We start from the raw sequence: 121,896 nt of genomic DNA on the forward strand, positions 1-121,896 counted from the left end.
ACATCCCACTCCATTTCCTGGCCCATTAAAGGTGTTTCCAACAAACTTTAGAAAATCTTTGTTTGGTCAAAATTTATTTTTTCAAATAAATCTGCAATGATCCATTGGTTAACAATTGCTTTCTCTCTCTCTGTTTTTTTTTGTTTTTTAAATACAGAGATGCCATTTATAAGATGAACAATTCTAGATTCTGGGTGCTCCTTGAGTCTTTATGCAATTTAGAGCTACAACAAGGTGCCAGGATAGAGATGATTCTTGTCAGCTGAGTGTCTGCATGCAGAAAAAGACATAGAGCAAAGGCAACTGCCTCTGACAAGACTTCGCTATTTTCTGTGTACAGCAACACAGCCTAAAATTCTTGAACTGAAAGACATACCAGAAGCATGATGAGAAGTTACATTTTTATCTGTCCGATACTCCCATCTCTCATATGGATGTACAACAGCAGTGATGTTCCTTATTTCTAAGTCATTAAGAGAGTGCAATCTTCGTTCTGTTTAGGGCCAACACAGGATATATTACTGACAGACAAAATTCATAGCAAATGAAAACAAAGCTTATGGAGTTACACCCTAGAAAAGGTTTCCTTTTCACTAGTGAAATGTTGTAAAAAACAAGCATTGATACACACTAATGTACATGCCTTCAGCTATGTGAAGGCATTTGTTTTCTTAAGAAAGTGACTTAAGTAGATTTTTTAAAATTAAGGTTTGCTGGAATTCAGAACTGATTTTTTTGTTTTTTTATTTTTAATCAAAGAAAGACTCAAGTGAAAAATACACTTGTTTTGGAATATTTTTGAAAGAAGTAAAAGACTAGATGTATAAAATCAGAGAAGGATACAATAACCCTGTAAGACTGAAATGCTGCTTTCCTTGCAATGGTTTTCCAGTCTCCTGGAAGAATAACCTTATGAACATAACATAGAGTATTCTGCCGTTAACTCATTTCAGTTTCTACTGTTGAAGTGTTACATACTCAGTGGAACTGAGACAGAAAAAAAACACTCAGTAGTTGGTAGGACACTTTCATGAGGATTGAAAAACTAGTTTGCAATGATACTTCTAACACTTGTTTGACCTATCCTTGTGGAACCGCCTTGCCTTGGGATATTTAGAAAGTTTTGTTCCACAGTTCATCACATGCCACTTCAGGCAGTCACTGCATCAAGCAAAAGAGGCACCTGCTGCATCAGGCAAAAGAGGATTTGAGCTAAGGTTCCAGCACTCCACAGTCACTGCTGTGACACCTCTGCCTTAAAGAAGGTTACTTGAGCACCTCACTATTCATTTAGCCCAGTGGTTCAGTTATTGCTGAAAATTATACAGATGATTGTTTGTCCAAAATTGTATATAAACCATTCACCAGGGGATTTCTCACGTTCTAGTTTTAAGAAAATAAAGAATTAAGCCCTTCACTAGGAGGTTTGTTTTTCAGTATTCAGACCCTAATGCTATCTGATGTTAATGCTGTGGCAAATTACTGAAAGGAAAGTTAAAGACTAGCCCGACTTACTCAGCAAGATTTCCCTGGCTAATACTAAGGCAAAAACCAAAACTGGGATAGACAAGACAATAATACTGTGTATATCATAAATATGGACAAAATCTAACTTGTTTCAGTCTGTAAGATGAGATTTTGCTTGCCTTTTCCTGAACTTACACATCCATTTCTGTTAGTGAAGATTAATCTCTTTTTTTGTTATATATGGATTGTTCTGAATAGGTAATGTCCACTAGCTATTATTTGCTGGAATTCAACAGCCATTTTGAGATGTCACCTGCAACAAGGACCATATTAACACTGTTCTAGATCTATACAACTTCCAAAATACAAAAAATAAAATGTGTGTTTGAGCAAGTAGGACAGAGCCTCTAGGGAAGAAAAACTCTGAGCCCTGTATCAAACCCATAGGCTACAGACTTGTCTCATTAAAAGTTAAAATTACCTGGCATTGTTTCAATCCTTTTCTTGCCAGAAGGTGATGCAGCTGGCATCAGCAGCGATATGCTGTGCACACAACTGTTGTCTTCCCAGGTCACAGGAGAAAGACCTGCCATTAAGCCATATTAATCTGTACTTGGGCTGAAGCAGAGAATAGATCCAGGGAGAAAATCCTCTCTACCCTGGCAGAGTTACATACATACAGGATGCATTCATACAGATATGCAGAGACTGATGTATTAGCAGAGATGTTAATTAGGTTGGTGTAAAACGAATTGTGGTTTTTGCATTGTTGAAATTTGCTGTTTGATACTGTTTGATACATTCCTAAACAAATGTGGTTAAGTTATGCATCATTTTAATGCGCTTTTCTCACTTTTTTTTTTTTTTGCTACTGATTTGTTACTTGCAGAAAGAACTTGCAACATCAACAACGCAATTGATCCAGGAACTGCTAATGAACATACAGTGCAGTGGTGGTTCAAGAAGTTTTGTGAAGGAGATGAGAGACTTAAAGATGAGGAGCATGTTGGTGGCCATCAGAATGTGACAACGACCAACTGAGAGCAATCGTCAAAACTGAACCTCTTATGACTACACAAGAAGTTGCTGAAGAACTCAAAGTCAGCCATTCTACAGTCATTCAGCATTTGAAGCAGATTGGAAAGGTGAAGAAGCTCGATAAGCGGGCACACCATGATAGGACCGAAAATTTAAAAAAAAAAAATCATCATTTTGAAGTGTTGACTTCTCTTATTCTATGCAACAACAATGAAAAATTTCTCAATTAGATTGTGATGTGTGATGAAATGTGGTTTTTAGACAACAATTGGCAATGACCAGCTCAGTGGTTAGACTGAGAAGAACCTCCAAGTACTTCCAAAGCCAAACTTGGAACAAAAAAAAGGTCACAATCACTGTTTGGTGCTCTGCTGCTGGTCTGAATCCCAGTGAAACCATTCCACCTGAGAAGGATGCTCAGCAAATCAATGAGATGCACCAAAAACTGCAACGCCTGCAGCTCACATCAGTCAACAGGAAGGGCCAAATTCTTCTCCATGACAACACACGAGTGCCTGTCACACAACCAACACTTCAAAAGTTGAATGAACTGGGCCACAAAGTTTTGCCTCTTCCACCATATCCACCTGACTTCTCACCAACCAACCACCACTTCTTCAAGCATCTTGATGACTTTTTTGCAGGGAAAATGCTTCCACAACCAGCAGAATGCAGAAAATGCTTTCCAAAAGTGCATCAAATCCCGAAGCACGGATTTTTCCACTACAGGAATAAACAAACTTATTTCTCTTTGGTAAAAACATGTTGATTGTAGTGGTTCCTATTTTGATTAATAAAGATGTGTTTGGGCCTGGAAAACTACAGAAGAAGGAAAGCTTATAGAAAAAGCTATCTTATGAAGTATATGACTCACAGTCTAGCAGAACATGTACTTCAGTGGAAAGGAAAACTTGTACAAGCACAGAATCTTTAAGAGAGCTCTGCTTCTCCAGCAAAATCAGAGAAAGCACCTCAAGGGTAAGTCTTCCCTTCTCCCCTCCTCTCATTCCCCAGATGGTGAAAGATGAGACTGTCTGTACAGCACCCAGAACCTTCAAGTAAAAGGAAAAAAAAACAAAGTAAAAAAGAGCCACCATGGAAGAACAACGTTTCTTCCCTTTCAAGGACTGTGATTTTAAGTGAGTCATAGCTCTTCCACTAAGTTTATAGAGCAACACAGCAATTTCACTATCTGCATATAGGGGAAAAGACAGTAGTCTGTTCTCTTCCACCCATTTCTGTTTCAGTCCAGGAAGAAGGGGTATAGACCTCTTTTCTGCACCATTAGCACCACCAGAAGGATCAGCTGGGGCTGGCAGACCCACTGAGTTTTCCAGTGGACTCAATCCTGCTGCTACACCCTCTGCAGATGGAGCACAGTGGTGTGCGAAGCAGAGCGACCCACAACAGCAGCATGTGTCCTCCAGGCATTCACTCGATGAACCTCTGCTCAGCTGGTGCCTCTCTGCAGCACGGCATTTGGCAGAGACATAATGTACCCCTCCAGAGCACTCGGAGTTTGCTCCCTTCCTCACCCTCCTTTGGCTTTCAAGAGCCATTATGTGGCTTAAATTGTTTTGTGAATGCAGCTTCCTTTCCATCTGCTGGTGATGCAAAAGCATCAACAACACAAAACCCTCTCTAGTGTGGATTGCAGCGGCAGCAGCCAGACACTGTTTCACCCTGTCAGAGCAAGGAGCATTTTGAAGATGCAAAAAAAGTTGCAAAATACATCAGTTAGTGTGGGAGGGGAGTGGAGTCTTGGTTGCCTCGAGGACAAAGGTAAGTTCGGTTCATAGGAAAAATAAACAGGTTAGTATTAATCAAGTGTTTTGAAATGCTAGGGATTAAATTCTCATGATAAAGCCATAGATTAAACTTTTAATTAATGACTTCCTTGTACAAAGATTTAGTGTTTTCTTACATCTTCTGAGTTATCCAGTGCTTTGCACACTGAGAGGTGGAACTCTGGATCCCGTCTCTTCTAATAAATCCTGTATTCCTGCTCTTCCGTGAAAACAGAACAGTTTACCTGAGGTAGCTCTTCTCTGGTTTGTAGAGGGAAAGTTGACATTTTCAAACCTCAGTAAAGGAGTTGAAAATCAGCATATAGAAATGCCCTTGAAATTAAGAATAAAAAGACAACAAATTCTGCATGCTAAAGATACGGTAGGTGAAAATAGATACGTCATGTGAGAACAAACAACATGCAAGAGTCTTCATCTCGTGAAGTCTGCAGGTGAATCACAGAACCACAGAATGGCTGGGGTTGGAAGGGACCTCTGGAGATCATCCAGTCCAACCCACCTGCTAAAGCAGGTTCACCAGAGCAGATCATATAAAATGCTGGATAACTTTCTGCTTCAAACAAACAGAAACATACTAAAGATGATGACACTGAAATCACTTATTTAATAATAATAATAATAATAATGCTCGATAACTTTTTCATTTTTAAATTATGTTAACTGGGTAGTTTTCTTCTTCAATGCATGAGAGCCAGAGCACACCAGATGTCTAGTAAGACTTTTGAAAGATCAAGAGCAAATGGCAAATGGTTAATGTTCCCATTCTTAACATTTAGAATTATAATCCCAGAAATACGAATGTTAAAAGACATTCTCTAAAAGCTGAAGAGACTGTGATTTTATATAGATCTGTGCACAATTGCATCATTTACTCCAATTCTTTATATTGTTTATACCTTTCAAATGATCCTCAGTCTCCAGGTCACTGCATCAGTAGTGACATATTGGAGCCTTATTTGCCCCAGATCACAGTCATGCCACTTTAGGTTTTAGCAAAGTGGAGGTTACAGCCATGGGGCAGACCTCAGTGCTCTGAAACCTGCTGATACAGGAAGACGCCAGTCAGGGTAACGATAGATATCCCATAGATTGCTAAAGATGTCCTGTCACATAGTGTTGACCAATTGTCACATGAAACAGGACGACATGTCAGAATTTTTTGATCTTGCCCTGTTTTCACCAGGAAAAATTGTCACTGATTTCATTTTAACCACTGGACCAAAAAAAAATACTATGCAAATGCCACCTGGAACAGAATGGGGCTGTTTCTTACAGAAATCGTTGTTGTCAGTTAGGCTTGTGGGATTGGTTTCTCAAGCAGTTTAAAGCTGAGGCTTCTCTGCAGGTTCCCTGAAGAGCTTCCTTGTCAGTGTCATTATTCTTTATTACTTTGAAGGCAGATTATACAAAATCCAGTGCATCTGTTATCTCACCATTTTGATGGTTTAAGATAAAAGGCTGTGATAATAGCCTGCAGTGCAAGTCAAGGCAGGAAATTTTGGAGAGTTCAGTGCCTTCCATAAATCCACATATGGCTGCTTTTTTGATGTAATGAATGCAAATGTTGAACGCAGACAGGATGAAATTATGGTGTCCTTGGAGACCTGTTCATCCTCACCTTTCAGCTGAAATGGCAGCTTTTGCAGAAGTGCTGATGGGACTCCGTACTCCACAAAAGGTGAAGGGGAAAAAAAGGAAAGAAAGGTTTCACTGCATTTGAAATCTCTCTAGCCTTTTCTTAGAATAAGGGGCTCCCCAACATCTCTGCTCCCTCATGAGAGCTTATTTCTGTGAGCTTCATGAGCTGGTAGGTAAGTGGCACACCAGGTGCCTCTGCCCAAGCTGCCAGAGTACAGAGCTGTATGACTTTTGGTGAAGGAAGGAGAAAAGGGAACTAGAAAAAATGTTTCATTTTCAGCTCTGACCAGGCAGCCCCTCACCAGTATGAGATCCAGGTTTGGTCGAGCATGCAAACCAATCGAATCTCTTTGTCCTGCACAAATAACTCAGGAAGAATGAAGATTCAGGCCAGTCAGAGCACTTTGGTGGCCAGTCAGGTTGCATTTTAATCCAGTTTTACAGCAAGACTTCAGGGAATTATTCAGAAGACTTGCTCAAGAGCAACTGATCAGCAGATCTAACACCTACTCCTCACTTGTGGCACCTGACAGAACACAAGGGCTTTCTAAATTATATTGTTACTTGAGACCTAGATAAAAAAAAGTTTTTACTTTAAGCACTGAGCAGACCTTAAGAAATGCATATGGTCTTCGCAAATTGCCTTTTTCATAGTGTTTTTTTTTTCTCTTTATTTAACATGGTATAATATATGAGATAGAAAGTGATCAGAAAAAGGAGTTGTGACTGTAGAAGTAGCTGAATGAGAAATTGTTACACAACTTTGCCATGTCTACTAAATACAATATGCAGTTTAACACAAATTCAATACAAAAAGTCTCAACTGTGTTAGCACTCTGTCTCTGAAACAAAAACAAAAAAAAAGAAAGGCAAATAAAGAGGATTTTGGATGATGGCTTTTACTAAATAGGGTCTATCAGAATACAGGCAAAAAAAAATCTCTATAAATAGCACACCAGTTGCAACGTCAGAATTAATAGAAACATCTAGCAATAAGCCCCAACCTATCAACATTAATTTTTTTAATTGGGTTTTCTTGACTTTTTTTCAAGTAGAAAAAGTAATACTCCTTTATCCTCAGAACCTGAACTCAACCCTACTTACTGCAAGAGGCTAAGTGACAAAGCATGCATTGAGTGAGGATGATTATTCCCAGCAGCAGTTCTGGCAAAGCATGTTACAAAGTGCTCATTCCCATTTTGGCCATGTATTCAATTAGACAGGTAAACAGACTATGAAAATTATATCATACATGCATTCCTATTCTAGTGATTCGCTAAATTATCTCTTTTGACATCTGCTTAAACAAAGATAATTTTCTACTCGTTAGAACCCTGGGGAAGGATCATTTATGATCAGGCTTTGGATTATTTGTTAAGCATTTTAAACTTCCCATGTGGAAGGAAATAAAATTAAATTACTTAAATTTGTGTCCTTCCATTCTGGTGAGACTGCTAGCTTACATGTATGATGAAGTTCCTATCTATACATACAGGCAGAATTAATCTTACCAGATATAAGAATGTACCTTTTGTAATTGAAAGTTAAAAGACCTTTTCTAAAAAGTTCAGCAGGCAAGCAAAGGAAGAAGAGAAATATAGGAACATTGAGTCAGCTACTTTGTCCATCATACATCTTAAATGTGTTTGCATATGTAAATCCAAGATACCACAGAAAGAGCATGATTAGCCCCTATGATATCACAGACCAGTAGTTATTGTTAAAAAATAAAGCATCAGGCAAGTTTTCTGATTTGTTTTGAGTTCAGTGTCCGATAGGCTATTGATATCAGTACAAGAGAACAGTTTCAGTCTTAAACTTGGGAAGTATCATTTGCTACATTTTTCGGCCATGCTCAGTATCTTCTTGCTTTCACATGCGTGATTCAGTCTCCAAAGGAAATGAAATCAGAATCAAATCATTAATCATTGTTGAATATGGTGTCTTAAAGGGTGAGATCTTAATCTTGTAATTAGGTCAGTTACTGCATGCTTAACCATCTGTACAAAATTCGTATTGGGCTCTGTCACAAAGAACATTGTGCCAGATTTGACACTGGTAGAAGGTGAGAGCTTTTGGATACAGGGTCAAAGGTACATTCTTGGCTCCTGAGAGAGCTTTTATACCATGAAGGTCACTGTCAGGGCTGCAATTCTTCCAGTCACATGTGCTGGTGTCTTTAAGTTAGCTGCTTTGGGAACCAGTATCTACCAGACATGGCAGCACAGGTCCAAAACTCAGTTTGTATTTGCATTGCCTTGGGGTTACAGCTAGACTTAAGCTAGACTTCTAGCGGTACCCTGTGCTCACTGCTACCAGTACTCAGAATTACCTTAAGCAAAGCCATAGGTGTGCACTTGTACTCATAGAGAGTGAAAAAACACCATTACTTGTAGGAATTCTTTAGCAATTCCTTCCAAGATACCTTTTGGGAAAGCTTGAACAGACTTCTGCCGCTGATCAATGACTTGTTTTTCTAGTAGCCCCTGCCTCATCAGAATTCTTTCACAATTTCCTGAACTCAGAGAGATCATGGATATCTTTTAAGTCCTTTACAAGCTAAGAAAGGGAGAGATTCCTTTCATTATCATAGTACAGATTTACAGCACTTATTCTTTAAAAAAAGTATATCTAGGATAAAAATAGTGATCTGAAACTGAGTTATTGATTTAAGAAAATAATAGAAGATCCAGGTATGTTTCTTTATATACCAATTGGATCACAGTACTGCACTCACAAGCCCAAAAATTTTCTTTTGCTCTCAGCCATGGATTCATGCCCAGCCCTTTTCCTTACAGCTCCCTACAGCTATATTCCCTTTTTTCTAAATGTATATTGAGTTCGTCATGCAAGTAGAGTTGCCACATGACATTTCAGCCACACTATGCGGGACCAGTGGAAGTCCCTGCAGCACCTTGGCCTGTGTTGCAGCATCAGAGCCGCAGGGTCCTTCCTGCCCCTCTTGCCACAGAGAGCATGTGAGTGCTTTTCTGAGTACACAGTTGCACAAGGCTGGAAGCTAAAATAAGGATCTCTTATATTTGGGTGCAGTGATCCCAGGACACCAATTCCAGAACACAGAAAACAGGAAGATGTCTCTTCCAGACCTGTGTTCCTAACCCCAAGTACAGCCTCTGGCTGACTCTCTGCAGCCCTTCCAGATGTTGTTTCAGGACCCAGGTTTTCTGTGTGAAAGATGGATTTCATCTGAACTGGCTTTGGCCTCCCCAACAGGCAAATGGGCTACCTTACCTGTGGTATTGACTTACACCCTTCTGTCCTCAGTATGGTTACATGAGCCCTGCATTCTATTTACAGATACTCACACGCATGGACGTGTGCATAAGGTAAACATATTTACAAAACCATCTGCAGTATGTACCTCCTTCAGTACAGATCATGTCAGAACGATCTGTTCCTTGGATTATTTCAGGCACTAGCTCAAGTGTTCCACTCCAGAGTTAATATAGCTCAGCACTGATAATTCATAGCCACAACTCCAAAAGGAATTTTCGCTTTCAATTGTACCTTCCAACTTGTGCTCATTTACGCCTCTCATCCAATGTTACCTGCAGCAGTCAGTATGTGATCACTGCTTTACCATCAGTGTTATATTTTGCTAATGGACACCCAGTATTTGCTGTAGTCAGGTTCAGCTGGGAGGAAAATAGGCAATCAGATCATGAGAAGAAAAATAGTCCACTTTATTAAAAGATCACTTCCAATTAAATTTTCTATTATATTTGTTTTGCTGTCACAACCAACTAGAATTTTCCTCATAGTGACTTCTTCAGATTTTAGGGTTTCAGTCCCAGTAAAGTGTGTCAACTAATCACTGTTATTCTCTCCAGTAGAAGTACATTTGTGGTAGGATAAGGAGTAACTGATAAATTTTTGGCTGATGCTGCTTCTTTCTGCCATACCTGTCTTGAGTTGTTCAACTCCCTCCCACATGCTCACTATTTAAACTAGTGAGGAAACATTCACCTTTTATTACAACTGTCAAGAAAAATGCTTGCTTTTCTTAAAAAAGGAAGAGATTGACGGGATAGGTCAAACCCTTTTTTTGTTATTCTGACAAAAAATAAGAAAATTAGAAGTTTAGCTAAAGCTTCATAGCTTTGAAGTCTGAAAAAAACTCACCACGATTTGGGAAGAAAAATAACATTAAAAAACTGGTAAAAAGCTATCAGCAAAAATTTAAAAAAAAAAAAATACTACTGCAAAACATCTGTAGCTGAACTACAGAAAAGTGTGAGGATTTGTTACCATTTCATGTTTATGTCACCCCTCCAAATAAAACTTTCAAATCCATGAATCTTATGCCATAATGTCCCTTGATGTAATAATAAATGTCTCTGTATGACCTTGTAAATAGAATAATTTATGAAAATGTATTTCTCTGCTGCTCAGCTACTCTGTAACCCACTTCCTTAGTCTGAGTCATAACAGCAAATATTGGAATTAATAAATCCTGATCCTTAGTACTGTTTTACCTTCTAACAGCCTATCTTGCAGACACTGCTATGTCTGAATTTGTTGTAAACATAAGAGTTTGGTATTCTTAATTATGTAACTACATCTGCTTTAGCCTCATTGGAATTGAGGAACATAACTCAAGAAGATAAAGAAATACGCTGGTGTCTTGGCACATAACATAGCAGAGGACATGGAAAAAACAAGTGCTTCTCTTACAGACACCATGACAACAGTAGCTGCAAGATAGTCTAGATCAATGCCAGCTAAGGATTATGAACAGTGGGGGTGACTGTTGGGTAGACATGCTCTTAGACAAAGGTGAAAATGCATTATTATTCATCTAGACATTCGTGTGCTGGTCTTAATGATGGATATAAACCCTTTCCACAGCTAGGCTGTAACCACAGGTAGTGTTTCTCAATTCATGAAAACCTGTAAGAGCCACAGGAGGGAGAAAAACATCAAAGAGTGACCCACAAAATGGCCATAGAATATCAAATTTATACACTCCTGCAAGCTTGAGAAAGCTGACAAATTACTAGGAAAAATATCTTTTTAATTTAGTACCGTTTTTCTTCGGTTGGAAATGAGAACCATGATAGCAGTATCACACTAGTTGCTCTGTGAGTGTTTAAATAAAAATTTGATGATCCTGGTATTTTAAAAGATGCGAACACTTCTCTGCAAAATCAAAGTAGAGGTTTATGATTATTAATAGTAGGTAAATAGAATTATCATCTTTCTACATAGCTCCCTATGCTAAGGGAGCATTAAAATGTCCTTTCAAAAGCTTCCATGACAGTTTACGCCCTTCTCTAAAGTCACAGGAGACTTCCAGGTAGGGAAAAGATGCATCAGCTGGTGAGATCATTTCACTATCTCTAGACATTACCACTTTTCCGGTTTGATTCCAGGCACTTCCCAAGAAGGTGTAGCAACATCTTGTACATTTGTCATCGCAAAGTTTATTTGTTGATGTACAGGAGGGTGTAAAGATACATGAGCTCAACCCTGCTTACAAATGCAGAAAGGTTGCATGACTCCTCAAAAGGAGCACAGACAAAAAAAAATCTTGCTTTTTAAGGAGATTGCAAAGAGACAAAACTCTATTTCACACACTATTCTTATTTATTGAACCAGAAGAAAGATCTTTTAAAGCTGCTTTTAAAAGAAGATGAAAATAGCAAGGGTCTGATTTGACTAATAGAAAGTCAAATGCTTCCTCTGTCAACATGGTACAAATCTGGAGTTCTCATGAAATCAGAGCTTTAACCTGGAAATTTCATAGAGGAAACTCAGCTTATAGAAAAGCAGAGCATCACATTTCTGAAACTTCACTGTCATCACCAAGTAAATTAAGAAGATGAAACAATCTCAAATTTAAAGGCATTCATGGTCTGACAATTTTTCAACCAGTTGAACCAAATACACTTTTCTATTAAAACGAAAGTCCTACAGTTCATGTTGTTTACACCTTCACAAAAATATTAAAACCAAGAAAACTACTAAAAGACTTAATGAAAACAGAAGGTGCCTCTTCAGCCACTTATGTCTCCTGAGGTATTTTCAGGGAAGTCATTCCCCTGTCTCCTTGTAGCACAGTTGGGTGGACCTTGGTAGAGTTGCTTCTACTTGCTCCTGTGAGAGAGCCCTCCATCCTCATTTTTTTAAGAAGGGAGCTGCAAACAGAAGAAAACTAGCATTTTCCTTCTGTTTTTCTCCATCTAGGTCTAAAGTCCAACTGCATTGTACATGAAAATGCAAGTAGATCTGCACTGTAATCTCCACACTTAGAAATATCCGCTGAATATCGAGCATTCGACTCATAAAAAGATAAACATAGAATCAGTGAAAAACTAGGACTGGAAGGGATTTCAGAGAAGTCATCCAGTCACATCCCTTTGCCCCAAGCCAAGAACATCTTTCAGGGTTTTAAATCCATTTATTAATTATGATCTATTAAACCGGACTTGTAAACCACTTGTAAACTCTCATAAAGAAAAAGTAAAGCTTTTCCTGTATGAAAGCACTGCAGATACTGGATGGCAGAAGTCATGAGCAGCACAGCTGCCAGAAGATTGAATACACTTTGTCTTGTCAGGCTATTGGTGAAGAAAAGTAGAATATGAAAAATTTGATGGATACTAAACCCTGTTTATAGGCTGTCTTGCTTACTGCCCTCATTGTAGATACCAGCAATTTTCTAATGGAAAAATAAATTGATTTTTAGGGCAATATCTATCATTGTCATCTGTTTAGATTTTCATTACGTTATTACTTCTTCACACCTCTTCTAGCTGTTTCTAGTTCCCTGTATACCCACTAGATATAGGAAAATATTCCTAACCATATAGCTCATACAGTCTGTCTCAAAAAAAAAGGGAAAAAAAAATAGATGATCTCTTCAAATTAATGCCTTTGAAAGCACAGAGGCTATGGGTCTGTACACTCAGCTTCCACTTGCTTGACCCTAGTAGCCTGCAGGAAAGGATTATTGTTTTAGGGTAGTCCCTCCTGTTTCGCTCAGGAGGAATAATTTGGTGTAGCCTAAATCACCTCTAAAAGATATTACTCTTATTTCTTCCTAAAGCATTTAGAAAAAGATATTCCTTAACTTCTCCAGGTAGCTTTTATTGATCATCTGTCCTTCATGTAAAAAGTTATATCAAATCTCTTACCAAGTCTTTTTTCTTCTCTTTGGCTGGAAGTTATTTTTAACCTTCCCCATGTAGAGGTCATGCAGAATGGTTTACTGCTGTCCCTTATGCAAGTATTTTAGTTCTGGAAAACAGCCAGTGTTCACCTCCCTTCAGCCTTGTATTTCTAAGATGAACACAGCTAACACACAGAATCACAGAATCACACAATGTTTGGGGTTGGAAGGCACCTCTGGAGATCATCCAGTCCGACCCACCTGCTAAAGCAGGTTCACCAGAGCAGATCACACAGGAAGGTGTCCAGGTGGGTTTGAATGTCTCCAGAGAAGGAGACTCCACAGCCTCTCTGGGCAGCCTGTTCCAGGGCTCTGGCACCCTCAAAGTAAATATGTTTCTCCTGATATTCAGATGGAATTTCCTATGTTTCAGTCTGTGCCCATTGCCCCTCATCCTATCATCGGGTACCAGTGAAAGGAGTCTGGTCCCATCTTCCTGAAACCCACCCTTGAGATATTTATAAACATTTATAAGATCCCCTCTCAGCCTTCTCTTCTCCAGGTTGAACAGGCCCAGCTCTCTCAGTGCCTGCTCACAAGCAAGATACTCAACCCTCCTTCATAGGTCTTGTTTTGTAAATCTCTTATCATTCCTGGTGCTCTCTCCTGCACTCTCTCCCATTTGTAATCAACATTCTTCCAGTTCTCTGCTTACACTGGGACACAGTGCCCCAGCTCTGGCCTCATCACTGCCCAGAAGTAGGGCATCAGTTCCTCGCCCACCTGACATTTGATGTTCCTTTTGATATCTATTTTTATTATAAGTGCCTTCCCCTTCTCCCTCCTTCTCAACAACACAGCTGATGCAGACTCAGTCTGTGATTTACCATCTCTCTATTACCCACCTTTTCTTTGTTCACTTGATTTTTTTTTTCTTTCCTTAAACATAGTACATTTCATTTGCACTTACTGGATTTCATCTTACTGATACTGTGCACTTTCTCCAATTTATCAAAATCATATTTAATTTTAAACCCATTACCCATCATGCTCTCAGCATTTCCCGGTTCCACACCATCTGGATTAGAACAACATTTCCATTTTATCATTAAGTCATTAAACAACACATTATATTTCTGCTGCAATTATCCCCCGGGACATCACTTGCAACAACTTCCCAATGTAAGGCAGCAAGCATATCTACAGCCCGTAAGTCTGTGTCATGTTCTACTATGCAGCTTATGTGAATGTTCCATAGCACTATGTCAGTAATCCATACACCACATCTGGTGTTTCTCTCATGCCCAGCAAACCAGATATCCTGGTGGGAAACAGCATTACATTAGACCTGACATTGTAGTTAGTGGGACAATTTGACAGTTTCAGCCATAGCCCATAGATGTTTGAGAAAAGTTTTGTAGTGAGCGTATTACCAGGTACTTCCACAATTACTTTGCTTATTTGTGGGTTTTTTTATGATTCATGTATGATCAACTCACATTTTTCTGCTGCTGAATTCATAAAACTGAAACATTCTTCTCTCCTGGGACTCAAAACAAAAACCCAAGACAAAACTGCAGGTAGGTCCCCAGGAGCAGGAACTTCAGTCCTTATGGGACATCTCTCTTCCTCCTAACTCTGCAATATCTTACTGTCAGTAGCAACCTGTAGTTCATGTTTCTACTAGTACATTGAGTTCAACTAGTAGCTTTCCACATTTTGGTCACACGTTCTTCCCACTCAGCTGGTACCATAAACCCCTATTATCATGTGAGTGTACACACAGTTGTGCATGTAAAATCAAAAAAACAAAGACAGAGTAGACATAGGGAGAAAATTATCAAAAATGTTGATAACTAGTACAACTTCCTGAATTTTACCACTGTGAGTAAAAAGTATCTTTTAAGAGTCCACCTTTTGTGGCTGAAACAGTCTCTGACTTCTAAATTATCCTACCAATTCTTCCAGTACCAAAAATATTAATTAATTAATTAATTAATTAATTAATTAATGGAACAGCACCTAAGCAATAATGTCCTGATCTTCCAGCATCAAGGTCAGCAAAAGGACTGTGTGGAGTATATTGGATGGGTTAATATCATCACTTCCAGAGACAGGAGGTCAAGTACTGGCCCTGCAGCCTCTGTATGTTGCTTAAAGTGTGAGACAAAAAGGTAAATAAGTGTCTAATTCAGTGACTAGTATGAATCATTGGTCTTTTACAGAGTGAACACTCCTGCATTACAGGAATGAAAAACTACTTGGTCTCTATCCTGCACTTGCCTGAGAGGAAGTTTTCCATTCATCTCTGTCTCCTCCCAATCCTCTTGATTTCACTCATTTTAGCACATCCCCCATCCTCAGCAGTCTCAGAGTACAGAAACACAGTTGTCACAGAAGTGTGTTTCTGTGCTTCTCTGTGGCTCCCATCATTTTGATTCAATTACTCTTCGAAGCATAGATAAGAAGTATCAGCAGGAATTGGCTTCTAATTCTGTCACTTATGACAGAACTGCTATTTGCTGCATTGTGTGTACCAAGCAGCCTTGCTTTATTGCAGTGCTCTTTTTATGATGATCTAGGACAAGCTTTATCAACAAAACAACTAAATTCCTGTTCTCTCATCTTTCTTTATGATCTGAAAGAAAATTGGCACTTGATATGTCTAAAATAAGTTCCATAATGACAGCAAAACTGCTTAAATACATTCAGTGTGCTGAAAATATCAGATAAATGGCAGGCTTGGCTCATGCTAACAAGCTTTGCACTTTTTGTGTTCTTTTCATCTGTGACAAAATTCAGCACTTACCAGCCATTAAGGTTGCATTGTGCAAGTCAAAAATGCAGACAGATATTCTGAGAGAATTTTAATCATATAATCACTGTACAAGACATTCAGATATTGTATGCTCAGGTTTTGGGTTTTTTTTTATTTTTTCTCATCTAACAAAGCATGCACATAGACAAAATCAAGAATTCTAAGATACAAGATTTTATTTATGTTCATCAAAACAGCTGTTTTGAAGATGGCAGAGTTGATGGCATTATCATGGACCACACGAACCAAAAGGGTTATATCCTAAAGCAGTGAGAAAATATATACTTGATGGGACGTTTTCAGACTTCAGAAACCTAGAAATTATGCCAGAGGTGAGTAGAGTGACTATATTACAGCAGTCTGCACAAGCAGGCACTGGATATGCCACTCTTTAATTGCTGACATTCAGAAAAAAATCTACCTGAAGTGCACATGGCAATTGTCCCCTCTTGCACTTACTGTTTCTGGTTACCTGCCTATTCCAACAGCCGGCACGATGGTACTAGTATCAGCACCTCCTGCCTATGCATCTGGGTCATGGGGCAGCAATTCACCATTCCAGGGCACTGCACAAAATGAGTAACAAAACAGGACCTTCAAAAAGAGCTCACACAGTCTGAGTAGAAGGAAAAGAAGAGGCGGGGGAGCTGCGGGAGGACAGGAGAAAACATGCATAAGGTTGCTCAGCACAGCTTCTCAGCCTGCCATTCTGCAAACTGTTAAACTCTTTAATACAGCACCCATAAAAACCACAAGAAAGGAGAGAGGACTGCAAGATGAGTAGAAAAATGCCATATCTCCTGCCAGACATCTTCAATCATGTAAGATTTTGTCTTTATGAAGAGCAAAGTTTCATCTCTGTTTTAAGTAGTTCATCGCCATATGGAAGACATAGAGGTGGCATCCTTGGATGCACAATGAAAGGAGGTAAATGAAAGAACAAAAGTTCATGACTTCAGGTTGGCTTCAGTTTTGGCTGTTCTACTTCAAGATATCTGTGGGTTTCTGAGTCTGCCAGGTCAAGATGGATTTAATTCTGAAAACCGGATTTCTGAAAACCAGAAACTAGAAGAACACTTTTCTTATGGTAGCCATATCTGAAATTCAAACCAAAAAGTATCTTTAGGTTTGGTGAAATGTAAGAGTAAAAAGAAGATAATCTTTCTCATGGTCAGAATTTTCAGGCTTCAGGAACTGGAAGGAACAGAGCCCTCTCCAACAAGAGCAAAGCCAAAAAGCTCTAGAAATCCACAACTAAAAGTTTTTTCTCAATAACCAAAAGAGCCAGAACTAGGAAGCTGACAAAACAGGTTAATTTATGTTCTTTTCAGGTCAACGAAATTATGTGGATAAACTTCAGAAAATTCTTGATTTTCAGAGCTCTCAATCTCTTTTTCTGAATGAAGGGGCCCAAGCATTAGAACACAGTCAAGGAATAGATACCTCTTAAAGTTTTTCTTCAGAGCACGTGAAAGGTCAGTCACTTTATCTAAATTGGGAGCAGAGCTCTTCAGAAAGGCTCTGAGCCCGAATATGTGGCTTTCACAACCTGGCACCTGCAACACAAGCAAGAGCCAAATTGTGTTATCAGAACCATATATATGACACAAACACCTGCTTGGGATCAGAGAGACAGAAAACCAGAACAGTTGGACCCCTGTTCTGGCTCTGCGTTCACTGAGTTTCATGGTTGTTATTCTGTAAGGATGTTTTCCATCCTGAGACCCAAGTATTTATTAACCTTAATGGATCAATTATTACAACATCCTAATATTAGGACTGGTAAGTATTGTGAGACTCTGAAAAATTGCAAGTGAGGTAAAAGTGAAGAGAAATTCCTTTTCTGCTATGATTTTAGAATTTTTCTCTCTTTTCAGGGTTGACATGAGCAGTGAGACAAAGAGACATGGTCTTTCTTAGGAATACATTATTTTGGATCCCTGTCATAGCACTGCAGCATGTCTTTATAAGACTGTTTTTAGCCAATGGCATGGGTTATATCAGGTGTTAGTTTTATTTTCATTTTCTGTAAACTAGATGATTTTTTACCATAAGGATTCCTAAGAAGTCTGTTCACATTATAACAAATGTCAATGAACATCCATGAGTCACCACTCATTTGCTCAGGCTATTGGCCTCTGGCTATCTCAGCTCTTGACATAATAGCCATGTGAAAATATATGCTCTCATTCCTAGTGCATTTCTAGAAACACGTATCTGTCTGACTCTTCTAGTTAACAATCTCACATCTCATTCAGTAGCTTCATGAAAATCACAGCAATTACAGAAAGAAGGTTTTTCTCATGGAGGGTATATTTAAACCCTCCTACTTTAATCCAGAAGAAGCCCAAAGAAAGTCCAGACTAGCTGAGATTTAAAAAAAAAACGCACATGAAATGAACATTCTGCCTTTTTTGTGTCTATAGTCAAGTAAAAAAACATATGGGATAAACTTATGTATTGACTTACAATTGAATTCAAGGTGCTCCAAAACAAGGGAAACAAACTGTACCATATTTTTAAATTCTTGTTTTGTCTGAAATTTCTGGTTTAAGAACCAAGTTGAAACAATACACAGAAGTCTAACTTGCATGAAAAGCTGTGTTGTGAATTTACAGTCCAGATTTTCCCCTTAAGTCAGGCATGTGTGGGGCATTTGTTTAAAGTAGACTATTCTCTTTGCCTCACCACAAAATCTGGATGAACTGGCACATCAGTTGTCAGAAGATTAGTAAACTCAACTGGGAAAAGCAGATCAACCACACTCTTTACTTTTTTGACTCTTGAGTGTCTTCAATTTGCTGGTCACAAAGTCGTGTGGTTACACATTTTTGTTTCCTTCAAGTAACGCCGTTGACTGCAGTCCCTGGCTCTTGTGATGGATTCAATCAACCTCCTCCCAGCCAAACCACAGCAGTTTAGTCCAGACTGCAAAGGAGCTGAAGGCCTGAGGTGCAGACAGGCCAAGAACTCCTTTTAGGAAACCCACAAGGAATCAGAACAGCAACTGAACACTGAAAAGTTGTGGGTGTAGGGAGTCTCGTACAGACTTTTCCCACTGTATGCCATTTGACCACAAGTCACTACTTTATTCTATAAATATGACAGCCTGGGTGAGCTGCTGTGAGCGGTCTCTGCTAAACAAGTGTGGCTGTATGGCAATGATCTTTTACTACACACAGGTCAGTGGATGAGCCCAATTTAGGTTTCATATCAGTCATTTAACTTCAGTAAATGCATTCTAAAGAGAATGAATCACCTAGAATTAGAAGCTTGTGTCATTTTTAATATACACTCTGTTTCATGTTACTCAGCAAGCTGAATTTGCTGAAATCTTAATCTGTGAAGTCCTGCTCATACTTATCAAATGTGGATACAGACCGTACTAAATATCTGTGAGATAATGTCTAGCTCACACTTTGCTGGGAAGAAAGGAATTGTCTGGGGAGAAAATGACAACTTCAAGGCTAACGCGAAGACATTACGGACATCTGCGAAATAGGGCCTGTTCTGTTCTTTGCTGATTAGAAAGGGACTCATCCAGACACAACAGCACTTTCAAGTCTACGGACTATAAACAATAGCTGTGGTTAAACTAGACAAAAAGACCCATCTGAGATCAATGAAAAAGATCCAATGGGAAACAAGAAGATCCTAGACCCAAAAATTGCTACTGGACTGAATCATGGTGCAAGGAATGGGTAAATAGTTTGTAAAGATATAAAATCCGGGGATTTCTATGCTTGGAGGGACCTCTGAACAGGCAATCAGCTCAAGCCGGCCCTCCTGCTATGCTACTCCATTGAATTATTTATTTCTATGAACTCTGATTTCTGAGAGTTTGCTTCGCAACTCCTAGGATCCAGACTTTGGAGTGACCTGACGCCAAACCCCTGGAGGGAAAGTAATCAGATTTCAGCTTGGCATATTTCCTCCATGCACTAAATGATGGAGTAAACCTGCCACTGAACTTTAAGTCACGCTTTTCTTTGAGTGATCGAAACATCATTCTGTGGCAAGCAGGACCCTAAATCACTCCCTCGCGACAGCTCTTGACCAGCCTAGAATTTGACCTTTCTCAACATGGAAAATATAATACATAGTTTTTGCTCTTTTCTCTTTGAATGGCAGAATTTTGTTTTCTGTTGTACTCTTGCATGTATCACCACCATACTTCATTTCACCTGATCATGACTGAGTATACTGAGTTGCTGGTTTCCCATTAGAGTTGCAATGAACACAGAAAAGTCTTCTTCAGTCCCAGTTCACACAGATAAACTGAGTGCAGGAAAATATTTTGAAGTGTAAGACAGGCATTTGATTATAAGAAGAGATGTCCCAGAGAACCAAGCTTTATTTTTTTTGTTTTGCTTTACTTGGCTTCCCACAAAGAAAAGAGAGGGAAAAAACCTACCCAAAATTTAAGTCCAAATTTAGATTTGAATTGAGGTTGGTTCCTAGTCAACTTTTGCTTTCATTTTTGATTTCTGAGAAGAACCCTATCACAAGTGTTGTCACCAGATGCTTCCAATCACTCATCCCAAACTGGATTCAGAATTACCCACACATGCATGATGCACAGCAAATCCTCCATTTTAGAGGCTGCCATGGAACTTTGAACGAGTTGCATTTCGTTTTGGTTTGAATACATTTACCATGTACATGCTGGATTTGTCTGTCTCCACAAAGGGAGATGTTCAATTAGCAGCGGCACAGTGGCGTGGCAGAGCCCCCTTTCCTGCCAGCACTGATTTATGAAGCAAAATCATGTCCGGGGATGACAGATGTGGACACACATGACATTCTGCAGCACTACACAGAAATTCATACATCTCCTCTCCAATCTTTACAGCTGCCCGTGTGAGGGTCAAGAGACTGAGGGAAGGCACAAGGTCTCAGCACTGTTACAAGCAGCCATCAGTTACTGCCTCCTTATTCTTCCCTTCTTCACTCTCCCCTTCCCAGCAGTGAGGCCATGTCTGTGATCAATGACAATTTGCAAAGACATACTTTCACTTGTCCTTTCTGAAACCAAATTGTGGCCATTTTTCATGATCAGGAGAAAAGGCACACCCATGTGCTTAAAGTATTGGATAGCAACTGGATTACATCGAGCAGTTGGCTCCCATGTAGATTTAATGCATAACTGAGGAATTCACTTATTTACTAGACACGAAGTTCTCATCTACTAGAGATGTCAGAAACAAATATGTAACAGGTTATTTCAGGCCCCACCTGTTTAGGTTTGACAAAATCTAATCAGCATAATGGTATGCTATTCAAGCAAAGATCATAATTTGGGCAGGAGGAAAAGAAATACACTTGTTTTATTTTAATAATAAATTGGTTTGTCCCTGGAATTGTGCAAGACACAAACAATATTGAATTATTGTAGGTTCAAGCATATAGTTTTTCTTGGAGTGAAAATGGAATTATTCTGTTAGCTTCATTATTCAAGAATGAAAATGGAACAAGTAAAACTGCAAGTATAGGGAAAAATTCAAAATAACCGCTGTTTTAACACTGCAGAATGTCATAAACTTAAAATGTCAGGTTTTTCCTGGCGTGAATGGTGTGCCAGTTGGATGATAAATCAATTGAACCAGAGTGGTATGACAGTTACCTAGTAGTCTGATATTTCATATTTTCCTTACCGCCCTGCTGGTGTTGACAGGGTTACAAAAACTGAAGTTTCTCCTTGCTTTCTCATTCAGGGAGCTGCCAGGAACAGTTTTTGATGTTTCCTCACTAATACCAGTTTTGTCCCTGTTGTTTCTGAATTCCCTTACTCGGCCTATCCAGTTCCAATGCTGCCCCAGAGCTCAGGGAAGTTCTGCCACCAGTGTGAGTTTTCTCTCCCACCTGAAGCCTTCTTGTTCTTCCACGCTGCAGTGAAGAACAACACTGCCACAGTACCACTGTTGATTGTCGAGAAGATAGGACGGAGTAAGGTGTCTTTGCCCTATGACAGGTACTTGCATAGTAGGTGTGTTTTGGGCCACAGACTCACCAGGACTCTGTGTAATTTGATGAAGTTAATACTTTTCCAGGTGCCAGCATCAAAGGTGGGTTTTTATGCAACTCAGCTCTTCAGTCTCCTCATCTGCAGCCTGTTTCTGTACTCAGCAGGGCACCAGGCTGCAGCACTAACAAGGATGCATGTTTGCATGCGGTTATGCCTTTTTCATCTCAAAAATCCTTTCTTCCTTGGTGTGGTGCAAGGAAAGCATCTTTTGACTGAGAGCTTTTCTATATACTCTTAAACCTTGTTAGCAAGCCCACTGCTTGCTAAGACCTGACATGACACGGAAGTTTGGTGTTAAGACTTGACAGCAGAGATGTTTCTTAGATGCGCTAATATTTGTCTGCTTTGCAAATAACCATCCTCTTAAATTGTTCCAAGGCAAGGACAGGAATATTTAGTAGCAATTTTACCAAGTCTGGCATATCTGGGCTAGCTTAAAGTACATTTCATTGATTATTGACTGCCTTGCCCAGGTAGCAGCTTAAGAAAAAAATTGTAGTGGACCATCACTTAAGTCAATGTATTCAGATGTAATCTTATTCTGTAATGTCCCTGCATGTTTACAAAGCATTATCTAACAGATTTTAGACTTATGCTATAAAAATTAATGGAATTGTACCATTCCATTCCAAGACAGTTTGAATTATTATTAATTGCATCTCTTCCCCCAATCTACTATGAGATCTTTCATAACGTACTACAATTCACTAATCTTTCTACTTTTTTAATACCCTTGCTTTAGGAGGCATAACCTATGTTCAGGCAGAACTGAACACAGAGGGCTGCTGTAGTCAGAGCTTCCAACATGCAGACCACTGCCCTTTTACCACCTTAATGATGTCATTACAGAAATCATCCAGTTAGCCCATAAAGGCACCCTGTTTTCATGTGCTCTAAAGTAATCACAGAGTCACAGCACGGTTGGGGTTGGAAGATCATCCAGTCCAACCCACCAGCTAAAGCAGGTTCACCAGAACAGGTCACACAGGAATGTGTCCAGGCAGGTTTGAATGTCTCCAGAGAAGGAGACTCCACAGCCTCTCTGGGCAGCCTGTTCCAGGGCTCTGGCACCCTCAAGTAAAGAAATTTTTCCTCATATTCAGGTGGAACCTCCTGTGCTTCAGTCTGTGCCCATTGCCCCTCATCCTATCATCAGGCACCACTGAAAGGAGTCTGGTTCCATCCTTCTGACATCCACCTTTGAGATATTTATAAACATTGATAAGAACAAGGCAAGAAATGTGTGTGTAAGAGAAAAATTACAGAGGTGGCCCATGTTCCCAAAAATAATTATGTGATATCAAGTAGTGTTGGAACATTAGGAGCAAGATAAACAAAGCCCATTGTAAATATTTATTGTTCATTTTTAATACAGGAGATGCTAATCTTAAAATATGTTTAGTCCTCTGAAATAAACTGCTCTGACTTCCTCCTAATTTGAATGTGTTGTAGTAGCCATTATTATCATTATGTTAGTAATGTTTTCAAGTCCCTTTTCTCATCTTTGTTTAAATATTTGAATTCTCCTGAGTCTCAAGCTAAGCACAAAATCTCTGTTTTCCCCCATGAAATATTCATATTATGGGTTAGAAGAGACAAAAAACCCTAAAAAATTGTAGAAGAGAGATTATAAACCTGGATTTACAACTGTATTCTAAGCAACACAAGAAAAAATAAATGGTTCAGCAGAGAAATAGCAACAAAACTTCTCAAAGGAAATTTTGCTAATATAAACTGCAGCTTAATTGGAGTCAATGGATCTATGCCTGTGTACAACAGAGAAAATATGGCTCTGGATCTTCTTCTACAAGTGAGGGCCATATGGTAAGCCTTCATACGAATGGATGACTGTGTTTAAGTAACTTTATACGTACGAGTTTCCTGTCTGTGACTTCAGTAACATCCATGAATAATTCATGATGGAAGATTACAGATTCACAGTGCTTTTCTATCATTTTACCACTAGTCTAGTACTCAGCACACTGAGACAGTATCACTCCTAGAGACTTAAGTCAGACAAGGCAATATTTTTCTCATGTAAGAAGTAATTGGGTAACACTTGATGTCTGCAATGCCTTTCACACAGATGTGCTCATATTTGCTTGAATTTTGGAAATACAGTAGAAGACAAAAAGCTAAGAATGAAGACAAGGATGCCAGACCCGGCTGACTTTCATAAAACCTTTCATGTGCAGAGGTATTCAGCAAAGCATCTGCAGCTCTGCAACTTTAGTTGCAGCAGTAGTGCAGGCAGGAATCAAGGAGACCAATGTGTGACCCCCTGCTCAAACATCTACCAGTTGATGGAAGTTGAAATAACAAAGACCAGAGCCTGGTCACAGTTTGCAATCATAGAATCATAGAATCATAGAACAGTTTGGGTTGGAAGAGACCTTCAAAGGTCATCTAGTCCAACCCCTCCTGTCATGAGCAGGGACATCTTTGTCTAGATCAGGTTGCTCAGAGCCCTGGCCAGCCTGACCTTGAGTATTTTCAGGGATGGGGCATCCACCACCTCTATGGGTAACCTTGCTAAGCATGCAGGGACATGGTATGTCAGCAGCAGAGACCCAGGACCAGATCCGCTACTCCATCCCCACTGCTTTATTCAATTCTGTTGGCACATGGTAGCCATTAATCCACTGTAGGTGCAAATTCATTCACATCCAGTTTTTAGCATGGTGAATACAACACATTATCACCTAAATTATCCAAGACACATTTTTCACCTGCCTTATCTTGCAATGAAGATCAGTTATGACACAGGGAAAACCACAGTACTGCCCAGAGCACTTCCTCTTCACAAAAATATCACTTATTTCACTCAGTTAATTACAGCAGACAACGAGATTCTTAGTGCACAGGTTTTTACACAAAACTCACAAGTGTTCTTCCTCTTCAATTGCAGAGCATGCCATTCCTCTGATATGCATCACTTTTCCCTCTTTTCTGCTGTTACCAAGAGTATCCATAAACCCCATCACTGGCTACAAAAAGTCAGTATGCTTATTCCGAATTGTCAGCTGTAGCCATTTCACTGCTTGTCTACTGGCAAAAAGCTAGATTTGCCAGTGTTCTATATAACTTGAAAGCGTTAATCTTCTGATTGTTTTGTTGCTTGTGGTTTTTTTTCTCTCTCCTAAGATGTTGGCCTTTTCAGCAAAGTTACAACTTTTCAAAATCAATTAGTAATTTTGGACTCTCCATTTTAGTGTTTCCCACATCAGATATGTCAATACTACCTCATTTTCTGAAAAAGCTCAGTATTCAGTCTTGGCAAACTGGATCTTCAGCATAACCAGTCACTAATCCTCAGTTTTTATTTTACTCCCCAAGCCCCTCAGCCACAAGTCTTTTATTCGGAGAGAGACAGGGAAAGAAAGAGAGAGAGAGAGAGAAAGCATCTGGATTTATTTGTTTCTTTAGTGACATATTCATTTACTCATAGAAAAAAAAAAAAAACAAACACACAGAGGTGAACCAAGACAGAAAAAAATAAAGCAGCAGCAATGAACTGTGAGTCAGACGATACTGAGCCTCCGAGGAATGACTACCTGGAACTGAGGCTCTACTAAATCTAATCCATCACAGATTGATGAAGAACGCCCTCATTATTGCCTACAGGATTTTTTTCTAAAAGAATTTCAATCCGAAATTCAGGTTTGAGAAGGAGGAGGAAGTTGGTGAGTCATAAGGTTTTAATAAATCAACTTTCACTGTGTATTTGTAGGACGATCTTACTTTCTCTTGATTTGAATTAATGACAAGAACTGAACCGACCTTGACAACAACCCATTAGGATGCTAATATACACCTTCATCATAAAAGGTCTTTAAAAATTAACATTTATTTGGCATTATTTAGACAAATTAAACTAATGTAGGCTATTCCTTTTAAAAAATTATCTGCAGAACGTTTTTGTACGTCTGGTTCTGAATACTGTCGGGCCTGGAGTACCAACCATCAAGAAAGGCAGGAGTGTCTGCCTGAGTCTGTTCTTCAAGGAACAGCTGATGGTCAGAGATCATCATCCATTCCCTCTGGTTGCGAGTATTTCACAAGGGAGAATATAGAGAAAAACAGATGTTGTGAGAGACATGGATATTAGAAAGATTCTATGAGATAGTCAGGAGGACTTCATCCCCAAAAAACAGACCTGGGAAATCACCAACTGGCAGATCATGTCCAGAAGAATTAGTAAGAAGCTGAGAGTGTGTTTGAAGCAGACACTCTGAGTATTAATAGACAGACTCCTGCTTGCAGCTGTCAAGTCAGGATCCAGTGCAGAAGAAAGAAGAGTGCCAAGATGAGACTTTTCCAGAACAGGGCAAGGTACAGAGTAAAGAGCTTATGAAGGAAATGGAAAATAAGGAGAAATATAAGAGATTTGGGGTTTGTTCTGCAAGCTGGAGTTGTTGCAGAAACAATGAAGAAATGAACTTCCTTCAAAATTTTCAAGAATAAAATGATGGTGATTATCTGTGAAGGCAGCATAACAGCTTACGGAACAAAACTTATGGTGAATAATATACTCTTAAAAGACTTTCTATTTCTTTTGGAAGGACCTAGTCTCTCTCAGCTACTTTCATTAACATAGTTCTAAAAAAAGTCAATGCCAATGATAAATGTTCTCCTACAGGAGCTTCAAGTTTATAAGATCCAGATAAAGCAGAATTAAAGGACCCTCACAAAATTTTATTTGCATCTTAGTATCAGATGACCTTGACAAAATTAGAGCTTCAGGTAGCTACCACAGACCATGCCAAGAACTTTTTTTGCGTATGAACAACCTAAATAGCAAACTCGATCTTTAAAAAAATTTCAGTTCTTCCCACAAAAATATCTGACTTCATGCATAGAGGCATAAACCAGTTTCTTTTATTCAGAAAGTTTACTTTCAGAAGGAAGTTATGTTCAGAATCTGTTATATCCATTATATAAAAATAAAATTAGCTTATTAGTATCCACTACCTGACACTTTCAGAGTATTGAACTAGCAGAAGTCAAATAGAGCATTACAATGGTTTCCATACAGACAGATGGATGAAAATTTTTACTGAGAAACATCCATCATCCCTGTTAAAGGGAGAAAAGAGGAATCCATATCCTTTTCATTCACAATTCCCAAAATTACTAAGCTCAGACAATAAAATAAAGGCCAAGTAGTTAGTCAAGGCTCTATGCAAATTACAACATAATAAATTTCCAAACTCCCTTGTTTTATGGTTTAGAAGAGAAAAATTGAGGAGTCCTTGTATAAAATCAGAAAGGCAATAAAAATCAATACAAACAAATTACACAAGTGGGTCTTCAGAAGTTCACCAGAGACTGAAAAAGAAATCTCACTTCATAACTCATTATCCTGATGGTTGAAGTAGCTAAAACAATTTTAAAAGATACCAAAACCTTATGCTGTGTAAAAAGGAGCAGAAACAGACCATGACTCGAGGCTTTTGAAGATCCTTCCTCTGAACATCTCCTCCCATGGTGTGGGATAAAAGGATGGTTGGACTGAATTCAACAGGACTATTCATTTTCCCAGTTGTGCACATGGGTAAACACCTGACTTGAACTGAGACTTCACGGTCTAGCCATGATGAAATCAGCTCTGATTTGTATTTCTTGTCTATGAAATAGACATAACCCTAACTCAGGTCCTGTAAAAGCTAAATTTACTGGAATAGAAAGGGTGACCCTAACTTGCAAAAATGTCAAAATTAGACAATATATATGTTTAGGAGACTTCTAAGCCCAGCATCGAGCAAGACTAATCCACCCATTAAACAGTAACTCTTCCAGGACTCTATGTGCACGTAGTTAGAAAAGGACTAAAGTTTTAAGCAGTCTCATACAGGTTAAACAAATACCTATATTGGTTCCACGTAAAAAACATGTCTTGGCAGTTTGCAGGTTTTCTCTTATTTTACTTGAAAGTGGAATCAGACCCATCATCAGAATCAGATGTGTGACATCTGCCGATCACTTCCCAAGAACCTGCCTCCAGCCACCAGGGCCTTCCCAAACTAACAGAGAGCATCTGGACAAGGATATGAGCCAACTACCTCTGTGCCTTTGGGTGCATCCTTCTGCTCCCATGCAACACAGCCAAACACCTCAGCAAAAAAATGGCAGTCAAGGTGATCCAGCATGATTTGCTTCAGATTTCCAAACTTGCTGTTGCCCAAAAGTATCATCTGTGCTCAAGTTTGGGGGAAAATATCAGTATTCCGGCTTTCTTGCATGGTAATGACCTTGTCTTTATTGTTTACCTGTTTTTCCCATTTATTTTCTCATTCCTTCATTTTGTTTTTGATTACAAGCCAGTGTCTTCTCTCAGTGTTTCTTCTTGATTCTTGAACTTGGAATTCCATTTTTAGATAAGGTGCTAAAAGCTATCCCTCAGCAACACTGAAGGTAATTTGAAGAGAGAACACACAGGTCTGCTTTAAAAGTGAAATGCTCGGATTTGGAAAGTAAAATGGTAAAAAAAAAAAAAGTATTTTAATATAAAACCACCAGGGACTTTCATAACTGGGAGCTCCTTCCATAAAGTGGCAGAAATGAAACTGGAAATATTTTCGTAAAAAAGGCAAACTGAAATCCAAACTCTTTCTAGCCCTCAACATACACCATTTTCTCAGAATTAAGTCCCAGAAGCTCTGATGTCCTAAAATATTCATCTGTTATGAGATACCACAAGTTAATATTGACATTCTTCATCTGGATGTCTGAAAGTTGACTTGTAAGTAAAAATCTCTTAATGTTAGAAGAGATTCTATCAATTTCAGAAGTTGTTGTGGAAAGATACAAAGTTCTCTCAGGGTTTAAGCACTTAACAGTAATTCAAAGTGTTACCTCTTCACACTTCCAGGTGCATAAATTTTGGTTCTAATCTCCAAGCTCAAGGTTGTCTGGTCTTACAGCAAACCCTAAACGCGTAAGTAGATCAGTGAAATGTTGGCATTTGCAGCTTTTCTGTTGCTACTGAAGAACTGCCCTTATATAACATACTACTGCAAAGTCATCATTCCTCTAATTAATTTGCCTATTAAATAGGTCTGCCCAGATTATACTACCCAATATCCCCTATTGCTGCTCTAAAACAGAGGAGATTATCTTGGTAATGCTGATACTAACACACGTCTGGCATTGGTCAGTGTCATGAAACTGAAGCAAAAAAAATGTCTACGGGAAAAATCTCAGTTCAGTCCTTGTAATCATGCATGGTTTACAGTCACTCAGGATGTAAAAGTTGCATAAGAACCGCAGGCAGCTTTGTGAATTTGATCCTGGGCCCCTTGAATGACTCAGCACAAGGAGTTCTCCCTCCAGCAGTCTCTCCTCAAAAATAACAAAGAGTGGGAGAAACGCATTCAACCCGTGCAATTTTTCCATTCCAGAAAAGGCTGCTATGATGTGAAGATCATTAAATAAAAAGAGAAGCAGAGAGACAATGAGAAAAAAGAGGGAAAAAAAATGAAAACAACTGGAGTTTCTAAAAAGACTCTCAGCATGGAGAAAATTGCTTAGATAAGCCTAAACATGTCCCAGAATGGGCTAGAAATAAGTAATATTTACATCAGAAAACCATTTTTTTGTCATTTTTTAAGTCAATAGGCTTGGGATCAATTTTGCTCATGTGTCATTTATGTCTAACACATGAGTAGACAAATGTGTTGGTTTGACTGAAAATGGATTAATTTTCTTCAAGCAGTTAGAAACCTTTCTTTTTCGTAGATATCACAGTCATTATTTGGACTTAGTTTGAGAACAAGAGATAACACCCAGCACAAAGTTGATGTTTTTAATTGCTGTGGTCTGAGAGTCAAGGACATTCTGAGCTCTGCCCACAGGTGTGAGGCATTGAGGAAGTGTGGCATGGATGCGGCAGAGATTGACTGACATCCAGACTGATCAATAAGAACATTCCATCCCGTTAGCATCATGTCTCTCATTTAAGGAGAGTCGGGATCTTCTGGTCTCTCTCTCGGTTGCGCTCTCTCTCACTTCTTCGCTTTCTTTAGTTGGAGCGTGGGGAGTTTGATTCGGGATGTTTAGTTCAGCCTTTTGCTGTTTTGCAGAAGTCTCTGGGCTTTTCTGCCTTTTATTGCCTTTTTTTGTCTATGGGATCGGCTGTTCAGGACCAGGTGTTGCTTCCTGGGACTGGCTGCTCAGTGTGGCCAGAGTTTGTGAGCAATAGCATTGAGTATCTTTTATTTTATATTATATTTCTATTTTATATATATCTTTACTAGAAGTGTGTTAGTATTTTGTTATTTTATTAAACTGTGTTTATCTTAATCCAAGTTTCTTCCTTCCCTTTCAATTTTCTCCCCTGTTTGAGGGCAGCATGGACGGAAGTGAGTGAGGGGCTATCGTGGTTGTATTGCTAGCCCAGGTTAAACCATGACAATAAAAAATATAGATTTATGGTGTATTTCAGATGCACAAATATGCCAGAACTTTTCAGATGTAGTTTACATGGCTGCAAAAATTCAGTGAGCACATACTTATCTGTGCAATTCCACTCTCATGTCACTTGGAGTAGAATTGCTGACTTGCTTAAGGTTTGTAGAGTGTCAGAAAGCTGATATATGAGTTCCAGACAAGAAAGAATAAGAAACATTGCTGTCTCAGGGATGACTACTGATGGTACCTGGAGGGGGCAGAAGATTTTAAGGGAAAGTGCTAAAAAATCTCAAGCTGTGAACATGCAGACAATAACAGAATGAGTGCAGAAAGAAAGAAACAGAAGAGAAGGAAATAACAGGCTGGGAAGCTCAGCTACAAGCCCTATTGTATTTTGAAAATACATGGACATACTTTCTCTTAAGTGAGAGAATATTTGACCACCATCACTCCCCAAGGTGCTACTGGATTAGAAGTGAGGTGATACTTGAAATGCCTGTGAAACTAGTGTACTGTGGCTGACCGACTGACTCATCGATTGACTTAGGTTATATCACTTATTTCCTTTGCTCAGCTGCAAAATCTACATTTCATGTTCAGACACCTAGATAGAAAGAATCCTGTGAACCCAGAAGAAATTAGCAGCAGGAGATACAAGCATAGCCACTAGCAGAGAGCAAAACCGATCTACTGTATTTCTATGTGAAGTGTACAAAAACACATGGATCAGGGCATGAGTAAGATTTTTATTGTTTCAGGGTTTTGTCTTGCCTTCCTCTGAGGAAGTGTCCTACGGAACTTAATAAGGGTAAAACCAAAAAGTTTCTATAGAAATTAAAGAAGTCCTATAAAAGTGGAGGAGACTGACGGGTGACCTTATTAATGTTTACAAATATATAACCGGTGAGTGTCAGGAGGATGGAGCCAGGCTCTTCTCAGTGACAACCAACGGTAGGACAAGGGGTAATGGGTTCAAACTGGAACACAAGAGGTTCCACTTAAATTTGAGAAGAAACTTCTTTGCAGTGAGGGTGACAGACACTGGAACAGGCTGCCCAGGGAGGTTGTGGAGTCTCCTACTCTGGAGGCATTCAAACCGACCTGGACACCTTCCTGTGTAACCTCATCTGGGTGTTCCTGCTCCAGCAGAGGGATTGGACTGGATAATATTTTGAGTTCCCTTCCAGTCCCTGACATTCTGTGATTCTGTGTGATTCTGTGATATTTATGGGATTTTAACATAACCTTTCTCTGGGCCACATGAGCACATATCAAGACACCAGACTGATCCAATCAGACAACTGCATGTTCACCAGCGAGTCAACAGCATCTGCCCAATGGCACTCCCTCAAGGAAGCCATTCCCGTTAGAAAACTACTGGTCTAAGAGCAACTTTTCCTTTAACTGCCATAATAGGTTTGGTTTGAGGTCAGCAGGGTTTACACTGTTCCCAAACTCTTGCCTTTTAACATTTTTATCCACATTATTGTGAGTCTTCAAATGAGATAGCACTCTTCAGCAGGCCAATGAATGCTGAAATGCATGGCAGGTCTCCATAGTCCTGCTTCCCTCCACCACCCGGGCCAGTCAGCCTCTGTGTGCACATCTTGGGTCCTCTCCGTCCCTCATGTCAGGGCTTCTTCAGGTGGAGAATACCCAGTGTGAAGCACAGTGAGCACCCAGCTCATCCTCTGCTGCAAGAGCCCTGCCTGCCCCCAAAGTGCCATCTGTTGTCCGTGATGTTGTCTGCCCTATGAAAACCTGCAGTAGGAATACGGTTTGCTTTTAGAGTTTAAGAATGTTCTGAATCCCTAACAATTTTTTAAAATCTTTTCTAAACTTCTGAACTTCAAATGGATATAAAATATAACTTTATACATAACTGTTGACTTAATTAGAAAGCTGACCTTTCTCTAACACAAAGAAAAATGGCATTTAAAGCATTTCTATCTCATCTGGCTTTCTGTTCTCTCATTAGCTGTACACATTTTTTACCTGTATTTTTCATTATTCACAGTAAGTCTATTTTTACAAGAGTATTTTGACAACTTTTTAACTGCAAATGCTCGCTGATTTTCTGGCAGTCCTCTGCAGAATTTTTAGCAGTATATGCTTCCTGGCTTGGTACCAGCAGAGCTCAATATTTGTTCTTCCAGCAGCTTAACTCAGTGTATGAATATCTTGGGCAAGAAGGGGCAGGGGGGAGCTCTAATCTTTTAAATTACTCAGTCTACAGCAGGTGCTGTTCATTTGTAGAACTACATTGACCTCAGTGGAGCAACAGCAAGTAACGTCATGGACTTTCCCCATTTTGCTTATCATTCTGCCAGGGCCCTGCTGTTATTACTAGTTACTTGGTTTGATCACAAGGCCTTCTGCTGAGATAATATGATGTGTTCAGTGTGATAAAATCATTTCTATACTAATACACTTATTCCTCCCACAACTGACGAATTCTTGCTGGAAGAGTCGAAGGGGGCCCAATTTCTACTGCATACCTCTTTGCTTTAGACTCATAAACTCGCAACGTATGATTCATGTGTATCCAAGCTAACTTCAACCACAAGTTAAGGAACTTAACCAAAGCATCTGCTTGGAAAATCTTTCAGTGGATACTGTCAGAAAGCTTCCTGAATTACCATGGCCTTAATAAGCTTTGCTAGTTGACCTGGGAAGAGCAGGTCAATCCCATTCTTTGCTTTTCTTTATTCTTCAGTGTCTTCAATTTGCTGGTCACAAAGGCACATGGTTACACTCTCCTCTTGGTTTCCTTCAAGTAATGCCATTGACTGTAATCTCTATTTTATGACCAGCCCAGAATTTGACCTTTCTTAAGAAAGAAAACATAACATACAACTTAAAATATGGCCAACATATACACTGATTTACCTATTCACGGATTATTATTATGGTTCTACTGTTTAACACAAGAGTAAAACCAGAGACCTCTCAATCTCAAATTACATGTATTAGCTTCTATTCCAAATCTGCTACAGGTTTCACAGAAAAATGAAAGGATTGAACAAGAAACAAATAGCACTGTTTTAAATAAAACTGTGATTTTTAAAATTACTTATTTAAACCAGCCCGGAGAATTGCATAAAAGCAAACATGTTTAGTATAAATAGTGCTTACTTTAGATTAAGGTTGTTTCCCTGGGTGTCTGGCATCACTGTAACTAAAACAGTTGCTATATTAGGCTAAAGAAATTCAGCTTTTTCCCCTTGACAAACTTGCGGTGCTCCATATCAGCTGTGGGTTGATAACAAGGCAGGGATGGCATTACCAAGCTAATATTTTTGAGGGTTTTCTAATTATTGTTAGTCACCAGTGAATAATTCATAGAAGCTTTAATGAATCTTTTTTCGTTCTGCAATCAGCCAATGCTTCTTTCTGGAACATTTGTTGTTCCCCAAATTATTTGCCAAATGTAGTCTCAGCTTGTAGATTTAGCTTCTTTCTTCTTCCTACTTTAACAATACATGATGCAATCATGCATCTTCCAGCCAGTCAATATGATTTAGGACTGTTATCAGCCCTGAACTGATGAAATATTTATTTTTTACAAATATATTCAAAGAAGTCCATTGTACTTATGGAATTCCCCTTCCCTAATTTGTTAGGATATCTGCAGAAACAAAGCAAACTCTGCAAACAAATATTAAATTTATATTTGTAAATAATTTTAGGGGATGAAAGGCACAGAATTCACTCAGGTGAAGCAGCTGAACTCTGTTAGACACAAATGAATCCACTCCTGCTAAAAAAAAAAAAAAAAAAAAAAAAGTAGCTAACCAAAACCAGAAAAGTTTCCTCAAAATACTATGTGCAGAAACCACCTACTTTTTTTATTGTAGACTCAGATCATAACAATCTGTCGTGAGGCTGTTCAGTATTGGATTTCCTTTGCTCACTTTTCTCTACTCCAAAATACTTATAATTCCTTATAAGAGAGAAATTTTCTCTAAGTGATGGTGCTGTTGTTCAGTGGGTACTTTTCTGGTTTTATCTTCTCCTTCTGTTCTGCTCCTGGCCAAAATACTCCCAGCTTGCAGTTCCACATGAGATATCCCCATTGATCGGTAATGCTTTGGGACATTTAAGTAATGCATGGGGATCAGCTTTCCTCCCTACATATTTATTCAGGTTAAGTTCATGAACATTTTGCATGCCTGTGGCAAACAGTTCAGTTTGCTATTGAAGACAACAGCAAAAATTACTCTGAGGCTCTAGAACATCTTTCCCATTTATGTCAAAATTCATCAGCTAAAATAGGATGTTCCCAAGTGATGTTCCCAATGAGTTTCCTGTCGTCTGCAGAAAAAGTCTGAGGTAGGAGACACCAAGCATTTTAAATCTGATCTGTGTTGCAAACAGCCTCCAAAATTTTAATTTCCTATCAACCTTTGTCAGCCACCAAACACTCCTGCTATTGAAGTTAGGGGCAGCCAATGCCCAGGTGGCTCACGGTTAATGTCACTAACACACGACAAGTTTGTTCCTGTTGCATAGTGCTTAACTCCACCGGTATTCCCACTGGGGTCAATTTGCTGGGGGCAAGCAGTGCAACAAATTCAACATTAGCAGCATTTGGCCATTAGTGGTGAGTCTGAATCTTACTGTGAAAATTGAGTAAAGGACAGAGAAGAATTTTGCTTCTCTAGAAGCAAGTTTGAGAAGCACCTAAGCTGAGGGTGCCAAAACACCCTGCAATTTCATCTTTATTCCTAAAGGCATGTGTTGGCTACAGCAGATTCCCTCTCTCTCTGCACCAGCTCACTTATAGTAGCTGCTTCGCTGTGGATATAACCAGGACAAGGCAACTACTTTATTCTGGAGGCCTCTCATCTAGACTGTCTATGATTATATTAACCCAGCCAACTGCTTACATGAAAATCCTCTTAAAATACAGAGGCAGAAAGGCAAGCTATCTGAGGAGCCTTATTTAATAATTTACCTTTCAAATGCATCAGTCTCCTTTGCCTTCCTTTTCAGTACATCTCATATAAAGCAAACATGCATTTTTTGCCATAGCTCTTTGTCAAGGGATAGGAATGCACAAAATTTCGGTCACAGAAAAAAAACACAACTAAGTCACGTTCTACATATTATGATTATGTCTCCATTTTTGGTACTTTGGAATCTTTTCTCGACATCTACACAACAGCACTTAGTTACACAATTTCTAAGACATTTGCTTATTCTCCAGGCTTGCAAACAAAAGAGAGAAAAACCTTGACTTTCTTAATCCTCATCACAGAGCATTTTGGTGTTTAAAGCAGCTTGTGAAAAGGATGCTTCAAAACTATCTTGTGGTGCAAAAGTGGTGGTCCGTTTTCTCAGAGATGTTTCATTTCCAGTAACACCCTCCTGTCTCCCTGTGAGGGGACAGCACAGTGCTGGAGTCTGTATTTGATCGCAAGAAACTGAAACTCAGTAAGAACCCATAGAATGTGTAACATCTGGGAATCACGTGACAATTTCAAAGTCCAGAATTACATCATCAGCCCTGAGCTCTCTTTTCTCTTTCTTTTCATGGAGTATACCTATCCACTTCTATTCAAAACCATGTTAAAAATATTGGGGCTATCTCCAAGACAGCCCATTTGTACAATGGGAATAATTTGACATTGGCATTAGAGCTCGGGAATTTCATGAGTGTGTTGTTAACAGGAACTTGTGTTTTCAAAAATAACTTTTATTAATATCAGACTTCATTTTTTTTTAACAGATGTGTAAATTATTCAGTTTTAGGTTGCTTCTGGAGCATAACGAAAATGATTTGTCATATGTACATGTCTGATGTAACTATTGCTTCTTCTGTACTGCCTTGCAAATGGAGCATCCAGCATCACATTATTTAAAGGCTCTCTAAAACAAAAGCCACACATCCAGTTCATCTATTTTCTTCTAAAACCGTGACCTTGGGTGAATGCCATTCTCACTTGTGCTTTATCTCGTATGTCAGCATTTTACAGACACTTCCCTTCTGCCAACATAATCTCCTATGTGACCCTAATCCTGCCAAATTTCAGCATTATTTAGCTTTCTAAGACATTTACTTGTATCACTTTTTTTCTTTTCTGATATCATTTTGAAGGGGGATTAGTTGTAATTTAAACTATATTGCGACTTAAACCCTTGCTGGGTAGCCTATTCTTGAGCTCAGATTCCTAGGAACAAACTGCTGAATACCTCCTTGAAACAGAAGAGTCTTATCTTCATTCATGTATGTGTCCTTATCTGGGTATTTGACTCAGAAAGATAGATGACATAGCACAGCTGAATCTAGGACATGTCTTACTGTAGCAAAGAGTGAGCAAGGTGTATGATCCCTGGGCTTCTCTGAGTCATTAACTCAGCACTATGCTTAGGCACAATAGAGTGGGGTTTGGTTTGGGTTTTTTTGTCAGTGTGGCATGCCTTAAGGGACATTTCAACTAGAAGCATCTTTAAAGGAATCAGTCATTTGTTACACATACACACAGTGAGTTAATACTTTGCAGAAAAAAGGCAGTTATTGGAGCATCGTACTGCTCAATATTACAGCCACGTAGGGCCCAATCAACAGGTGCAGGTACCAGACCCACCAAGGGGTTAGAGAGCATGCTGTGCAAACACAGACCCTGAGCAGGTTGTTCCTTCTGTTGAAAGCTAGGGAAGGAGTTCTGCACGAGGTCTGGATCCTCAGAGGGACTCACATCTCTTTCAGGGTGGCGTCCCTCAGGTGCATCTCTGACAATCTTCACCTTCTGTGCAGCCTCAGGCAATGCCCAAGGGTATGAGTGAGCCCATGGACTTTCAGAAGCTTGGTTGTCATGACTGTGGCTGGCAAGCCGACTCCTGCCCAAGTCCATTTTGCTTGTACCGGAAATCCTTATTAAAGCAAATAATTTGAGTAAGGTCATCCCAGCTGCTTTGAGAAAGGGCTTGCAAAATTGGTTCTTTAAACAGCGAACAGAAAGGTTAAGCCCACGCTGCCTCTGTGCTTCTCGGAGGAGATGAGGCAGTTTGCCAGTTTTGCAGCCCTCAGTAATCTTGACAGAATTGTTTAGCTGGACAAATTGAGTGAATTATCTTTTACACAGATGGTGTTGTGGCCTTTCCTTAGTTTGCTTATTCAGTCTTTTCCTGTTTTTCACACCACTCATAATTTAGCTTCGATAAGCACCCATGATTTGTCACCCTCCCCCCTCTCCTCTTGCCCTCACTCAGAAGGAGCAGGAGGGAACAAACAGTAAAAAAACATGTGAACTTGCCAGGGTCATGCAGTGTGGGGGTGCCCACCCAGCCCTGTGGAAATTGAAGACTTTGTCTGAAAGTTAAACAGTCTTCATCTTTTTTGAGCATTTGCACTAAGTGCCCTTTTGAAGCCAACCAAAACAGTGCAAAGGTTGCATGCAGCCATAATAATTTTATATTTGCTGCAGAAGCGTGAGGGAAAGTATATAATGCAGAGGGAAGCACAATACTACCAAGGTAGTATTGATATTTTTTTTTTTTAAAACTATGGGTTTGCTCTGTGAGAAGTTGCTTGTCTGACCTCACTATTCAAATGACACTGATGTTGGCAACAATTTTGACACTGACTTCAAACAGGTTTTTCTCTTTTTTACCTTCCTGCCTCCCAAAATTTTCACAAGTGCTCAGCTGTCACCCTGGAATAAATAAGCAGATATGTACAGAGAAAGCTGCATTAAATCCAGCCCAGTCCTACAAAAGTCCATGGAATGGCATCCTGTTTTCACGGAGGCTATCCTGAGTGGGGTCATGATAGAGGATCTCCTACTAGCTGGAAGAAAAATTGGGGAAGGGAGTCAGCCTGCCTGCTGACAAAGTCAGAAACAAAAATCTGTGTACTTACAGTGATGACAGGTAACCACCCCCTAAACTGAGGATCTCCTAAAAGGCTTTCTGTGCCATTTACCATGATGCCGTAAGCAGTGCTGGGGCCATTCCTACCTGCTGGAGTTGTTTCCATCACCGTCAGATTAACTAAGAAGGAACAACACAGGAGATGTGACAACAGAATGGGAAAGACTTAAAAATGACAACAACTACAAGGCAGTGGCAGAAATTTTAGGTAGTTGTAGCCAGAGGCTCAGTACTCAGCTGAGTCATTTTGCTGCTTCTCGACTGGCTGTAGCCCTGCCCAGGATAAATGTATCTCAAAGGTGAGAAAAAGATGGAGAACCATAGGACCAGCAATGAGAAAAATGTGACTAAGTGTCAAACACAAAATATATGGTATGAACAAGACATGTGGCAAATGGAGATACATTAAAGGTTTTATAGCTGCTTGTTTGGGAAGATGTACACCACCTCCTCAGAAAAGGAGCAATAAAAGCCATCGATCGGATCACTCGCATTAACGGATAGAACAGCACTGTCACCTTCAACTAAACCCTTCCTTCCTCATTCTGGCAATGGAAAACGGTCTCATAGTGAAAGTATATTCGTGCCTACTTTAGGCACCTTTATACAGTTCCAGTGGTGGAGAGAAGCTGTGACTGAATACTAGCCACTCTTTACTTTCCATTTATAGGCACCTGGAGGAGGAGACAACCCAAATCAGAGGGGCTCTGGGCTGTGTGCCACTATCTGGTGATGTTACCAGATCTCCTAGCTGCTCTTCTGCCCAAAAGGGACCAAAGCTATAAAGTGGTTCATTGCATGCTTTCCTCAATGACACTTTGAGCATCCCCTGACAGCATCAGGGTTTCTCTGGATTTATATTGCCAGAAGAAACAGAATGAGAGGGTTTTTTTGGGAGTAACAACTGTCTCAGCCTCTTTTCTGAGGCAGTAAAGTAGTGGTGAAAACCAATTTGACTTCAAAGCGGTTGTTTGGATCTTACACCAGGCCTGCCCACAGGAGGATTTTGCAGTCTGGAGTAGACGATGTGCTGCTGATTCACAGCAGATGAGCACTACAGCGATGTGGAAATTTTCAAATATAATACTTTGCTTAACATTCTTAATGTAGTTTTAGATATCTGAAAGTATTTGCAAATTTCTTCTGGTGGTGAAAAGTGGGGAGGGCAGAAAGAAAGGACCATCCAGATGACTTCTTTTTTTTTTTTCCTTGAAATGGTAATTCAAATGAAAAACATGTCATTTTGAAATGTTTGAAACTGCATTTAGATAAACTGGGGGATCTAAATATAAACCAAAATTTATTCTTATTCCATTATTCCAAAATCATTATGCCTGAATGATTTCTTTTTCCCTAATTCTCATTTTTCAATAGTGATTATGAAAGGAAAGAAAAATCGTTACAGACTGACCCAAAATAAATCCTTCTCCAAGGCTAAAGTGTGTGGTACCCTCCATCTCAGCTAGTGACTTGGCCATTTTGAAAAATGCGAATTGCTAAAAAAGACACAGCTGAACATGGGTTTAACCAATCTGGCTATCATACTCTGTCAAGACCAAGGAGCTTCTTCCTCAGAGCAAAGGGAGCAGAGCAACACAGACATGAATGAGAGGAAGCAATAACCTACTTCCAAAGGAGCCAAGTTGCTCAGAGGGAACAAGCCTTGCAGAGGTCACTGTGAAACACACAGGACAATTGCTCTGCAGTCCAGAAAGCAAACAAACCAACCGTTCTTCAAAGAAATGACAATGAGCCAAGCAAGCAGAAAGAGCAACAAGAGAAATGTGAGCAGTGATTTTAATCTCTTTTCCTTACCGCATTTTGCATTGTTCAGGGGTTCTCGCTAGCTTTAACTGTGATGCTCAGGCACTGACCAAGGATGGACAGTTTCTGTGGTCACCATTCCCCAGCAATCAATGCCACCAGCATTGCTGTACTCATGGTTACTCAAGGTGACAACCGATTCAGAGGATATCCATCCACTTGCTCAGATCTGCCTGGTCTTATTTCAGTTTAATATTTCACATAGGAGAAAAGCAGAGTGGACGTTCCTCTTGTGGCAATCATCATGAGATAGGGAAAAGGTGAGAGAAGAGTAGAAGGCAGTCAGTCTTTAGCTGAAGATTTAAAAAATCAAGAATCTGACAAAAACTTTATTCTGCCAGCAGCCTTTCAAGAGGGACTGCAGTGTTGCTAAAAAGCAGGGTGCAACTGACACACAGCAGTCTACAATTCCTTTATTAGACTAACAATGGTACTCTTTTCTGCATGCATATGTACAGAAATAAAGCCAAAAAATTAGTGATGCAGCTTTCCAAATGCTACATGTATACTACTTTGGTGGGGTTTATATCCTTTCTCAGATCATTATCTGAAAATGTTCCGGCCTCTGGCTCCAAATCAGGAATTACTTACAACAGTAGTCCCAAGAATGGTACTGCAGGATCACCAGAAAGAGCAGAGATTGCAATCTGGTCATAGATTATCCACAAACAAACAAAATAAAAAGGAGATACTGAATGATTTTTCCTTTATTAATTTCCAGAGCTATTTCAGTAATAAGCTTGATTACATTTTCTGAAACACTTGCATTCTTAAGCTAGTGTCACCTGCGCCCTAAAGCCAGATAAATATCTGCTACTATAATGAAGCTTCAAATAAATGACAATTCAGAGTTGTCTGTTAAGACACGGAAGAGTAACCGTTTCTTATAAAAATAAGTCCCACATGAAAACCAGCAATTATCTAACTGCACAGAAGAGAAGTTACGTGCTTACCAGTTCTTTCCAAACCTGACAAAAAGAATGCAAATACAGATAACGCCTCTGGAGTTGCAGAGATCTCAAGTGAGCTCAATCTCACAACCTGAAAACTAAATTCTGTCTTTTGGGGAGGAAAAAAAATATTTTTCTCTGCACTGTGTGAAATGCACCATATTCAAAGACAATTCTCCCAGCCAATAATTCCTTATTGCTATTAGAAGAGATTCTGAATACCCGTGTTAACATGATCTAGTGCTTCAAAAAAAAAAAAAAAAAAGGAGGAAAATGGACAGGAGGAACCCAGGTTGATCAGAGGAATAAAAATGTGACTATAAGACTAGATGAAAAAGGAATAAGAAAAGGGAAAACATGAAATTGTTATTAACTCTTAAAGTATTTGTTCATCTTTATATGTAGCAGCTGGTATAGTCAGTATTGGCCTACAGACCACCAGTCTGCCATTCATAGTTTTCCACCTAGGAACCAATTTTGCAATCACAGACCAATTTAGAGAGAGCACTGTGACAACCACCAGCTTTGCTGGTCATTTGGAAGATGTTAACAGCAGGCGGGTATGACGAGTTGCTAACATGATGGAGATAAGGGTGTAAGAGACATAGAAATATCAGCATAGCTGAGACCTTGGTGAGACCTCGCTTTGAAGACCTCCCATCAAGAAAGATTACTTTGAATCTGAACGACTTCTTTGGAGGATAGTGACCACCTCTCTGATACAGCATGATGAAAAGTGTTTCCTTCTACATAGATTTTGTGCATGCCAAATTAAGAAAAAGAAACAGAGCATGTGATGTTTCTTCACAAATAGCTCTGAAGATAAAGCTCAAACATTCAGAGGAGAAAAAGTCTTAAAAACGTTAGCACTAGGTCAGGGTAAGCTCATGGGGAAGTTACCACAAGGAGTGAAATTCTCCAACTGTCCTTCCACACGGACAACCACAGGAAACCTCGCTGCATTCAACCAGCGCTAAACTAGTCAGGGAAAGATGGCAGGGCTCCCGCAGCCAGAAAACATATTCGAGTCTCCGGGCGTCCCCCGTGTGAGCAGGCAGCCTGAACCTTTCTGCCGGGGGGAGCCGCGGGACGGTTTCCCGTCTGATGGACAGGGTGGCTGCGGGAGAGGTCTTCCTCTGAGATCCTGGAGATCGATCACGGCACAGAGACACAGCGCTGAGGGTGTCCGTGCCCCGATCGGCGTGCTGAAGTCTCAGACCTAGGGTTAGCGCAGCTCCCGACTGCCCAGGATTAAACTAGAACCGAGGCAAGGACGGGACTTTGCCCAGCTCCTTGCAGACACACACACAAACGGCCATCGCTGTTCTGCCCTATTTTCTCTTAGAATGAGGGCGTTTTGTCATAGAAGCAATTTTAGAACGTGTTCGTGGCTTGCTGAGCATGGATGTCAGGTCCCACATGTCGAAAAATGATTCGGTTTGAAGAAGCAGCGCATGAGAAAGGCATTGAGCGCAGTCAGAGCTGCATATCCCGCCGAGTGCGCTGCGGCGGCGAGGAACGCGGTTCCCGACAGCCGAGGGGGCGAGGGGGGCCTCCCGCCTGCAGCCCCTTCGGGGAGGGGGCAGCTGGGGATCTCTTCTCGGCGCCGGAAGACTGTTTCAGTTCTCTGGCGCTGTGATGGGACAGAGCCCCGTGACAACACCTGGGCAGAGGTTCCCGTCGGGGCTGTCCCGGGACGCTTCCCCGAAGGGAGCAAGCAGGCGGCGCTGAGGGACCGAGCGTTGCACCGAAAAACCTCTTTCCTCCCTCGGGCTGCCCGCGGGGGAGGCGGTGACTACAAGTCCCGGCTGCCCGGGGAGGAGCCGGCACGGGGCTGCCGCTCGCCGTCCCTCCCGGTGGGAGCGCAGCGCAGCCCAGCGACCGCCCGCAGCCCCGCCGGCAGCGCCCGCCGCGGCCGATCGGCAACTTTTCCCGTCGCCGGAGCCGGTCAGGGGAGTGCACCGAGGGCTGCGGAGGAGAGCGGGGCGAGTGAGCTGGAAAAGGAAACCTTGCAGGGGGAGCCGAGCAGAGGGCTGCGGAGGGGAGCCTTGCGGGGGAGCCGGAGACGGGAGTGCGGGACAGCCCGGGGCTGCGGAGAGAAGCCGGACAGGGGATTCCTGCAAGGGAGCCGTGCAAGGGAGCGCACCGGAGGCTCGGAAAGGGCAGCTGGGCAGAGCAGCCTCGCAGGGGAGCTTCTCGCTCCGTGCGGGGCTGCCGGGCAGAGCGAGCGCCCGGGCGCAGGAACCGTGCGGAGTCTCCTTGCCGGCGGCTGCGGGGGGCGGTGCGGGGTGCCGCCCCGGGGCCGGGCCGCTCCAGCCCCGCGGGTCGGTGAGGGGCGGGCCGGGGGCCGAGGCCCCCCTCAAGCCCCGGGGCGTGGGCGCGGCGGCGGCGGCTCCATGGGCGGCGGCGGGGACAGCTCTATGCGGGGGCCGCCCGCCGCGGCTGATGCCGCTGCCGGCCGCCCGCGGGGCGGCTGAGGCGGGCGGCGGGGCCGGGACCAAGGGAGGCGGCGGCGGGCGGCTCCTGGCCATGTGGCGGCCGGGGGTACGCGGGCTCCTGGGCCGGGCGTGCCTGCTGCTGCTGCCGCCCTGCGCCCTGGTGCTGGCGGCGGTGCCCGGCTCCGTGTCCCACCCGCAGCCCTGCCAGATTCTGCGGCGCATCGGGCACACCGTCAGGGTGGGGGCCACCCACCTGCAGCCCCGCATCGCCGCCTGGCCCGGGGAGGCGGCAGGCGGGCGTGGGGCGGGCGGCAGCCCCGAGGGGGTGAGCGCCGCGGGGCAGCGGGGCTGGCGGCTAGGGGACGGAGGGGAGCAGCGGCCGCCCCACTCGCCGCGGGACGCTCTGCTGCTGGCCGTGGCGAACCTCAACAGCGTGGCCGGGCTGCTGCCCTACAACCTGTCCCTGGAGGTGGTGATGGCGATCGAGGCGGGGCTGGGCGACCTGCCCCTCTTCCCCTTCTCTTCCCCCAGCGCCTCCTGGAGCAACGACCCCGTCTCCTTCCTGCAGAGCCTTTGCCACACGGTGGTGGTGCAGGGGGTCTCCGCTATCCTCGCCTTCCCGCAGAGCCGCGGGGAGATGCTGGAGCTGGACTTCATCTCGGCGGCGCTGCGCATCCCCGTGGTCAGCATCGTGCTGGGCGAGTTCCCCCGCCGGAGCCCGGTAAGGCACCGAGAGGCGCGGGGCGGCGGGCAGGGCTCCCCTCGCCCAGGGGCAGTGCGGCGCGGTGTCCCCCTGCAGGCGGCACCCGCCCCGGAGCCCCCGGGTACCCTGCGGGGAAGGGCCGGGGTCCGGCCGGCGGAGGAGTGGGCACGGCCGTGGGAGCCGGGCAGCCGTCGGGATGGGGAGGGACAGTGTCCCAGACCTCCCTGGGAAGAAGGACGTTGTCTCTGGGGCCGCCGAAATCACTGTTCCTAGTGTTTCACTGCTCTTGCATCCTCTCCCGTTGTCAGCCCTTGCTCTGAGCCCTGAGGTGGAGCGGGACGAGCACCCTGTAGAAAGGCAGAGTTCGGTGGCAAAAGCTAAGTTAAGAGCCCGAAGTCATATGCCGCGTTAAGTTGTGGAGTTGAGAGGAGAAAGGGGCTCCAGGACATGCACTGGTGAGAAGCTGCTATTCTGAAGGGCCTTAGTTTGGCTTTTGGAGAAGGACATGTTTCCCAGACCAAAATAAGATCACCAGAGAGAAAAAAAATAGCTAAAACCAGCATTGAGGGTATTCCTGGACTAAATGCTGTGCTCTGTCTGTGTGTGGATGCTGTAGATTGTTCACCAGATGACACTCCTCAGTGAGGTTGTTCACTGTAATTTTACTTTGCATTGAACTATCTAAAGCATTTGAATTTTCTTGTAGTTCGTGCATCACTGCTAGATCAGATTTTTGATAAATCTGATTGACTAACTAAAGTAGTAGAAACTGAAGGCTGACAGTGTCTGCGTTTGTGTATCTCAAATAGAAACAACATTTATTGCATTTGACTCTTAGGCACAAATTGCGGTAGTATCCAAGGAGAGCTAAACTTTTTATTATACAGAGCTGGCAACATAGTATTACACACTCTGGAAAAGGGTGATAGTTCACTATTTTGCGAATGCATGTTTGATACCAGTAATAATTTTCAGGCAAAAGAGTTGAGAAAGAATGCTGTGTTCTATGTGGCCCATGCAGGGGAAGTTGTGAGTAAAATGGCAGAAGCTGCCATTTAAGTAGCCAGGAGAAATAGTTGTTATATATAAACAGAGATAGCTCAACTTTGCTGTGAAAATGTAATCAGAAAAAAAGATTGCCAACAGAACTTGCTTTTTAAAAACAATTATAAAACCCACCCTGGATCACCCTTTGACTTCTGCATTTTTTTCTTTGTATTAGACTGTGACAGAAAAGGTAAGAAAAGAAAGTCTGTGCTAGGCAGCTCCTAGTCTGGAATTGAAGGTGTGACTGCGGTATGCTGGTCTGAACTCACTAGTTTTCTCTTCCTCAGCAAAACCCACAAAACCCAGGTTTCTGTAGACTTACGCAGAAACTCAAGTGTAATCAGTGCCACTGAATGCCGCTATTGATGTGCATTTGGTGCCAGCAGCATCCATGTTGGCTGAGTTATGTCTACCAGCCTTGCAGCTACGCTTGCAGTTGTACTGGAGTCAACAGCCAATGCTTCCTGAAGACCAGACCAGGGCCTGAACCCATCATCTCCTTGCTGTGTCTGTTAAAATCAGAATTATTTTCTCTTTCATCTTAGACATGGGTTGAAGTTCATCCAAAGATGCCTGAGGACACAAGATGCTTTAAAGGCATATAGCACAGGGTCAGAGTCATTGCTCCTTTCCACACACTTCAAAGCTCCTGCTTAACTTTCAAATTGTTCTCAGTGGGGAGCCAACTGGATCAATCTATCCAAATCAGGACTTTGTTCTTAAGCAGACATTTAAGTGTTATTGTCTTCAGTGGCAGTGAAGCCAATGCCTGACATTGAACCTGTGCTGAATAGAGTCTGTTTTTTTCCAACTGTGCTAAAAAAAAAATCACTCTTCAGGGCTCTGTAGATTTGAAAAAAATCTCAGCCTTACTCAAAGGCCAGCAGGTAATACCAGTGTATTAGTCTCTCAGGACTGGCTTGGAGAGCCTGACATCTTTCTGAACACTCTCTTTTCATACCTTCACATAATAAATACCATTTTAAGGCTAACTCTGGAGGCAGTGCGCCAGCAGTCTTACCTTTCATGCTTCCTAGAATTACAGGATTTCCAACAGCATCTCAGACCAGGGGGGCCCTGGAAATTTTGGCCTCAGCTGCCACTGGTATCTTATCACCTGCCGCAGGCAGAGATTTTATGTCACTCACGGTCCCATGCCAGCACTGGCATGAAACGAGCATTCCACAGACCTCCCGCCTTCCCGGCTCGACATCTCCAGAGCCACAGACTGATGGCTTCAACTGATTGGCAATTTTAAATGAGGCGAGTGTAAATGGCAGTGAGACAGACTGTGCTAACAGACCCAGCATGCAGTTTTTTGGAGAAGAAAGATCAAGAAGACTGAGATCTAACCCTGCTTCCGAATTGTGAAGTATCGGCCCCTCTGGACTCACCCTTCCTGAGCAATCCCCCCTCCCTCCAGAACACCACACAGCACACCGTGGGGGGCTGCCTGCAGTTAGCTTTCTTCCAGAACAGACAGAAGAAAAACCAAAACTTGAACAGCATTTCCCAATGTCTGGCATATCAGGGGCAAGGCAAACATGCTAGCGAACTTGACATTCACTGAATGCCATCTCAAGCTGCTTCTCCTCAGAATTTTTGTTAGAATGGTTTAAAGGTAGTAATGTCTAACAGGCTCTCATCTTCCACTTTATGCTGGGACAAGAATGTACAACTACAACCTTTGTACCACTGCTGAATGTTAACATTATTACTTCATACAGAATTTTATAATAAGCGGATATTCATTGTAACTGAAAAGCACATTGATCTTTGAGCAATTCTGGCAAAATACAATACTTAAAATGAAAAGGAAGATATGGATCTGGACCCGAATACATTTCAATAATACTGTCTGTTTCATCTGTGACATCTGATTATAACATCTTGAATATGTAACATCAGGAGGAGATCCACAGAGTCACACCTGGGGAACTACAGGCAGCTGAATTCCTGGAGTGTTTTCAAAAGTTTTGTGTTTGCTTGAGCAACTTTGAAAGTCTGGTTTGCATTGAATTCTATTCTTCAGAAGCAAAAAAAAAAAAAAAAAAAAAAAAAAGAAAAAGACCAGTCTTTCCCCGCGACAATTAGCAATCGCAAAACAACAACCATAGACAAGGTGAGGTGCAGCATTTGTTCTCCCACAAGCCACAGCGTCTGCTGAAGGTTCAGGATCGTGTGTGGCAAAACGCACATATGGCTTCAAGTGATGCTACGCAGAGTAAAACATGACATGCTTTTTCATTTTCATTTTTATATGTGATTTAATAACTAACATACACTGACAGTAAATCCAGATGCTGTTGTGACCTAAAAAAAAGCTATTTACTTTTCCAAGTTTACTGTCACTCCAGTAAATTTTCACACTCTTGGTAAGCAAAAGTAACAATTTAACACTGTCATTCAGCAAGCAGAAAAACGCTGGATTTCTTTACTACTGACATGAATGCAAATTGCGCTGAAGCTTTGACAGATCATTATTTTGGAGACAGCAGCTCACGAGCACTGATGTCATTGAGGCGAGGTTTGTCATGTTACGTGTGTTTGTGTGAAGAAACGCCTTTTTTTTTCATTCTGAGACTGCCAATGTTGTTAATAATTTTCCCAGGGGTGAAACAGGGAACAAATCCAGGGAACATGAACCATAAATAAAGACAGTGATATCACTTCTAGTACTACAGTTCAGAGCTGAGTGTTTGGGAAGAATAGCCCATAATATCCATTTTATAGCTGATACTATCAGAAACACAGGGGAGATTATGTTTGCAGTAGTGTTCTCTGAACTTCAGAACTTAGGGAGTGTTTTCAGTAGACTTCAGATAAATCAGTAGCTCTAATGTCTTTTAGCACGAAAAGGAATCTTCTCAGAGCAACAAAACAGAATAAAGTAAATCTGAATCATCAGTCCCTGCATAGCCAGTCCGTGCTTTATCTGGTTTTCTGAGGAACTGGAATTGCAGCGCTGCTCATTACCACTATGACTTCAGAGAGGGTCAGAAGCATAAATAAATCAAGCCAGAGTTTTAGGTTAAACAGTGAATTTCCTGGTGAAGAAGAAGGCTCAGCCTCAGAACAGATGCTGTAAAAGAAACTGATTTTTAATATTTAATTTTGGTTTGTTTTTAAAGGAATTGAGTTTTCTTTTGAAAAAAGCTTTATCGTTTATACATATTAAACCACCCTGGGTGGGGAATTACACATCTTGTGCTTTTGAGATAGCCAGGAGTACCACTGTGTGTGTGGTATCCCCAGAAGTCACGCTGATCTGCAAAACACTGGCTATGCAGAGCATCAGCAAGGGCAGGCAAAATTACAGCAAGGGAATGAAGATGTGGAAAAGCTTCTGTCCAACTGAATGCACAAAGGCACATTTTTCCACCTTCAAGCCAAAATCGCATTTTTGCAGAAAAGTAGTTTTGATTGGAAAAAAAAGGAGAAGGAAAAGAAAAGGAAAAGAGAAAAAAAAAAAGAGAGAAAAAAGAAAAGAAAAGAAAAGAAAAGAAAAGAAAAGAAAAGAAAAGAAAAGAAAAGAAAAGAAAAGAAAAGAAAAGAAAAGAAAAGAAAAGAAAAGAAAAGAAAAAAGAAAAGAGAAGGAGAAAAGAAAAGAAAAGAAAAGAAAAGAAAAGAAAAGAAAAGAAAAGAAAAGAAAAGAAAAGAAAAGAAAAGAAAAGAAAAGAAAAGAAAAGAAAAGAAAAGAAAAGAAAAGAAAAAAAGAAAAGAGAAGAAAAGAAGAAAAGAAAAGAAAAGAAAAGAAAAGAAAAGAAAAGAAAAGAAAAGAAAAGAAAAGAAAAGAAAAGAAAAGAAAAGAAAAGAAAAGAAAAGAAGAAAAGAGAAGAAAAGAAAAGAAAAAAAGAAAAGAGAAGAAAAGAAAAGAAAAGAAAAGAAAAGAAAAGAAAAGAAAAGAAAAGAAAAGAAAAGAAAAGAAAAGAAAAGAAAAGAAAAGAGAAAAGAAAAGAAGAAAAAGAGAAGAAAAGAAGAAAAGAAGAAAAGAGAAGAAAAGAGAAGAAAAAAAGAAAAGAAAAGAAAAAAGAAAAGAAAAGAAAATCTATTTTTCTAAGAAAGACTGCAAAACATGTACTTAGCTGCACACACTGGTAATTCAGACTATCATTGCTAATCTGACTTGGTCCGAATGTTGAAGTTTGTACTAGTTATTGTGTAGATAAGGAACATCTATTCAGTCTCTCCCTTTAATTACTAACCCTCCTCACCTCACACTGCATACATAGTATGGCCCATACCTTTTGTGCGCTTCAAGAGGGTTTGTGAGAGGTGTCTTGAGGGGAAAAAAAGGTTGAAAATTGAAAGGACATGTAACCCAATGTTCAGCTGCCTTCGCTTTCAGCCAAAGATCTCTGTGCAGTTTTGCTCATAGTGAGCTTTTGATCTTGCACAATTTTAGGCCACAGATCTGCTAGAAAGTGAGAGCCCTTTTACTTTGCCAGCTAATGTAAAAAAGTTTTGCTCGGTAGCCAGGTAACCTATAGGGTCATTAATTCTTTCAAACACAGATTTTAGAGCCATAACTGATGTTTTTTGTTGGCACTGTTGTGGTCCTAGCACTATCCAAGAGGTCTCCTCATTGTAATAGTTCTCTGTTAACAATCCGTATGAAATATTTGCTAACTGATCCAATCTCCAGCCTCTCACACGCTTTCCCCCAATATCATACATTGTCCTCACAATGTTACTTCAAGGATGGTTTTACCTGTGCTCTTCTGCTATGTCAGCTATGAGAGTAGCACAGTTTTCATAGTTCACTGTGTCGTCAGCTGAAGCAAATCTGTCTGTTACCTTCAAGTTATAAATTATGTGTATTGAAGGGAAAGGAGTCCTTGTTTATATTCTTATCCATGGTCAGAAAGCCCTCAAGTTTCGTGGTGTTGTCATAACATTTGGGAGTTGTATTGGCACCTTCTGTATTTGGCATTTTGTTCACTTTGTTTGATACTTAGGGTCTGGTTGTTCTGTGTGTTGCACCCTTGGTAATAAAAGAAGTCATCCTTGTCTCCTAAACTCTCAGAGTCATAATAAGCACCACTAAAGGCATCCAGTCATGTAAAACAGAACATTTCAGCCTACCTACCCATGGGGACTTCTTTAAGGATAGCTCCTCTGTCAACAAACTTTGCATACTCAGAAGCTTTGGAAGTGAAAATTTAAAAAAATAACTAGTCTCTTTTTTCCAGTCACAGTATTTCAGGAGGATTCAGGTGGTGAGAGTATTTTTATTTTCAGTTGTCTCCCCTAGATCCTTTATTTTGACATCCCATTGAGACAGAATAAACCAGAACTCTGCTGGTGAACTTTTCCAAGTAGCACCTTTCAATGCCAACTCCAACCCCCCTCCTTTGGAAGAAGGCCCCTCAGAAACCCGTTGAATTTGCTGACCTGCCATTTGGCTTTTGAAATTAAGGGGGCTTAGCATTATATATGGTAGATGTATATGACACTTCGAGGTATGAGAAAGTATTCTTTTCTGAGGTGTTTTGTTGCTTGTGGAGGAGCAAATTTTTGAGGTGAAAAGTATTTTCAGGCATATTAGTTCAAGACTTGGAAGTTGTTTGCAGCACTATAAAAGCAAGATCTTACAGGAAGCTTCTTTCTTAAACTCCCATGAGTTTCTTCAACATTTAGCTCAGGTAGCACAAAGGTGTTCTTATCGTACAGTATTTGTAATTTGTAATATAAGTTGTGAGGCTTGATTTGCACAACCACCATTCATAGTGTTATTTACCACCCATGATCTTCTGTACATTTTTATTTTTCTGGCAGTTATTATTTAAGGAAATGTTAGACATGCCACAGTTAGGGGGATGCGAGTGCTATAGGCTTTGAAACTGGATAGCGCAGCTTTATTTGAAATGCATACACTAGAGATCCTTCATTTGAGCGGCTTCAAGTCAACAGTGAACAATCTATCTTAAATGCAGCAGAGGGTTATTACCCAGATTTAATATGTGCACTGAGTCTGTAATTATATAACGTATCTGACTCTGGGAATCAATCCTTAGATAAAATTATGCCAATGATCACTTTGTTCTTGAAGTACATCCAGTTCTGTCAAGTTTTATCATGTCACTTAGTCAACTTTATAAATTCTGTTATATTTTCAGTTCTATCAATTCCATTTGAAAAGGGTGGTGAAGAGTTAAGATTTGGGAAAGCAGTGGAGGCAAGATGGTTCTTAGAGTTCAATACTGTACCGATAGACATTTCCTGTGTAAATGGAAAACAAATACTTATATCGAATTGATGTGAAAACTCAAAAGCAAAATACCTGCATTGTAGTTTGATATGCACTTGTTCATTAATCTCCTTCCTCACTGTACTCATGATATCATACTCGATTCTGGAGAAAATATCTGACCTGGCTATTAACAAGATTTTCTCAATCCTCATCCTGTCCTGCTTCTCTGATGCAGAAAAACGCTGAGTTAACATTGAATTCAGTACCATTCATGATGGGGTTTTTTGTGCTTTTTGCTATTCTGGTTGTTCACAAAACAACATCTTCCTTGCTGCATAGCTGAGAAGAGGTCTTTCATAAAATACTGCACAAAATCATGTTGATAATGAGTGATTAAAGTGTGACAGGGCAAAATCATTGCTTATAACTTTACTGAATTATATACATTATCAGAAGAAACACCAAAGAATACCTATCTTTATTCACTAAGTAAAAATTACAATTTGGCCAAAAAGTACAAATTTAAAGGCAAATTGTTTATGGTGCCAAACAGATTATTAACAAAGAAAACATTCTCTAGAAATGTAAGTTGGGGTGTTCAGTATAACTTCATCTAAGAATTCATCCACAAAAGTCAGAGGAAGTATCTCAGCTTCCCACTAAAATGGAAGCAGAGTTATGGAAATTAGAAAACAGCCAAGGATCTTGTCATACTGTATGATATTCAATTTAATGCTCACAATTAACTTCAATGACTACTTTTAAATGTTCTAATCTGTGGTATACTTAAGGAGTTATTTACTATTTAAACATATGAAATATTGAAAACTCACTATATCAGAACTTCAGGCTATGTTGGATTACAGTTTTTAGCCATCGAACAAAATGTTTATCTCATGCATTGTATTCTTTTACTCTGTGGATTTCCATGTAATTTTTTAATGTGAAAGAAATTCAGGCATAGCATGTCTAGAATTTATATATTTATTGTAATTAGCAGAAAACTGGAAAATGACAGTTTCTTTTAAAAAGCTAGATTGTCTTTCAGAGAAGAATCAGGCTATAGATCCATGTTTCTGTAGATCTTAGTACAGGGCTTTTAAAGACGAGAAGGATAATCTTTGCAGTTTTATTGAACAAGGGAATACATGGAATCTCACTGCAATACCGATCACTATGCATTGCATAGTTTATTCTGAATAGCTGAAAGGATCCAGAGAAAAGAGAGGACAGAAAACAAGAAAAGGGAGCAAGGAAGATAGAAACACAAATGTCAGTGACACATGGAGAGAGAAGGAGAAAATAAGGTTAATTGAGGAAGGAAAGAAAAAAAAAGAACAGATGCCCTTCTATTTCTCTTTCTGTGATTCCAGAGCATAAAAACAAGGCAACTGAATTTTATATGAAAGCACTGTACAGAGAGCTGGGGTCACCTAGCACAGAGCAAAACAGCTTGCCCAAGTCAAGGTTGAATTAGCAGAGCTCTCTTGATCGCTGGCTAAGAGTGCTTATTTCCAATGAGTAACACTTCCCCAAAAAACAGTGCAGACCTCCCAGAGAACTGCTAAACCACCATCTGGGAAGCAGTGAAAGGAACAGGGATTAGATCAAAGGTAGACCTAGTGGAGGGGCTTCTTGCAAAGGGTGTGAGGCCTCGGTGTGGGTGGGTGTAATCAATGGAAGCCTTTTATCCTCCTTGGTGCTGAGAATTACAGGAAGAGAGACACGCTGGGACATCTCAGAGCACAGTTCCACCTGATGCTCTGGCAGCTAGGGTCACATGTCTTCTGGTCAGCATTTCAGACTGCCAGGAGACAGACCAAGGTCACTTTGATACACACAGTATCATACCAGTAGGTACCCAAAAGGGATTTCCTAATACATGGGAGCAGGTTCAGGCACAGTGGCTTTAGGATTACGGCTTTGGACATCAGCGACTGTTCTTTACTTCTGGTCTGGCCTTGAAGGTCTCCACATTTTCCCGACACCCTGTCAATCAGCCAAATTGGTTCTCACCAGCATGGGGAGAGGATGTGCAGATGGTGGAAGTAACAGCAGAACTGGGAGAGAGATTTAAGCTTGAGTAGGCAGCAATGATAGATGATTCATTTGTTAACGGACTCGCACTCAAGCAAAGCCATTTGTACAAGGGACTCCTCATCAGTGTGACTAAGAAGTTCACAGTCTGGCCCCAAGTGCTTCCAGCTGTCACATCAAGCTACTAGCATTACTCTTGGCAATTGTGGACAACTACATGAAGAACTGAGAAGGCACCTGGCAGTGTGGCATCCCACAAATGACAATAAACCACGGTAATTGTTATGTGCCACCTTTGGAGGGCATTGTAAGCAAATGTTTATGTGCAGCTGTCCTGGTGATTCGATTTTGGCTGTACATGGGGTTTCAGAACACGTCTCTGTTCAGGCTTGATGTTCACCACTCAGTCCTGAGCTTACTTTCCCCACAGCGTAATACCATACAGCCATTCATAAGCATCTTGCATCCATGCAGCACACACATGCCCTGTTGGTACAGGCAGAATGCATGTGTGCACCACTGCCGTGCAAAGCAGCCATCCCAATCTCTGCGAGGTATGTGGGAGTGTTATCAGCAAGTTGAGAGATGATACTGGACCTCTTGGGTGGGCCCTGCTACATTAAGCCTCCTTTGCAATGCACTGCACCCTTCTAGGAGGGGTGAGCTGGGAGTGCCCTCAGCAGCTGACTGGAGGGTTTCCAGCTGACACCGGTTTGAAAAGGTCTGATGTGCAGTGAGCTGGTTAATTAACTTTTATCTGAAAATTCTCAGTCACCTGAATCTGCATGGCTGCAGGCAGCAGATGGGGAGGTGGAGAAGGAGGAGGAGTGAACGTGAACACAGGTGCACCCTCAGCTGCCACTAGAGCACAGTAAATGGGGAAATTACTGTGATCGTTTGATTGTTATTATTATATAGAAGAAATCAAATGTTAGGAAATTCAGAAGCAGGCACCATTTTTTCCTTTTCTTGCTATACTATTTTTATTACTTTTTCTTCACCAGCTTTTAGCTGTGATGAGAGTTTCCGAAGCCTGTTTTACAATGTGGAAATCATTTGAAATGCATTATAAAAATCTATGAATATGCTGCACAGGCATATTTTAAACATCTTAGTATTTCCCTAAAGGCATGCTATTCCACTTCCAGCTTTTTTAAGACTGTGAAGGAGATGATTACCCATGGTGTTCGTAAGATGTTTCACAAGGTTTTCTAACTTAAGACAGAGTTAAAAGACAAGACAGATCTTCAGGCATAAACTGAGATTTGTAAAGTTAAGTTTTGCATTTGTTGCAAGGAAAAAACTAGTAGACATAGCAATTAATAGCCCAAAAGAGCAGCTGTATTATGCACCTAGCCCTCTCAATGATGCTACCGATAAAGCAGTTACATTACACTCATCTTAATAGTATACTCACTCAAACCAGCTTAAAAATAACTTTTTTTTTTTTTTTTCCAAGTTAGATGAAAAGTCAGTATTATGAGTTCACAGTTTGATAATTTTCCGGTGCTATTTTAGATGGAAGCGTAATTAGTTATCACTTTCTCAGCATGTAAGGCTCACTCATATATATATCAGTTAAACAGCTCTCTGTAGGAGAAAAGTCGTTTTTAAGAATTTACCGTACTCAATGTAAGCATCAAAACATAGGAAAAAAATAGATCGAACCTGTACTTGGAGCTGATAGCTGCCCTCTTTTGAGAGCGTACTGGAGCTGTTGTAGCTGTGATTTACATTTTCTTAGACACTAACACCATGGGGTTGATTTTGCTCCTATATTGGAAGGGCAACAAGGTGGAAGTGTTATGTGCCTGGTTTTCCTCTGTTTACATTGTGTGTGGTAAGTGATAAACTATAGAGCTCCACATGGACAAATATATACCAAATAAAAGCCTTGAGACAAATGTAGGTAAACAGTTACAACAAAAAGCATTTATTATTTTTGGTTTAAGCTTTGAGACATGAAAACTTCAGACGTCATTGCACAATGTGGCATTTGCTAAACAGGAGGTTTCAGGAGTTTATTCTCTTTTCCAGAGTATAAAATCAAGCAAGGCTTTGGAGGAAGGCTCCGCTCTTCTGCCATCTCTTTCCCCACTCCTCCAGCAAGCACCAGTAATATTTAGTGATGTTCCCTTGCCTCAGGATGGCAGAAGGAGCTGGTGTGGTGCTGTGTGATCTGCACATCCCCTCATCATTGCCAGTTCTGCAAAACCAATTTTACTGCCTGGCAAATGATCTGCCGCTGTTCCCGGCTTCCTTCCGACCAGACAGAGGGGCAGCTCGTGCCAGACTCCCACTGGCATCTATAAAATTGTCTACTGCAGAGCTAATGGGGGGAAAATGATAAAACATGCCATCAGTGTTTGTTCCTCAGAGGTTTGGGGGAGAAAAACACCAATTAATTAGCTTTTTTTTAAAAGCTCACATCACAATGTATCAGTATAGAAGCGGGCTGGATGGGCTGGTACGGTTAACAATACCCTTGTGACCTCTGATTAGGGATCTTCCATCAGCAGTCAACACGGGAGCCAAAATGACGATTATTCAGTCACCCTTGTGATCATCTTTTTATACACATGAATTGTTTACATAGGACAAGGTACTTACACACTCCTTAATTAAAACCTGCCTTTGTCACTCAGTTATACCCCTAAGATCTTTTTAGAACATGCAATCCTTCTAACAGCATTTGTTTTACACTTACTGTGCCATAGTTTGTTTAATGATATCTTTCTTTGTGTAAATAGAAAATCCTTCAGTGCAGAATACTTGTGGGAAAGGATTCCTTCACACTGAGAATTTCTCTTGAGAGAGAAAGATGGGTGATTGATTTGTTTTGAATGTTGAAGCCCAGAATTCCCAGGAACCCACAAAATTTTTTCAGCTACACCATTTTCTACTTACTCTTCCATTTTCAGTGTGGCATGTTCATTTCAGTCTTTCTTAATCTTACCCATTGGTCTTTGTTCTGAGGTCCTGTCTTCCGCTGTAGGATAATACAGATCCTAAATCAACAGAGTCTTGACTCCAGAAAAAGACCGCAAATCTTTATTGTGATACAAATGATCAGCAACATAAATTGCTCATCACTCACTGTTCATCACAGTCTCTGAAGAGCACCAAAAATAAGACACTTATTTATAAATAGCTCAGCCTGCTAGATTCCAGTGAAACTCAATTTTGGATCTTCCTACCATTTTGACAGTGCATATAAATATGTAATATGTAGTTGTGTGAAAGTTAGCTGTGCTGCGATGTCCTCCTTGGGCATTCACAACCCTTACAGGTTTACAGCAAAAGAATAGATTGCAAATTGAGACCTGTGGTGGGATGTAGCATACCACATGATTAGCATGAGAAAGATGCTTTGCTTGAGGGAGAATGGGAGCTCCTTGCCCAGATCATACTGCTCTTGTATTCCTCCCCAGAAAGATTCTTGAAGAGGAAAAAGTGAGAATTCACAGTGAATAACACACCTGCTAATCACAGACATTTTTTTCTGCCTGAAAACCACCTGAAATTTCTGGAACGAGCACGAACAATATAGGCATTAGGGATAACTGCATCCCAGAGCCTTTCAAAAAAATGTATGAAAGTGTTTCCTTTTACTTCACTGGCTTTGAATAGGGACCAGCTTCAGATATGGTTTTATTTACTTGGCACATGATTTTTTTTCTCTTCCAATCTGATAAACACAGGAATTGGAGCTATACATGAAAGCTGCAAATACTGTGAGTGTTCAGTACTGCTATTCATTTTCTATGAGCATTTGTCCTAGTGTAATTTGATTACTAGAATGTTCCCAAAAAGCAATGTTGAAAAGAACAAGAAGAACTGAGGCGAATCATTTCATCCGTGTATCTATGTGTTGTTTCCAATGCAATTGCCATTATTAAAAAAACCAAACCAATGTATTCAGACTTCCTGTTCATTTAAGTGTGGCATGGCTTTCCTTGTGATGAGGAACTAGTACAAGAGGATCTGTGTCTCATTGCTGAGATAGTAAAACTATATTCATAAGCGAACATAACACTTCTATTAACTTTAACATTTAATTTTCCCTGACTTTGCCTTATTTTCACCAGAGAGTTCTCTTCACCTAAAAATCTACAGAAAGCTATTCACTCACTAAGATCAAGGATAATTCAGACAATTCATCTTTTTTGTGGATCCATATTATGCCAGCAATATGAGAGAAAATGCATGTCTTCCGAGAGTCATATAAAATTATTGCAATCTTATTAGATAATAATAAGCAGCAAAATGGCTCATTATTGTCAGTAAGAGGGGGAAAATGAATATGCAGTTTGACCGCTGAGCAGGCGACTCAAATGGGAAATTCAGTCATGTCCAACACAGTTAAAAACACATGAGAAAATACACTGGGCTGAATACTGGGATAGGTACTGGTCTACCAGCCCAGTCACGAAGAAGTCCAGCTGAATCTCGCTAACAGGGTCTTGTGGGAGAAGTGGCGACTGGTGGCTGCCTTGGCCACAGCAACCACAAAGCAGTCAGGTTCAAAGTCTTTGCTAATAGGAGGAAAACTGCCAGCATGACCTTAATACTATATATGAGGAGAGCAGACTTCAGAGAAATACTTAGTAAGATTCTCTGGGAAGAAGCTTTTTAAGGTGTTGGGGTCCATCAGCATTGGTTGTTTTTTAAGTACCACCTACTAAAAGCACAGGACCAGTCAATTCCAAAATGTCAAAAATCTAGCAGGCAAGGCAAAAAGCCAGCTTGGTTGAGCGGGGATCTTCTTGAAATACAGCAAAAAAAGAAATTACGTGGTCAGTAGAAGCAAGGTCAGGAAACATGGGAGGTCTACACAGATGCTGCTCATCATTGTAGGAAGGAAATTTGTGCTGCCAAAGCTCAGTTAGAATTGAAGCTGACCGGTACTGTGAAGGACAATAAAAAAGGCTTTTTAAAATATGTTAATTGCAAAAAGCAAACTAGAAATAATATTTGCCCATTACTTGATGAACATGGTTACTTTGTTAACAGGGACATAGACAAAGCTGAGACTTTTAATGCTTTTTTCACCTCTGCCTTCAATACTGATGATGGACTTGGGGGGCCCCAAAACCCTGAGCTAGAAAACCATGGCTGTGAGAATGGTAAACTCCTAATGAATCTGGAACTTGTATGAGATTCACTAGTCCAGCTAGATCCCTACAAGTTGATGAGGCTGATGGGATCCATCCAAGGGTGCTTTAAAAGCTGGTTGATGTCATAGCAAGAACTCTCTCTGTGATTTTTTCAGCACTCTTGGGAATCTGAAGAGGTCCCAGGAGACTAGAAGCTGGCAAACAATCTACAAGAAGGCCAACAGGGGTGACCCTGGCAACTACAGGCCTGTCAGCCTCACTTCTGTGACTGGCAAAATCATGGAGAAGATTGTTCTGGGAGTTACTGAAAAGCACCTGAAAGACAACGCAGGCTTTGGTCCCAGCCAGCACAGGTTCGTGAGGGGAAAGTCTTGCCTGATCGACTTAATTTTGTTCTATGACAAGGTTGATCAAGGGAAGCCTGTCAATGTGATCTTTTTGAATTTCAGTAAAGCCTTTGATACTGTCTCTCACAGTCTCCTCCTGGACAAGATATCCAGCACACAGCCGGGTAAACACACAATGCAGTGGGGGAACAATTGGCTGACAGGCCAGGCTCAAAGGGTTCTAGTAAATGGGGTCATGTTGGGGGCAACCAGTCACTAGTGGGTTCCACAGGGATCCATCTTAGGGCCAGCACTTTTCAATGTCTTTATAAATTACTTGGATTCAGAACCTGACGGAATGCTTAGCAAGTTTGCTGATGACATAAAATTAGGGGGAGCTGTCGACACTCTTGAGGGCAGAGAGGCCCTGCAGAGGGATCTGGACAAACTGGAGAACTGGGCAATCACCAACCACATGAAGTTCAAGAAGGACAAGTGCCAGATTTTGCACCTGGAACATGGCAACCCTGGCTGTGCAGACAGAGTGGGGACAAGATGCTGGAAAGCAGCTCTGCGAAGAAGGATCTGGGGGTTCTGGTTGACAGCAAGTTGAACATGAGCCAACAGTGTCCCTGGCAGCCAAGAGGGACCCGTGTCCTGGTGCATCCAGTGCAGCATCGCCAGCTGGGCAGGGAGGGGATGGTCCCACTCTGCTCTGCACTGGTGCGGCCTCACCTGGAGCATTCACTGTGTGCAGGGCTGGGAACCACAGGATAAAAAGGGTATAAAGCTATTGGAGAGTGTCCAGAAGAGGGCTACGAAGTTGATGAAGGGTTTGGAGAGGAAGCTGTATGAGGAGCAGCTAAAGTCACTTGTTTATTTCAGCCCAGAGAAGAGGAGGAGAGCTCATCGCAGTCTACAGCTTCCTTACAAGTGGAGGAGGAAGGGCAGGTGCCAAACTCTTCTCTTTAGTGACCAATGGCAGAACCCGAGGGAATGGCATGAAGATGTGCCAAGGGAGGTTCAGGTTTGACATTAGGAAAAGGTTCTTCACCCAGGGGATGCTGGACACTGGAACAGGCTCCCCAGGGAGGTGTCACGGCCCCAAGCTTGACAGTGTTCAAGAAGAGACTGGACAACACCCTCAGACACATGGTGTGAACTGTGGGGTTGTCCTGTGCAGGGACAGAAGTTGGACTCGATGATCCTTGTGGGTCCCTTCTAACCCAGGACGTTCTATGATTCTGTTCTATGATTCTACCTCAATTAGTTCCACTTGGCGCTGGTGTGTGGTGCAGGTGCCATGAAGCACAGTGCGGGCCTCATCAGGAAGAGCCTTCAGCTGGAGACTCTCATTATACAACACAGAAAATTGGGACTGCATGCAGTGGTATTCTGGGGTCTCCTTCACAGCCCCTTACACTGCTCGTCGCACGGTCTGAACTGTGGGGTTGCCCTATGCAGGGGCAGGAGTTGGACGCTATGATCCTTGTGTGCCCCTTCCAACCCAGGACATTCTATGATTATTAGTTCCATCTCAGGTCACTGAAATGTCTAGAAGTGTAATTTGTCTTTTGGGAAACTGACCAAGACTTGCATTCAAGTGCTAGCATCATGTAAACAGAGAAAACTGAAAATGGGGAAAGAAAAAAAAAAAACCAAAACATTCACATTTCTTTCACATTTCTATTTCAGGGACGATATATTTTTTGTGATATTTTTTGTTCTCTCTCCCTGAAGCAGTACCAATTCCTGCAGAGAGAGACAGCAGCTTTGATTGTATATTCTTGCCAAACTCAAAGAAGCGGTGGTCTGTCATCCCTTTCTTTCAGGTTGTCTGGGGGAATTACATACTCCTCTGCAACACTTCCCCTTGTTCTGAGAGTTAAAAAGAAACATGGTGCCAAAAATAGTTGATGTGGATTCCTCATCCCCAGGCTTGGTTCACCAGACTCTGCAGAGTCATCGCAGATTATTTGCATGGAGATGGAGAGACGCAAACGTCTTGCTGATTAGTTAGACATGATGCTTTCGTATTTCATCACAAGAGCTTACACGTTAAACTCACAGGGTGTGCTTCATTTTCACTGGTTCTTACCCTCTCCTTCAGGAGGATACAATCACCCACTCAAGGAGCAGAAATAGTGCATGACTAACTATGTCATGGAACAAATGATTAACACTAAGTAGTTTGTGCTAGCTGTTTGCAAACAAGCCACGTGCCAACAATTATGCCGAATCAATTTTGCAAATACCTAACTCAATGTATTTTGCATAAATCAAGACTGGCTCCTGGATCCTTAAATTCATAACGTCTGTCTTGTTTGTTAAATTCATAAATGCCATTATTTCTTCTAGTCCACGGAACTGGTAGTGCTAGACTTGACCGTGATATTAGCCTGTGATGCTGGACTGGTGAAGACTGTAGGAAGGCTTGTGGCTCTGATGAATGAGGTGTCATTCAAAACAAATTACAGCTGCTGTGCTTTAAGAGTTTGTAAGCCACAAAGCGCAGAGGAAGGCAGTCATACACAGGCAGATCCATTAATATATGTGATGCTTTCGGATTTGCAGCTACACTAATAAAGATGCTATTTGCCCGGACTGCACCCAGCCTACTCACAGAGAGCTTGGTTGGGCTGCCCAAAAATGCTCAAAATGCTTGTAAAGTTCATCATCAGGAGCTGAGGGCTTCTTCGTCAGCTGGGATCACTCGTCAGCTGCCTGCTGGCATTGTGGTTAAAGAGCTGACCTAGAGAGAGCATAGCATCTGTAGGAGTCATCATGCAGGCTGGGACAGGAAGAACGGAGTTGCAAGGAAGAAAATGCCTCGTATGTAAGTAGGAAGCTGCAGTGGAGGCAAGAGTTTATTGATTAATTTTGTTCAGAGTATTTGAGAGCCTTTTGACTTGCAGAAGTGTGCAGCCCTACCAGATCCTAAAGCACAAAGCTTTTAAAAATTAAATACCCAATGTACTTGGGTAATTCTTGCTTTGCAATGAGGTTAGTGGCTTTCAGCTGTCACAGAGTTACACAAATGCCATATAACTTTAACAAGGAGATACAGTATTTTATAAGAGAGGGATACTGAGATAGTGGAAATTTAAAAGAATTGCAGCAGAAAAGGTGGAACCAGTGTTGAAAAGAAAACCAGAATTGTAAAGGCCTTTCCCCTGATTTCCATGCTGCAGAGCATTCTTCCCATCAATAACATTCAGCCTGTTAAATTGTTGCTGTTAGTTTCATTATTTTCTTGTAAAAGAAGCCTACCCCTATTAACCTACCACGATGTTTTTTTTTCCCTTTCCCCCTTGAGAAATGTAAAGTAGCAGTATAAATAAGTTTTTGCATAAGTAGGCAGGATGAAGAACTTCATTTACAATGAAGTAAATTTGGTATTTAATTCCATCACAACAGTTTGTCCAGCTAATCCTCACTAGTTTTCTCTACAAGGCAGAAAAGTGTGTTAAACTACCCCACCACCAAAGGCTTTGCTTGCAAGAGCAATATGCTGAGGATGTTTTTGTCCGTGTGCTATTGGATTTCTCATTAACATCGGAAGATCTTGTATTCCTTTGATGCAGTACAGGTTTCCAAATTTTTTATCTATGGTATGTGGCTTCTGCAGCTCTCCAGCCCCACCAGCAGCTGTGGTGCTGCACATCAACCACTGGCAGCACAACAAAAAGCAAGGGAAGACTGCACAGCAGAAAGCTGTCGATGTTGCACCCGTAGCAGTCGTCAGGGTCCATTGCCACCAGTAGTGATTTGTCCACGCGGTGCTTTTATGCAGTTGCAGCAGGGAAGGGATCTACAGGCGAAGGCTGATGAGCTGCTCCTGACAGCGTGACGGTGGGACCGACCGCGCTTGCCATGGGCAGAGCTGAAGGAAGAGAGAATTACATTCGTTCAGCCAGTGTCTTGTGATTAGCGCGAGCTTCTGCCTTGTGATGGTGTCAGACAGCAACACGAATCTTCAGGGCAGCCAGATGGTCCTGTCAAGCATGGCATGCTGTTTTTCCCAGTGTGTATGGTCATATATTTATCTTCAGCCTGCACTCGCTATCACATGCTACATACATATGGATGGACACATTGCTTAAAGCAAAGTATCAGTTACTGTTATTCCACCAAGTCCAAACCCCATACAAAGGAGAGATTCATAAGTACCATTCATGTTTTACAGTGATTTACAAGCTCTGTGCAATCACTTCATTGTTGGTCTAAATGTCCCTGCTAGGTACAGAGTAAAAGAAAACCTTGTAGCAGTAATTATGCAAATATTTGTGCATATTAAAGAGGTGATGGTATTGTGTATTTTCTGTCAAGCATTTAGATGACAGTAGAAGACTGAGTCACAGCTAGGAGCTGTAAATGTTCACCTGATTATATTGCACATTATATATCAAAGGATGAAACAGGCATGGGTGGTGATTTTTGGTATGTCCTCCCAACCCTCACTGTGATATTTGCTGTAAACCACATTCTGCTCTGTGAAGTCTTGTTTCATGACTCCATACCCAGGACTCTTTTGGAATACAATGGATAATTAGTAAGTTGCTTATCCCCTTAAAACCAATGAGGAAATCACAGTATCCAAATGTTTGCAGAGATGGGGTCCTGATGGGGCAGCGAGATTGGTTTAATTAGTCTGGAAGGACAGACCAGTGCACTGCGAGTCATGCAATGATACAAATGCCCAAATTATTTAAAAGCAAACCATAAAATAATTGGCTGCTTGTTACTTTGCAAATTCTTTTATCTGCTGAGACAGCTGTGTCTAGCGCAGGAAGGGACAGGGGGTTTGAGCCCTAGATTCTGCTTCCGGCAAATCTTGGTATAGTCTACAAGAGGTGTGACTTAACCTATTTTTTTTACTTTTTTTTTTAATTTTTCCTTTTTCCCTCTGATCTTTTCCTGTGTAAAAGGGTGTGAAACGCTTATGTTGCTGCAAGCCTTACAAAGGAGTGAGAAGCCTGGCCCTGCTGTGGTGGTGATTTGTACCCTCGGAGCACTGCTGAGGAGGTTATCCCCATGTTACAGAGAGGAGTTTGCTGGCAAAGGCAGCACAAGATGAGGCAGGGCTTTCAAAGAGGATCGTTTGCTCAGTTTCTATATTCGACAGCCAGCCCGAGCCCCTTCCTCCTCCGCCTCCTCCTCCTCCTCCTCCTCTCCTTGTGTGTCTTGGTAACGGGCTCTGCGCAGTCACACACTTTTGTGGGTTGTTGCTAAATGCTTTATTGGAAACTCAAATACTTCTGCCTTTGGGGGCGTGGGGTAGGCACCTCCAGATTACAGGATCGTGCCTTATTTTGTGTTTTGCTTGCCCAAAAAAGCAATTTGCAAACACTGCCACAAAACTTCTGAACTGCACAGTTGTTTTTGAGGTTTGTTTTCAGTTGGCTTCTTTTTTTGTTTCATTTTGGGTTTTTGTCCTCTTTTTATGATGATGAATTAATTCAGGATTGGGAGAAAAAATACGGAGCAGTGATTAAAAAATTTGCAGTGAATATAAGCTAGTAGGCTTTTCTGCATTTTCAAAAGCCAGATTCTTGTGTTCTGCTGAAAGATACTAACTCTGCAACCGAGGAGCTACCAAACATAACGCGTCCCAGTTTATTTATTTCTTTTTCCTCCTGCAGCAGCTACTGGTGTTGAGCGGCACTTATCCTTGAACTATTTCTTATGCAAACAAACTGCCTTCTGCAGAGGAAAGTAGCTTCACTGCCTGGTGTAATTAGTGAAAGATGCCCATGCAGGATGAGACCCCCCCCACCCCAGCCAGCAGGGCAGCATCCTGGACTTTGGGCAGGCAGTAAGTGGCATTTCACAGGCTCTTGGGATGGCATGTCCTGGTGGACAGTCCCCTCTGTCAGCTCCCTGCCCCACCACACACAGAGTGTATTTGTTTCTAAAATACATGTTTGATTCTTTTTTTTTTTTTTTTTGCTTGTTCACCCTCTGCCCTGAGAGCCAATTATAAATCTTCCTTCTAATTTCCTATCATTCTAATTAAATCCTTGGTGTATTAAATAAGAAACCTCAAGTGGAGATGTTTAAATGTTGTTCCTGATTTTAAACCAAGCAAGTACACACAAGAATTCACCTTAGAGCCACAATTTAAATGTGTAGCCTCAGAAAGATGAACTACTAACTTAATCTACCCTGGCCTCATTTAATAGAGTTAAGACATCAGTCTTCAGAAGCCTAATTCTCAGCTTTCTTTCATATGAAAAATCAATACAGAGCAAAATGCATCTGTAGGTAAAATTAATCCTGTGGAACATGCCCGGAGCAAAGCCCAGCAGAAGAGGATGCAATGATGAGCTGGTGCTGGCTTTCTGAAAAACAGGAAATGGGTCAGCATTAATTTATCCCACTGTATATTGCCATATTCAGCTACCATTTCAATGACTGCTCCATGAATAACTGTATGCAGCACAACCCGTGGGTCTTTCTCTGACAGGCAGGGAACTGTAGAGATGAAAAAGCTAACTTGGTTGCTGGTTATTGTCATAGAATAATAGTTTGGGTTGGAAGGGACCTTCAAAGCTCATCTAGTCCAACCCCTGCCATGAGCAGGGACATCTTCACCCAGATCAGGTTGCTCAGACCCCGTCCAGCCCGGCCTGGGATGTCTCCAGGGATGGTTCATCCACCACCTCTCTGGGCAACCTGGCCCAGTGTTTCACCACCCTCAGAGTAAAAAATTTCTTCCTCATTTCTGGCCTGAATCTCTTCTCCTTTAGTTTAAAACCATCACCCCTTGTCCTGTCACAACAGGCTCTGCTGAAAGGTCTGTCCCCATCTTTCTTATCAACCCCTTTAAAGTACTGAAAGGCCAAAATAAGGTCTCCGTGGAGCCTTCTGCAGCTGGTCAACCCCAACTCTCCCAGCCTGTCCTCCAAGCAGAGCTGCTCCAGCCTCTGACCATCTTGGTGGCTCCTCTGGCCCCTCTCCAACAGGTCCATGTGTGTCCTGTACTGAGGGCTCCACAGCTGGACACAGGATTCCAGGTGTCCTTGAGGAGCAGCACCCAGTGCCCTGCAAGGAGGCTGGGGAGTCCCACAGCAGCCAAGGCTGGGCCATGTTTGCCTGGAGGTGCTGCCTGCAGCAGGACACCCCTGCACCACACATCCTGAACATTGTTTTACCCAGTTGGCTCAGGACGAACAGGCAAAGTTTCCTTACTGAATTGCCACGTCCTTCCCCATTTGTCTCCAACATCATGTGCCCTAGTTCTGCTCTGCTGAGTTGCAAACACAAGACAAGCTTGCACATGTTGTTGGTAGGCACCCAGTAATTTGTAAAAGTAATGACACATGGGGGGACAGCTACTGAGAGTACAGGGAATGCAAATGCTCAGGAGGACCTGAAGACACTTTGAGGTCATGCTGGAATCGGACTGATGAGTGAAAATAGTGCTCCAGCTTTTATTCCTTGCAGCAGGTGTTACAGGAGATTAAAATCTAATTGCACTGAAAACTGAGTGGGTGTGCTAGGTGCATACAAGAAAGGACAATAGCTACTGCTGTAAAATGGGATCAGACTTCTTTTGCCTACATAACATGAATCAGTCTTCTCCATATTTCCTTTCCTTATATTCTACATTTTCTTCCAGAATTAATTTCCTTTTGTTTTGACAGATTTTTGCTCATGCCCAAAAAGCTAGGTTGTACAGAAAGCGTACTCATAGCCTGTTGAGACTGTGAAAATGTATCATTTTTTAGTGATGTACTGCAACATGTCCACCTTGCTGATGGGAAGGTGGAAGCTGAGCTAACAGGGAAAGGATGGGAATGCCATTGCAGGAACCCTTGACGCGGAGGAGCCTGGCAGGGGTGACATGCAAGGTGCCTGGTGGGGAGCAATGCTTGGCAACACGCATTGTAATTACAGCCCTGGTTGCCAAATTCGGTGTCAACTCTTGCATTGTGTTAATGGTAATCCTCAAGAGCAAGGCATCAGAGCAAACACCACAGGCAATTAACATGAGCCTTAGGAACACATTCTACATGTGAAGCCAAGAATTTATTGTTAATCTAATTAAAGTCCTAGCAGTCTCATCAAGGTAGAGTTACTCATCCCAATGATGCTAATGCGCATAGGCAAATTATCCAATTACTACAGCTCATTCTCAGTAATGTTATGCTTCAAATTGTCATACACACATTTTCTGTATCTCTTTGGTGTTGGGCTCATCCTTCCATGTACCTCTGAGTCCTGACATCAGCATCATGAATCTTCCTTAGGGAGACAAAGCAAGTGCATGTGTTTTCAGGGCATGGGGGTTGTTAGCGGCAAGTTGTCTGTGTCTCAGCTTCTCTAAAGGGAGGAGTCTTTTGTTGATAGCGAGAGTTTTTTCCTCGTCTGGGTTTGCATTTGATCAAATTTATATGTTTGTTAATGCTGTCTGCATCTCTGATGTATTTACTTGCCCATTTTGCATTCATTTGCAGTTCTGCCTTATATCCACATTTGCAATATCTGGTACATATCACATATTGGATGCTTGTTCTTTGCTCTTCCTAAACCCAGTTTTACTCAACTCCCAAGGTTGCAACCTCCTAGTGACCAGGAACTGACCATTGATGAGTTGTGATTTTTAGCTCTGGCACTTCTGGTGCCATCCTATGCTTGCACTGTCAAGGCTTCTACTGTCATCTTGTGACTGCATTTCTGGGAATCCTTAAAACAATTCTGTTTGGTTTTTTTAGCAGTCTTTGAACTGTGATTTCTTGGCAGTCCAAATAACATTTTTGTACTATGGCCTGATCACGCCTATATACTTGATCTAGGGTCATTAGTAATTATGCTAAAAAAGACTAATGAGAGTTCTTCTATTAGCAGACACATACACAGAGTGTCTGGTAGCTACTTAAATAATTTTCTTCCAGTTAAAATACCACTGGTGTGTTATCAGAATTTCTTTACACTGACAAGGTCTTCCTGCATTGCATCTCATATATTAGGAGTGACAGGACCAAGGAGGCAGATCTCAGCAAGCCCAGAGTGCATGCACTGTCTGCTCCTAGGTGCTACCACGTTTTTGGCTCCACTGCTATCGAAAGTTGAATTGCTGCCTGCCCTCATGACTCAAAAACTGGGAGGAAAAAGCCTTCCCCTTGTCCATCACTTGTATAACACGCGTGGGAAAACTCAGACATGCTTTGGTGTTGCTTTAAAACAGAACTCTTCTGGTTAATAGCCTGGGTGTGGTAAGCATCAATGTTTTTGAGGTGCTTCTCAGCACAAAAACACATTAATACCCCTAGAAGGTCTGCTGAGGAGCTTTGAGTTAGTTGAATGTTACATCTCCTTCAGGGAAGAATTAAATTCTGCTAAGTGCTGTTTTCCAGCCATTCAGGCTTATAGTGACATTCAGAACAACCCTGAAAAGAGGCACCTCTGTGGAACAGCCACTGTATTTTGCATCCTTTACAAGTGTGGGAAGACCTGTAATGGGTCATGAATGCTAAATGAGAAATCCTGCTCGCAAACATGACAGTCTGGATGAGGCCAGTGCAAGGAAATGTGTTACTGGGAAAGGGCATTCAGAAGACTGGGGTAGATCTAGCCAAGATCTCCTTGCTCTTGCTGACAAGTGCTCACTTTCTTGTGACAGCTGATTCCGTAACAGTGTTGAGCCTCTAGAAAATAATACCGTGCAGTAACAAAGTATCCATTGTGGCTAATATTCACACTCAGTATCTCCTGATATCTTTTACCCAAATACTTGTGCTTTGCAGACATTGACTACAGTACTGTAGCACTTGGGAGCAAGAGTCACAGACGGGGACATGGCCACCTCTGTCTCCCATTCAAAGTGTACCACGGAGCAGGGGTGGCTGTCTAGAATGCTGCATTGCCATTTTAATGATGGAGGAAAGCCTATCATTGAGAATTAATGCAGCTCCCCCTGATCTATTTGTATTAGCAATCATCTGTCTTTTTTAACTATAATGACACATCTTAGGGAAGGAAAAACTGTTTTGGCTCTTGGCATCTGTATGAAATATTGTCAAACTTAAAATGCTGGATCTTTTTTTTTTTTCCCCTCCTGGAGCAAAGAACACCTTGAAGTTTTTGAAGTAATATTACTTATGATAATTTATAAATAGCTATGAGGATAAATAACGGGTCTCACTTTCCAAGAACAGCTGAAAGTTCATATTTCATATTGCCTCTTTGACCTTGTAGAGAGCTGTGCATATTCAGATTAGTTTGGAGTATTTGCATGTAGGCATTAGAGCAACCTAAGCAACCTCAAGTCATGACTGTCTGGTCTAATGAGAGAAACATTTTTCAAGACAAACTAAGCCATGACTTAAACTAATCTAACTCTTGTGATTTTCTGTTTTTTTAAAGTCAACAGTCAGTGCCTTTTTAGGATCTGGTTATAAGTGGTGCCTGGACAGATGCCAGGCTTCTTTAGCTGCAGGAATCAGAACAGCTCTGGCTAGCTTTTCTCTCTCAGAAGCTTTTAAACCATCTGCAAAAAAAGGCCTTGTTTGAAACACACCCTGTTTCAAATTGCAGTCCTGATCAAACAGGTGCATATGTGGAAAGAGATGCACAAGACAAGAAAAAGTGGAATTCTTTAAGTCATCTTCCTCTTTTTGGGCCAAAGCAGCTCTGGGATTTTCTTACCCAGAGATCCAAAAGACAGGATTATTCTCCTGTCTAAACAGCAGAAGAAATGTACGAGTGGTATTTTTAATCATACTGCTGCTGCTGCTTAAACAGATGCTGAAGTGTTTTGCTGGATGAAGCCTTGAAGCCAAATCTAACACTTCCTGATGTCCATGACAAGGTGCTGGCAATTTAACTAGGACCAGGACAGAGCCCAGGAGCAGCACAACACCCAGCCCCAGCCCCTGGTGCTTTTCACCAGGGAGCAGAGAGATGTGTGCCAGCCCTGCGCTCCGCTCCTACCTCTGCAAAAGCTGCAGAGGGATTTTGAGGAGAAAACCTGGATGCTTCACCCTCTGCAGGCATGTGTCCTCTTGGCCACAGTTTGCCCGGCGGACAGAGCAGGTTTGTCACTGCAGGCTGGAGGTGAACATGCTGGACCACATCTTCTACATCATGCTGGACCGGGATGCTTCGTGCTGGGCAGCTCCACAGCTGACCAGGCAGGACAGCAGTACCTCTCTGTCCAAAATCCTCCTGCAGTCTGTCATCTGCCAACACAACAACCTCCTTGAAGCATTGCGGTTTCAGCAGTGAGGCAGATACTAAAAAATAACATTTAATAGCATCTTTTTTCATGGTGTGACAGGAAGAATCTATACGTGTGCCCGCAGCCCTTAGGGAACTAGGTTTTAAGCCTAAGCTGTATAATTTCAGCCATGGAAGAACGAGCTTCCCTGTGTTTGAAGCTGCGACATCAGCCAGCTCAAGCTGCCATTTCGCTCTGTTTGTAAAGCTGTGAGTCCCCACAGATGCACTGTAAGCCAGAAGGCATTTTTTTTCCTTTGGTGGAGATTTCTCTGATGTAATTACATAGTCTGTTTTCTCTTTTGTGTTTCTTGTCTTAAATATATGTCTGAGCACTGCCTTTGCCTCCAAGAGTCAGAAGGGAATAATATTTTTTGTGTATTATTTACTTTTACACAGTTAGCAAAAGAATACTCACATATGTGCTTTTAACTCTGCTAATGAACCTATCATAATGTCAAATAAAATGTCACTGTGACCATGCCTAATTAGCATTACAGATTTAGTTGACGAGATAAATGGCCAGATCCTTCAGGGTGTAAGTCAGCCCAGCTCCAGGCATTCCCACTCACAAGATTTACAAGGGCTAAGGATGGTTCTACAGACTACTGAAAGAGAGGCTTAATTGCATTAATGAAATGAAAATTATGTTTCAGTTGTTAAATGAACCTGCTGTCTCAGGTGTCTTAGGCAATGAAACTGTGAAAATTCTCTGGTTGGGATACAAAAAGCAAATAAGTAGTTACGGTCTCTGCTGATGTATGGGAGTGAAACACATCAGACATGTAAAGCTTAAAATTCTGTGAATGGCTTGGTCCAAACACTACTGAAAGTCAGTGGAAAGACTGTTGGTATCTGATTCAAAGGCAATTAGTCAACAATTAAGGTTTCTAGGCCTATTCTTTATGCAGTGAAAACTGAATTCAGTTGATCGTGGCTGGTTTATAAAGCAGGAGGTAATGATGTGCAGTAAAAAAATGAAGTTCTCACAGACACAGAAAATGTTTTTGCCAGTGTGACGCTATGTAAATGCAAACACATTATTAAAATAGAGAACAATTAACATTATTCAAGTGAGGTTTAATTCTCTGTATAATTTAGAGAAAAACTGGTGCAAGTTTTATGTTCTTTAATGACGGCTTAAAGACAAATTTAAACAAAGCAATTGAATTTCCATATGAGCTTTAATTGACAGTTCAACTGAAATAGTCAAACTTTACTAATTTCAAAAGTGAGGTAATGAAGGAGTTTGCCTAAGAGCATTAATGAGGATGGATGGATATGGTTCAATACACTGATGCTATCTCATAAATCTTCTGTTCCATGACAAGTACAAAGTTATACACATCTAAATTATCATTTAAGTTGTCAAAAGCCTTCGCTATGAAATTATGCTGTCTCAGTGATTGCTACTGAATGACTGAATAAATAAATCTCAGAAGTTCCTCATTAAAAATCAGTAATTGTTTATTTTAAAGAAGGCAAATCAATGAAAATATGTAAAAGCATTAAGAACACCCTAGTATCAAAGGACATATATTGACATATGACTTCTGTGTAAATTTTTTCAGGGCTTGTAGGTTCAACTGCATCCTACAAATGACAGACCTTTCAAAACAAAATCAAGAAAGTGTTACATCCAAACATCTCCAGACATCTCCAGACATCTCCACATCCTTTGCTAAAATGACCTTCTTTTGCATATAAAACTGGTGAAGTAAACTAACCACTCACTAGATGAGGACAGAGAGAGTTGTCTTGGTTGAGCTGTGAAAAACTGTGGCCCATCAAGTGTCCCATTCCTTGAGTTCCAGTACAAAGCAAACATTAATTGCTGCTCCTCCCCAAAGTCTACTGGGGTGTTTGCATGGTGGGCTGAGAACTATTTGAAAGTTAGACAGAAGAAAGGAAAAAAAAACAAAAACTAGCAACTGAATTTTATGTATATTATTGTATCAGAAAAATTCTGGAGACAGATTTGCAGTTGAAATGAAATTAATGAAGAAAAGAGACTGTGTTTGCTACTTTTTCAGGGCTGAATGCTTACCTTTCAAGCATCTTAACAGAGAATTTAGCAATTAATAAATCACAGTGGTGATAAGTGCTCACATAGATGCACCTGTGGGCTTTTGAAAGTGACAGCTGAAGCACAGATGGTTTCACACCAAGAAGCACTTTTAAACACAGGCTTAGGCTAAGCTAGGTTATCCCAAGTCCACCTCCGTTCAGTGAAGGAGCAGTGCACCAATACAAGAAGGGTCTGTTGGACCACCCTGAAACATCCAGGTACATTGCACGTAAGAGAGGGATCAACGCTGGAGCTTCTGGGGACAGAGCCTTTAGCTACACTGCTATAGGAGACTCCAGTCCTGCACCTGAGGATAACAAGTCAGGTGGAAACTGCCTTCACCTGAACTGCTGGGTAAAATTATGTTCAGTTTTCTAGCCCTGAGGCAGAGTTCCACTTTTTCTGGACTCTATGTGCTTGGTGCTGTGTTTGGTCTGGGCCCAGTGTAATGCCCAGTGACCCCAAGGTGTCACTTTTGCCTTTTGTTTATCAGTTCAAAGTCTTTTAACTTGGGAAGAACTGTGCTTTAGACAAGCAGAAGCAGTCATGCATATGTGAAACTGTGCATATGCATGGGGTTTAGCACGAGGACACAGAGGGAATAGAGTGCACCGTCAGCAAGTTTGCTGATGACACCAAGCTGGGAGGAGTGGCTGACACGCCAGAAGGCTGTGCTGCCATCCAGAGACCTGGACAGGCTGGAGAGTTGGGCGGGGAAAAATTTAATGAAATATAACAAGGGAAAGTGTAGAGTCTTGTATCTGGGCAAGAACAACCCCAGGTTCCAGTGTAAGCTGGGGAATGATGTATTAGAGAGCAGTGTAGGGGAAAGGGACCTGGGGGTCCTGGTGGACGGCAGGATGACCATGAGCCAGCACTGTGCCCTTGTGGCCAGGAAGGCCAATGGTACCTGGGGTGGATTAGAAGGGGCGTGGTCAGTATGTCAGAGAGATTCTCCTGCCCCTCTGCTCTGCCCTGGTGAGACCCCATCTGGAATATTGTGTCCAGTTTTGGGTCCCTCAGTTCAAGAGGGACAGGGAACTGCTGGAGAGAGTCCAGCGCAGGGCAACAAAGATGCTGAAGGGAGTGGAGCATCTCCCGTGTGAGGAAAGGCTGAGGGAGCTGGGTCTCTTTAGCTTGGAGGAGACTGAAGGATGACCTTATTAATGTTTATAAATATGTAAAGGCTGAGTGTCAGGAGGATGGAGCCAGGCTCTTCTCTGTGACAACCAATGACAGGACAAGGGACAATGTGTATAATCTGGAATACAGGAGGTTCTGTTTAAATTTGAGAAGAAACTTCTTCATGGTGAAGGTGACAGAGCCTGGACCAGGCTGTCCAGGGGGTTGTGGAGTCTCCTTCTCTGCAGGCATTCAAACCCGCCTGGACACCTTCCTGTGTAACCTCATCTGGGTGTTCCTGCTCCAGCAGGGAGACTGGACTAGATGATCTTTTGAGATCCCTTCCAACCCCTAACACTTTGTGAGTCTGTGATTCTGTCTGTTCAAAGATCCAAACCTGCTGGGTCAGATGGAGAGCCAGTTCTCATGAAGTCTTATCCTGCCTATGGGGAGTGATCCCCAAAACGTGCGAAGACCCAGACTCCCAGGGCACAGTATAAGAAAGCTAATTGGCATGCACCAAAACAAGACCAGGGACAAACTAAGCTCAGGTTTGTTTCCTGGAGCTCTTTTAGTCAACAGTATGAACACGCCTGTTATTGCCAATTTCCGTCACTCAACAGCGCACGGTTGTTTTTCTGCATCCAATAGATTTTTGTTTTATACCTCAATAGATTTTTGTTTTATACCTGTGCCTATACTATAACAGTTATAGTGCTATGGTTGGGATGGTATGCTTCTGAATATACAGAAGAAGTTTGCTCTTTCTCATAGAGGTGTGGTCAGGCTGTGTGATATCATTTATATATGCAAAATGTTCTATGTATATGGAATAACTCAGTTCTTCTCCAACACTCAAATTAACTAAGCCAATAGGCTTGCAAAGTTTTGCTGACTGGAGGCAGATCATAATGTAAAAAGTGTTCATATTTTTACTTGATTTTGGACAAAAAGGACCCAAGGAAAATCCTTTTACTCACTTCTGATTGCAGTAAGAGACAAACTAGAGTTAACTTACCTGATCATCTCATAACTTGAGAAAAAAGTTTGTGTGATTCAGTTTGCAGAAACTAATTTATTCAAATCACCTTCCCAAACCCAGATATTATGCACAATATTGGTTTTGTCATTGTTTTTTTGTTATGGTTTTTTCTTTTTCCTGAACTAATCAGGTGTTTTAATTAGTAGGCATTGTTTTCCAGCATAGAACTCACTGATTCTGCCCAGCTCATTTTCTTGTGCATTCAATAACTTATCCCTTGTGAAGGAGTCAATCTCTTGTGTCTTTTTGGCAGTACATGATGTGCATCAGTTGTGAAGAGGGATCTATTTAATTAGTTTATTCATGTGTCTGTGTAAAGAAAGGCCACAGGTACCAAAACCAAGAGATAACAAAAAGAGCTAGAGCATCTTCAATTACAGTATTCTCCTTATCAGGCTCTGAAAAACAGATGATGAGTTCATGTAACTGCAAATTAACACAATGAACGCTTGCTTCTTATAAATGGTGTTTAGCTCTCCAGATTTTTTTTTTTTTTCTCATTCCACCTCTTACAGCTGTATTGGAGAGCCTAGAGTTTTATTTTAGTAAAACTAGTGCAAATAGAGTAATTATCATAGGACTCTAAATCCAGAATGACATTTCTAAGTTCCATACAAACTGGAGCCTATAATGAACAGTAAAATATTATTAAAATGAAAATGACAGCATTTTATACCAACTTTAAACACAGTAAAGGTTTGATCCCTCTTATATATAATATATGTTAACTACTGAAAATGTAAGAGAATGAAGTGCAGACCTGAAGTGTTTAATAACTTAACAGATAGAAAGAAAAAATTCAGGTACCTGTGTAGGATAAGATATAATTTGAGGGTGCATGATAGAGACAAACATTGACATAAAGTCACCAAAGATCTCACAAACTGAAAGATGCACTGAAAGAGTCATCGTAATTCACATTCTTTTGAACAGTCTCATAGCTGGAATAAAATGCCAGTGTAAAGTAAAACAACTTTTTTAGCAGAGATACACTGAAGACTGTTAAGTTCTCAGCTGAAACCAAAAGTTGGAACAGTATATAATGTGCTAGCAGAAGGCCTGATAGAAACATTTTAGTAGAGCAGACAATTATTGTATAGCAAATTGCCAGAAATGGCTTGGATTCTTTTTTTTTTTTTTTTTATTCTTTGCTAAATCTCTAGATAAAATGGAACTTTATTTTTGAATCATGGAGGGGTGAGGAGTAAGAGTATGGCAAAATTATTTATAGGTCAAAATTAAGAAAGGAAGAAATATTTACCTTAAGAGAACAGATTTATGAGGCTCACATCCTTCCTCCTTTTCTGGAGAAGATAAAGCCAAGGGCATCATGTTGGGAAACGTCATGTGTTAAGTTCTGTTATATCATCAATGACGTGGAAAAAATGAGTGTGGAATGCTTATTTATCAAATATTTTCCATCTCAGGAATCACAGTCTGCATATCTTAGTCTTCTTATTGTTCAGGAACTTGTCCTTTACCAAAGAATCAATCTGCTTTTGTTTTATTGGCAGTACATGATGTGCATTGATTGTAGATTGTGATCTGTTTAACTAGGTTACTCATGTGTCTGTGTAAAAAACTACCAGAATTTAAAAAAAAAAAAAAAAAGAGATGTAATAAGAAGATGAGGGCTCTACTTCAGTTTTTCTTATTTTTTACCAAAGAACTCATCAGCTTTCATTGAATTTGAACATTAACACCAGGGCTGAACCTGAACTCTAAGGGCATACCTTCTTATACCCCAGAGAGATCTTTGCTTTTGAGAATTCCAAGAAATCCAAAAGTACAAATGGGTCGAAAAAAAATACAAATTCTTGGAAACAGACTCATTAACGACTACTGAGGTTGATTCAAACTCTAGCCAAGGAAGCCCATGAATCACAGCCCATTTAAGCTGTGTGGATATAAGTTCCCCTGTTTCTCACACAGTTCTCTTGGTCGACAGGTGATTACTTTGAACTAAATAAGGGAACAAAAATTAAGCGAACTCATTAACTTTGGGACCAGCATATTTCTGATCAATTGTCTTTCATATTTTTAACTACAGAATCCCCTTCACCTGCAGATGAGTTTAGAAAACTCACTGAGTTCTGATGCTGACGTCACTTTTGCAATCCTTGCGATGAACAACTGGTATAATTTCAGCCTGATGCTATGCCAGGAGGAGTGGAACATCACAGATTTTCTTTTCCTCACGCAACAGAGCTCCAGGTTCCACCTGGGATCCATTATAAACATCACAGCAAACCTCACTTCAACCAGTGACCTTCTGAACTACTTACAGTTTTACCTGGAGAGCATCAAAGACACAACGTCTACCATAGTGATGTTTGGTTGCAACATGGAAAAAACACGGAGAATTTTTGAAATAACCACTCAGTTTGGTGTGATGCCTCCAGAACTTCACTGGATTATTGGGGATTCACAGAATGTAGAAGAACTGAGGACAGAAGGTTTGCCTCTCGGTCTCATTGCCCATGGGAAGACAACACACTCAGTCTTTGAGCATTATGTGCAGGATGCGATGGAGCTGGTAGCAAGAGCTGTAGCAGCAGCCACCATGATTCAACCTGAACTAGCTCTTATTCCAAGTACAATGAATTGCATGGACACGGATTCAAGAAATATCACTTCAGGGCAGTATTTGTCAAAGTAAGTTTTTCCTTCTTTTTTTTTTTTTTTTTTTGTAGCTAATATTTGTGGTGTACAAGAAAAATAGTTTTCCTCCCTGCCATTCTCAGTGGCTTAGCTGTCATGATTTTAACCCTCTCTCATACATGCATTTGTTTCAATATTTCCTTTGGCTTCATTACTTCTGGGCAAAAAATGAAACAAACTTAGCCACAGAAGGAGTTATAGAAGAAGACACTGTTCCACAGAAGTAGAGATCACATAGCAAACATTGTCTAGGTTACAGACTATGCTCTGAAAGTATTTATATTTATGCAAACAGAGGAAAGTCAGGGCTTGTGTCAAATTCTCTGAAGTTTTGAGATAACTGAGAGAATACAAAACACAGTAAGAATATTTGCACTAACAAAGCGATCAGAGTATAAAAGCAGATGTGTAGCCCTTGCTAGTGTGCCTCCATGGAAAACAAAAGAAAAATGATTCACCCTGACCACTTCAGAGGCCACTGCTGCTGGTGAGACCCTTCAAAACTGCAGTCATTTGGAGCTGGAGGCTTCTCTTTCAGCTTCTGCTAAAAGTTTTCCTGTAGACCACTGCACATCACTATACTGAAGTTATTTCCAAAACCGCTTGATGATTCACGTCTAGAAGTATTCTGCGTTTTAACATGTGAGAGGAAAAATTGCAACAAAAGGTCCTTGCTAAGTATGTGAATTCATCATCTGGTTTATATCCAGTGTGTATTGCATGTTTACACCCATTATACCTGGTGTTCAGACTACAGATTCTGTTAGATGGAGTTAGGATAAAAGTTCTTGAAGCTTTTTGTATGTTTGCAACTTTTTTTGAAATTATATCTGAGATGTGGCTTCGCAATAATGTTCTAACAGCACTGCTCAAAACACACCCATCTGAGACCCTCACAGTTCCTTAATCAGCACTCATCCATAGCTTAGGGGTCAAAAAACCCTGTTGCAAAAGAGTGAAACACAACTTCAGAATAAATATTGCACCGGCTTGCAATATCCTCACTGACTTGTGATATTAATTTTGTCTCATTATTCTGGGTATTTTAACTAGATCATACCTAAGTCCTTGAAAAGTAAAACTCAGCAAGAAGCTTTCTAAAGTAACAAATATTTCAGGACAGTTTTTTTATGAACAGACTTTTTGAGGGTTAAAGAAGGGACAAGGAATAACGAAGGCAAAATTAAAGCTCTTTAATATCTTCCTGCAAAATATTCCCGCATCACTGTTTCTACAGAAAACTATTAGCTCTCTCATGAACAGTGACTGCTGTAGCTTTTCTTATCTTTGGGGAAACAATATGCATTTTCACATCTCTGAAATTTCTTGTCCCTTCATCTCAGTAAAGATATTGTGGAAGGGAAAAAAGGATCATATGCTTAACCTGTTTTTCCCTAGGCACCTGATTGTGAACCCTATTAAAGACAAAATAAAGGGTTAAATAAACCCTGGTCCTGAATGACTGCAGATGTTTTTATAGTGTGTCAGTGAGACAGATACCTGCTGGCTGGTACTGAAGTATGAGAGTTAGCAGTCTAACTATTAACACTGAATGGTACCAATAATTGCTCAGGCATGAAGCACCGATGAGTGGCTTAACTGTGACCATTGTCAACTGTGACTTGTCCATTGCACAAGTACTTTTAGGCAAGTGGTGCACCTCCAAGGATGAAACTTTCATCTAGTACTTCACTGAGTGTTTGCTAATGTTAGCGTTTTTCTGCCTGAATGAACCCATCTGTCTCGATATGTAGCCTTGGAGCAGCGGTGGGTGGTGATGAAGGCGGCACAGAGCTTGTCCTCCCTGAGCTGCAGTGTGTAGTTAAACAGCAGTCCCACAACCTGCCACAGCTGACACCTGAGCTTTCGTTGCCAACACTACACTCGTACATTGGCTGTGCAGACATTTAAATGGCACCCGAGAGCAGAATAATGATTGTGAACAAGGCCAAGATGTGGTCCGTGGCAAGGCACACTTTTATCTCTATGTATATATATAGATAGATAGAGATGTACAAACCCCTGAAGAATATACTGTCATAAATCTCTATCCTTCATTCCTCTTACAATGAGATCGATTCCTTGATCTATACCTTCCTGCTTAGGTGAGCATCCTTGTTGACAGAACAAGGCATTAAAATTTCAAAGCCTTGTCTTGTCTTTTAGCTTTAATTAGTCTTTACAGTTTTAACTAGGCTTACAGATTTAACTCTGCTTGTTAGGTAATTTCAGCAGCCTGCTATTTACTTACCCATTTTAGTTCTTGCCTCCAGTAAACTTTTCAATAAATATGTGGAATGACCAAGCCATCAAGCCTGAAAGGAAATGAAATCACTTAACTAAATAATTCTTAAAGGTATGGTGAAGATACAGCTTCTGGCTTATGGTAGTACTGCTGAAGCACTAATGAGCAGTTCTTAAAACAAAGTACATGAAAAACAAATACAGCTGAAATGAGCAAATGACACACTTTGGACTCATTGGTCAAACTGAAGTGATGCTAGTAAAGATTTAATACAGGTGTCACAGCCTATCGATGTGATCATCAGCTCACACATATTGGTGTAACATCAAGGAAATTAATTTAGTTGTCAGATTTGAGGATCTGGCCCCTCACCCTCTGAAATTTGTACATATCTTTCCATACAAATCTATCAGTAGCCCTGCTGGAAAGATATTGCTTGGATATTGCCAGGGTGTCTGTGCAATGTTCAGCACTTGTAATTCCTAAAGATTCACACTAGAGATTGATGGCTTAAATAATGTAGCCAGATCCTCTCACATGTTTCCTAAAGTTACTGAGTAAGGGAGTTTTTACGGGAGGTCCCAGGCATGAGTTTCACTAATACTACACTCAGCGTATGGAAATTATTAGCAGCCATAGCCCCTCACATATAAAACAAAGTGTTGTTAAAATATATCTCCCACATGGTTCCCCTCATTTATTTTGATTAATGTCCTGTCACTAACAAAAGTATAGAATATGCAAATCAGCTGCAAAAGTAAGCCACTGATTCGACAAGGTAGCCAAGTCATACATTTAAACACTACTAAATCTCTCAGGTAACCGCTTCTAACACAATTCAACCACAGAACAGGTATAGAGGGCTTGATTCACCCTCATGGGCATACTTATTTCTACAATGAAAATCAGAGAACACAGTGCATAAATTCCACTGTTCTTATTCTACCTGAAGAAACCAAATCTAATATATTATTCCATAGCTTCACCTATTCCCAAAGCACCTGTTCTGATATCCAAGCCCTGGTTTAGTAGCAATGTGGGGCCCAACTCATAAGAACTTTGCTAGCTTTTCCCATCTCATGACTTGTCTCCCTCAATTTCTGCATTTTGTGAACTGTCTAAACAATTATTTCAAATTTTTACATACCAACCCATGCAATGGCTTTACCATTATTGTCATAGTGATGGCTTTAGCACGTAAGCCCAGCAAGGCTTGTAAGGAAGATGTTGAACAAGTTTTTATAAAGAATGAGGATGAGTGGGAAAAAACAGATAAGTTTATGGACACATAAACCTTTCTTTAGTGCTAAGATTGCCTTCCTCTATAAACTTTGTCTTGATAGTGTTTACATACCCAAACATACAAGTATATCATCAAATGTGAAACACAGGGTAGGAGGAAAAGACTAGTCAGTGGCAGACACCACTGATTAATGATGTTTAGCTAACATTTAACTAACACTATCATTTAGCTAAGTAGCAAAGGATTTTAAAAATGAGAACCACATTTATTCATCTACCCCATTTATAAACACCTGTGTGAGTTTTACGCATAATTTTCAGGCCCAAGTTAACACATGTACACATCAATTGCTTTTGACAGCACTGGCTGTATCATCTTTCTCCAAACTCAACCTACTCAAAACAGACTGAATAAGAAAAATTTTGAAGCCATCTCAGAGACGCCTGTCACACACACAGCCACACTCAAAACTATACTACTTAGTTTTGTAAATTTGCCCTTTGCTGAGGACAAAAATGGATATGATCTTGAGACATACACAGTCCAGAATTTAACTGCTGAAACTTCATCAAAAATCATCAAAAGTCATAAAAACAAGTGGTAGAGCCTGGCCAGAAATATGCATGCACACGCTTTTCCTATGGATTTATCCTTTTCGAATCAATTTAAGGTTATTTTTTATCCGCTCTAACTATTGATGAACAATTAACACTACTTGAAGTTTATGTCTTGCTTCCTGAGGCTGGAATGACAGCTATACTGTTTACACTTCTTTCAATACTTGTTTTCATCCAATTCCCAGAACTAATGTCAGGTGTTTTATTCTACTATGAGAGTTAAATAGTCTGTCTTCTGAGTGCCTCTTACTGAAAAATATGTGCCTGACTTATCTTACACCATATTAGCAACAATTTAACTCAGTTGTTTTTAATGGAATCCCCACACTAAGACTTACAAAGTCTTAGTAGGGTTCCTCTACAGCCCCTGCAAAATGCATAGCATCTTTCTTATTAACAGAGTGCAGTTCAGCCAGTCATGGTGTCTACACTAAAGAGTATTTTCTCCTTACAACACTTATTTTCTGCTCAGTTCCCTGTCCTTTATCCATGCCATTTTAGCCTCTTTAATAATGACTGACAACCGCTTGCAAATACTGCCACCCAACACAAAGGAAATGCTTAACTTCATTGTGCATATCTGGAATAATAAAAGCCCAAAAATCTCAATGCAAAATGTGCAGTGAAAATCTGGCACACTTTGTGAGATCTGCTGCAATGTCAAAATTGCACTTTTAAAAACCTTACTTTTGCAGATATTTTAAGAAACTTTTTTTTTTTTTTTCAGAATTAGAACTGACTGTCCCTGGGCAATGGTCTTTCACTGAGTCCCTTTCTTCATTTTGAAGTGGCTAACAGTAATTTACCAATGCAAAATTTGAATTTTTTAATCCAGATTGGTTCACTTCAGAGTGCTTGAAAGCTGTTGACAGCACTTCAGTAGCCTCTCTTATGTAAGCTAGATCTTACTGAGATTATAGAATTTTTCTTGGAAGGACATTTCATACATAATTTCCACTCTTCCATTTTCATAGATATTTTTATCTAGGAATCTGACTACAGATCTGGTGAGTTCATCTTAGAACTAACCTATGTTTCCTTCATTTATGTGGCACAAGTAACTGAAAAAATGGGTGTTCTCTCACTCATTTTTTCTAATAAGTAAAATAATATCTTTCCTGAAGAGTTTCCATTTAAATTAGATATGTAGGAGAGCATTCCTCAGTACTTTAGTCACAAATGAAGTGGCTTGTTCATCATGCCACAGGAAAGCTATTAATGACTCAGGTGTTTGACAACATCCACAATCTAGTCTCTTAAACATAAATTCATAGTGTTTGTTTATGCTTTAGCATGATGACTTCAGTTGTCTGCTCCTGATTACTGTTCTGTTTCCCTCCAACAGGTTTTTAGCAAACACAACTTTTGATGGTCTCAGTGGCCACATCAAGGTGAAAGGCTCCTCCATCGTCAGCTCAGAAAACAACTTCTTCATCTGGAATCTGCAGCACGACCCTGTCGGGAATCCAATGTGGACTCGTTTGGGGAGCTGGCAAGAAGGAAAGATAGTCATGGACTATGGGATATGGCCAGAACAGGCCCAGAGACATAAAAATCACATGCAACACCCCACCCGGCTGCACCTCAGAGTGGTAACTCTCATTGAGCATCCGTTTGTCTTTACAAGAGATGTAGATGATGAAGGTCATTGCCCAGCTGGGCAGCTGTGCCTGGATCCCTTGACCAATGATTCAGCTGTGCTGGATAACCTGTTTGAAACCCTTCAAGGAGGGAATGACACTGTTCCCATTGAGCTGAAGAAGTGCTGCTATGGCTACTGCATTGACCTGCTGGAGAAGCTAGCTGAGGATATGAATTTTGATTTTGACTTGTACATTGTTGGTGATGGAAAATATGGAGCCTGGAAGAATGGCCACTGGACAGGGCTGGTAGGAGACCTTCTTGCTGGCACAGCTCATATGGCAGTGACATCATTTAGCATTAACACTGCCCGCAGCCAAGTGATTGATTTCACTAGCCCTTTCTTTTCAACTAGCTTGGGGATATTGGTGAGGACCAAAGACACAGCAGCTCCTATTGGAGCCTTTATGTGGCCACTTCACTGGACTATGTGGCTGGGGATATTTGTTGCACTTCACATCACAGCTATATTCCTCACCTTATATGAGTGGAAAAGTCCTTTTGGGATGACCCCGAAGGGAAGGAATAGGAACAAAGTATTTTCTTTCTCCTCTGCCCTGAATGTCTGCTATGCGATCTTGTTTGGAAGAACAGCTGCCATCAAACCTCCCAAGTGCTGGACTGGAAGGTTTTTAATGAATCTCTGGGCTATTTTCTGTCTGTTTTGTTTGTCCACATACACAGCCAACCTAGCTGCTGTCATGGTAGGAGAGAAGATCTATGAAGAGCTTTCTGGAATACACGACCCAAAGGTAAAGCATGTCTGTTTTTATTAACTCAGCTTTTTCTTCTTCCCAGTCAAAATTCACTGCTGCATAATTTATAGTTTGAAATGAAATCAAAAAGCAATCTGTGTGCAGACAGTAGTTCCACTACAATTACCTTCCATCTGATGGGACTTCAGTAGGAAAGTTCAGTGAGAGGGGATCTTTAAACATCCATAGAAGTGTAAGGCAGGTTTCAAAGACTGCAGGTGAGGAGGAAGGTGAAGGATTTTGATATTGCCCACTGCAGAGAAGGAAAGTGGCTTCTACGTACAGATTAAGGGTTAGGTTTCAGTTCTGAAGTCCCTTTGACAGTAGCTGTTTTGAGCAATTGGGTGATTAGGGTCACCTGGAGATCCTCTCAAACAAAACAACCACACAGCATGAAGACCAAACCACTGATTTCTAGGTAAGATTTTGCAAGTATTTCAAAGCCATAACTGTTCTTACAAAGGTGTTATTGTCAAAATTCCTCACTAATGCTAAATCAAAATGGAGCAAAACTGAAATACTTTGAAAAATCCTACCTTCTGCATCAAAACACTGGAATTCATTAGTCAAACATTTGATTTGCAGTGTTGTTTCTACTGGAGAACTATCATGGAAGGAGATAAGTTATGTTGTAGACAACGCATCTGCAAATAGCTCAGACTTCCTAGTAGTTTTTGGTAAGGCAAGGTAAAATGTAGAAGCAGGACTGCCTCCACACACTTTCTTCCCCACTCCCAAGAGGGGATGAAGGGATCTTCAGACTAATTACCATACAATTCTGATTTTGTGAGTACTACTTCTGACTCACTTCCTCCAACATTTTCTAGATTGTTTCTACCAAAAAGAACTTGAACAAAAACCAATATTTTCTTACAGTTGTCCTAAGGCACTCTAAAACTGATTTATGGCTTAAAGCAAATTGCTACTAATAATCTGCCCTTCCCCCCGCAGAAAAAATATAACCAATACTATATAAATAACTTCATCAATTTAAGCAGCAGAAGTCCGGGAATCATGTATTTGTTTTATTTAAAGCATTCTGAGTAAGCAAATAAGAGTTTTCAGCTGAATTTTCCCAGCTCTAGGCATGTCTCCATTACAGTCATTGTTGTGTGAGCCATAATATTGGCTTCAAAATGAGGTTAGTCCTCTACTCTTTACATAGGCATCACCCAATCCATCAAATCAAATTGCATCAGATTATTCTGCAACTTCTGCAATTGCTAGGAAATGTAAAACTGTGCTGTTGATTTACAAAATTGAGCACAGAGTAGTGAAGCATATCAGGTGCTGCAAATACAGCTCTTAGTCCTGAACAGAAACACCGGTGACTCATGTTTAGCAACCTCAGTTACCCCATTAAATCAGTGGCATTACTGGCCTTTCCTAGACAGGCATTTCACTGTTTCATGGACTAGATCTAAGATCCTGAGTAGTTAACAGTTTCCAATGTAGGCATAAGACAAGGCAGCCTTTATGGAAGAGGATTGCCTGTCATTATGTGAACTACAAAATACAGGGTGTTTCAAAAAGATGGACCCAATTTGAAATCATCTTGCTTTGACATTTGGTCCATGTATACGTCTACCATACCTATATATATGGTAGATGTACACATGGACCCAATACATACACATATAACCATACATAGTTTCAGATATTTCAAGCATTGCTTGCATTTGCCTCCAAAGTCTTAGTCTGTAAAAGTAGTTATAATAGAAAATATACTGGCTTAACCTTTTCTCACACAAAGCCTGAGCTCTACCTTTTCAAAGTTATCTCTGAGACTCAAAGCTTAGTTTTAGGAAATGTTTAGGGCACCACAATTGCAGAGGTACATCCACCACTCCTTACTTAAAATGTTTTTATGTGTTTTAAAAATTTTATGTTTTGATTTTCCAGATCTGCTTACCTCTTTGTTTTCAGTGGTGGAGACTTATTCAAGAAGAAGGCAGTAGGATACAGAAATAGTATTTTTAATTTGAATATACTTTTAACCATTCTACTGCTGTTCTCAGGTTACATATGCTCTTGTACTGTTCTTTGAAAATATATTTGAAAAGCAAAGCCCAAAGTAGAGGAACAACCTTCCTGAGGTGGTGTAAGATATATAATTTCTTCAGGCTGGCAGGCATAAACAGCAAATCTCATCTGAGACTGAGAACAGCCAGGGAGGTGGGTAAGTTGGGAAAAATTAAAAGGGTGGGGTTTTTTTCAATATTAGAAACATGGTATCTAAAGTCAGTATTGCCACGAATGACTATGCTCTCTCTTCTAGTTAAGATAAGACAATGTTTGATATAGCCTGAATAAATAGCATCTGCCTTTCTAGAAAAATTATTGTTACAACAGTGAAGTTTAATGGACCAGGCAATACAGTGTTTTAGCAGTTGCTCATTGCAGCTTAGCAAAGGAAACATCATCTTCCCATGTTGCTGAAGTCTCAAAAGTGCAGCGTTTCCACCAGAAATCAAAAGAAAATGGCCTGCTGTACAACCAGTAATCACCACGTAAAGTGGAACATAGAATTAGAGATACCTCAGTTGGACCGTTAAATAGAAATAGAAGTAAGGGAATATAGAAATATCATCATGCCGCTGAAAGGAGAAAACCAGAGCAGAAGGCAAGCAATGGGAGGCAGGACAATTAGGTTCTTGGAACATGTCTTGAATTTTGGAAACTTAGTATGTATTTTCCACGTGAGAGTCTTAACAAGGGTGGGTCATTAAAGCCAAAGATTTGGAGTATCCATCAAAGCTGGCTACTCTGCTTACTAGGTCACATTTCAGGTAACTTTTTATGGTAGGAGTTAACAACATAGCCAGTAAGTTGCAGAAATAGTAAAGCAATGTCCTGCCACCTTAAAAACTTACTTTTCTAAGAGAATAGGCATTTTTGGGTCACAGCTGCCTCCTTTCCCTTATTTTCTAATCTTACACATTTTAGACCATCATCTCCTGCCAGTGGAAACTGCCAAACAGGGCTTTTGGGGAAGAAATTCACTTGAACATGTTCAGTCTGCTGTTTGAGCACAAGCGGATAGCTACAGGATTAATGTGCCATTTACCCAGATGAAAGTTGCAGCATTGTCCCAGTTCCCTCTTAGGAAGCTCTCTACAGTCCCCGGCTGAGAAGACTAAGAGCTTGTTTGAAGATAAAGGAGATGAAGGAAAAACATTGCATTTGGATCATTTTATACTGCTTTTATCACTTCTATCCCAGAGACTTATTTCAGTTTTTCTCCTAGTGCCACATCTTTGGATGCACAAAAAATTACAACATTTGTCAAAGTGCTTGGCAGACCAGGTATGCTGTTGTATGAGTTGACATCTTTACAAGGTCAGTTACTCCATGCAGACCAGCAGCCTGCCTTGAAGCTGGTCTGGTCGTTTGTCCCACCTACCTGTGAGGGCCATTTGAGAGCTGGCTTGATTCCTGACATCTCCCAGACCTGCTTATCACCTTGTTTATTGTATAGCTCCTTAGTCCCTTGGTGATGACATTATTATAGAGTCATAGAGCCATTTTGGTTGGAAGAGACCCTCAAGACCATGAGGTCCAACCATTAACCTAACACTGGCACTAAACCATGTCCCTAAGAACCTCATCTATATGTCTTTTACACACCTCCAGGGATGGTGACTCCACCACTTCTCTGGACAGCCTGTTCCGATGCCTGACAACCCTTTCCGTGAAGAAATTTTTCCTGATATCCAGTCTAAACCTCCCCTGGTGCAACTTGAGGCCATTTCCTCTTGTCCTATCACTTGTTACTTGGGGAAAGAGACCAACACCCCCCATGGTCCAACCTCCTTTCAGGCAGTTGTAGACAGCGATAAGGTCTCCCCTCAGCCTCCTTTTCTCCAGGCTGAACAGCCCCAGTTCCCTCAGCTGCTCCTCATCAGACTTGTGCTCCAGGCCCCTGACCAGCTTCATCTCCCTCCTCTGAACTTGCTCCAGCACCCCAGTGTCTTTCCAGTAGTGAGGAGCCCAAAACTGAACACAGTATCTGAGGTGCTGCCTCATCAGTGCCAGTTACTCAGTGACAGCTGGAAAAGCCACCACCCAAAGTTTTTATCCTTCGCTGGGGCCAACACACATTTTCACAGTGGGAAGGTGAGGTTGTAATAGGTAGCTTGTTAAAACAGAGCTGCTGCTAGAGGATCACATAGGTATGCAGATGGGGACAGAACAGTCTAGGACAGCTGGCCATTGTCATATTTCCCCTGATTGACAGGATGTGGTTGCATTACAGACCTACAGCAGCAAGCTGAGTACACAGCCTTAAAGGCACAGGCTAAGCGGAGATAAGACACGTTGATAAGTGAGAGGGTCTGGGCACAAGAAAAAGAATTTGCTTCCATTCTGCATCAGAAGCATGTATCCTTATGGCTGTTGTCTTTTTTAGCCAGTCTTGTGACAAGTCCAGATATTTTATGTTTCAATATGCAGTATGGTTTCTGTGAAATGGTATTATCTGCATGTGAGTAATCTAGGTCTCAGTGCCACAGGCACAGAAAAAACATTATCTGTAAGTACACAGTAGTGTCAGTGCCTTCTTTTGCCCAGTCAGCCTGCAACCAAGGCCCAGATTCAGTAAAAATCTTCATTAAATGTAGAAAAAGGGCCTTGTATTACAGGATCTCCCCAAGGAGTGGGTTTTTTAAGTGGTAAGGGGACTTGAGACAGGGACTTTGCTTTCAGTCTCCTGATGCTAGTGCACATTTTGGAGGTGCACCATAAAGTCAGGAGTGTCTTGAGTAGTCTACATTATCCAAGGAAATAATTGTGGAAACCCAGAGGACAGAAGAAACATTTCAGACATGCCAACAAGAAAGCATACAACAGCAGAAGTGGAGGAGCTGGACAGATTTTCCATAAGGTGGTCCAACGCTCGGCCTTTCTTTCTGCTTAAAGTGTCATTCTTTCAAGAATATAATGAGCTTTTCAGCTACTATCCGACCATTGTCACTTCTGTGACAGCTGTCAGCTTTTCTTTGCCATCCTTAGGATGAGATTGAGTAGCTATACCTATTAATTCACTATTGTTATATTTTTACTCCTCTGGATCACTATACTTTCAAAACACCCTTTGACAATGGCAAAGTTCCTTTCCACATGGCATTTTGACAGAAAATATTGAACCTATTGAGATTCATTTCACCAAAAGGGCTACACCTCTGAATCCCACCATTGGCAGTTTCATTGTGTTATCTCACCTAAATTTATGTCTTTGCAGTGGAGACATTAAGTATGATTTACTTAGTCTGATATGGTTTACACTTAGTTGGAAGAGGTAGGCACATTGGGTTGCTGTTGAAGACACTTATTTCAGGAGAAGATGACCCAAATCATTCCCTGAAAGCACCTATTCCTCTCCATTATGTATGATGGTGTACTAACCTGGCCAACACTGATGTCTCACAACGCTGCAGATGCCCCACGGAATGCACTGCAGACGCCCCACGGAATGCACTGCAGACACCTGCAATCACTCTGAGAAGCCCCATCCAGAAAGTCCCTTCAACAGCCTTGCTGTGCCTCAGGATTAGTCCTCAGAAATCTCTGCTCCTCTTCCAATCCATCGTCTGAACATTTGCTCTTATGAGCCATCTTTTTATTACAAAACCAAGCACTTTGAGTAATCCAGAAAAGATATTTCTGAGATTTTGTTACTCAGGAACTCAATATGTACAATAAAACAGATTATTGGGTCCAGACTTAAAATGAAAATGTGAGTGTGCAAGCTCTCCCTTCTGGTTTATGAAAATCTCAGTAAATTTAGAGGCCTTATGGCCATTATATCAGTTAAAAACTCCCTGTTACATATATCAAAACAGCCCAGAAATACCAACTGGCAAGTAACTGCAGATGAACAATACCAAACCATAGAAAAGGAAAGGTCCAGCCACTTTGTAGGCTTTTTTTCATTATTAGAAACATGATCCAAATACTCCTGCCTATAATGATATTTTCCTTCAAGTTCAGCAAGCTTTAGAGTGAGGCCATAACTCTTGTGTGTTTATTGATAAATTTTCTTGCTGAAAGAAGTAAGTCTTGTAAGAATTGCACAGAATAAAATGCTCTTAAAGGCAGCCATGGTCTTTTGCTGCAACAATCTAAGATAAATCATTATAAGGAGCGCCACTTGCACTGCTACATGTTAAATATATAATGAAATAGCGTGTATTTAAATATGCATTAAATGCATTAAGTTGTATAATAAAAAAACTAAGCAACAAACTGAGTGGAGTTAACAGAAATCTTACTGCTCCCATGGGGTTTAGTATCTGTACAGGATGGCAGGATTATTTTCTTTTTACAATTAAAAGAAGTTGGCTGCAAAATCTATAGAGCATGTGTTTCTGTGCAGGAAGTCACTGGACACTGGAAGGTCATGACCCACAGCATCACAGCCTGCTAATCAATACACAGTGCTTTTCTGAGTATTAATGAATCAATGAAGGATCTGAGCTCAAGAAGACTTTAAGTGTCACAGAGACCAAAGTGAAAAAATCTGAGACAAAGGAAAAATTACCAAAACTGCAGTCAGAATAAAGAACAGGCATTGCAGAGCAATCTGATACAGGAGTGAAATACACCTGCAATTTATGGAGGTGAAATCTTGGCTTCTTTAGCTTCCCCTTGCAATTTATGGTGGTGACTTGTTTAGCTTCCCCATCACCTCATTAAAGCTTTCTTTTAAAGTTACAGCTTTGGAGGCTCTGAGCCTGTCTAGTTTGGATATTTATGACTCTGATAGCTGGTTTATCAGGCAATGCACTGCAGTGTTCTTCAACTAAAGTTTCCTTTCCCATCACAAACTGCTTTTTTATGCCTTCTTGCCAAAAATTATCTTTTTGGTATCTTTGCATATTAACCCTACTGCTCCAGGTCTTCACCTACATAGAATACCTTGTACTGTCACCTACTGCCTTGGCAACTCTTTAGCTCACCATGCTAGTTGTTTGATCCAAAGAACACAGAGGCGGGGGTGGAAGGGAGGAAGTCCTGCTGTCTTCATTCTGTGTGGTGCAGGTCATGAAGGTTGTTCTTTCAGCACCAGAAAGAATGAATGTGTTTTAGTATTTTCCCAGCTCTATTCACATCAGTTTCTCACTCTCAGGCTGCAGTATAAATATATGTCATGTCATTTTAAAAGGAAAGGAAAGCAAGCCCACCACTGGAAATAGCAACTACATCATAGGTGGGCCTCAGGCCCTTGCAAGAAATAATGTAAGCAGGGTGAGAGGAGGAGAAGACGTTACTGAAGTAACTGGTGAAGAGGAGCAGAGACCAGTGAAGATGCATAAGTTTGATCTTATCACCTGGCAAATGGAAGACCATCATACAGCAGACTTAGCAGCATTGAGGATATTTATTATTGTTCACAAAAGTCACAGCCGTTGTGATCTATAAACCGAGACATGAACACTCACCTGGCTCACCTTCCTAGTGACAGAAGTCCTCAGTCAGCTCCTGTACTGTCCCCTGGATTTCAGGGACGCCAAGAGCTCCAGCCCTCTCCAAAAAAAAAGAAAGTAGTTTTCATTTAGTACAATAAGATTTGACTGTACACCAGCTAACGTCAAATACTGTTGTCCATATTTCACTGTGCAAGAGGTCAAGGCATTTGAGTGAGCCCATTGTTTTTCCTTTACACTTTGTGCGTAACACATGCCTTACTGTTCCAAACTGATTCCAAGAACGGAAAAAATAACATTTAGTTCCAGTGTTGGATCTGTCAGTAACAAAGGACTCCTGATTTACCTTCATTTGATGGGTTTGAACCAAAAGACAATAGCAAATAACATATTTAAGAAATTAGGGCTGCACTGGTGGACAGATCCACAATCTGCAATTGGAAACTTCTTCGTCCTAGTAACTGGTGACCCATTTGCAACACAAAACTTGTCTGGTGCTTTCCTGGAAAAAACAGAGCATTAGCCTTACCTTACAAATTTAGACACAGTGTCCACAGAGGATTGTATTCAGCCCAATTGCTATGTGGCTGGTGCAGAAGGACTGACAGTGTTTTCCTAATCAACCAGTACCAGCTGGAGCAGGAGAAATTTGTAAGAAAAAAGATTTCAAAGATGATTATTTTAAAAGTGAGAAAGTTACCTGCCCTTCAAGCTACTGTGTCTTTAGTTTTTCCCCTCCAGCCCTCAGTGTATTGTAGGGAACTGTGATAGCTTTTAATCTGCAGACCTGAGACTTGGGATGGAAGGACGAGATGGATCATTTCAGGAGAAATCTCCTGTGTCTCTTCGGTAGTTGGAGGATGCATTAAGCCAAACAGATCTATTTCCCTTGCTTTTAATTTGAAAAGCATTTCATCTGCCTTAAAGCAGCATTAGCCATATTTTATAGGTAGGAAGCAGAAGAACATGGTCAATGAAGTGACTCAATCTGGAGCATCTTTGCAGCTGCTTTGTCCTGCTGAAGTACAACTGGAAACAATCTGTTGCCTATTGGGAATTACATCCCCTTTTTTCTTCAGTCTATCCATTTTTCCTACAATAATTTAAACTCACGATCTCACAGTTCTCAGCTTTCCCAGAATAAAATCCACCTCAAAGATCCCCATGTCCAGAAAACTCTCTAAGTCCTATCAAGAAATGGGGATAAACACACCATTAAGTTCATATTCACGGGAGTACTGTTCCTATGGAGCTTTTTGTACTAAGACACTGCCCAGCAATTCAATCAGCAGGGGCGCATTTCAGAAATTAACTTACCTACCACAGACTGGAATCCCCAGTGTCATCCCTTAGTTGTACAGCTTCTGCAGCAGACAGACAAGTAGAGCGGATCTTACAATTACTACTACTCGCACAGGGAGCTGTATGTTTTAAATAGAGACCTAAGTCACAATTTATTTTCATGTATGCTCTTGTTGCAATGCAGGAGAATAAACTGTCAGTACCGGACTGTGCATTCGTCTCTAGATTGAAACTGCTTATTGACTTCAATGCAGCTGTAAAGATTTATGCCAGCTAATGACCTAGCTGAGTTGGATTCAAAGTGACAAGATTTTAACAAAATCTGACATTATCCTGGCAAGCCAAGAATCAGCTCCCCTGACACGTTCTGCAACGGGGAAGGGAAAGTGAGATTTCAAATTTATTCTGCATACACCATCTCCTGGAGGCCCTGGGAACATCTGCACTTCCCAAGCCTGAACACATGGGACAGTTTCTGAACGAAACCTCCACTTCCAGAAGTGCAGCTGTGAATTTTCATCTGCTAAAATTCAAAATTCATGTGCTTCACTGTGAATAATTTTCTTTCATCTCCCTCTGCACCCCATAAATATTCACTAGTTAGTTTTCAAAAACTCTTGCAGATAAGTAGGGAAAAGACCATGAACAGAGTTTCACATTGTTTGGGTTTTTTAAAATTTTGTTTGGTTGATTCTTTTTCCCCTGAAACATTGCTTAGTCCTAGCAATTGCATTTCTTTTCTTCAGGAAATCATAAGAAAGCCATTAGCAGCCAGACAGCCACTTAGAAGTATTATTTGCATAACGCAAGATAAAATGCTATTGCTTCACACACCAAAGAGAGAAGAATCATTGCAAAACAGCAGATCTCTAAAAGTGTGTCACTTCTTCACAGCAGAGCAGACCACTTAATTCTACACCTCTCCAGTGACTGACAACTGAAAGTGAACTGTTTTTCAAGATTCTGCAGCAGTTCCCTGGCAGAGATCATGCTGGCACTAACAGCAGTTCTGCTGATATACGAGGTGTCCATTAAACAGTACACTTGGTGTTCCACCAGGTAGCCAGTACTATGATGGGGCAGAGATAATGAAACCTCTCCATAATAATTTTTGTTCAAGAATTGTTGCAAAAGTTAGGAAAGTGTTTTCAGCCATGATCCCCCTTTCTATACACTATGAAAATTAAAAATCAGTGTTGTAGGTTGTGGTAAAAGCTGAATCCATGTTAATTCTGCAACTGGCACTGCATGGTGCAGTCACTGTATACTGCATTGCCATTTTCTGATTTTGCTTGAAGAATAATAATTTGTGGAGTTAAATTTTGAAAGGAGAGGATAACTGAATGAATGATTCAATCATTTTAATTATTTGGGATGCCAACTGGAAATTGAGCTCCTCAAGCACTTTTCCTCCAGACAGCTGTCAAGATGCTCAGAATAGTCTTGAATCAGATTCAGTGAGGCAGGTAGTGCTCCCCATTGATCAAGTACTGGGAAAGTATTTACTAGATATCAGTTACTTCTGGGTTCATTGCTTATAGAAAATACCCATAATTTCACTTCCCAACAGTTGCTCCGTTTAGACCCTCCTCGTCTCTTCACAGCTCCCAGCAAGCTCAAACTCCACAAGATCAGATGGCCTGCTTTTTTGGAGCTGAGACCATTGTTTCACTCTATTTATATATTGTACACTTACGTTTCCTACCCACTGCAAAAATACATGACAAATAAGTGTGGTGCAAACCTCAGAATTATAGTAGACATAACAACCAGGGCACCAACGGGGGAAAAAGCTTTGAGCCAAATCTTCTCGCTTTGCAGCACGGAAAGGTTATACGGAAGCCAGACCTGCTAGAAAGAACTCAAAACCCAACAGCCCAACTTGGGAGTATGTCAGGGTTAACTGTTGACAGCATCTCATGCATTTTCTGTTCTAAGTCCCAATTTGCACAGGATATTTCTACACCTGAGCCTTTTCAAGTCTGTGTCTAGGTGTTCTCAGCCTAGCTGATGGCACTGAATGCAACGGCACTGTATTACATAAACTGGAATGTGCCAAGTAATGCAAAATCCCTGACATTTAGGATTGTATTTTCCTGTTTCTGCTCCTGTGGTTTTATCACATTGGTATTTACATGCATAATTGGCACCCCAAGCCATAGATGTATGCACACACCCAATTCTTCTCAACATCTTCCCAAATAAAACAAGTTATGCACTTCCCACTCAGCAGATGTTTTAACAACAGAAGACAGAAACCAAGAAGATCTAGAAGTAAGGTGCCAAGCCAAAGGAACTGGTAGCTGCAGTATTTGCTTTTCACAGTAAGAACCACAAACATCATTTGTCTGGTAGCACAGTGCTATACAAGGTACAGAAGACTCTGATAAGTCCCGAAGTTCTTCCTGGTGCTATCAGAGAAGGTGGATGTTCTGCAGAGCTCTTGAGTTTCCTTAAACACTGCATGATTGCCCCGTCCCAGTGCTCAATTGACACAACAACCTCTTTACCTCCTCAGCACTTGGATACATTCACATTACCCCTTGTTTTCTTACACAGTGTAAAAAAACCATTTCCCCGTTTGTTTTCTTGCCTACGGTATCTTTTTTAAACAATGAAACTTCTTGTTGGAAATACCCACATAGTCCATGCATCCCACAGCAGATATTGTCCTTAGAGGTCACAGGAACAGGTTTGGTACCCCAATTCCAGAAAGCTTACTTACTTCCAAAGTTCTTTAGCCTTTCTCCTGCACCTTCATCCTGCCCTTCACAGCAGCATTTCTGAGTACTCCTTGCCAAGAGCTCTGTCTTCATAGAAGATGGGTCATCTTCTTGAACCATTTGTCACTGACCAGTGCAGCAAGATCCACTGGTCTTGGTGTTCCACAGCCCTGAACCCGTGAGTCAGAGTACTTACTCAAGACAAGAGCTCAGCCCCCTCTGGCACTCTGTCTCTCTGCAGTGAGGGCTCTCATGGCCATCTCTTGAGTCCGCCCCACATACTAACCCAGATCCAAATAGAAGGTCACCATGTCTTAGTCATAGTTCATAGTCATAGTTATAGTTCAACAAGGACAAGTGCCAGCTTTTGCACCTGGGACATGGCAACCCTCGCTGTACATACAGACTGGGGGATGAGATGCTGGAGAGCAACTCCATGGAGAGGGATTGGGGGGTTCTGGTCAATGGCAAGTTGAACAAGAGCCAGAATTGTGTCCTGGCAGCCAAGAGGGCAATCGTATCCTGGGTGCATCCAGCACAGCACCGCCAGCCAGGTAGGGAGGGGATGGTCCCGCTCTGCTCTGCGCTGGTGCCGCCTCACCTGCAGCACTGTGTGCAGGGCTGGGAACCACAGGATGAAAAGGGTATAAAGCTATTGGAGAGTGTCCAGAGGAGGCTACAAAGTTGGTGAAGGGTTTGGAGAGAAAGCCATGTGATGAGTGGCTAAAATCACTTGGTTTGTTCAGTTTGGAGAAGAGAACACTAAGAAGAGACCTCATGGCAGCTACAGCTTCCTCACAAGGGGAGGAGGAAGGACAGGAACTGATCTCTCTTCTTTAGTGATCAATGACAAACCCTGAGGGAACGGCAGGAAGATGTGCCAGGGGAGGTTCAGGTTGGACATTAGGAAAAGGTTCTTCACCCAGAGGTGCTGGACACTGGAACAGGCTCCCCAGGGAGGTGTCACAGCCCCAGGTCTGACAGTGTTCAAGAAGAGACTGGACAATGCCCTCAGACACATGGTGTGAACTGTGGGGTTGTCCTGTGCAGGGACAGGAGTTGGACTGGATGGTCCTTGTGGGTCCCTTCCAGCTCAGGACATTCTACAATTCTGTGATTCTAAATAGCTTTTTAACCCCTGAAAAACACTGGCTTTTAATTACTCCATTGATACATTCAGGTACACGCTGCCCAGGTCGTTGGTGCTCCCCTACTTCTCCCACCCCGCAGCTCAGCCAGTGCAGTTTGCAGCTCGCTGTGGTGCTGCCACAGCGGTGGCCTTGCTGGCTCACAGCCAGAGGGCTCGTTAATCGCTAAACACTAATGAGTCCCAGCAGTGCTTATCTCCCATGTACTGTGTGGGAGAGGTTGCTTGGGAGTACAGAGTTGGCCTGCTGGCTGAGGAGCAATTAAATTCAGCAGCAATGACCCTTTAAACAAAACAAAACAAACCATGAGTGATTTCGTTTGCTCCCAGGTCTTCAAAAGGGAGGTCTGGCAGTTAAGGAGGTGAATAAAGTAGGATATACCTTCTGTACCCACAACTATCTTTGCATCTTATTCAATGAATTGCCAAACTGGCAATGTCCCCTGAAAGCCTCTCTCTAGGTCAAAACCTTGTTCTTCCAATTTCTTACAGCCATAGATGTCTGATTTCTGGAGCGACCTGGTAAGGTTATCAAAACTGAGTGCCAAGAAAGCTTATTTCTGAAGATGGGCCTGCAACTATTGCATTCATTTATTTTTAATCATACTTGAATCACCAGCAAAGCTCCAAATACTCTGTGGATACAAAAAGCGTCAACAGTTCCTAGTGCCCATTATCTGCTTTGTGATGGTTATTCAGCTTTCACACTGACTGAGCTTTGAATGAAAAAACACAGTATACGCAGAAGTGTAGTCTCGACATGCTAGAAATGCGTATAATTTGGACAGCTATTTCTTTTCAATAACGTGGCTTTAATATGTGCTATTACAGATAAAAAGATGAAGTAACTGTCTCCCCAAATCAATAGTTAAAATAAAATATAATCTGTTCTTGCTTCTTCAAATTGTGATGCTTCAAATGCTGATTTTTCAGAGTTCATTATTTCTCTGAATCCTCTAGGCACTAGAATTCTGTTATTGGTTTAAAGAAAACAGACTCTTTCAATATGGGACTCTTAAAATGGAAGAAACACAAAATAAACAGAGCATGAAGAACAGAGAAGAGAAATATAAAAAGAGACAACTAATAAGGCAAGACTCACACAAAGACTATGACATTTACCTATCCTGTTGGGACACAGATATTTGTGATCTCCATCTTTTCACAGAATGTTCCTAGGAGAGGACTACAGAAAGTAGGAAAGCAGCAGTGACAACTGATGAGTCTTGTTTCCATCCTGAAGTTTTTATCTTCTGTTGAAGCAAGTAACCCTTAGTAGTCCTAGTAGGTTAGCAGTGAAGGTAAGGCAGGTAGTCCATTATCTGCTTTTGGCAGCATTTTTCATGGTTAATTCACTGTTCATAGAGCTGCAGGCAAACCTTTTTCCTTATGTGGATAAGCAGCAGTAAAAAGAAAATAGAAGTCCCAAAAGACACAGGAGATTAAAACACTATTAAGATTTATCCTTCCCAAAAGGAGTCAAAAGTCATCAAACACAAAGTTGCAGACACACAGTTAGGCTTAAGAAAAAGCATAGATTACCAGAAGCAGGATGAGCATAGGATGCAAAGGACTACTACATAACTTCCCTACACAGACTTTCCAAGACTTCTCACCAGTCATATGGTGTTGCTAGAGACAGGACAGTAAGCCGGATGGACTTCTGATCTAATATATATTCCAATATTGTCATCATTTGTGGGGAAATTTGACAAGGTGCCCAACACAATATTGCATGGAGGTGCAGTTTACTCTCTCTTTTGTACTAGCCTTTCTCACAGGGCTTAAAGATTTGGCTAGATACAAACACTGGTGTAAGGGATACTTTCCAGTGAAGTCAGGCATCAGCAGTCTTTATCTGCAGATCAGATGTTGCACTGCAATTGGCATCACTAGGTGGGCCACAGATATCACAACAAACACCTAATTTGACTTGGAAGGTGGCATTGTGCTTCAGTGTTGAGACTCAGTGGCTTTTTCAGTATTGTCACTGAACCTGCCAAGAAATAAAACCTAAGAAAATAGTACTTACTGTGGCAATGAGCTTCTTGGGACATAGAGTGCATGGAGCTCACTCCAAGCTCACTCTTCAGGCAGGTTATCCTCAGTGTCTTGAGATTACACCTACATTTGGAATGGCAGCATTCTGCTGGAAGTCTCCATGATGTATTATCACAACACAACTCTGTTATTAATGTCTTCTGGCACTTGGATGCTGCTTCCACACTTCCAGGCAAGAACACTTTCCTCTGCGCCCACAGTCCTTCTGGCACAGCATGCACTATGGCCAGCTCTGGGTGGAGGCACACCCTGCATTGCTTGTCCCATGGTCATCCGGAGCAGAACACCTCAAAAAACAGGCCAAGACTCCTTCCATGCCCACAGTCTTGTGTTACCCACAGTTTTATTTCCTGGGCTGCAACACAGGGACCAGAAGAGCAGAGCACAATGTGGAAAGTATCTGCCCACTTTCCAGATAAAAATTATCTGAAATAAAGTATATTCATAGCTCCGGGACATCCAAAAGACCTTTTTTCTGTTCCTTTTCAGACTGAACTAGATGACTGTGCATTTACATCCTACCTCTGTTACTTTTAAAAAAGCTAAGAATATTCTTGTATCCATGGGGTCATTGAAAATAAGAGTTGGAAACATCTTTTGCATGGCTTTGTTTTGCCCTACACTCTGTTTTACATAGGCAATAATGTGAAGAGCCAGATGGACCAGCAGAATGCCTCTTTGCTTGGTCTTTGCAAAGCAGAGCTGCTATGAAGACCACAATCTTCCTGGGAAGCAAACAGAGCATGACTACTTCAGTCTTGGCTTTATTTGGTTTCTTGTGCTCTGAAAGTTTGACCTTTGACAAGCTGGTACATCACTGAAGGCTTTCCAATTAGTATGGTCTTGACCATCTCAAGGAAGTTCTTGGCATATTAGAGAACATCGCCTGATACCCCCACTGCAATTTGAGAATTTTCCCATGAGTAGCTAAATGCTATAAAGACAGAGTACTTTAGAAACAGACGTCTCTGAGACTTGCAAACATCCAAACTACTCATGGATTTAAAACAGAAGGTGGAGCCAGCTGTGAAAAGGAAAGGACACAGGACTGCAGAAGGTGTGTGTGTGTGTGTGTGTGTGTACAGCCTGGTAATCAAGCTTACAGCCTGGGTTTTGCTGAGGGATGTTCTTCCTCCTTCTGACTGCCAGGGGAGGCTTTTTGCTGTCCACAACACTTAGAATTTCTCTATGGAGAATGACAGGAAAGGCAGCAGCAGTCTGTGGTATACTGTCCAGGCCTCTAGAAATGAAATGATGGTGCTACACTTCTGTAGAAGACAAAAATCTCATTCTTATGGAGTCAATAAAAAAACATTCTACTAAAACAAATCTAAACTTTGAGTCATTTGCTGGCTACCTGAAGCCCCAGAAACTGGATCCTAACAAGCCTAGAGACTTCTCATGACACTTTTTGAAACCTTGACTGGTTTAAAGACAAATAATCCAACTATACACTTGGATTTAGGGGTTCAGGGTGTCTCAGGGGAAATGTTTTTCACATTTAGAGAAAATCCTGAGAGTACACAAACAGGCTAGCCAATCACCTGGTAAGTCTTTTCCACCTTTTACTCTGATGTGAAAAGCTGACTGCAGGACATCAGAGGCAGGTCTCAACACTGAGAATTTCTGACAAGCTGTTCACAAAGATATGGGATCTGAAGGAGGCAAATGACTCTGCTAATCTGTAATTTTGTCTCCCCAGCTCCACCACCCATCCCAAGGGTTTCGGTTTGGAACCGTGCGAGAAAGCAGTGCAGAAGACTATGTGAGGCAGAGCTTCCCAGAGATGCACGAGTACATGCGACGGTACAATGTCCCTGCAACCCCCGATGGAGTGGCGTATCTCAAGTGAGCCTCTGCATGCAACAGCAGATTTGGTCCCTTGACCAGAATGCACAGCAGTGAGATGGCGATGGGTTTCCCGCTTTTGGTGTCACTTATCCCACAAAACAGTCATTGAAGGGAGAGTGGCAGACGATAGAGAAGAAAGCACATAATTACCTGGAGGAAGTGATACTTGGAGAGCAAGTTAGCATAGCACCAAGTGGAGTGTTTCAAGGGGAAGCAGTGCCTTGCACTAATTGCTAGGGTGCCATCAAGCATGGACAATGTATAAATCCTGGCAGGTTTGTGTGCTTGGGAGCCCTTCATCAGACAGTGAGAAAGATTCAGAAAAAAAACCCACAATATAAGCATTAGCTGAAAGTGAGGTTCCTCAACATCTTCAGCATGCTGGGAGGAGGGAAGGTTCTCAAAGAGAAACCTTAAAGATTTTATCATTAAAATTAATAAAAGAATCATTAGACTAGTAAAAAGTAATAAGCACCAAATCTTCTTGGCTTAGTGAATCATTGGCATTGCTCTGGTTCAGAGATATTTGTGCCCAATAATCTGGGGTCACACAATCGGTTCACTCTTCCAGGAAACAGGAGAGGTGATAATAAGCCTGAAGTAATTCATTCAGTTTAGACACAGAAGTAGCCTAACAGATGGCCTGAGAATTTTTCATTGGAAGCTGTTTCCTATTTAAGTATTTTTCCCAGACCCGTCCTAACAATAATTAGGATACACTGCAGTTCTTTTCGGTTAAACGGGATTCCATCCATCAAAATCAATGAAGCAATGTAACTTCACATCAGGAGAACACCCAGACCTTGAAGGTGATGAGTGGAGGGTGCAGTCCCTGGATTGGATGAGAGCAAGCACTGCAGCTATTGTTTTATATCATATTTTTATGCAAGTGTACTATTCATAAATGATTATATTAGTAAAATTCAGTTCTCTGTGTTCATGAAGACTAAACATAGAGAAAAGCTGATGTGTGTGAAAGAAATCAATTTACCTCATCTTCAAGGAGAAAGGAGGAGAAGGACCTTTGTATGAGTTATTCTCCTGCATTTTTGCTCTAATGAGGAACAAAGACAGCACTAGTATTTTAGCAATTTTTTATTTTTCCAGTAAAACTTTGTATTACCTTTCAATTGAGTCAAAGTCTAGCATATTGTAGTATTGCCCATCTATTAGATCAGTACTACCTCATGGGAGCAAAGTAAGTTCTACCCATGTTGTCCTGCTCTAAATGCACAAAGTCTGTATTTCGTGCACAATTCCTTTCTTTAAAATATGAATCAATTCTAAAATAGCAGTCCCTTAGCTCTATTTTCATTTAGTGATCTTCCAAAGAACTGCACAGATAAATGTTCAGAGACCATCACTGAGTCTTAAACTGTGAAGTGATTTTGACTTTGATGTTGAATACAGGCATGATCCAGAGAAACTCGATGCCTTCATCATGGATAAAGCACTCTTAGATTATGAAGTATCAATAGATGCTGACTGCAAGCTTCTAACTGTGGGAAAACCGTTTGCCATTGAAGGTAATAAGTTTTATAACATACTGCTCTATTTCTCATGTGTTGCATTTGTTTTATTATGATTTATTATTCTCAATGAAAGTATGCAGGTGAAACTGTGGACCCCTCAAAGATTATAGTAAAATTCTCAGTGATTAAGCAGAACCAACTTTTTGCCCTTTTTCTTGGTTTCTGAACTTTCAGATCACATGTAACATCTGTTGCAATGGAATACAGTAATTATTCAAAGTGCTGAGATGGTCCATCTGCAAACACGTGGAAGGCACCATCCACTTCACCGCTCACAATTAAATAAAAGTAGCTCCTGAAACGAGGCTTGCTTTTTGTAGCACCACATTCCTTACACATGTTCAAAACTCAGCAGCATATGTTACAAATGCTGTTCTACAGTTTCATTCTCATCTGAAACAGATAAATGCTCTTCCCATTTTAAAGGTCAGTTTACAATTCCCGCTGAATCTGTAGCTAGTTGGAGCTAAAGAAGGTGCACTAGCAAGGACAGATTGGAAGGCAGTCGGGACATGAGGCTTGTCTGAAGCTGCCTCCGCCATGGGCGAGCAGCACATTAGCAGCTATTAGACTTCAGGAATCACATTTGTGATAGATGGCCACTGAAAATGATTGAAGCTCCCCCTTTCCACCCTTCCAAGGGCAATCGCTCTGGCCGCTCCCATTGCACATTAAAACAACCTCCTTCGGAAATGTTCAGACCTGATTGAGGAAGGCTATATGCTAAATGAAGGCCAGGGGGAGCTGAGCATTTTAATCATTTCAGCTACAAGTCACCAGCACTAGGCATTTTGTAGAATGCTCCTTTTTGCTATATCTCATCAGTGTCTCCCATTTGAATTCACACCGGAGACCTAAAAGCAATCAATTTTCTTCTTTCTTTTTTGTTACTGAGGGAGATAGATGCACAAGAGAGCTGTTCAGGTTGAATTTGTGTGTTCAGCTGCATGTTTTACCATATGCATGTAACCTGATTAATCTTCCATTTCAGAAAGGTCAGCTCTACTGAAGTAAACCATCAGCTTCCACAACTTTGAATCAGCTTTGAATCTACTACTTACAATACAGAAAAACAAACAAACAAACAAAACTCAAACCCCCAGGCTAGACATTTTCACATAATTTGACTTTATAGTATCCAAGTGTGAAACAATTATCACAGTATCACAGCATCACAGTATGTTTGGGATTGGAAGGGATCTCAAAATATCATCCAGTCCAATCCCCCTGCTGGAGCAGGAACGCCTAGGTGAGGTCGCACAGGAACATGTCCAGGCAGGTTTGAATGTCTGCAGAGAAGGAGACTTCACAACCCCCCTGGGTAGCCTGTTCCAGTGTCTGTCATGCTCACTGAGAAGAAGTTTTTTCTCAAATTTAAGTGGAACCTCTTGTGTTCCAGCTTGATCCCATTGCCCCTTGTCCTATCATTGTTTGCCATCAAGAAGAGCCTGGCTCCATCCTCGTGGCACTCACCCTTTACATATTTATAAACATTAATAAGGTCACCCCTCAGTCTCCTCTTCTCCAAGCTAAAGAGCCCCAGCTCCGTCAGCCTTTCCTCACACGGGAGATGCTCCACTCCCTTCAGCATCTTTGTTGCCCTACGCTGGACCCTCTCCAGCAGTTCCCTGTCCTTCTGGAACTGAGGGGCCCAGAACTGGACACAATATTCTAGATATGGCAAAAAGGTGGTATTCATGAGCCCTAGCTATGCTTCTCTGAAACCATTCCTTCAATGTTAGAAAATTTATTCAGGTGGAAATACAGGCAAAATGTACAAAAATCAGCAGGAAAAGAGACTATTGCATTGTGGGTACTCATATTACCACATCACTCTGCATCATTGAAAAGCAAGCCATTGTGATGGCAAGTTCACCACTCATGTACCTTTATGTTTGTTTGTTTTTTTTTTTTTCCTGTGCTGTGGGTTGGTTTTTATTTTAAGGAGACAGTCTGAAATTCTGAATTCTGAACTGAAAACCAAAATTAACAGTGGACTAGAAAGGAATCTCTGCAGGCAATTGGCAAGACATCTCTGCATGCAATGACTGTCTTCCAGACACCAACTGTATTTATTTTTCTAAAGTCAAAATCCAGGTTCTGCAAATTGAAAGACTGTATTTAGGGTTACTGAATCCATTTTGACTTACACTAAGTCCTTCACTAGCACTTCAACGTGGTAAACGACAACACAGTGGCTAAAAACTGCTTTTCTTACTATTTGAAGGTCCCTGTCACTGCTATAGCAGAACTGCATGAATGGAAAGCACAGCCCCTGGGCTTTAAATGCTGTGTGACAATAGAGGATGTTCTCTTATACATTTATATGCACGTCAATACAGGATGTCCTCTTATACATTTACATGCATGTAGCTTCTCATCAGTGCAAGGTCCTGCACCAGGCTTGGGGTGACCCCTGGTATCAATCCAGGCTGGGGATGAAGTGATTGAGAGCAGCCCTGACAAGAAGGACTTGGGGATGCTGGTGGATGAGAGACTGGACATGATCCAGCAATGTGCACTCACAACCCAGAAGGCCAGTTGTATCCTGGGCTGCATCAAAAGAAGCATCTCCAGCAGGTGGAGGGAGGTGACTCTGCCCCTCTGCTCCGCTCCGGTGAGACCCCACCTGGTGTCCAGCTCTGGAGGCCTCAGCACAGGACACACGTGGACCTGTTGGAGAGGGGCCAGAGGAGACACCAAGATGATCAAAGGATGGAACAGCTCTGCTGGGAGGCCAGGCTGAACGAGGCTCTGAGCAACCTGATCTTGGTGAAGATGTCCCTGCTCATGGCAGGCAGGATGGTCTAGATGAGCTTTGATGGTGCCTTCCAACCCAAACTATTCTTCAATTCTACAGTCAGAAAGCACATAGGATAAATAGAAAATAACACATCTGACACTACAGTTGCATCCACTGCTTTAACAATGTGAAGTGATCACAGAATGGTTTATTTGTCATTAAGACCCTTTTGCGTTATTAAAACAAGGTAAAAAGGAAGAACCCATGGCAAGGGCATGCAAAAGGCTGTGTTTCTAGAGATCAGACAGATTTATTCATCCACCTCTACTTACATCTTAAGTTTTTGAACCTCCATTTTTACATATTACTTTTGTGGCCTTAATAATTTTGAATTTGCATATCCTGTTTTTATTAGGCTGTTTTTGATTTTGCACAACAAAAAGTTTTATCTCAGCATTCTCAGTTTACATTACGCCAGCATCCAGGTTTGAACTGCCTTGTAGAAACAGAATGCCAGCTTGATCTGCCACACTGGTGGTTGAAAGCTGAAATGAACATACTTCACCAAAATGCCAACAAGTAAGAGAGAGATGATTGTACTCTTTTTCCTTGTAGGATATGGTATTGGTCTTCCCCCCAACTCTCCACTTACCTCAAATATCTCTGACCTGATAAGCCAGTACAAGTCCCATGGTTTCATGGATGTTCTGCATGACAAATGGTACAAGGTTGTTCCGTGTGGAAAAAGAAGCTTTGCCGTCACAGAGGTAAGCGATGAACTTGGGTCACATAGATGAGGATTTACTCGAGTTGCCAGTTATTTTCTCTCATTCACAATGTGTGGTAGACATATACACATGACAGAGATGGGCTGCAGCTGAACGGACACATGAGGCTTTCAGAAGCAAGAGATGCTCAGCCCAACTGCGTTCAGACCTGAGCACAAGAAAAACATCAGTAAGACCATACTGCTAAGTTAGGCATGCAGTGGATGCACCAGCAAGCACTTCTGGGCACAAATGGGGCATGAACCATAGCATTAAAAAAGGTGATCTGGCACACTGCACAACAAATCTACCTCATTTCACTCAGTTATGTGTATCACCACCCAGAAGATCTGTCAGTGATTCTGGACCATCTCACATGGGAATGATAGCGAAAATAGCTAACACAGAGAACAAGAGCAAAAGAAGCAGAAAGAGTGAGAATTTAATACATCCCAAATTTACAATATAACCCTGACCGTTTCCTAACATGAGTGGCAGCTACTTGTACCAAAGATAGGATTTCAGCCTGGAAATGGTCCACTAACATATCATACTGAGAACAGGAGAGAAGCAGGTCTTACATCTTAAGTAGAAATACAAAAAATAGAAGTAAATTTCCATGGGTTTATGTCCTGGTACTCAATCAGAAAAGCCACGCCAGCTCATGGCAGCTGAAGATCATTATTTATGAGAAAAAGACTCCTCTTATCGAAATAGCAGTTCTTCGTCAAGTTCCCTAGACTGTCAAGTAAAAAAGAAAATATAAAATATTGAGGAATCAAAAGATCCAGCGTGCCTTAACCATACACTTTTAGCTCAAGGTGTTCCAAAAGATATGTTTCATGTTCTCACTGGTACAAAACAGGTAGCTGAAAGTACGCTATCTCCTCCTCAGAGCATTCAGCCAAATACCAAACCAGCGTGATCCCTGAGGATGCAATAGCATGACCATTCTCCCCCACAAGACAAGCCCGGTCCTAGAGCTCTGGCTCCTGCCCTTCAGTGGTCACCCGAGCCTCTTGTCTGCAAACTCTCACTGCTGACTAAATCACTAGAAAAAGTGCATTTTTTAGAGATCAGACAAATAAAAACTTTGAGTTCTTTAATACATAGTTTGTTGTGGTATTTCTGCATCTCTTATTACATTTTTAATTTTTTCATTAACATTGTGTCAGTATGAAATAAATTCTATTTTAACATCAGACATTCATAGAAGAAAATTCAATTTATTTTTATTCAATTTGTTTAATGAATTTTTTTCTTTTTTGTGTGTGATTAGTTTAACACAAGAAAGCACATTTAAGCAGAAGTGTGTATTCACTGCTATGTCTGATCTAGCTTATCTGAGGATCATATTATCATCTAAAAAAGATGGGTATCTGGGGAATTTTCATTTTAACATAGCTGACATATCTGTTCCTAACAAACATTTCATTCAAGACCTCTTGTTGCTCTACATTTTAACACAATCTTTTGAATTAAATCTCAATAAAATTACCAGATGGTAATGCTATTAATTACCACAACTATCTTAAAACTGAAAACTCTTATAGAAGAGACAAACGTACCTTCTTAGTAATTCCTCAGTGATGAGACATAAGGAGCTTCCTCTGATCATGAGAATCTTACTCCAGTAGCTGTATCCAGGGCTGTATTCTCTCTATTCCTAGAGAAATAGCTAAGACACAGAATCAATTCTGAACATCTTCCAGTTAAAAAATATGGTTTTATTTAGTACTGTTTTTCTCCCAGAATATATATTTGCTCCTCTAAGCCAGTGGTCTCTAGAGTGGGGTGCATACAGCCGTTGTGATGCGTCAGACAATCCCCTGGGTTTCAGGAAGGAAATATTAGAACTTCAGTAATACTTACATACATATATAAAAATTATAAATAAGTATATATGTATATGAGGGTGCCTGCTCAAAAAGTTACTGATAGAGGTGCGTGATCAACAACAGTTCGGAGACTTCTGAGTCTTAGGATCTCAAGACTGTCTCATGGACTTGGCTTCTTCTCAGTGTTGAACAGGCTTTAAGCGCGGGGTTTTAAGGCTGGGGGTCACAGCAGGAAGAGATGGTATGCTTTAAAATAATTCAGTCTTCTGAGTGTAAACTCCATGTGATGGCCACAAAGGAAGGCAGGTCTAGCTGCTCTGGGCCTGGTTGTCTCACTGCAGTCCATACTGATCTTCAGCTGTGCTAATCCAACATGCATAGCTGAGTTCTTCTCCAGGGGCCAAGGTCCAACAAGCTGATTCATGTGACTGAAGGACTCTAAAAGGTCACTCAAATGCTTTGTCTTTGAACAAATCCTCATGTATTTAAAGGCCTTATGCAATCAGAAAGAGTGAGCAGAAACAAAACACCAGTTGTATATCTGTTCCATTGTGGGCTAGGCTCTGCTAAGTCCAGACCTCTCTCTTCCTGAATTATTGAACTACATCTCCCATGAGCATCCCCTCCTCTTCATTCACTCCTCTTGGCCAAAGAACTTGCAGATTTTAGGACCTGCAATTTCACAGCTGGGAGAAATTTACTAAACTAAACAGGGCTAAGCAGCAGATAATGTCTAAAGCATAGCTTCCCTATCATTATGTCAAGAAGCATGGGAATCACTCCTGTTCTTATGTTTATATCAGTTTGTATCCTTTACTCCTGTAAAGCCCAGAAATCTCTGTTATTTAACTCCATGCAGTCAGTCACAGTAACATTCAACAGATTCACTGAAGTGTGGACAATGTTCAACACAGAAGCAGATAATTCATTTTTAAAAAGTCTCAGCTTCTAAGTGGGTAGTCATTCACATGGATTATACACCAAACCAAGACACAGCAATTGCTTTTTGAAAGCTTCAGTAAGGCTTTGCGTGTTTCTACATCTTTTTGATGAATTTGATCTGTAGCATGCTAGAGTGATGATCCAAAAATGGGAATATATGTAGGTGAAATACTCATCAGTATAGCCTTTAAATGGGTCATTACCTCTTTAGGCTGTACCTGATTCTTACACACCTGCCACAACACCTTACTCTGGCCAGCACCCACTGGATCATTCATGGGGTATGCAGCTAACTCAGACTTGGAATGAATTGCTGCAATGAATTGCATCATGCCCTCTCCAGCACAAGTAATTGTTGGTAGCAGTGGCTGTTCACACTGATTGCTAGTCACTAGCAATATCGCTTGAGTACCCTTGATTAAAAATTGTCATAGTCTAGTCTCAAAGGAGTTTCTTTACTATAAATTTGACAAGTCTGTACTGAGGGCAGAGCCTAGTGCAAGAGGGAAGTGGAGTTGGCAGAATTATATTTGCATATATTACATCTGGACATGATCGCTGACGCTGATTTTCAATTTGCAGACAACACTTGGCCCCTCCTCGACCTTCCTGTTATTCCCATTAATGCCACTTCAGCAGGAGCCAGGCTTCCAGGTCATTCCCCTGCAGCCCATCAGCTCCACCCTAGCACAGGAGAGACTGCAAAGTCTTTCTTTCTCTGGCATTTTTGAGAATCAAAATACAGTGAATTGGCAGCTTTGCAACTTCGTGCTCGTGACAGCGAAAGAGCCGCTGTGACAGCAGGTAGGGTGGATTGCCTGAGCAGGAGCTTTCCTGGCAGTTTGCAGTGGTTTTGACTGTTCAGACCAGGCAGTAACAATCAGGGCAGGGTGCAGAGGAGATGAGCTGGGACACCACGGTTTCTCAAGACAGTATGTAAGAGAAGGGCCCCTCTTGGTGCAGGGAGTAGTTAGGTTTTGGGAAAAGCTAACTGTGTGTACTGACTATTTCGCAGCTTTTAAGCTACATTTTAAAAAATGTTATTGTTGAAAAGGTTTCTTCTTTTTCCTTTGGAAGTCTTGATTATTCCCCATTCTCAATTGTCACTGGACAACTGAAGCTCTAGAATTTAGATTTATGCATAACTGGCTGTTCAGTCACATAACAACAACTTATTGATGCTTTTCATAAACAGTATCTAATCTAACACAATGGCAATGCCTGCAGGCACACGAATGACACTGGCCCTGACTGACCCTGTTACTGCAGACCCATCACTTTGCACAGGTGATGGCACTGAGGAGGGCACAGTGCCAGGCATCTCCTGCCAGTGCCTGAGCGAGAGGTCCATGCTGCCAATGGTGGGGATTGGTTGCTGAGCGTGGGCTTTCATCTGATCCAGACCAGGAACACAGCAAAGACAAAGTCCTTTCATCCTCTCTTCTTCACACAGCAGTGATGGGATACACTGATGGCTTGTAGCAGGATGCAAACCCCCCTCTCTTCCCCTCCCTTCCTTTGATATGGAAGAATTAGACACATCTCCCTCTCTGGAGTGCCGAGGCGCCAGGGAGCCGCTGGGCACCCGCGGCCAGTGTGGCGGACGTTTGAAGGCTTCAGGGGCACCCCACAGCCAGCGTGGGGATGCAGAGAAGTTTCTGGAATGCCTACAGCCAGGTCTGATCAGGCTATAAATAGAAAACAGGACTCTCAGTGAGACTCCGCCCATTGTCGCAGGTCTCTCAGAGCACGAGCGAGATGCTGCCGCCTAGAGCCCTCCCAGGGATGGAGACTCCGCTTGCCTTGCTGCCACGGGTGTGAGTAAAACTTCTCGCAGGATTGCAAGTGTATCTATAATTTCCGTGCATATTTGCACGTGTACTTTCTGTGCTCAATACAAGCAAGTGTATAAATTAATCCTCGTAAAATCGCGGGTGTATTTTCCTCCTGTGCTTCCAGATAAGCACGTGTAACTCTCCGTGCACATTTGCATGTGTATTTCTCCTCGCAGGATTGCGAGTGTATTATAAATTTACCCTCGCAGGATTGTGAGTGTACGCTTTCCGTACTCACTATGAGTACATGTATCCTTTTAAAATAACCCCACACCGTGTTCAGGCAAGTGTGTACTCCTCCCGGACTCAGTGGCGGCTCCGGTATTGTTTTGGTGAAGCCACGTGCATGCACTCTGTGGACCTCCTGAATTATTAGTTGCTGCCCCTTAATAATTTTCCTCAACTGATATCCGAACCTGTATTACGTCACTTTTGGAGTGCTAAAACCCTGTTTCTCACGGGTTTAATAAAAGTTGTTTTGGACCCTGTTGCCCCTTAAACTAACCTCGGGGTGCCTCCGTGACATGGTCATTCTCTGGAGTCTTTGAAGGAACTTGCTCAAACTTTACCTGCCATAGCTTGTGCTTGAATTGGTGATCTTGGGCCCCTGCATCACCCAAGGTGTGCAATCAGACAGTGCCCCTTTCATCTTGCCTTGATAGTATCCAGTTGTCATCCAGCAAATAGTGCCTTTCTGCTCAGAGTTTTGCCTAATCTCCTTATAGGTCAAAAGTGAGTGCCATTTTTGTTACACCAATCACCTGACAACTCAACAGTCAGGTTTCAAGCCATTACCTTGAAGCTGTGGTTTATACGTTTGTCTCTGGTGCACTGCAGGTGTCAAGGGAAGGCCATGCAGACCCTTCCACAAAGGGAACATACTGTCTTGTGCTCATAAATAAAAGCTGCCCATCAGTCACCTTTCACAGTACCTTGTTACAAGCACATGAAAAACAAACACAAAGGACAGGAACAAAGATTTTGCTGCCAAGACAATTTGCTCAGTCTGCACCTATGTTGTCTGTGGAGGAGACCTGACCCTTAGTCTCTAGAGGAGCAGGAACATTATGAAGAAGGGTATCACAAAAGGACAGATATTGCATTGTAAAGGAGTCATCTTGTATGGGAAGAGGTGGCGGCATCTGGACTTTCCCTGGGGAAAAAAATACTTCCCACCGTGGTCCTGGAGTGTATGACTATTAAGTCTGACAAGAGCATCAGGAGAAGCATGTTTTGAGTGTCCTGGAAATGAGTAACAGATTTAGATTCACCTGTTGAAACTGGGAAAAAAAAAAACAGTTTACTATCTGAGGAGACAAAGCTGTTATTCCCAGTTCACCAGCCTGTCATATCACAGAAGCACGCATCTTCTCAGTACCTAATTCGGATGATATGTGTACTGTTGTTCTTCCTACTACACCCAGGGCTTGGATAATGGATGAGTTGTAAAAAGAAGATTTATTACAAAAGGGAGTTTTTTTCCAGATCTGTCCAAAACTCTTTACAACAAGAGGGGAAAGGAACTTGTCTTGCTAATGCAAGACAGTGATTTACAGTATCATAAAATTTGGCACTTGAAACCCTACAGCCACGGTCACTGGTCTCTGCTAAGGATGATCTCCCTAAAGAGATTAAATATGTACTACTTCAATGCTGCCACTTCTTTGAGAGCACAGAAAGCCACAATAATGAATAATAAATAAATAAATAACAGTCTCTGCAGCTACCAGAAGTACACAATCTAGATACAGGGACATGTTTTAATACTGTTTAGTTACCTAAATACAAGCATCAGTAGGATTTTGAAAACGTACTGAGATGCCCAAATGAGTTTAGAAATCTGCCTTTCATATCTATTTATCCCTAGTAAAGTTGGAAATAATTCCTTCTTCAGAGAGGTGCTGCAAAATTTAACTTCCTGATCTCAGCAAAGCTTTTTAAAATCCTCTTGGGGAAAATGCTGTCAAAAGGGATAGTGTATTATTATAGCTAATATACACATGATATCCCTATTTAGTGTTTGGGTGCAGCAGCATGATGGACCAATATCTGTGCTGGGCTGCCAGCCTGTAAAGTATCCACAAAAAACTTCAGATGCTTCTCATTAGTCTAAGCTGGACCACAGGCATATTTGATGGCTTATTCACTGCTCTCAAGGCAACCAGGGAGAGCAGAGCATTTACAGTCTCTTGTAGCAGGGAGTTTTGCCCATGAAATCCAATAATGAAATCACTGCTGGTTTTCGTCTCTGCTTCCCGCCTCAAAGAGAACTCAAATGTCAAACTCTCTTCTCTGCATCCCCTTCCCCCTCTTCAGGGCCCAAGGAAAAGGCATATAACCACAGAGGACATGGCAGGAAATGTTTAGTTAGCAAATGCAGATAGGGGTTGCTAAATCAGAAAAGACTCTAAAACAATTAATAAAAAAGTGGATACCTCCACGTCTGTTCTTATACTTGTTGGTTTTCAGAAACTGCCCATTTCCCAGTTTGCAAGTGGCAAATATAATAGCTCAAGAGGCTGTTGCCAGTGTAGTTCTTAGTACCCACTAGCTGCAGTCATCACCGGATTGACTGTGGGTACCTATTGCTTCAGAACCACCACATGAGCATAATTGAGTTTCTTCTCCTAAAATTCAGGGAGCTACCTCCTGAATTTAGGACGAAAAAGTTGGAGCAAGGACGGTATTTTTACCCTGGGTTAATAGAGAATACATCACATTATGAGTTTTTATCTCTTAAAAAAGAAAAAAAAAATACTGCAATAGAGAAAGTCATCAGGTGGTTTTCTATTTCCAGCAAAGACAAAACACACACACCTAACCCCTACCATTTCACCAGAGATTAAACCAGTGATTTAAAAAATCCCATTTATTGCTGCACTTTCCAAATATATTCTATAATGTACCTGAAACCACACAGACAAACTACAAAATAAGTAGTAGAGCTTGCTGTTCCGATAGCAATACACATGAAGTTATAAAAATGAGAGGTACCTCTGTTAGATAGTTTTCTTTATTATTCAACATGTGTGTGTCCATAGTAATTACAAACAGCTGATAAATTTCCATTTTACAGTGTTGGTATTGCTATCAATAATCACTCCATGCACTGTAAGACATACACTACTAATTATTTCTCCCATACCTTGTTTTCCTACTTAATCTAGTCTCAAAAATTTCCCTCTAGTGTGCAGCCTTTATCAGGCAGCTCTTTCAATGCACTGTCTTCTTTATTGCTAGATGAAATATTATTGATGCTTTGTTTTGGCATTTCCTTTCCCAGGAGAAGATGTCTTGTTTGGGACAATTTCAAAAGCTATCCATTACAAGTGAAAAACCCATCTGAGATGCCAGTGCTGGAATTTCTTTCACCTGCTTCCAGGGAAGGTAGAAAACTATTCTGCAGAGCTGACAGGACAGTGAGCCAGAGCCATATCAGCATAAATCAGGGCAGATTTACTGATGACAAGGGAGTTATTTTTCATGTAAGGAGCTGGCCAAGTGTTGTCTCTGCAGTAGTACTGGAGTGGCATCAAACATCAACCTCAGGCTGGAGGAGACATCTCACACATGCAGGAATCCCCACTGCAACTGACACTGTGTCTCTTTTTAAAGAAACAAAAATTTGAATGACTAGTGTTTGATCATATTCCATGAAATGTAGTTCCTGTTCTCAGAGCCATTCAAATGCTCCCTGTCATACAGCAACTTGACACTAGCAGATCAGCCTCCTTCCTGATCTCCCCCGCCTCTGGGGACTTCTGCATTACTTCTCGATAGCTAAGCAAAAGGATCTGTACTAAGCCAAGTCACTGGTTCCTGCCACCACGGGAGTTTATGGCAATGCCCACCTGTCGACTATCGCTCTGTATGACACCAAGCAGCAGTAGCCAGGGAGCATATATAGATAGGGCTGTTCTTCAGATGACTAAGCAAAGCTGTTCCTTTTAAATTATTACTCTATTTCTCATTCAATTTATCTTTACATTTACTGTTAGCTTTGCATCTCTAAGGAAGTTGTTTCATACTTGCCCGTGAACATCTTTTTTTGGGAAGTGGTTTGTATCAACACTTCTTGGAGAATTAGCAAAAGCACTTTTAACCAGTAGGCTCAGCTAGTATGGATAGCTGTCTTTTTGCTTCTTACAGATAATTATATCTGCTGAATTCAGAGATAGGCCATACTGAGGCCATGGCTCTAAAGACCTGTGAGAAAAATGTCAGGGCCTCATTCTGCTTTTATGATATCTGGACCAAAAGTTGGCCTTCACTGCTAATTAAAAGAAATAGGTCAGGTAACACAGACCTCCAGTCTAACACTTCGGGTTTTGAGTGGTTTAAAGCATTACTACTTATGATTTTTCTGCCACCTTCCTGTTCCCCTAACTGGAAGGACAAAGTATGGGATGAGAGGCTCTTGCCAGCAAGAAATTCTGACATTGAGAAGGAAATGCGGCTTTTAGGTTGAACTGATGCACTCTCAGCATCAGAAAACCCTTGTGCCAGGAGTGTGACACCCTCCTACCCCAGAATCACTTTACTGTTTTCCACTTCTCTTTCCAGGCTGCAGTAAATCTCTTCAGAAATTGCTTTTACACCCCCGTCATACCCTTTACACCCCTGAAGTGTTTATTCACTGGTACAAATATTCTCTTCCCCAAAATTCTGCTCAATATGCTTTGGAACAAGCAGGTTGATTTTGGCAGAGAACCCCCAAAGTAAGAGTACATTGCCAGTGCCACATGCAAAAGTTCTCACTCTGATAGAGTGCTGAAGCTCTGTTCTTGTTAACAATCTGTGATATGCTATCTCATGCCATTGTGTTTTAAAGAACAGAAATCAAATATGAAAACCAGAAGAGAGAAATACTGCACACTGATGCTCAACAAAAGTTTGCAAAGGGACTTTCGAGCTTTCAGCTTCAAGGGAGTTATCACTAATGAACTCATTGTCTTAGAATTATCTCATAGCAAGATTTTTCAAACATTCCGTGATTTATCTTTCAAATAAATCCTGTTTCTTTTCTAGATTACACCGCTATAGTCATAACAAACCACAGTCCCCAGCAAACTAACAACAAACAGAAGGAACACACAGGTCAATTACCCAGGTGATAGCATCCCAGATACCATCTCCTGACACACAAACCTACCCAAGCAATTTTCTGATCCTTTTTTTTCTGACACGAGGAATACATTCCTCAATAGAAAGGCACAAGGAGAACTTGTATGCTTGAAAATACTTCCAAATTAGTCTGTAGGCAGTAATTACTATCAAGAGTTTTTAGTTATTGATAAACTCATAACTGAGTTAGTTAAATAAGCAAGAGAATAAAGGTACTAAGATTACACCTAACATGCAAACCTGACACACCCATCGGAGTGCAGATTTGTGGTACAGATTGCTGCTGTCACTGATTTCTTGCTCTTCAAACATGATTAATACCAATAAGAGACTCAAATTAATTAAAGATTTCCTACCCTACATGAAAAGAGTGGGACGGCAGAAAAAGGTGAGAATGTATTGCTATTCATAACTGCAGACAGAGTTTCTAATAAACACATCTTCAGTTAATGCAGGGCATGGAGAGGTGCAGTGTTTGTGCTATTACTTCAAAACATTTTCACTGTGACCTTCCATCAAGGGTAAAGCACAAGAAGGGGAAGTTAATGATCAAGTCGCAGAAAATATGAACAGTTGGTCTTCGCTTACTGCTGACGAAAGACTTCCTCTACAGTTCATTGACTGTATTCTGTCAAGCAGTATTTGCTTTTACAAATGCAAAGACACTGCAAATACTGTATTCTCATATATGTTCAACACAATCTCATTAGGGAAACAGCATGAGGAAAAAGAATCCCTGGTCTTTGATCCTCATTCCCATGACAGGTCCTTTGCTCTGACTGAAGACCAAGCTTTCTGCAGCACAGAAAGGCTTTGTTGTGAACAGTATTCAGACTATTGTGCAATATTTCACCATGTATTCAGTCAGACCAAATGAGAAGACAGAAGCACATGCTAAAATACACTAACAGCCTGCTTCATTAACTTCCCTTCTTGATTTTATTCACAGACCCTACAAATGGGGATCAAGCATTTTTCTGGGCTCTTTGTGATGTTGTGCATTGGGTTTGGGTTGTCCATTCTCACTACCATTGGGGAACACATTGTGTACCGGCTGGTCCTACCACGAATCAAGAAGAAATCCAAGATGAAGTACTGGCTCCATACAAGCCAGGTATGTATTCAGAAGTAACCCTGTGAAAAGTCATGTAGCTAATAAAAGAAAGTCCAGACAAGAACAAGATGTAAAATGTTATATGAGCACTGATGTTTGGCATCTTTGAAGAAGTTTGCTTAGTGATGGAATGAGAAGCAGAGAAGAAACAGTCTGAATATTCTCAATTGCAAAGTCTACAGAAGAGACCTTTCCATTTGCACTTGTAACCTTCCAGCTCTTTTGGACACCAGAAGCAAGTGTTATTATCCTGAACTGGCTAACCAGAACAATTTGTCTCACTGTTAGGGATTCCCAAACTTTTGATGCATGCAGGAAATGCTGGGTAACTTCCTAAGTTATTCTAGGGACAATAATGGAAGAAAATTGCTCTAGGTGTTTGCTGTAAAGGAAGAGGTTACTTTGCAGCAAAGGACAAAAAAAGGAAGAGCTTCTATTGCTTTAGGACAGCACAGGGAAAGAGATGTTTTAGAGAATAACAAAGTTTGCTGAGATCCACTTTTTTCTGAGAAATTCTAATGCCAAGGATTGTTTGCAAAATATTTATCAACCTTTCAGATTGCCCTTCCTTGGGAAACCAGAGGAAAATACATCTGTTGTAATGACAAGGCACAGACATTGCTTGTATCCTTGAATGTGCAAAATAATTTATGCTCAAGTCCATCACACAAAGCACAAATTGTTTACCTATTTATGGAGCTACTCTTAATCTTGCTTTTACTAATTTATTTGCTTCTTTTCCCTCTAGAGATTACATCGTGCTCTGAACAGTTCATTTATTGAGGACAAATGCCAGCCTAAGACAAAGCGAGTAGAAAAGAGGTAGGAAGTTTTGCATGCCTTGAAACCCAAACTACAAAAATTACTTTGAAATGAAATATGTTGTGTCTGGGTATCTGCTTATGGATCTAATACACTGAAAAGATAATAGAACCAAGAAAAGGAAACAAAATAGAAGTGACAAGGGAAGGAAGCAGAAATAAATTAATTGTTTCCAAGAGAAAGCATTAAATCCAGAGATTTTGTTCTTCCATGATTTTCCATACAGCTAATAAAAGCATCCCCATTCTAAAGACAGATTTCACAGTTTAATTCTACTGCCCTTGTTTTTAAGTAATTTTTTACTCACATACTGAAGAATGACAGACAACTAGAGCCCTCTGAGGTAGCCTGACAGTGAATGAGAGATGAGGTAGTATATATGTTAGAAACATTTTCAGCTTTCTTACTTTTTAGAATGAGAAATAAAAAAGATTAGAAGAGGAAAATGCGGTCCTTTCAGAAACCTTTGTCTCAAACAACTCATGTTGGATAAAAGTAGTAACAACCCTGCTTTGTTCTCATACCCTGTGTCTTCTGAAGAGGAGACAATCTTATCTATAGCTACCAGGAGCACAAGGCATTTTATTAAAACTGTACATTTGCTCAGTAGCTCAAAACTATTAGTGCACTTTTTAAAGACAGAGGCAGCAATATTGTTTCTCCACAGAGAAGTTCAGCTGCAGACAACAGAAATGTCTTTCAGGCTGTTGTTAGGTACCTGGCATGACTGAAACCCATGTATGTAAAAGTATGTTGTGTTTAATTTGTCATTTCTGCACTAATGGCAGCAAATATAAGAGATAAACTTCTATAAGCTTCTAGACTGCATACATACAAACAAGTATATTAAAGTGCAAACAAATAATTCCCTCTGTCCGTTCCGTCATCTCCTTGCCCAACAAAACTCCTTAGTGTGGCACCTCCTTGCACACAGCAGCTCCTCGCTTTTCATCCTTGAACAGCAGTACCAGGAGCTGCCTGGAGCAAAACATTTCCTCCTCCTACACCCTCCTCACTGGTGGTGGCATTCACGCTCCCACAGAACCAGAGGCACTAATGCAGCCAGAAGGAGAGTCTTCCAGACAAGGGGACTCTCTGTATTTTTGGTGGTACAAGAAGCAGCACCTGAGTTATTTGTCAGATATTGAACAGTACAAAAATTTTGTAACACAAAGACATGGCCATAAACCTCACAGGGAATGGCTCAGAGAAAGAACCACACAAATATTCTTTCAACGTTGAGAGTGAAGATGTGCAGCTGCCCAAAAACTTCTGCCCACACAGCATCCAGCCCACCCACCCATGCTCCTTGCTTTCCTTACAGTCTGAGCTGCCGCTTGCACAGAATTACAGTGAATTTAACCCAAGATACCTAGTAACATGGGCCCCAGCTTGTCATGAATACTGACGTAGCAAGGTGCGACTCAGGACTTTCAAATCAATTATATTATTACATCTTTTATTTCTGCTGGAGACTGTGGAGTTCTTAAAAGCGCCATGATACAGAAAAGAAGTAGATAGGATCTGTACTGTGCTACTCAGGGAAGAAAATCCACTGTTTTTTTCAGGTCATAACTTTTGAAAAACTGGGAGGGCAGTCCAGCATCAGTAACCAAATTGTAAAGGGTTTTATTTACTTGATGAAACCTGAGTGTTAACTGTGGGCTCTGGCCTTTGTTAAAACCTTTTTCCCAGACCCCCAAACAAGAGCAGCACTGCCAGCAGCAGCAGCAACCATGTCAGTTACTAACACTTTATCAAAATGCGGTGGTTTTGAGTTGTGAAAGGAAAGAAAAAAATGTATCAGAAATTATGGATTAATCATACCATTCTTAAGAAATATTTTCAAAATAAGGGCTACAGCTTCTCCAAGACATGTACTTTTATGCCAAGGCAAGTTAGTCGCACCGCCTGCCCAGGATCCTGGGGACCGTGGGCTCTGCACAGCTACTCATCAAGGAGACAGCTCCGGGGACCTCAGCCCTTGTCAGCAGCCCCACTCTTTGCCAGGTGGTCTTTTTCATCTAGATCACGGTCTGTGCAGAAATGCAGCATGGTGCCCTTCTGCTCTTGGCCTCCTTTGCCAGTTTCTACTTGCCCAGGCTACTCTATTCCTTGTCTGAAACATGCCCAAGAGGTATTTGTTTGTTTTCTTCTCTTCAGGGGATTAACGTAATTGCATCACAAAACACACATCCAGTTTAGCACAAGACTTGAGAGTCTTCCTGTCTTTTATTTTGAAATATGAGAAAAATCGCTGATCTACACAAAAAATAACCAAGCCTAACTATACATCCCTAAGGGGTTCCCTGAGCTAGATCTGCCACTCCTGCCTAAAACCTCCCCTCTGTACTCCTTGCCATCCCATCTTTTTTTAAAACACTCCTGATTGCCACGTCCTCTAAAGAAATTTCCACTTTCCAACTTCCTTCTCCCAGCTCCAGACTCCTCCTGAAACCAGCTCTTTTTCATCGGTTCCAATCCTGAAACGTTAATCCTCTTCCTTAGCCACAGAATGGTAGCTCACACCAATACACACTTTGTCCAAGGACACTCACAGAAGAACTCTAAGATGGAGCAGTTTTAAGAGCAACTACTTCCGAGTTTCAACCTCAGTTTCTAAAATGAATGCACATAGGTAAAGCGGGTAGGAAAGTCAAGCTCCTCTCCCACAGCAGCAAACTTTGTGCCTCCTTATGTCCCAGCAGGGGCCACATGGTGCTCCTCTGTTCGGGAAGAAACCCTGGAAAATGCTCTGATTTAGGAGGGCTGTAGAGTGATTTTCCCAAGAAAGAGGGAAAAGATCCTCTGGAATCAAAATAGTTTGAAAAGATTTTTCCACAGGAAAATATAGAAGCATTTGAGTAAGTTCCCAAATGGGAATTTCTGACACGAAAACTCCAAATTCTATTTATTCTGTCAAGAAGCACTCATACACAAAGGACTAATGCTGCAATGAACTCAGGACACTGCAACCACAAAAGCTTTCAGAAAGCTTTGGAGGAGGACACAATTTCCTGAGCTGGAGTTGAAAGGACTGTAATTTCATAACTACCAAAAAAGAAGAGTTTAGGGGTAGATGAATTTTTAGGATTCTGTTCTAGTCTCTGGTATGGTTTAATCACAAAAAAAAAAAATTGGCCACTTGTGTTCATGATTTGTGCTTCTCAAGAAAAATAATTCCAAGGATAAAAGAACAATATTTCTATGTAATTCGTAACTGCAGCAACATATTTTTCTAGTAGGATGGTTCACAGGGGAGGGTTGCATACACATGAGAGCAGGCTATGATTTCTTATTAACTCTAATATCTCTGTTCAGGTCCCATGTAGGGAACAGCCAGCATGCTGTATGGAATACAGCCAATCTGGGCAACTGTCACCGGAAAAAGTACATCTGCACTGATGAAGGGCAAAATGAGGTGATGATACAACAGCACCAAGACATTCCCTTGCCCCAGGTGAGAAGAGAGACTCCGGCTTCTTTAACAACCAATGGGAAAGCAGAGTCCCTCAACATTGGTAGGACCTCGGTGATGCAAGAGCTTACGGAGCTGGAGCAGCAGATTGAAATCATCAAGAAGGAGTTGCAACTCGCCATGGACAGGAAATCAGAGCTGGAAGAGTATCAGAGGACAAACAGGACTGCAGAGAACTAGGCCAGCATACCTCGGCCCTCTCCCCTTTTCTTCCTTTTCTCCCCTTCTTCTGTAAAATTTGTAACACACTTTTGTAATGCCAGAAAGAGGTGCGAAAATAAAGCAGGCAATGTTCTCTTCATGAGAACAGAATTGCAGCAGCCCACAGCCACTGCCACCCTCCTGAGTCCTCCTCCTTTCATACCAAGTTTCTCATTCTCTTGGCAAACATCAGCTATTCCCACAGGACTGGAGAAACCTGGACCATCCAAACAGCGAGTGTTCCTGGTTCCTCCACTTGACAATACAGTGAGGTTCCCACTTTTTTAGCCCTTTCTGTGCATCAATTAAAAAAAAAAAAAAAAAAGAAGGAAATTTAAGCTGCTCATTGGAAGCATGTCCCTGTGGGTATGTTTTTGTTGTGCTGTGGGTCTAGTCTCTGTTCGTGCAAAGGCTCCTTACGGTTGCCTCATTACGCCAGGTGCTAGTTCTGTGTTGGCATTCCCTTCCTTCCTGGCACAGGCCGTGGTTTCACGAGACAAATTCTTGGTGGCGATCCCAGTATGCACATTTCCTCAGCTCTGTCAGCACAAGTGCAGATGTGGCTGCTCTGTGACTGTGATAAAGGAGCTCGCCTAGCTTAAAAATAACTTGGCAACAAACAAACCACCACCTCTGTCTGCTTCTGATCCCAGGTTTGGCTTCCACTCCCAGCCAGAGAGAAGCCATGCAAACAGCTGCACGGCAGATGTGAGGGGATGGGTTCACAGTGACGCAGAGCGAGGATGAAAAGGGAGGGGTGACAGCACTATAAATCAGTATCTACTGCCGAAAGTGAACTATTTACTGATGTGAAACTACTTTAATATTCTCTGTCTTCTGTTGACAATAAGGTTCTTTCTCACAGCCAAAGTGACATAAAGGGGCTCTGGTCTGTGATTTATTCTGACACCACGCTCCCACCAAAGTCAAAATGAGTCACCAAACCCTCTGTGTGGACCAGGACTCACTGTGAAGGAGAATGAGAGTTGTGGTTTCAAAGGCAATGTACTGAGTGGAGCTCCCTCACACCTGGATGATGAGGGGAAGGAAGGGTAAGCTGTTCAGCATCTGAATAAATACTGCATCAACTCAACTGACTGCGTTATTTAAACAGGATTTCTATGAATTTTTAAACACCACTTCCCAACACATCCTGTATTACAGGGGAAAAAAATGTTTGTAACATTGTCAGAATTAACTCTGGTCTCCCAGATGTGCCACCAAAGTCATTTTTACTCTCCTTGTATCTCCAGCCACCTGCCTGTATGTTGCCAGGGGTGATGTTCTCATCAGGCATGGCTTAAGGGCGACAGGCAGATCTGAAGCTGTATTTTGGGGTTTGAAAAAGGCATTCTACCTTTTTGTACCTTTAACCTTTGAAAAAACACTTGCAAATGAAAAGCTCTGCATGGACCACTAAAAGCTGATAACAGCGATACCCACACTAATTAACCTCATCAAGAGGAGTTCATATTCCATTCCCTGCTCAGTCCTTGGCTGCAGCTTTTGGGCAGCCAGTGTGTCTGCTGCATT

At 41.3% G+C, this 121,896-nt stretch overlaps 1 protein-coding gene across 1 annotated transcript; it reads left to right on the forward strand.

The window, feature by feature from the left end:
- The first annotated feature begins 42,829 nt into the window (after nt 1-42,829).
- GRIN3A (glutamate ionotropic receptor NMDA type subunit 3A) lies at nt 42,830-121,456 on the forward strand. Its single transcript, XM_065861079.2, has 9 exons — nt 42,830-44,143; nt 76,348-76,952; nt 82,409-83,456; nt 99,819-99,964; nt 101,378-101,493; nt 104,858-105,009; nt 115,698-115,862; nt 116,611-116,684; nt 120,006-121,456. The coding sequence occupies exons 1-9, from the start codon at nt 43,430-43,432 to the stop codon at nt 120,340-120,342; spliced, it is 3,357 nt and encodes a 1,118-aa protein (XP_065717151.1). The 5' UTR covers nt 42,830-43,429; the 3' UTR covers nt 120,343-121,456.
- The last annotated feature ends 440 nt before the right edge of the window (nt 121,457-121,896 follow it).

The sequence above is a fragment of the Patagioenas fasciata genome, chromosome Z, assembly GCF_037038585.1.
Source record: "Patagioenas fasciata isolate bPatFas1 chromosome Z, bPatFas1.hap1, whole genome shotgun sequence".
In the NCBI taxonomy this organism is placed as follows: Eukaryota; Metazoa; Chordata; class Aves; order Columbiformes; family Columbidae; genus Patagioenas; species Patagioenas fasciata.

Bases quoted from the DNA above. Each gene is read 5' to 3' on its own strand.
- GRIN3A (XM_065861079.2), top strand. From the start codon at position 43,430: ATGCCGCTGCCGGCCGCCCGCGGGGCGGCTGAGGCGGGCGGCGGGGCC. The intron at 101,494-104,857 runs GTAATAAGTTTT...TTTTCCTTGTAG, and splicing joins AAAACCGTTTGCCATTGAAG to GATATGGTATTGGTCTTCCC. The intron at 116,685-120,005 runs GTAGGAAGTTTT...ATCTCTGTTCAG, and splicing joins ACAAAGCGAGTAGAAAAGAG to GTCCCATGTAGGGAACAGCC.